Genomic DNA, 121,896 nt, shown 5'->3' on the forward strand with positions numbered 1-121,896 from the left:
AGGTTTAAAAATGACAGTTTACACATTGTTTTTGAGTGCTGTGTGTATCTTTATGCATGTCATTAACATTTTGAACTCTAATGCAATCAGCTGCATATCGGGTGCTTCATGTGAGAAGCACTACTTGTGCAGCATGTGGAGTTGTTTTCTGTAAAATAGTCAGTGACTTGTGTCGTTCAATTACTGTCAGGATGCTGATAGCAGAGCTATCTAACACTTCTTCAGTATCCTCAATATCTACAATCCATCATCTACAACCTACAGTTTACTAATACTGCTTTAGTTGTGCCAGATGTATTTTCGCAAAGAATGAAGATTAGATAGTGTTAGTGAAGATTGTTATTATAGTTAACTAAAACTACACTCTAAAAAATGCTGGGTTATTTTTTTGTTTAACCCAAATGCTGGCTAGCACTGCTGACTTGGCACACGTCTTCAGCGAAATAAAGGTTTGTATACATTTTATTTAATTTATTCAGTGTTTACTGTGCTGTAAATTATATTTATATTTATATTTATATTTATTTATGCAACGCTACATAAGGATGTTAAAATATGTTCTCTAATGTCAGTACTGTTTGTTTATGGGCAGGCTCACGTCAATCACGGCATCTTTCAGCTACGATCGAAATGCGAGGCCGAAATGCGAGCCCTTCACCGGCTCAGATTTTAGTGACATACCGGTGTGAGAATGAGCACTATTTCGGTAAAAGTGATTACAGAGAATGGTTGAATACACTAAAAATAAAATGCTACTTTTAAATGTTACATTTTTTTATTTCTAAAATGCTTGTTAAACGAGTTTAAATATATGTAATATGGTAAACTATGCTGTATATATATATATATATATAAAACATTTTAAACTTAAAATAAAACTTAAAAGAAATGTTAACTGAAATAAAATGGTATACTTTATGTACTAAAACTGAATAAAAAATCTAAAAAAGCAGCAACAAAATGAATAAAATGAAAATAGAAAATAAAAAAATAAAAGCTAATTTAAAATATTAATAAAAAAATATCTGAATGATACTAAACTAACACTGGTGAAAACAAGCATATGGTTTCCGTGCAGCTTTACAGAAAGTCATAATGTTTCAGTAAGTTTAAGGGCTGGATGATATGACAATTATATAAGTCATCCTCTAGATTTAGATCTAGCTTTATAGTATTTATAATATTGCTTAGCAGATAAAGCATTCAGGCTTTGCTTTGTGTGTACATATAAATATCAGGAAACCCTTTTTCTGGCCACATGTCAGTTTCCGTGGACCACTAGTTCTTTAGTAAGTTGAAAAGATCACTGTCTGGCCTGACTACCCCTTAACGTCTTACTTCCTCTGTTTTGTCATTCTTTCAGAGGGGAAATGACATCAATGCAAACCACCTATAACAAAAATACTTTACGTTTCAGTCCTCAAAAACCCCTCCTCACCACAGAAGGAACATTTGTTAAAAACAAATTGCCAAAATCACTTATTTGTACTTCCTTCACACATTATGACACTGGCTATTTACTGACTTAAAGTCTTAAAGGAGATGCAGAATGAGAACCTTAAGGAACATATCGAAATAACTTTGAAAATGATATGCAATGGCCTGTTTTACATTTTTCAGAAACCCATCAGGAATCATTGAACATTGTAGCTGTAATATAAGCAAAGATTTCTCAGGCTTATTCATAATAAGTTGTGATTAAAGCCTGTAAGGAATGTAGAAGCATGAATGCATGAGCTGAGTGTGAGATCTTGACCTCTTTCTGCATTAATTCAGACAGGAAGTGAGTAATGAAGGACATTCAGATCTTTAAGACATGTAGTGAATATCTGTACCCTAGCTACAAGAAATGAGAGTTCCTTCCGGAGAACAGCAGTGCATTTGATTAGTACCAGTAAGGGGAAAAACTGCAGTCAAAAAGTAAGGGACACAAGACCAGTGTACATAGTGCGTTACATTCGGTGTATTCTATACTAGAGACAGTCAGATAGCGTACTCTTGGAAAAATGCTGTCCAGTGCAATTACCAAAATGACCACCAAGTGGTTTTATCTATATTTACCAATGGGTAAAGGTTTCAGTAGTTAGCATAGTCCAGTCAGGCACTGATGGTGATGGTGTGCTGATTATATAACTACACCATTATCAGGGCAAAATGCATTGTTTCCCACTTTTTGCCATTCAAAAGTAGCTGTGTGTTCTGACAAAAAATAAATAAATATCACAGTCTACTAATACTCTAAGAGTTAGTTGACATGTAGTTGCAAATTAACACGAGTTAGTTGACATGTAAAGTTACTGATAGTCAGAAGAATATGTAAAGTGGACTATTGAAATAAAGTGCAAACTTGTATCATAGATGACTAGTCTGATGTTTTAGAGGTTCATAATAGCATGAAATAGTGAAAGGTGAAAGGTGTGCCTGTGCATGCTGAGACATCATTCATAGAATGGGAGCCAAGGTGTTTTACTAGGGTTATTTAGAGGTTTGTTTTAGTGTTTCCCGTAGCAGACACCTCACACCCTTGTCAGGGCAATAATTGCGAAAGCATTTGACAGGAGGAGCTCCAGATGTTCAGATGCTATCATATAATGGTCCACGGTGCCAAGAGGCTTCAGGCTCACAGGTGGCCTGGGTAACTATGCAGAGCGTTTATCATGAGATGTGTCTTTTCACGTCTGATCTCCAGGAAATGGATTTTACCCAGAATTGCTCCCACCCCCTCATGTCATTGGCTCTCAGATGGGGCGTGTGAGGAGGCTTTTCAACTAAACACTTAGACGGGTAGGAACTTGCAATGAAGCTCAACAGCGGATCCCTTTCTCCTTAACACTTTATTCTAGACTATATTAAGTTGTTTTACAGCTACTATTGCTCTCAGGGTTAGCGATCTAATCGAAACTCAAACACAAAGTATTAAAGTTTTTACAGCTGTTTGTGCTTCAGACATGAACAAGATAAAGTTTGAAGATCAACTTTAATACTGGCTTGACAAAGCTTTGTCTGAAAGTTTAAAATAAATTGTAAAAGGTTTAAGAATGTTTTAATCCTTTTCTTACACATTTTAAACATGTTTCTAGCATGTTTTAGCTCTTTCTAACATATTGCTAACATGTTTTACCACGCTGAATGTTTTATCACCTTGCTAACATGTTTCTAACATGTTTTAACACTTTGCTAACATCTTTTAACATCTTTTAGCACATTGTTAGCATGTTTCTAGCATGTTTTTACTTTTAACTAGCATGTTTTATCATACTGATAACATGTTTTGGCATGTTTTAGCTCTTTTCTAGCACATTTTAACATATTGCTAGCATGTTTTAGACACTTTGGATATTTTAGCACCTTGCTAACATGTTTTAGCATGTTTCTAGCATGTTTTCACTTCTTTTCTAGCATGTTTAATAGATAGACAGACAGAAAGACAGACAGACAGATAGATAGATAGATAGATTTTAATACTTAACATGTTTTAACATGGTTTTAGCACATTGTTAGCATGATTCTGGCATGTTTTAACTCTTTACTAGCACATTGTAGCATACTGCTAGCATGTTTAAGACACTGAATGTTTCAATACCTTGCTACCATGTTTTAGCACTTTTCTTGCATGTTTTGCATACTGCTAGCATGTTTCATCACATTAAATGTTTTATCACCTTGCTAACACATTTTAAACATGCTTTATCACTTTGCTAACACCTTTTAATGTGTTGTTAGCATGTTTTAACACATTGTTAACATATTTCTTGCATGATTTAACTTTTTAGCATACTGACAGCATGTTTTAGACACACTGAATGTTTTAGCACCCTGCTAACATGTTTTAGCAGTTTCCTTGCATGTTTTACCACATTTGTTGTTTTATCACCTTGCTAACACATTTCTAACATGTTTTTACATGTTTTTAACATGTTTAAACACATTTTTAGTATGTTTCTAGCATGTAGCTCTTTTATAGCACATTTTAACATTGCTAGTATGTTTTTGACACATTGAATGTTTTAGCACCTTGTTAACATGTTTTAGCATGTTCCTTGCATGTTTTACTACATTTATTGATTTTATCACCTTGCTACACATTTCTAACATGTTTAAACACGTTATTAGCCTGTATTTAACACATTGTTAGTACGTTTCTAGTGTGTTTTAACTTTTTCCCAACTTTTTAGCAAATTGATAGCATGTTTCTAGCATGTTTTAGCTCTATTATAACACATTTTAGCATATTGCTAGCGTGTTGTAGACCCATTGAATGTTTTAGCACCTTGCTAACGTTATAGCACTTTCCTTGGATATTTTACCACACTGATTGTTTTATCACCTTGCTAACGCATTTCTAGCATGCTTGAAATTTTTTCCAATATTTTAGCAAATTGATAGCATGTTGCTTAGATAGATAGATAGATAGATAGATAGATAGACAGACAGATAGATAGATAGATAGATAGATAGACAGACAGATAGATACATAGATGGATACATAGACAGACAAAGTTTGCTGACCATAGCATGAAAGCTTCAGTTATTGTTTTCAAATTTGAACTTAGAAGAATCAGAAGAATAGTATTAACCTTAAATAGTAGATGAGTATGTTGGTTTTGTCAATGATTGCTCAAATTGTGTGTGTTATTGAAGAAAAATGTTCTGGTGCTTTACTGAGTTATCAGATGTACCCGTTTTATCTCTTGAACACCAAACAGGAAAAAAACACCTAACCACCTCCCAGAATATCCTAGTTCTGGTGGTGACTTTTACATGAGCAAACACCACCTAATTTTTCTTTAGATTGTACAAATCTCTCTTGTGAGACTTCAACATTATGGAAGCCAACTGGCGGAAGATGAGGACAAACCAGTCTCAACCTGTTTCACAGTCTCACCCACGCTGTTATCTGTGTGTTTCTAGAGTGAACTGCCACCCAAGTCAATGAAGTCATCACACTGGCAACAAAAGAAGTAATTAACTACAAAATCTTCAATATAGCTTTCATTTTTCAGTTATGTTGTGTGCAAACACATCATCACACTAGGCTCAGACTGAGGAATACTGGTCCATAGAGGTGTGGAAAGGGAACACACACTGTACGTGGGTTTTTAAGCAGTTGCTCGGTCCGAACAGCCACCTTCTTATCAGAGGAAAAGTGGGTCAGCGGCTGTGACTGGGAGTGGTGCATGGATTGCTCAATAAAGCTTGGTTAAAAATACTATGCCTGTGTGTGTGTATGTGCGTGTGTGACAAAGAGCGTGAGTCATCAGCCGCACCTTACATAACTTAATTTCTCTACTGATTGTACTGACTGAATGTCTCCCATGGCCATGTCTGCCGCTTTTGTCTCTGAAGAAGCATTATAACAGTCAAGTGTCTCACGTTAAAGGGATTAAAGGCACTCTGCTCTCCACTTGTGTCACAATACAGCAACATCCCATATCATTTCTTACACAATCATAGAGTAGAATGCAATCAGTTGCTTAACTAGGTCACTCAGTGATGTGGATCTATATCCCATACAGCTGTTTCTTTTGGAGGATCCTGCTGGCGCTCATTCAAATCAACTGTCTTCATTCATTCTGCCTCTCATCCAATCACAGCGCATGCTCTCGTGAAAGCATCACTGCCACTTCCCCCTCCCTGATATTGTGCTGCATTGCAATTGGCCCGGCAGTGGAGCGTGAGCAGGCGGCCAAACAGAGACAGGCATGAGCTCGACACAAGCTGCTGGATTCAGAGCGTCAGGTCTATCAGCATGCAGAACGGCGTGCCATTGAACAGTCCTCTAACACTCACAGCCTGGCACACACAACGCGTCTGGCGTGCTACATGTGGGTTGGAGGAAGGAGAATGTCAAGGACTTGGGAGGGGACTAAACATGCAGCCAAGAGGCCCGAACAGCCCCGTTTGCCCCTGCTACATGCTGGATGCGTGTTTGTGGCAGAAATGCCCTCTGAGCCTGGCATGCATGCGGCCGCTGCAGGCGTGAGCTAAATTCAGGCGCACCGCTGAGGTGCTGCTTTAACGAGGCTTTCATTTCAGAAGAAAGAGGAAGCTGAAGGCACTGATTACAGAACAGGCCTGCGCTGTAATGACATCCAAATGTCCCCGTCTAACCGCTGCCTCTGCCACGGAGGGCTCGCTTTCCCAAGCCACGGCTCAAACCCCCTCTAGAGACGTTCTGTAACATGAGCCGACTCGCAATTTCGTCTCTATAACAGAAGCCAGATGTGTAGACAGAAACTTTAATGTTGTTGTGGATGTTTGCGTTTCTTCTCTCAACTTCATTATGCCACACCAGTAAACATAGATGACTGCATTCAGAGGCGTCATGCTCCTTCAGACAGAGAGACTTTTGAGCCTAATGGATTTTGAATGCAACTACCAAAAGACAACATGATTATTGCACATAAAAAATTAATAGCGTTTGGTAAATTTTACCGCTCATTTAGAGATTTGTGCAGAACTGAGAAGTTTTGTATGCTGGTGACTGGGGGAGTCCATTCAAAATACTACGAAATATTAATTAGTCAACACAATACAACCAAAGAGTTGTTGCATTTAATGAGATATGTTTTATATATCCCTTCAAATGTCAGATTTGTTGATGTGGCGCATTTTAGGACTACAGAGAACCAGAGAACAGACTACAATTTGTGGATAGATTAGGGGAGAGTGGGGTAAGATGAGCCATCTTTTACTTATGTGGCCCTCAAGATAAGTACAATAAAAGTTTATACAGTAATTTCAGGATGCTTACTATCATTTTAAATAGTCAGAATGCATCTACGACAAAAGGTTCTAAAATTATGGCTTCTTATAAAAAAGTGTTCCCGTGGCTCAATTTGCCCCAGGTTAGGGGCATCTTGGTGAAAACTGAACATCTGACTAAATCTGATTCAAACCCATGTGAAAACCCATGAGATAATTTACCTCTTTTAAAAACAAATCAAATTTCATTATCATATTGTCATATCTCTTTTCTTAAAGCTAACCTAAACAAAATAAAACCAATCAAATGAAGTTTAATTTTCACTCTTTAATTGCATTTCTGAAAAAATATGTTAAACACCAAAGTTTTAACCTTCCCAAAAACAGACTTAACAGAGATTTTGTTGAGTAAAATTAAATTAAAACTGGATGGAATTAAATTGAATTAAAATGAAGGAATAAATGTCACTGAAACTAATAAACATTTTAGTCAAAAGATTCTTGGCATGGTAGCTTTTCTGCAATGTCAAACAGACCATTAGGGACTACAGATGGTAAAATATATTTGTTTATAATGTGATGAAAAGCATCTGCTGGTTCTCAGAAAAGGATTTGGTGCACCATACACTGTCCATATCAAATAAACTACAAATAATATGTATATATATGATAAACTAAACCAGTTGCGTAATATCACATTAAAATACCAGTTCACACTTCAGAGATTTAACTTAACTTCAGTGGCTCATGGTGGGGTAAGTTCAAATGTTGGCTCAACTTACCCCACAGCATTTGGCTCACTAGCTGGGATTTTGGGAAAAAACTAGCTAGTTTACCAAATCAGGTTAATATTTAGCTTAGCATTATATGTTGCTAAAACACCTATATGCATCATAAATATTTTTAGAGCTATTTAAATTTGCTTTGATGTAACAGATCTGCATCTGTTATGCTAAAATTTTACTTTGACAAGCCAAAAACAGTTTTTAAACTAAATGGGTGCCTTCCACTCCCCCCATGTGTTTATCCTTTTCACAGTTTGGCAGAAATGATGTGTGATTCCAAAATACACGGTCACATGACAGTAAAAATGTACAGTTGCCAAGATACAGGGGGTGGGTCAACTTACCCACTGGCTCAATATACCCCACTCTCCCCTACCTACAAATACCCTACAAAAAATGTAGTTAGTAACGTAAACCATTACATTTTAGGTAATATAATCAGACTACTTTTTGATTACTTTTAGATTACTTTTGACCTAATTTATTACATTGATTTAAATAGGATAAACTTGTACCATATTGATATAAAAATACAAAGAGAAAGAAAATGTATTCTGTTTTTTTGTTATCAACAACATGAAGTTGGGTTTGTGAAGACAAACTTGGGTTTGTGAAGCAACTGAATGGGAAAAGCTAATAAATCATAAAAATGTAAAATTAAATAAATCAGTTTCAAATAACAGCAATAATAAAAAAAAAAAAAAACACTTACTTAAAAGATTTCTCAGCTTATCTGTGTCATGTGTCCATTAACCTACATCAGATAACTGTGAACATGCAAATGTGCTACTTAATTATTAACTTGTTACATAATGTGAATGTGTGTATTTTAATGTATTTGAAAGACAAGAGCCCTCCAAAGACTTCCAAGTACCTCATCTTTGTAATCATATTACATAATCCAGATTACATGTAATCAGTTACTACTGCCTATACATACTATAAATTTACACCAATAAAACATCATGACTCACAATCTTTGGGAATGCAATGTGACTGTGAAACTTAATAATGCTTAAAGTGAGGAGAAATACAATTTAATTACGCTTCTAACTTAATGTATAACATCTATATCAGCATCTAGTGTCTAGCAACCACCCAGAACACATCAACAAACTTTAAAGATGCATTCGCTTTACAGTGAACCGTATGTGATTTATTCTTTGAAGACGTAACCCCTCATATGACCTTTATATCGGATCGCTTTGAAATTCAGGCTTTCATTTATAGCCAAACCCAACAGTTCTGGGTTAATTCAGCAAAGTCACCACTCATGGCGGGGCAGATAAGTGAGAAATGATAATACTATTCCAGTGCAGAATCTGTTTTATGGATGGAGTGAAATCCAGAGGATTGTGGGCTGTTTGTGGCGTTGTATAGATGAAAGAGCAGCATGTGTGGTATGACTAAGGCTCTCTGGGATTTGGTATAGCCGTAGCATATATACATGTGACGCCGGGCATGTCTCTCAGCGGACCTGTTATGTAAAACAGAGAAGAGACAGAGATGCTGTAATAAGAATTCTGGAGATGTTTCTAGCTGTGCTGCTTCATATTCAGTCTGTTTTCTAAATGGATGTTTCAGATCTTATTTTAAACAATTCATCCATGCATGTTTCATTTTTAAAAATGTTCCGAGCTTGTGATGTTTTGTCGTAACTGGATCTTCCGATTCTTTTTAGGCCTACAGGACTGATGTGAAAGCACATTTGATCAGCTTGATCCTGTAAGAAAATCACAGCGTTTTTCAGAAAGAGGGGTTTAGTCGCTCTGCTGAGCAGGGTTGTTCGCTGCTCTAAATTTAGACCATTGAAGTCCCCGCATATCATTAGAAGGCAAGGCAAGCCAGGCCTGAGCTGGAGGAAGGCACTATTAATAGCAGTGAGTTTGATTGTTTCAGCTTCACTAGAGAATGGCTGAGCTTTGAGAGAGAGAAAGACAGAGAGAGATGCACAGGTACAGTCACATTTCTATAGAGCTCAAAATACTGAGTTGACACGACAGTCGCCCGAAAGCCTTTTGAAATTATCTCATTTAGTCACAGTCAGCTATGAGTGACCATTTAATTGAAGTTATATAGATACAAAACATGCAGATATATAAACATGTTTAAAAAGAACATTTTAGTGACGTTTCACTGGCTTTGTTGGCAGTGGCCTTCATCTCTGCTCTTTAAACATGCAACTCATATTGAATATAGTTAAATTGGTGTAACATTACATGAAGTCATTTCTGAATGGGAGCTCAAGGTTTAGCTGCTTCTCTCACCTCACGTGATCGCTGTTACATTAGAGGATATTACCTGTGTTTACACTGACATCTGCTGGACATGTATTGCACTCCATCATAAAGTTGATTTTTTATTCCTCTGCCAGCCTTTCATTAAATCAGACTTACCCTGGTAAATAGTTTTCTATAGTTTTCACGGTTATTATAAATAATGTTGCTTGTGTGAAATCATAATACATTAATATGAGATCTCTTCAAACAGTGCAAGAATCATTTAGTGTGTTTTCTGCAAATGTGGAAAAAAAATAAAGGGTCTCAATTAATTATGTGGAGTTTCACATGGTTAGTGCAAACTGTCACATGATCAGAGCAGTTTACTTCCTGTTTGCACCATGAGATGACTGCACCATAAAGTATGGTAACATAAAAACATAACAACGATTTTTGGTACACATTATGTTTAAGGTGTCTAGTATTAATATATGAGCAGCTCGCTGTCTGGTGCAGTCTTAACAACCTGGAGCTCAACACGCTCAAAACAGCGGAGATGATCATAGACTTCAGGAGAAACCCCCTGCACTCCCCCCTCTCAGCATCATGGACTGCACTGTGGCTGCAGTGGAGACATTCAGGTTCCTAGGGTCCATCATCTTCCGGGACCTGAAGTGGGACACACACATCGACTCCATTGCAAAAAAGGCCCAACAAAGGTTGTACTTCCTTCGACAGCTGAGGAAGTTCAACTTGCCGCAGGAGCTGCTGAAACAGTTCTACTCAGCCATCATCGAATCTGTTCTTTGCACATCAATAACTGTCTGGTTTGGCTCAGCTATAAAATCAGACATCAGAAGATTACAGAGAACGGTTCGGACCGCCGAGAGGATTATTGGTGCTCCCCTGCCCACCCTTCAAGAACTGTATACATCCAGAGTGAGGAAAAGGGCTCAGAAAATCACTCTGGATTCCTCACATCCATGTCATCCCCTTTTCAAACTTTTGCCATCTGGTCAGCGCTACAGAGCCACAAATACCAGGACAGCCAGACATAAAAAAGGTTTCTTCCCTCTGGCAATATACCTTATGAACATTTAAATGTTCCAGATTCACCCCCCCCCCCCCCCCCCCCCCCGACAGCCTGTGACACCAAAACAAATTCCTTGTATGTGTAAGCATACTTGGCAATAAAGCTGTTCTGATTCTGATTCTGAAAGCTGTTCTGAATTCACAATTTTTTTTAGTTTTGTTGAGTGTGGACATATAATGACTAAACATGTTGATGGCAACAATAGTGACCGGTGGGAAAATAGGGTAATAGTGGTGGAAAACGCTCACCTTAAGGAGTGTGTATTTTTTTATGTGAAACAAAAGTTAAATGTGTTTAGAAAAGTTAGCATTTCATGTTATTAGATTTTTAACAAAAATAAATTTGTATCAAAGGGGCACTTCAACCCACCTTTGGGGCAAAACGCCCTCATAGGTAAGGTAAAATACCAAAGTACAGGCAGTTTTAGCTTAAAATTACAAATAATATATAAATTACAAATGTTAGCTAATGCTAACTGGCTAGCTAACTACAGTAGCTACCTGATGCTTGAGGTAATATTTGAATATAAAATCCAAATATTTTTATTCAACCAACTAGTTAGAATTCATTTGATGGAAAAACAAAGGATTTAATGTTCAGAACAGAGTAACTACAGTAATTGCCCATTGCTTCCTAGGGGTGTTTTACTGACTATGTTTGAGAAAAAATTGTCATTCTGAAAATATAATTATATTTTTTAATAAATTAACAACCCCATGGGAGCATTTTCCCCCCACTCTACCCTAACTCTTTTTTTTTTTTTTTTTTTTTTTTTTTTTTTTTATCTTAGTATACTTATCCACTGTGTATAAGGGTTTTATGTACAATAAAACCATAGAATGTGATGAAACAGTTTAAAATGGGTTAATAGCTGGTATGAGATATATAAAAATTTTGATAATTTAACTACACTTTAACTACCAAGATAATTTTATTTCAGTATACACACTATCCCACGGGTCACAATTGTGACCAAACATAAAACAAACACCTTTTTAATTACTGATTATTTCAAGGGGTTAATAATGACACATCATTTTGATATTTTCATGTCTGCGAAAACTTTGGAATTAAATGGGTAAATAATGCTAACCGGTCCGGACTTTCTTAAAGGCTATATGTATTTAGAATGAATTAAAAGTTAAATAAAACTATATTTGTGTTTGTTTATATGTTGTGAATGTATCGCGTTTTGTTACACTTCACATCCGGAAAGGGGACTCTTATCTCCCACAATCCCTTGTTGTTTCTCTCTCTTCCGGTTGTCGTGCTCTTCGTGTGGCAGGTACTGAGTTTGTCTCCATGTTAATAAAATCTGAATTAATCCTCAGAAAATGAAGTGTGTTATTAAAACATCAGTTCGGTATTGTGTTTAGTGACTCTTAATACGTAGTGTATATGCAGTATTAAGGCCGAACGCGTGTTTATTGTGTAAAAATAGTTATAAAGGAGCGTCTGCTGTAGCTGTTAGCATGGCGCTCAAATGCTCTGCGTTCAGATGTTTAGCTTAGTTAGATTTTAGTTTCAGACGCACAGTAAACTGATGCAATGATCCGAAATAGATCCAACAACTGTGTGGACTCTGTGAATAAGTCTAAAAGAGGTCTGTTGTGTTTAGAAATCACAGATCTGTTCTTTAATATGTGCTAATGTTTCTCCTCTTCTTCTGTTCTTCTGATTGGTGCTGGTTTTGTGCCGTTAGCAGACAGTGATCAGAAATGGCAAAGTCAAAGAACCACACCACACACAACCAGTGTAAGTTTCTGCAACGTTTATTTTTTATTTGTTGTTGTTTGGTGTTTATTGATAGTGTGGATGCTTAACTGACAGTCTGTGTGTTTGTGCAGCTCGCAAGTGGCACAGAAACGGCATCAAGAAGCCGCGAACTAATCGCTATGAGTCCCTCAAAGGGGTAAGAGATGTCTTCATTCTTCAGTCATTTGCAGCTGTTTCTCTTCTGCATCTGAACATCTGTAATGCTGTCAAACACAAGCTGTTTTGGCCTTTGGCTGTGTGTTGAGTCTGTGCTCATGTGAGGCATTCATGTAGTTTTCTGCTAGAGATGTTGTTAGATCTTAATCAAAACGCTGTAGAAACGAATGGATCATCCTGTGAGGTTTAAAACCCTGTACATAGCACTTGATTTCTGATTAGACATTAATAGAACAATAATAGGCTATAAAATGATTGAGAATGAGCAGTGTGAAGAGTTGGCACATGTTAGTTATCATGCCTCACCAAATGGACACACATGCAGCATCCCAATTTACCTACTTCTATTACGTTTTAAAAGTATTTACACTCTTACTGAAGAGAGGTACATATTTTTAGTGTGCAGCAGAATAGTAGGCAAGCTTCAAGGACTACTGTGTCAAACTGCTGTTATAATTACGTCTTTAACAAACTGCTCTGAAGCTTAGTTATGTGCATTTCATCACCCTTTAAATTGCTGTCAGTCATCTTGTCACAATTAACATTCACTTTATTTAAAGTGCCCCTATTATGCCTTTTCAAATATGATCTTCCATGCAGTGTGTCATGTAGCTGTATGTGAAGCCGACAGTGCACGATAAATAAAGTTATTGTCTATCAAAAAAAAAAAGAGTCAGCTCACATTTGCCTGAAGGAGTCGTCAGGATTTCGAATCTTTTTCTGTTACTGCTACATGTCATGAAGTAACACATTTGCATAATGTCCACCCACGTTCAACTTGCCCGCCCATACATTTCCATGTGGTTTACGTCACATGGAAATTTACACGTACATTATACAGAACACGCTGTATCCTACGCTGTGAGTAAAATTGTTTTATATTCACTTCCAAAAGATGATGAATCTACAAAGATTGTATTTTCTAGAGATCGTTCAAAAAATAAGTAGTTGTGTATGTTATGTTGTGTAACAACCCTGCACATGTCATGCTAACCGGCTAAATCACGCTTCTGTAGTTCTGTTGTTCAGCTGTGGACCCACTGTAGTCTGACAATTTGTGATTGATGAAGCTTGACTGTCTGTCTCTCATTCGTTGGAGTAATGATAAAGGATGGCGCACGAAGCGGCTTTCACACCGAATGCGGAAAGCGCTGTGCTATGAAACCCATTCGTTTCAATTTCTTCCACCCTGCGAGGACGGCTTGTTTCGGCCTCGACCAAAGCGCACGCACCGCGGACAAAGTTCAAATGAGTTGTTCAAATGAACTTTTGCCGCTTTAGCGCTTTACGCGTTCGGTGTGAAAGCTGCCTTAATGCATTATACATTGTTGAAGTTTACAACATAGAGGTGTGCCCGGTTCGCTTACATAAGCAAATTGCGAGCACTTTCCATGGTAGACCGTGTTAACTTGTCGATCAGCCACTTCAGCCGTTTCATCATTAGACTCTGGCTCGATTTGGTATGGTAAAATCGATGCCATCTTTTCTATGTATTGACAAGTATCCAGGGCTGTCAGTGAGTTATGGCAAATTTCGTTTTCCGACACGCTGTACGCAGTAGACCAATCATAAGGGACTGCGCCATCTGACCAATCACAGCAGTGATGGCTCACGGAAAGGCGGGGTTTAGAGAGACTGATTCTTCGAACTGCTTCGCACGAGTCGTTTATGAATCATTTAGAAATGGGGTAAAATTAAATCTATTTTTAGAGAAAACTGAAGTGTTTTTTGACCTTGCATACATGTAAACCTGTTTTGGGAGTCTATTAAAACAATATTAGCAACCTTTAAAATGGCATAATAGGGGCACTTTAATTTCCTACCGTGTAGAACTGAAATGAAGAGGCATGTTGATCTGCCTGTCACGTGTCTTCCATGCAATCAAATCTCCTCTTGTGTATAATGATATTAATAACCAAACAGATTATCAAAGTTCACAAATATTTATCAGGGTAGATATTATCATTCACTCAAAACCCCTTCACCTAAACCTCTCAACTGAACTATCAGTCTTGTATTTGCCTTGTGTGTTTAATCACTTTTTATTTATGTTTGTAGTTCTATTTGGGTCCTTGTTTGTGGGTAATATTAGCTGTTACAGTGTGATGTGATGGAGCTGTGCTGGAATTAGTGAACTAATTGCGTCCAAACTGCGTTAATCTCAAACTAGTAATAATTTTGTACTTAGTCATTTAGAAGTGATATATAATTGCCCTTGAAGGCTAAACAAAGTGGAAAAACTCCTTGTGTGCGATTATTAAGGTTTTCTTTTGCAGATAAAATGAGCCAAAATATAGATTAATCTCAGACTGAAAAGTCAAAAATTATTAAATGCCCATAAGGAGGATGCAATACTAATCCAATACTAGAAATTGCAAAGTTAAGGGAGTTCACTTCTAGAGCAAAAATGTGCAGATAATGTACTCACCCCCTTGTCATCTAAGATGTTCATGTCTTTCTTTCTTCAGTCGTAAAGAAATTGTTTTTTGATAAACGGTTCAGTAATGTTTTCAATATAGTGGACTTCTATGGTGCCCGTGAGTTTAAACTTCCAAAATGCAGTTTAAATGCAACTTCAAAGGGCTCTAAACCATCCCATCTGAGGAAGAAGAGTCTTGTATATTTAAAAAAATATATATATATTTCTGTACCTTTTAACCGAAATTTCGTCTTGTCTAGCTCTGCGTGAATTCCGGTTTATGATAGTTAGGGTATGTCTCAAAATTCCACCTCATTTTCTCCTCCAATTTACAATTTTTTTTTTTTTTTTTTCTCCCCCCCCTGGAAGTGAACTTCTCCTTTAAGACATGACCATTGGACATGCTCACTAGGTCAGCAGAGTCAGGGAAAAAAAAACACAGGTGGAGAAGAAATGACCCATGTCAACTGCAAAAGAATCAAGAATTAAGGTGAAGAATTAGGGCTGAAACGATCAGGAAACCTTTAGTCTCCAATTCCACCATTTTCTGGAACTGCAACCGTCTCCAGAAGTATGAGGTGTCAGGTTCTCAGAGACTTGAAGTGTCGTAAAATACATTAAGAATGTTTTTTTTTTTTTGTTGTTGTTGTTGTTGTTGTAAAACTTTCAATTTCTTAAGTCTCTTAACTAATGAGACCTACAAGTTTCCTGTCATTTTATAAATTATAATAATTCTATATTATAACACTCAAATTCAAACTGTTGTATACAAACTATATTATATATAAGCTTTAATATATAATTAAATATAACTAATAATATTTGCTTTACTCACTTTATTATTGAATTACACATTTAGATTTTAATTTTGCAGTCAAATTGACAATTCGAAAGCTGAGATGGTTTCTTTTCAAAAGTAGCAAAGTACAGAGCTTATTGTGACTGTTGGTTTGCAGATGATGCATATAATATCTACTGACATTTTGTTGACATTAAAATGATAATCGGTTGTCAACCAGCTCTAAAAGCAATAGCAGTGCAGTTTTCAGAGTTTTAAAGAGAGTTTAGAGTTGGGGATGCCCAAACTCTGTCTTGGAGAGACAGTGTCCTGCAGAGTTTAGCTCCAACCCCAGTTAGACACACCTGAACCAGCTAAACAAGCTCTTAACAGCTCTTAAACTCTGCAGGACACCGGTCCTCCATGACTGAGATTGGTCACCCCTGGTTTAGATATTTGGGCTGGAGATCCAATGAATAAACAATACAACAATCATTCCTCTTACTTGCCATCGGTCAGTCAGCAGAGAGTCCCGCCCACATGTTGAGATGCTGTTGCTCCTGTGCACATCCTTCAGTGTTAATGCAAACTGCTGGTAGTTCTGCTGCTCAGTCTGTTTGTGCATGCAGCTTGGAAAACTTGCTGTAAAACGACTTCATCTTTTATGGCTTTGACTTTGATATAAAATAACTGAGAGCCACTCAAACATCATTTGATGTGTGATGTTCAGTGGAGGTCGATCATCATGCTATGGTTACATTGTAATGATTCTTATTTTGTGTTATGTAATTTCACAGTTTAATGCATGTGTTGTGTTTCAGGTGGACCCCAAGTTCCTGAGGAACATGCGCTTTGCCAAGAAACACAACAAGAAGGGGATGAAGACCATTGCAAGGAAACAGGCATCCAAATAGAGGAGGAAAGACTGCCAGATAGTCAACGGTGAACAGATGTTCTCGAGAAGGACTTTATACCATCCACAATAAAGCCATGCTTTGACAAAGTGTCTGTTGTCTCTTGATTCATTTGACTGTTGTGTTGCATATAAGCGCAATGCAGAGTCGAATGCAGAGCGTCTTTCTGGTGTTACTGGATGTTTTCTGTGATGATCTGATCTCATATGAGATGAGTTGGGAGATTGTAATGATAATCTACAGTGCCATTACTGGAAATGCCCTCTCAATCAACATGCACATTTTACGTGCAGAAATGTCAACTTACTCGCCCTCGTGTGGCTCCAGACCTGTTTGACTTGCTTTACAAAAAAGTTAAAGTAGGATGTACGTTGTTTCTAAAGATATTATATCATGAAAGTGGGGCACTTAAGTACCCACATGCAATGGTAATTTCTTCATCTAAAACTATTTTTTTTTTAAACAAAAGCTAACAACAGTGGTGGGTGTACCACAACAAAAAATGTCAATGTCTCAATAACTTATGCATCCTTGAGCATCAACTACAGGTTGACAATGACGTCTCATGCTGTTCACAAGTCGACTTATTGTCTGCTGAGGCGTGGTGTGTCTATAATCAATACAGAACTGCCCTACTCCATATAAATGGTACAGTGACAAGCCAGTACTACCTGAACAACAACATTAGTCCAGTTATTGTGCCTCTGCGTTAGCAACACAGGCCTGATTTCATCTTAATGCAAGACATTGCCCCAGGTCATTGATGTTGCATCATCAGGGAATGGCTGCTGGAGGTTGGGGTATCTCAAATGGAGTGGCTTGCACTTTCTCTAGACCTGAATCTCATAGAAGACTTATGGGATAAGCTGACTTGTCATGTACAGGGTCATATCCCTGCACCCCAGAACCTCAACAACCTGAGGGCAGCCCTTAAAAATGCCTCATGCCTTGCCTCAGCAGACAACAAGTTGACTTGTGAACAGCCATTGTGAGATGTCGTTGTCAAGCAGTAATTGATGCTCAAGAATGCACGACAAGTTGAGACATTGACTTTTTTGTTGTTGTTGTGGTATTCCCACCACTGTTGTTAGCTTTTGTTTCAATAAATTCTTTGAGATGAAGAAATTACCATTGCTTCTACTTGAATGCCCTACTTTCATGATATATCACTGTAGCATGCACTTTTTACATTTTGAATAAATTTCACCCAAAAGTCGAATATCCCAGTGAAGTGTATATACAGTAGTCAGCATTTGAATTGGATCAAAATCTTTCATTAAATTTGTCCTAAAACCAACAAGAATACCTGTTCTTGTCTTAGGTCAATTTTGATAAACTTTTTTTTGATCCACTTCAAATGTTGACTACTGTATACAGTGCACGGCGTAAATGAGTACACTCCCTCTGAATAAATATAAAACATTTTTTCTTAATGATCATTAATATAATTCATGGAAAGATGGCAAAATTGAAATATGTTAAAGAAGTCCACTTCTAGAACAACAATTTACAGATAATGTACTCAACCCCTTGTCATCCAAGATGTTTGTTTTTTTTTAATCGTAAAGAAATAGTTGTTTTGAGGAAAACATTTCAGCATTTTTCTCCATATAGTGGACTTCTATAGTGGCCTGAGTTTTAACTTCCAAAATGCAGTTTAAATGCGGCTTCAAATGATCCCAAATGTGGTTGTAAACGATCCCAGTCGAGGAAGAAGGGTCTTATCTAGCGAAACGATTTTCATAAAAATAATACAATTTAAATACTTTTTAATGTCAAACACTCATCCTGTCTTACTCTGACTAAACTCTTTTCTTTTTTTTCCGGTTTATTACAGTTAATGTCGAAAAACTTGTTAAGGAAGTTTGATCTTTGCATTTTCACTTTGCAAATACTGGGTTGGTACTTCTGCAGCAATGTAGGATGATTTTGAAATTATTTTTGAAGTTGATGGAGAAAATAAGTTTGGAATATTTCGACATACCCTAACTGTCTTGGACCAGAATACACAGAGTTCAGGCAGAGCAAGACAAGACGAGTGTTTGAGATTACAAAGTATTTAAATTGTATTTTTTTAAAATGAAAATAACCAATCGTTTCGCCAGATAAGACTCTCGGCTGAGATTGTTTACAACTGCATTTGGGATTGTTTGAAGCCGCATTTAAACTACATTTTAGAAGTTCAAACTCGGGGCACCATATTTAGTCCATTATATGGGAAAAAAAATCCTGAAATATTTTCCTCAAAAAACATCATTTCTTTGCGACTTAAGAAAGAAAGACACAAACATCTTGGATGACAAGGGGGTGAGTACATTATCTGTAAATTTTTGTTCTGGAAGTGAACTTCTCCTTTAAAAATATACTTAATAAAGTTATTAGTCAAGTTTGTTCAAATGAAGGAATGCAGAAATGAGTACCCAAAATTTAATTCAGCAAATGTATAATATTCTAGTACTTGGTCGCTGGTTTCACAGACAAGTCTTAAGCCTAGTTCCAGACTAAAATGTAAGTCTGAGCTGTTTCAATTGAAAGAAACTCACACTGACTGTTCTTAAAATAAATCAATGCCTTTGTCTTGCCTGAAGATGGACACCAGTAATGTTTTTTCTAAGACATATTTATAAAAATTACTTAAATGTCCTAACTGAACTATGGCCTTATCCTGGTTTAGTTTGAGCCCTGTCTGTAAAACTAGGCCAGTATGTTCTCCAGAACTTTACTGCTTTGACCCGTCTTGGCACTGAGCGTACAAGTTCATAACAAATTGTACAGAGTCCCCCACAGTATTAAGATTTTCACCTTGAGAGAATGAATATCTTCATTGTCATGCTGAAAAAATGGCCAAAAACACAGGAAATGAGGAGAGGGTAGCAGCTTCCGTTTCAAGTTTTTGTATTACATCACACATGGGTGTGTGAATTGATGACAGTGTTGATAAAGCACAACTCCCTCACAACTTCAGCACTCATAAATCCCTATATAAGAGCTCTACTACCACTGAACATCACTCTGGGAACCAGGCACTTCTCACTGTACTCCTCCTCTAGCAACACTATAACATTTTGGATCCGAAATTGTTGACTTGGTCTCTTGAGACCAGAGTATGTATTTCCCAAAAGTCAATATTTTGTAAATATGGGTCTTGGAAGAAGTTAAATTAGTTTATTGTGCTTTGGCTACAGTAGGTAGTTCTGGTGTGGATAAACAACCATGCATGTCACTTCTGTAGGCTGCATCTTACTCTGTGAGATAAACAGTCACACTTTTCATAGCTTTTGCTGTCTCCGAGACACTTGCATGGTATTTTTCCTGCCTGTTTTCTAGCAAATAATCCCTCATCACTAAATGAAAACTTAAAGTGAAGGCCTGATTATTTCAGGAGCTTTGTCACAAGCCAATGTTTTTGAATGTTGGTGTCACTTCTGCTATGTTTTCACATTTAACACAATGATTTGGCATTCCTCTTGTACCATTTTCCTGTTTCGTGCTACGAAATAAGTCACCTGGCAGTTCTCTCCCAAGTGGTTCCATTGTTTCCAGCATTAAGTCTGAGTATGATTCAGTAGGCTATAACACTTTTAATTGTCAGGAAATTACTTGTCTTTAAAGGTATTGGTTCATTATACATACCTGTTGATCAAAAATTGCCTTAAACCTACACTTTCTTTTTTTAGTTTTATTTAATAACTTTCAGGAGGGTGTACTTATTTTTGCAACACAACATTTTATCACTTTAAGAAGAAAATCTTATTTTCCTGAATAATTTTGACATTCGTCTTTGGTAAACTTGTTGGAACATTATATCTCTAAAGAACTCTAATATGTCTTCTAAGTAAAGAGTAATATAAAAAATGATATGAAGAGTTCATTTGCAAAAACAGATATCTCCATATTTTTTAACAATTTTCAAAAATCATGTTTTTATTGTGCATTCTAATTAATCTCAGTCAAACTGCAGTTGGGTTATACCAATCAGGCATAGCATTATGACCACTGACATTTGAAGTGTATAACAATGATTATCTCTTCACCACGGCACCTGGTAGTAGGTAGGATATATGGGCAAGCGAAAGGATTTGAGCGAGTTTGTGATGGTTAGACGACTGGGTCAGAGCATCTCCAAAACTGCAGCTCCTCCCACGTTCCACTGCTTTTATTTCCAGCGAATTTCTTATTATGTGTAAATATTTGTATTTATATATAATGATTCAGCACCTGAGACATAAACTGGATTCACCGGTTGCTTAAAGTACCAGAGAGTATCTGTGAGAGCAGGATTGTTTTTTTAGAGTCACTAAAAAGGTCTCTTTAGTGTTATACGTTATTGGAACTATAACATTAATAATTTTATTCCACCTGTAAACTGTGAGACTGTTCCTCAGGTGCAACAGTTGTTTATGGTCAATAAAGATCTGTAAAGCTTATATGGATTTCATGAAATGATTTTTATTTTATGATTATTTTAAGTGTGAATATAGTATCAAAAGGGAATCAAAAAGTTGTGAAAAGTTCCCTAAGTGATTTATATAAGAAAACAGCAGGGAATGCAATACAGTGAGATGTACCTGGCCTTACAGTGAAGTTCAGTGGTAATACAGATTATACAGATGGATGAACGAGTATCAACCATGGTTTTGTTATAGTAAAAGTGTACTGACCATGTTTTTTTTTTTTTTTGGCATGCTGATTACCATTTGTAAAACCACAGTTTTACTGCAAATACAATGGTTAAACTATCGTTAGAATACCAAAACCATGGTTAATTTGTAGTTACCATGGTTTAAGTATAAAAACCATTGCTTTTTGGTTTTGTTTGTAGTAAAACCGTGGTTAATTTTCATAAGGGTTAAGATGTGGAGAGTGTCAGGGTTACTGCTACTATGAGGAGCAAGGAACGAGAAGATGAAGGATACTCTCAAACAACAGTCTTTAACATCCAAGGGGTAACACAGGCAGGCAGGAGACACATGTAGCACATAAAGACATTCAAACTGACATTTAACACCGGACAGGAAACAAGGTGCAGACTACACATTAAATACTAAACTAAACGAGGTAATAGACGAGACACATCTGAATCAACAGAACACAATCAAACACGAGGGAGAAGGGACGGGAAGCTTTCACGGCGGTACCAGATCCGGGCAGCTCGGGGGGGCCGTGGTGTAGCAGTCAGCTCGGGGAGCCTTGGCGGAGCAGGCAGTCCAGGAAGCCATGGTGGAGCAGCCTCTGTGGCCTTGGCCTCTGCACTCGGCTCAGCCCCTACGACCCCCACAGAAAAAATGACTTGGGGGAAATTTCAGGTTCCCTGGCTGGAACATGCTCTGGGCTTGATTCAGCAGTCCACTTTGGGCTGCACTCTGGATGTGAGGCCCTCCTTGGGCCAGACGTGGGAACAGCAACCCTCCCTGAGCTTGACTTGGGATCTGTGGCCTTCCTGGGCCAGATATGGGAACAGCAGCCCTCTCTGGGCTTGATGTGGAAGCGGGAGCCCTCTCTGGGCTGGACATGAGAGCAGGAGCCCTCTCTGTGCTTGACGTGGAGATAAGCTGGCTAATACAGCCCCAATTACTAGCTCAAATGAGTTCATGTGTATTCCTCTTACCAGTTAAAATGTCTTTTTTTCTATTATTTATTGCTATTTTTAATTCAAGTGATTTTTAATTTAGTGTTTTTAAATTGTAATGTTTTAATGGCCTACTAATAACCGTAAAGGTACAGCTGTGATAAAACCATTGAGAAAGGCTGCAGTGGCTAAAAATTGCTGCTGAATCCGCAAGTAGCACCTATGTTAAAATATCTTCATATATCATAAAAAAAAGTCATACAATTTTGGGCACAATACATTAAATACATTCGGTTGAAGCCTATATTTTTATTTATTTGATTTACATAAGCTGCATTTTATATATACTTTTATTTTTGGACTGATGATAAAGTCGACTAATTGTATGTGAAAGAGTCATGGTCAGTGTTAGAACAACTCAGCTTAGCCTGAAAGTTAGCCTGCTCCGGACCAGGTTAGTTTCCCAGCATAAGTTGCCAGAGTGACTGAGCTTGAACTATGGTAAATTTGCTTTCTGAAACCAAATCAAGTGGCAATAAGTCAGACTAACCTAACTAAAATAAGCCTTGCTTATCTGGTAAACTTGTTTTGTGAAACAGCCCCTAGGTCACATGGAGCACATGGGCATGACAGAGAGACTTTATCAGTGGTGTCACGAATAGACTTGTAATACAAAAGTCTTGAAACAAGTTCAGCAACATTTCCTGTCAAACATCAGAAAAATAAAAAAGGTCAAGAGGTAAACAAGGTAGATGTTATGATTTGTCACAAACTTGCATACTCTATGTCAAGAAGGGTCAGAGCAGTTAAGGAAGACATACAAATTACACCTTTGTTGAATGTAATCAAGGATGTGCTCAGTTCTGCAACCTTTTATTTAAGCAAAATTGCCAGATATACTTATTTTACAGATAATGATTACTTCCTTTTCTGTTTCTATTAAATATATGTTCAAAAATTAGAATTTTGTTGTCCTGCCATGAATTGTAATAGTGATTATTAAAAAAAATATATATAATAGTAAAAAAAAAAAATATATATATATATATTTTATTATTATTATTTTTTTAATATATATATATATTATATATTTATTTCGATAATTGTAATGGTTGTCAAAGGGAGTTTTAAAACGTAAATTTTATACATACATACATATATTTAATTTAATGTTTTTTTTTAAATCTAAAATCTGACGAAATATTCACTAAAACTTAGCACGTCTATGAACATATGTGCTTTTTATTACGTCAGAGGACATGCGTTTGGGGCTTTTATTATGAAAAGGGACGCTCACTTTTGTCAGTCGTCGCTCAGGCTTTCGCTCAGTTGCATCATTTCCGCTGTCTCTGCTCACCGGTGAGGATCCGCATGTGAGTTCATTTGACACTGTATCTTCATTTAAAACTTATACGCACACTCACTACACACACATAAACTCACTGTTCTGTACTTATGGACACGTATATAGAGAAACACGATCAGAACCGGCGAACGTTGTGCGCACACGCGTGCGTTGGTGATGACAGATCATGTTCATGCTGTGATGAGCAGCTACTGTATTTACACTTAGCAATAACTTTATCACATGATCATGCAACTGATTTGTGTCCGTTAATATTTAACACATTCAGTTATTATAGAAAAAAGGAACGTGTTTGTTTGTCAGGGCTGTAGTATCAGACAGTTTTATTCCTCAGATGTTTTCATTTTTATGTTTATATTAAGTCTGTTCCTCAGCAGTGTTCATATAAGCAGTGATTTTACCACATTATGATGATGCATGTAAATCTTTCGTCCATTTACGTTTATTGTTGTGTAGATAATAATTAAGTAAAGTGAAACTGAAACTGAAAATCCAGTCAAATAAGTTATGTGATTTCTCTTATTGGATGCCAGTCTTATTTACTTTTTTATTTTTAATTATTATTTAATTGAAAACACTACCAACAAGTCCAAAAATAATTTTAAATTATGAGGAACATTTCTCTCATAATCATAATTCTGTTATTATCTTCTCAACCTATTGTTCCAAACTCGTCTGACTGGCTTTCTCTGGTTGATGAAATCTATAAATAATGCCTGAAGCTTTAAAGTTAAAAAAGCATGAAAATGTCATATGAAAGCATCATAACAATGGTCCATATGTGTTTTGCACTCTGTTCAATAATTCTTCTGAAGCCATATGATGGATTCTGTGAGGAATGGATTGAATTTGTAGTTGTTCTCTGTGAGTTAATAACTGCTGACACTGGCTCATATTTTCATGCTTAGTGTTTGAAATGTTTTGGTGTAAATAAGCAAGTTTAAGGTGAAGTTTTATGTGTTTGTATGTGTTGTGGTGTGGTGTGAAGTGATCAGAATGGTGGAAGCGGTGCCAGAATCCATCCAATTCCCCAAAGAGGAGGAGCGAATCCTGCAGTTCTGGCAGGAGAAGGATTGTTTCCAGGAGTGTCTGAAACAAAGCAAGAACCGGCCTAGGTAGAACCGCCATCTACTCAACATCACGCCAGTGTGATTTGACTGTTGTTTATACACAAGTATAATTTCTTTTAAAATTTTAAACAGGGGTGTGAAACGATTAATTGCGATTAAACGCATCTAAAATAAAAGTTTATGTTAATGTACTATATGTGTGTGTACTGTGTATATTTATTATTTATATAGAAATTCACACACGTACACGTGTGTATACATATATGTATATATATTTTAAAATGTTTATATGTGTATATATTTATACTTGTATATAATAATTTAGATTATATATATATGTATATCTCATATCAATCTAGCGTATTTTCCTAATATGTGTGTGTATTTACATGTACAAAATAAATATACACAGTACACATACATATATTATATAAACATAAACTTTTATTTTGGATGTGATTAATCATTTGACAGCCCTAATTTTGAACTTTTATTTCTTTTTTTTTTTTTCATTCATTCATGCATTTATTTATACACTTTTGTCTTTTTCTAAACAAAAGAACAAACAAACAAACAAACAAAAATATATATATGTATATTTATATATACTGTATATATATACTGGCAGCCCTGATATATATATATATATATATATATATATATATATATAGAAGTAAACCTGCACCCATGCATCCTGAGTGTGTATTTTGGGGAAAATGCTTTTAATGATTCATGATTGTGTGTTTATATGAGACCCTGGACCACAAAACCAGTCTTCTGTTGCACGGGAATATTTGTAGCAATAGCCAAAAATACATTGTATGGGTCAAGTTTATCGATTTTTCTTTTATGCCAAAAATCATTAGGATATTAAGTAAAAATCATGTTCCGTGAAGATATTTTGTAAATTTCCTACTGTAAATATATCTCAACTTAATTTTTGATTAGTAATATGCATTGCTATGAACTTCATTTGAACAATTTTAAAGGCGATCAGATTCCAGATTTTCAAATAGTTGTATTTCTGCCAAATATTGTCCTTTCCTAACAAACCATACATAAATGGAAAGCTTATTTATTCAGCTTTCAGATGATAAAGAAATTTATAAGATAAGAAATTTACATTTCTGACTGGTTTTGTGGTCCAGGGTCACATATATGATTTTATTAGTGGTGTCAAAATTAGCGTGTTAATATAAAAATATTAAAAACGCAATTAACAGAAGGGGGAGGGGGGGTTTGGCCATCCCACTCACAGCTGCATCAGACGGGAGACTGTTCTGACACGTGCTCCAACTTCACCTCAGCGCTACAACTTATGTAGTTTTAAGCTTTTAGAATTTAGTGTTTAATAACTTTATTAAATTAGGATATATTTTCTTTCTGAAGGCACAGGTAGCAATATGACATTTATTATAATGGGTTTATGTAAAGATTGTTTTAATGTCGCTTATAGTAGAATTTACTTTTAAATTCTGATAAATGTTAAATTGGTAGCACTCAATTATACAGTAATGTTGTATAATATTATTGGTTAAATATTATTACTGGTATCAGAGATACTTGCCTTCAGTCATGAAAATGGCATTAAACAAATATTAAAAATATACTTTCTTTATGTTGTTTCTACATTAATTTGAAGATTGAATGTGAAATGATTGCAGTGTAGAAGTATAATAGTGATTTTTACCACATTATGATGATGCATGTAAATCTTTAGGGACTCGTCCATTTACGTTTATCGTTGTGTAGATAATAAGTAAGTAAAGTGAAAGTGAAACTGAAAATCCAGTCAAACAAGTTTAGATATTTCTCTTACTGAATGCCAGTCTTATTTACTTTTTTATTTTTAATTATTATTTAATTGAAAACACTACCAACAAGTCCAAAAATGATTTTGAATTATGAGGAATATTTCTCTCATAATCATATTTTATTATCATATTATTTTCTCAACTTATTGTTCCAAACTCGTCTGACTGGCTTTCTCTGGTTGATGAAATCTATAAATAATGCCTGAAGCTTTAAAGTTAAAAAAGCATGAAAATGTCATATGAATGTGTTTTGCACTGTATTCAATAATTCTTCTGAATCTACCAGTGTAGAAGTATAATTAAAAGCTTTAATGTTAGGTGGGATTAATCCCGATTAATTTCAGAAAAAATGTGCAATTAATTAGTTCTTTTTTTTTTTTTTTGTTTTTAATTGATTGACAGCACTAGATTTTATACATTAGCAATTCTTCAATATACATTACCATTTGTTTGGGGTCGGTAAGATTTTTAAAAATGTTTTTTGTTGCATGCTAAGGCTGCATTTATTTGATCAAAAAATACAAAACAATTTGTAGTATTGTGAAATATTTTAAAATAGCTGTTTTCTGTGTGAATATATTATATATTATAACATGTAATGTGTTGCTGTGATCGAAGCTGAATTTTCAGCATCATTGCTCCAGTCTTCAGTGTAACATGATCCTTCAAAAATCATTCTTATAGATTTGCTGCTCGAAACATTTCTGATTATTATCAGTGTTGAAAACAGTTGTGGAAACCATGATACTTTTTGTTTAGAATTTTTTTATGAATATGAATTTTTAATGATTTTTTTTTTTTAACATAAAAATTGCTTCTCAGTGCACAGTGACGCACACATCAGCAGTTTTTATAGTATTCCCTTCTTCCAGATGTAATTCTGGCGTGTGTGTGTTGTATGTAGTATTCTGGCCGTCTACTGATGGATGAGTCACTGACGTGTGCCATGTGTTTGCGTTTCAGGTACACGTTCTATGATGGGCCGCCCTTTGCCACCGGCCTGCCTCACTATGGCCACATCCTGGCTGGAACCATTAAGGACATTGTGACGAGGTTTGCTCATCAGAATGGCTTTCATGTGGACAGGAGGTTCGGCTGGGACTGTCACGGTCTGCCTGTGGTAAGAATCACTAATATCCACTCTGCAGCATATGCAGACTGATGTTCTTGAAAAGCTTGAAACTAATATATTTTTCATATATTTTCATGAAGCCTTTGTGGTGCATTTTCCTGATTTCTGTCTGCGACTGTTGTTTTTCTTCAGGAATATGAGATTGATAAATCACTAGATATCAAAGGACCTGAGGATGTGGCTAAGATGGGCATAGCGGAATACAACAAGCAGTGCAGGAACATCGTCATGAGATATGCTAATGAGTGGGAGGTACGTGTGTATGTGTCAATTAATAGAATCTGTGTCACATTCACTTAGTACAGTTAAAAGAGTGTCAGGTTAAATACAAGTGAATCTAATAACAGAAAAACATGTTCTGTTATTTTAGCTCTTATGTAGTAGAAAACCCAAGTAAAATTTACATTATTTAAAAATCCACAGCGTTTTATACATATTTTGGACTATGGGAGGGCGCATTTGATTATGTCAAATGGCTGCACTTGGTGAGATACTGGCGCAACCTCTGCCATTTTTACCGCAACACAACTCGGAATACAAAACTCAAAAAATAAAATACTGATACGATGCCACCTTATGCAGCTTTTTGTTGCCATTTTCAGTTGAAGGGCGGCAAGAGAAGCAATGTAAGTGTTCACTGATTTCCGTGCAATACGAAGAGGAGAAAAAATGAACAAATAAAACTTCCTAAAGACTCACGTCTTTGTTCTCTCCACTTTAGCCCTGATGCCTTTGAGGCTTTTAGTAGACCACAACTACTGAAAGAGCTTACGGGTGGCAATGGTTATGAGCATAGACTTAAACCAAATGGCGTACCATTGTTTTCATTGTTTTTTTGTTTTTTCCTCACAATGAGTCTAAGCACTCCCGGATATTGTGTGAAATTTATGCTGGGAAACTCCTTTAGTGCCTGCGGCATCATGACAAGCGTCATGTTTCCATCCTGCCAGAATGGCATCTAGCATTTCTTGTCTCTGCCGTTTGTAAGCTCTTTCAGTATATGTGGTCTACTAATGTGGCATTGTATCAGTGTTTTATTTTCTGAGTTGTGTTATCATAGAAATAGCAAAAGGTAGTGCCAGTAGCTCACCAAGTGCGACCATTTGACGCCATTAGAATAATGGCGCCAATCACAGTTCTAAATATGTATAAAATAATGTGGATTTTTTAAATAACATAAACCTTTCATGGGTTTTCTACTACATATTTCAGTACGAGACATAATTTCACTTCCTATGGCAGTGAAAGTTTAACAGCAAGATTGACCCACATCATAGTAGCATTGTTGAGACTGTAATGAGACTCATTCAGAGAGCTCAGCTGTTACTTTACACCTGCACTGATGCAGCTTTTATACCAAAGACTATACAGTTTCATGCAAAAGTTTGGTAATTCCTTGCAGAATCTGTGAAAATGTGAATAATTTTAACAAAATAAGAGAGATCATACAGAATGCATGTTATTTTTTTATGTAGTACTGTCCTGAGAAAGATATTTTGCATAAAAGATGTTAACGTATAGCCCACCAGACAAAAATAGCTGAATTTATTAAAATAACCCCCTGCAAAAGTTTGGGAACTCTTGGTCCTTAATTCTGTATGTGGTATGATCTACGACTGTTTTTATTTTTTGTGATGGTTATTCATGAGTCCCTTGTTTGTTCTGAACAGTTAAACTGAGCACTGTTCTTCAGTTTAATTCTCCAGGGTCCTGCAGATTCTTCAGTTTTCCAGCATCTTTTGCATATTTGAACCCTTTCCAGCAGATTTTGAGATCCATGTTTTTACACTGAGGACAACTGAGGGACTCAAACACAACTATTAAAAAAGGTTCAAACATTCACTGATGCTCCAGAAGGAAACACAATGCATTAAGAGTCGGGGGTGAAAACTTTTTGAATTTGAAGATCAATGTAATTGTACTTTCTTTGTCCTCTGGGAAACATGCAAGTATCTTCTGTTGCTTCTGAAGGGCAGTACTAAATGGGGAAAAAAACAGATATATCAACAAATTAAGAACAATTTGGACATCTTAATGTATCATGTTTCCTTCTGGATCATCAGTGAATGTTCGGGTCCCTCAGTGTGAAAAGATGGATCTCAAAATCATACAGTCACTGCTGGAAAGGGTTCAAATATGCAAAAGATGCTGGAAAACTAAAGAATCTGCAGGACCTGGAGAATTTTTCTGAAGAACAGTGCTCAGTTTAGCTGTTCAGAACAAACAAGGGACTCATGAACAACCATCACAAAACAATCATAGATCATCCAGGTAACCACACAGTATTAAGAACCAAGGGTTCCCAAACTTTTGAAGGGGGTTATTATTATTATTTTTTTCTTGTGGACTATATTGTGGACTATATGTAAACATCTTTTTATGTAAATGTATCTTACTCAGGACAGTACTAAATACAAAATAACATGCATTTTGTATGATCTCTCTTATTTTATTAAAATTATTCACATTTTTGCAGATTCTAGTGTTCCCAAATTTTACCTATTTTTTCAAACATAGTCATCATCACCACCGTAGTTCCAATGATCTGTCACAAACCATTATTACTAAGGTTGCGAAGGGGTGAAAAACTTCTGGAAACTTTCTGAAAGTTCCTGGAAATTCCCAAAAGTTACCAACAAATCCTGGAAATTTGCCTTTTTGCAACCCTAGTTGCCTTTTTCCAACCCAAACATGGATCAGAAAATGGATAGAAATTGGCTAGGTAATTTCTCCAGATGTCAATAGTGCTTGAGTGTCTTTTAACCAGTTACCGAAATTTTAAACCTGCAACATATTTGATCTGAGAGCTGTGGTGGAGGTTATCAATCAATAACAACTTCAGTTTGTTTAAATGATCCTTCAAGAAACTCATGTGACAGGATTTTAATTTTTCTGATTCCTGATTATTATTATGACTGATTGTTATAATTGATTATTGCGACCCTGTGCACGCCAGACATCTGTGAGACGAATGGGCCGCTGGATTGACTTCAAAAACGACTATAAGACGCTGTACCCGTGGTTCATGGAGACCGTATGGTGAGATCTTTGGCTTTTCTTCTGGAAAAACACACGTGCATACAGCACTGTTCAGACACAAGTATTTTCTCACGTGGATGTAAGCTAATTTCATCATCTACAGGATGAGTCAATAATTTTGATGTGAATGTCAGTGTTTTTCTTCCATCTCCCATGTAAAAATGTCTGGCTGAATTTCCTGCTGTTTTTCCTGCTGTTTTTTTTGACAAACACCAAGGTCGTTTCATAATTCAATTACAGTCTGAATCCACATCTCTGTGTTTACAAAGGATCAATTCAAAAGTAATTTTGTAAATCTTTTTTGACCCCTACCAAGCACCATGATGCATTTTAAATATGGATACTTTCATTATCCTGAAAACCACAGATGTATACATAAATATTATGTACCAACTTACACAGTGTACTGTTTAGTTTATTACAGCAGTAGTTGAGAGAGATTTTTTTTTTCCTTGAGAAAAATTGACATACTGTATACATAAATACAAACAAATCGATATTGAATAAGGATCAAAATGGAATTAAATGACAAGCTTGTGAATTGAATCATGTAATCTGTCTCAGTAATAAAGTGAGTGTGAGGAATGATGAGTGTTGTGTCTGTGTTTCAGGTGGGTGTTTAAGCAGCTGTATGATACAGGTCTGGTCTACAGAGGGGTAAAAGTCATGCCGTTCTCCACCGCCTGCAACACGCCGCTGTCCAACTTCGAGGCCAATCAGAACTACAAGGTCCCAGATGATGCTTCTTTGCTCATGTTCACTGAGCTCAGACGTCTGCTGATCTTCAGCAGGTCTTAGAAAACCATCAGCTCATCACATGATCTTCTGTGCTCAACAGGATGTGCAGGATCCGTCTGTGATCGTGACCTTCCCTCTGCTGGAGGACGAGGCGGTGAGCTTTATCGCCTGGACCACCACTCCATGGACCCTGCCCAGCAACCTGGCCCTTTGCGTCAGCCCCGACTTCATCTACGTCAAGGTCAAAGGTGCGAGTTCACTACTGCTGCTAATAATGGCACAGGCTAGTTTAATTTGTCATTTATTTCAGTTTTTTGGCACATTACAGGGCTCTACGTTTAGTTTTCTTTTTAGGAGCACAGTCAAAAGATTCAGGAGCACTTTCTGATCAATAATCAAACATTCTAATCAAAAATTCTGATCAGAAATTAGCCTTCCCATTACAAGGTGATATTTGACTCCTTAAAGTGATTTACAGGGGTCTACTAATGTGCTCTAAATTTGCTCCTAAATTTGTTTTCATAGTTGCACGTAAATGGTCGCACTGTAGAGCCCTGCATTAATAATTTCATTAATAACTTTTAGGCAAGGCAAGTTTATTTATATAGCACATTTTATACACAATGGTAATTCAATGTGCTTTAGAAAAAATACAAATAAATATGCAAAAATACAGAGTGATTACTCATTCAGTAAATGCACAGCTGCAGTTTAGGCTATAAGAATAATTTTATTTATGTTTAAAAACTTTATCTACATCAGGAAAAATGGTACAGATTCACCAGTATTACTTTTTTTTTTTTTTTAGCTTTTTATATTAAGGAGCAATTCTCACTATTAAAGGAGAACTCCATTTCCAGATAAACAATTTACAAATGATGTACTCTCCCCCCTTTTCATCCAAGATGTTCATGTCTTTCTGTCTTCAGCCGTAAAGAAATTATGGTTTTTAAAGAAAGTATTTCAGGATTTTTCTCCATATAATGGACTTCATTGGTGTCCCGATTTTGAACTTTCAAAATGCAGTTTAAATGCATATTGGCTATTTATTAGTACTTATAAAGCACATATTAATGCCTTATTCTGCATGACCATATTTTAGATCCCTTAACGCTACCTCACATCTAAACTTAACAATTACCTTAATAACTATTAATACGCAGCAAATTAGGAGTTACTGAGGTATAGTTAACAGTTAGTTAATAGTGAGAATTGGACAGGTTGTTTTAAACTGTTATGTGGAGCCAAATTTGAATTTATTTATTTATGAAAACCTCGTCTACATCAAGGTCAAAGGTTCAGGTTGACTAGTGTGTGGAGCTAAATTTTTATTTATTTCTACTTGTAGACACATTAATAACAAGATAACCATTAGATTCCAAGAATAATTTAATTTGTTTATTTATTATAAAAATCGTAGATCCTGGAAAGGAGAACTGTTTAAAGGGATAGTTCACCCAAAAATGAAAATTCTGTCATTAATTCCTCACCCTTATGTTGTTCCAAACCTGTAAGACTTTCATTTATATTCAGAACACAAATTAAGATATTTTTGATGAAATCCGACAGCTTTCTGCCCCCGATAGACAGCAACACAACCACGTTTAAGGCCCAGAAAGGTAGTAAAGACATCGTTAAAATAGTCCATGTGAAATCAGTGGTTCAACCGAAATGTTATGAGAATACTTTTTGTGTGCAAAGAAAACAAAAATTATGGCTTTATTCAACAATCATTCTTTTCGGGTGTCATTCCCTGGCACCATTCATGACGCATGCGTGTGATCTTCCTGATACAGGAGATTTTCTGAAAAGGGTTTGGAACTACTTGTGGAAAATGGATGTAAATTATAATGGTACAATAGTAGAAAAAAATTGAGTTTGACCTTCTGAGGTTTACGTGTAAGGAAGCAAAGCATCTCATTTCACCAGCTCTTTGTTGGAAAAAGAAAGATGTTCATGTCTCAGACAGTGTTTTGTCTGTCTGTCTGTGGTAGTGTTAACATCCTGATGTTTGACTTCCTGTCATGCGTGGAACGCTATGCTAATGGGGTCATATTCAGGTGCGCATCATCCTCCTTCACCCTGATGCAGCGCTGCAGATATGGATTGACGAGAAACCTCAAATCAGGTCATTTAAAAAGAGCCCATTCTGTAAAAATAGCTCTTTGTGGTTTTTTTATATAAGGTGCGTTGCATTGGATCTCCTCTAAAGAACCTGAGTAAAAGCTTGACCCAGTTAGTGTGCCATCTGCGGCATCCTACAGCGGCTGACAGGGGGCGCTGTGAGCCTTCCACCAGCACTGCCGTCTGCTGCAGGGGAGAGACGTTCTGAATACCAATGACGCTCCACATCTCTGCCCAATCATTTCCCAGCCTGCCCTGGGGAAGTGCCATCTTTTATTGATGCTCTCGCGCTGTCTCACTCTCTGTATACATGTCATAATACTCAGAGCTGCTTAAATGCTCCTTTTTCAGGTGGTTTCGATGAAATGTGTTTTGTGTTTTGAGCTGCTGTTGCTGGAATGACTCAGGCCAATCTGAGCCTCAGTGTGACTGGCGTTCGTATCTCTCTGATATATCATCATCTGAATTACTGCTAGACCTCATGTTATCGATAGACAGGCAGATATAGATAGACACAGCTGGCACACTTTACCCCACAGTGATCAAACAATGCCAGTTCACCAACTTGAGTGAGATATTAACATTTGCTAGGGGTGTATCAATATATCATGTCACAGTTTATCAGCTTGCGCCAGTGCAAACCATCTTTTGGTGTTACAATAGTACTGTAAGGATTTACTAAAGATCTGTAGTGAAGAATTAGCTCTGAAAATGCATAGACATGGTTATTTTTGCACCTGACCTTATTGAATATGCCTTTGCAGGAGTTTGCCTTTCAGACGCAAAATTTATGGGAGGAGAGTATTAAAATGAATACTAGTGTTTGCGCTCGTCAAATTACTGGTATTTGCGCCATTATTTAACACCAAAAAAAGCATGTTGGTAGAGCACACACAGAATTTTCTGCACCCACATATATTGTTTGTAGTTTACCCAAAACAAAAGTTTAGGCAGATTTACTTTAGCATCAAATATGGTAAACTTGGAAGGTCACACATTTGAGCTTCCATGTTTAATAATTATTAAAATACATTTGTTAATAAAATGGAATAATTAAAACATTTTAAATGTACAGTGCACAGCATAAATGAGTACACCCCCTATAAAACTTAACAAATTGAGCAATTACTCTTTACTTGCAAGACATATTAGGGTTCTTTGGAGATATAATGTTCGAACAAGTCTGCTTGATTAATTACCAAAGAAGAATGTCAAAATTATTTAGCAAAATAAGTTTTTTTTTATCGAAGTGATAAAATGTTGTGTTGCAAAAATGAGTACACCCTCTTGAAAGTTACTCAATAAAACTAAAAAAAGAAAACGAAAGTGTAGGTTTAAGGCTATTTTTGATCAATCAGTAAGTATTTTGAACCAAAACTTTCCTGACCGGAATCATACACAGACTTAATGCTGTCAACAATGAAACCACTTGGGAGAGAACCGCCAGTTGACTTATTTCTTAGCATAAAAGAGGACAGTGGTACAAGAGGTATACCAAATTATTGTTTTAAGTGTGAAAATATAGCAGAAGTAACACTGACACTCAAAAACAATGGACTTGTGACAAGGCTCCTAAAATAATCAGGTCTTCACTTTCAAGTTTTTATTTAATGATGAGTGAATTTTTGCTACAAAAAGAGCCTGAGAAATATCATGCAAGTGTCTCAGAGCAGGCAAAAGCTATGAACAGAGTGACACTTCTATCTCACAAAGTATGACGCAGCCTGCAGAACTGACATGTATGGTTGTTGTCACCACTAGAATTACCTACTGTAGCCAAAGCACAATAAACTCATTTAACCTCTTCCAAAATATTGACTTCTGGGAATCCATACTCTGGTCTCAAGAGACCAAGTCAATCATTTCGGATCCAAAAGCATCCAAAATGTTCTGGTGTTGCTAGAGGAGGAGTACAGTGAGAAATGTCTGGTACCCACAGTGACGTACAGTAGTAGTAAAGCCCTTATACTGAGATGTATAAGTGCTGAAGGTGTGAGGAAGTTGTGCTTTATCAATGCTGTCATGAATTCACACACCACTGTGTGTTGTAGCCTAAACTGTGAAAATCCTTCAGTGGACATGTATTTCACTCAGTCTTAACGCTTTTGAGCAGCTGTTGAGGATTCTGTAGAAGCTAAGCAAAACTCCCGATTAAAGACCAGGGCATTTAAGAAGGCCGTCCTCCAGGAGTTAAACAGGACAGATGTGAAAATGTACACTCAGTGCCAAGAAGGGTCAGAGCAGTATACTTAAAGTTCTGGAGGACATCCTAAGTACTAGAATATTATACATTTGCTGAATTACATCTAGGGTGTACTCATTTCTGCAATCCTTTATTAAACAAAATTGGCTAATTTACTTATTGTAAAGAAAATATTGGCATATATTTTGTTTTTATTAAGTATATGTTAAATACATTTCAATTTTGTCGTCTTTCCCTGAATTATATTAGTGATCATTTAAGAAAATACATCTTTTATATGTATTCAGAGGGGTGTACTCATTTATGCTGTGCATTGTACGTAGTCAGGGGCAGAATTCAAGTATATGTGTTGAACGTAATTCTGTTGTTTTATTGTGGTTTCCACAAAAATATAAAGTGGCGAAAACATAATATTTCAACACTAATAATACTAAGAACTATTATTAATAACTGAGCACCAGTAATAACTGGCTATAGAGCAATAAATCAGCATATTAGAATGATTTCTCATCAGGATCATGTGACATTTAAGACTGGGGTAATGATGCTGAAAAATTCAGCTTTGATCACAGGAATAAATAACATTTTAACATATATTCACATGGAAAACTGCTATTTTAAATTCTAATAATTTCTCAGTTTTGCTGTATTTGTGAGCAAATAAATGCAGGCTTGGTGAGCAGAAGAGATTTTTTTTATTTATTTATTTTATTAAAGCTCCTGTGCATGTTTCACCACCAAACTAACTGACATGTATGTGTTGTAATTATTATGATGATGTGTCTTGTCTTTTATCTTGATTAAATCTTTCATGTGTTGATGAGAGTCTCTCCTCTGTGTCTCAGATAACAGCTCGCAGAAGGTTTACATTATGATGGAGGCCAGACTCGTCGCTCTCTTCAAATCTGACTCTGAATACACCATTCTGGACAAGTGAGTTTGCCGCTGTTGATTAGCATGTGATGACATCACATCCTCTGAGCCGCACACCCTCCTGTCTTTCTGTTGATACAAGGCTGCTCACAAATGGGCTGCTTAGAATGGACTTTTTTTTTAATGGTCATGAGTAATTATTCAAAAGCAGTACCTCCTAAGTCAAAGAGTGTGCGATTTCAGGCGCAGCCAAAGTCTTGCACAGGTACTAAGCTGTTGATGGATTCATGCTGCATGACAGTGGACTCCATGCACTGAGCTTCATGATGCACTTCCAATTTCAAATAGTACAACTCACTAGTTTCTGATTATGTATATTTTCAGTGTGCTGTAGCCACCTAGTGAAAAGGGATGCTTCAGCCAAAAATGAAAATTCTCATTAATTGCTTACCCTCATGACTTTCCAAACCGGTAAGTCTAGGGCTGGGAATTGTGCAAAAATTTTCAATACCTTGACTTCCATACAGATTCCTGAACAATACTTATTTGATACCAATTTTATGAAATCCATTTTGATTACATTTCACATTACCTCAAAAAACAATATTTTTCAGTTTGTTGAGGTTTTTACCAACTCAAAGACTCAGCCACTGCACAAAGGAACAAAAAAGCACAAAGGAACAAAATGTAACCAACACAATAAGTCAGTGCAAATAGTTTTAATAAGATTCAAATAGTTTTCAGTAGCTTCTTTAAAAAAAAAAAAAATATTGCTATTATTGTCAAAATAGCTGGCAACAAAAGTGAGTACACCCGAAGTGATAACAGCACTGTGTCATTTAACCATGCAAAGCCACATGTCCTATTCATCATGTTCATGTTTTTGTCTGCTTGACAGGATCATACAAAGTTGTGTATCTTGTATTAGAGCAGTTAAAATTTGGTGCTTTGAGTACAATTCTCTCATACTGACCACTGGATGTTCAACAAGGCACCTCATGGCAAAAAACTCCCTGAAGATTTGAGAATTAGAATTGTTGCTCTCCACAAAGATGGCCTAGGCTATAAGAGGTTTAGTAACAACCTGAAACTGAGTTACAGTACTGTGGCCAGGGTCATGCAGAGGTTTTAAAAGATGGGTTCCATTCGGAATATGCCTCGCAAGGGTTGATCAACGAAGTTGAGTGCTCGTTCTGTGCGTCAGGTGCAGAACCTGGCTTCAAAAAACAGATGCATGAGTGTTGCCAGCATTGCTTTAGAGGTTGCAGAGGTAGACGGTCAGCTTGTCAGTGCTCAGCCCTTACGCTGCACACTGCAACAAGTTGGTTTGCATTGCTGTCATCCGAGAAGGAAGCCTCTTTTAAAGCTGGCTTACAAGAAAGCCTGCAAACATTTTGCTGAAGACAACCTGTCCAAGAGCATGAATTACTGGAACCATGTCCTATGGTCTGATGAGACTAAGATAAACTTGTTTGGCTCAAATGGTGTCCAACATGTGTGGTGATGCCCTGGTGAGGAGTACCAAGAAAATTGTCTCTCTCCTACAGTCAAACATGGTGGTGGTATCATCATGGTCTGGGGCTGCATGAGTGCTGCTGGTACTGGGGAGCTGCGGTTCATTGAGGGAAACTTGGATTCCGTTATGTACTGTACATTTCTGAAGCAGAACATGATGCCTTCTCTTCAGAAACTGGGCCGAACGGCAGTTTTCCAACATGATAATGACCCCAAACACACCACCAAGATGACAATTGCCTTGCTGAGGAAGGTGCAGATGAAGGTGATCTGACATAAACCCTATTGAGCACCTATGGGGCATCCTCAAGCGGAAGGTGGAGAAGCACCATGTGTCTAACATCCAGCAGCTCCATTATAGAGGATATAAAGAGGATCCCAGCAACAACCTGTACAGCTCTGGTGAATTCCATGCGCAGAAGGATTAAGGCAGTGCTAGATAACAATGGTTTGACACAAAATGTTGACACTTTGGACACAGTTTTGACAAGTTCACTTAGGGTGTTCTTACTTTTGTTGCATTTCTGTTGCAGTTTCATTTCTGTAGTATTGTCCCTTGAGAAGATATACTAAAATGAGATATATTATTATATTATATATATATCTCATATATACATACATACATGCATACATACACGTATATACAGGGGTTGGACAGTGAAACTGAAACACCTGGGTTTAGACCACAATTAGTATGCCGTTTGGCCTCCTTTTGCAGCCAATACAGCATTATTTCATCTTGGGAATGACAAATACAAGTCCTGCACAGTAGCCAGAAGGATTTTGAGCCATTCCTTTCGCAGAACAGTGGCCAGGTCGCTATGTGATGTTGGTGTATGAAAACATTTCCTGACTCGCTCCTCCAAAACACCCCAAAGTGGCTCAATAATATTCAGATCTGGTGACTGTGCAGGCCATGGGAGATGTTTAACTTTACTTTCATGTTCATCAAATCACTCTTGTCACCAGTCTTGCTGTGTGTATTGGTGCATTATCATCCTAATACACGGCACCACCTTCAGGGTACAATGTTTGAGCTATTGGGTGCACAAATTCAACCTTCACACTCTGCTCTTATTGGTGGAATGTGCGATCAGTAAAGACTGGCCACCAGGCTGCATAAATATAGCCATGAAACCTCCAACACTATATTGGCCAGTGTTTCAGTTTCATTGTCCAACCCCTGTGTATATATATATATATATATATATATATATATATGTATGCATGTATGTATGTGTGTGTATATATATATATATATATATATATACGTGTATGTATGTATGTATGTATGTATGTATATAGGGATGCACTGAAATGAAAATTCTGGGCTGAAATCAAAAATTCTGGATGCACTTGGCTGAAAAACAAAACTGAAATTGCTTTTGTAATAATTATTTTATTGAATAATATAAAGTGATTTTGTAAAGATTATTTTAATAATCTTAATAATGTGAATGATACTAAATTTAAAAAACACAAGCCAATAAAATAACCACACTTTTACTGAAAATAACAATAAAATTAGACAGAAAATATAATAATAATAATAAATATCAATATATAATTTTTTTATTTAGTTCTATGCAACTGAATCAGATATAACTTTTTTTATATAACTACTGCAAACAGGAACAAGTATGCTACGTAGAAATTTCTTATCGGCACGTTATTTGAGCAGACTTTGCTTTTCCGGTGAGAAACTCACATTGATAGAGTGAGATATTGAGCAGTGTCACACCGCGCAGTGATGATGGCAAAAGGAGAGTGAAACCTGCTTGCTGAACACTGCTGGCCAATGCGGTGCGGCACACCAAATATAAGCCTATATATTATATATATATTTTCGGCTCATATTTTCGGTTGTTTTTCTCTTTTTCTCGAACATTTAAATGTTCTCATATATTGACTTGGAGGAACCTCATTCACTGCTCATATGTCACTCATATACACATTCATAATCCGCCCTAACTCTGACGATGAACGTATGTTACACTTCCCAAAAAAAATACAGTGTGTTTACATGAGAAATGCTTAAAAGGTGTAGCTTGATATTAAAGGCTACAACATTATATGACCAAAACCCTCATTAGGTCGCAATTAGAAGTTATTACAAACACTCTTTGGGGGTTTAAAGTGAGTTTTGAGTGTAAGCATAGTATAAATTTGAGTAATTGTCTTACGTAGCATGATGCTACAGTGTGCATGAATGAACGTAACATACGTTTCCCCTAGATTATCCTCTTGGGTAATTTACTCGACAATTTCTTCTCTTCCGTGTCAGTCTTCTCGAGAGCACCACAACACGTGTGTGCATTCCTCTGCTTGTAAACAAGTTGCTTCGCATCTGGGTTCTACGTCAGAACTCCTGCATCAGCAGCGTGCCTTGAGGTACTCTCGTGAACGTGCATCGAAGACTGACACGAAAGAGAATAAATTATTGAATAAAGTATTTTTCCCCCTTTGTGCACAAAAAGAATTCCTGTAACTTCATAACATTACGGTTGAATAACTGTTGACCGCTGCCCTTGTGTCTCGCATCTTTTGCAAGGTCTTGCACATGAGCACTGTGTTTTAAAGATGCTGTATCAAGTGAAAAGAATTTCATTATTTACACGCAGTGCCGCTCATCAATGTCAGTTCCAAAAGAGTGGACCAATCAGAAGACCCCGGAGGCGGGGCAGCTCTTTTTTTTTTTGATAGTTTTAAAAAAAAAAAAAGCTATTCTTGAACTGTCTTGTATTAAATGCAAAGGTGCATTCTATGTGAACAACCCCAAACTCTCTGTATGTGCTGAACACTGTTAAAAGCCTTAGCCGTATTACGTAGAACACGCAAGTACTTGTGGAAGTAGTCCATTGATTCGTTTGAGAGCACTTCCTCTCACAATGGTTAACGTGCAGGAAAGCACCTAAAATGCTGTTGTCTCTGCAGTTTTAACTAAAATGTAAAATAGTGCCATGAGTCCCCTACGTCCTAAACTTTCTCTTGGCCAGGCTGATACGTGAGTATGCGAGTGTGTTTGTGAAGGAGTATGTGTGTGTTTGTATGTGTGTGTCTAAGTGCGTGTATGTGTATTGAGCAGTGTGCGGTGTGCTGGGCTGATAACAGTAAGCTGAGGTATTGTGGGATTAGTCCTGAGCCGAACTGCTATTATCGATTAATATCTCTCTGCTTTTGATTAATGTTCTTCAGCAGGAGATGATGTGACTGGAATGACAAATATGAGTAGAGTTGATTTTTACTGCACTAAAAACAATTCATTCACTCACCCTCATGTTGTTACAAACCTGCATGACTTCCTTCCATCTGTGGAAGACAAAAGAAGACATTGTGAAGACTTTTCTATACAGTTCAGAATGAGAACTGAAGCTTTCAGCTTCAAAAATAAAGTCTTATTAAAGACTCATGAGCTATGTTACAGTCCTCCTGAAATCATATGATAGCTTTGTGTGAACATTTGAATTTTAATAGTTTATTTCAAGAACTAGATAAGTCTGCTTTTTTAGCAAATCATTTAGATTTGTGAACTGGATCAAGAGATCAACAATAGATCTAACTTGCCGATTTAGGACAAACTTTTAAAAAATAAAGAGCGTGTCAGTCCTATTGTTTGCTTTAAGAATATTTCACAAAGCATTTTAGCGCTAAACTCCTAAATATGTGAAAAGTTAGAGGTAGTCTAGAGAACTCCTAAGTCACTTAAGCTGGGGACACACTTAATTTTAAGACTGATCTGAACACACTTAATGACTGTTTCCATCGACTGGAACAGATTTTAGTTTTTGACAGTCGGAAAGGGGCACAAACCTAATGACTCACTCCACTACACAACAGACTTCACGACTGGCGAGTCACGACTGGACAATTTCTAAAGATTTATTTTTTGGAGTTTTTATGCCTTTATTTAGGTAGGACAGTATAGTTGGACAGGAAGCGAAGTGGGAGAGAGAGAAGGGGGTGGGATCGGGTCCACGAGCCAGGATTCAAACTCGGGATGCCCGCAGCGCAATGGCGCTACATGTCGACGCGCTAACCACGAGGCTATTGGCGCTGCCACGACTGGACAATTTCTGCTTAACCAAAAAAAAACAAAACAAATAACAACTCACAAAAACTGAAGCATCTACCCGCGCTCCGGCAGCCGCTCCCACCTCACCAAATACAACACTGCGGACAACACCGGTGCTTGTATTTGAAACCTGTTTTACCTATTGAAACATTAAGCTTTGATTAAGTTAATGTTAATGTTTTGATTAAGTCCGATGCTTCTCTTTATTTTTGGAATTATTAGACACATTTCATTATGTCTTTTCAAATGCCTAGGTCTGTGTTTAATTTCCTTAATTATAACATTTCTAGCTCTATTTTTAAACATTTATTCAATCAATAATATATATAAATTATCTCAGGTACGCTTATGTCTAAGCTTAGAGATTAAGAATGAATAAGAATAAGAACGAAAGGAACAAAATAAAACATGAATTAATAAATTCAAGGCACTACAATTTCCCTATTCATTTGATACAACTATTATAGCTATGTGATATATATATATATAATTTTATGTCATATTCATGGTTTATGAATTTATGAAAACTTCGTTTTGAAGTATAGCTCGTTATGCTTGTATATTCATTATGAAGAAAATTTGTTAACCTAGCCTAAAGTTGATTTAATATTCTTCATAACAAATTTTAAGAAGAAGTTAAGAAAAAAAAAATGAAATTAGCCTGTAGTCTATAGATAGGGCTGTAGGCTTTTTCTTAACTTTTATTAGACTACAGATCGAAATAAAATAATTTTTGATAATCTTTAAAATGAGAGAATCACTGATATAATTTAGGCTATACTTTCTTCAACTGCATGAAAACTGAACTATTTAAATCTGTAGTGTTAACTTATGAATTAAAAGACAAGAAATAAATCACAACAAAAACAGTCTGTATTTTTCTTGTAATCAAGATGTTTTTTTTTTGACAAAATTACAAAATGAATGCCGAATGATGTTTGACAGTAAGCGCATCTCCACTGCGTAGCCACATGTAATCGTTGGTGTCACTCGCAAATATTAAACATGTTTAAAGAAAATCGACTGGCAACGACTGGTTCTTGAGTTCTAAGATTATAATCTGTAGACACCACACATTATGAATATGGCAACATTTTTATTTGAATATGGCAATATGATACCTGGTTTTTCAATATTTTTATGATTAAATAACTTAATATACAAAATCATGATCCGCACTCACGTATTAAAGACTTCTCTTTTCGTTTATTTTTACACAAATCACCGATGGGACAAAGACACTAACGTTTTGGCTCACAGGCCTTCTTCAGTGTGCTAAACAATAGGAATCCTATACCCACTTTTTAAATCACCAATTTTGACGTCATCATTCATTCACCAATATTCATTCACTCAGGCTTACATATTCCGTTTCAGTTTGGACAATTCTGACAAAATCACACATTATCACATCTACCACAGTATTATTCAATATATCTCCTTCTCTCACATAAAAAATATATAGAACTTCGTTTTTACACTCTTATATAAACAGGCAGTTTATATAAATCATCAACAGTATTACTTTTAACAATGGAAAATTCAATGGTTAAAATCATCAGATATACGTCGTCATTAATAATCATTGATTTTCACACTTCATAGCAACGAGGTTAACACCGCCCTTTCTCTTTGCTTTAATTTCTCCCCGTTCCTTAGTAAAAGTTGCTCTCAGCAGCTTTGTGAATGGGTTTGAAGAAAAACTCTTACCTAAGAGATTTTACTGCTGTTGAGGAGAACTCTTAGTGGTAAGATAAAGTGATTTGTAAATACAACCCCTGGTGTGTGTTTCTCAAACAAATCGCCATATGTCTTCAGTAGAATGTAGTGCACATGTCATATGGTCTTTTTTAAAGCTTAAAGGCTTCCATCCCCTTCCGGTTTCATTATATGGATGTGTGAAGAATGTTCACGCTGCTCTTCATAAGTTCCCCTTTCTGTTCAGAAGAAGACAGAAGAAAGTCATGCGGGTATGGAATTGACTACAGTGTGAACTTGAACAGACAATAGTTCAGAAAAGGACATGCATTCTCTGGCTCACAAACTAACTGAGAATGGTCTGTTCATAACTTTAGGAAGAGTTTGAATTAAATTCCCACTTGTTTTTCTGTATTGATCAATCATAGAGCCTTGTAAGCATTCGTTCTCGAAAAGGTCAAGGAGAGTTTTGGCGCAATGCTGTTATGTTTCAACTCCTTCAGTAATTCTCTAACTGCTCTGTTGTTGTAGTTCAGTGTTGATAAAGTGTGTTTTTGTCTTTTATAGATTTCCTGGCAAAACCTTGAAGGGCAAAAAATACAAGCCTCTGTTTGAGTACTTCATCAAGGTAAACAGTGCTGCGTCACTGTGGATTGATTCACACTCACTGATCATTTCATATTCTTACTTTTCTTTAAGGAGAACATAGATTGAGAAACAATGAGACTTCTGTATCTGAAAAATAGTTTAGCATTATAATAAATGGATCTCTTGGCTCAGTTTTGTAGTTTTAATCCATGCACCTTGTGAGTGGGTAATGCTGCACCAAATCCACTTCTTCTAATGTTGTCATTAGTCAGGATGTTATGACAGTCACACAAGCCTTTCAAAGCACTTAATCTTGTGATGTCAGATGTGATCTTGATGAATGCTTGTTTTTCTTCTCAGTGTAAGGAGAGTGGTGCGTTCTCGGTGGTGGTGGATAACTATGTGCGTGATGATGACGGTACGGGAGTGGTCCATCAGGCCCCCTACTTTGGAGCTGTAAGTCACATCTACATTCTACTTTCACTAAATTGTGTTCTTCAGGGATTATGGGTAATACTGCTTTATAGAGCAGTGGTTTGAGCAGGGTTTATGATGGCCTTAAAAGACTTGATTCATCCTTCCACAAATTAAGGCCTTAAAAGGGTCTTAAATCAGAGCAGAAAGACTTAAATTCATGAAAAGTTCATGGCATCAAATACAATAAAATAAAACAAGACTTACAAAAAATCATATTAAACACACAAAGTCTTGTTTTCTAAGTCTACAAAAAGTGTATTTTTGCTTAAAGCAGGAAGAAATATCTGTAAATGGAGAATGAAACTTTTTTCCTTTTGAATTAAGTTGATTTTTCTGAGCCCAATGGCAGATATTTGTGGTTGTTTTAATCAAACTCTCACTTAATTTATCAATTCCTCATAAAACAAGATGTATTATCTTATATATCCTCATTTAAGAATCTTTAGACATTTGCATTGTAAAACAAGACTTGAAGAACATGGCTTTTCTTCAATGTGATCAAGAGGTTCAGTAAAATCCATTCAATATTTCCATTTTAGTGGTCTTAAAATGTTCTCAAATCAATTCACTCAATTCCTACATTTACATTCATAAAATCTGCAGAAGTCCTGTTTGAGAATAAAACAGAATGCTCTACAATGATTTTGGATTATTACAATTATCAGGAATAATAAGAATGGCTAGTAAATTACCTCAGGTTCTTCACATACATGTCTGGGTGCATTTTTAACAGAGCTGTGAAAAGGAAAAGCCATTTTTGTTTTATTTCATTTGTAAGAAAACACCAGGCATGAAGCCCAAAGAAACAGATCTAAGATGTCCTTGAACAGTCCCTGTCAGGACAATGACTGAAGAAAGTTTTAGGGTCAACAAATAAGCCTTGAAGCACAGTCGAAGTGGTTATTAAAAAGAGTGGCAGGAAGAAGATTTTGGTGAGAAACTCATCACTTTTCAGCTGAAATTTGCCTAAAGGCGTGTTAGCATCTCGACCGCCATTCCATCAGATGAGAGCAGAGTGAACTCTGATCCTCGTGTCTGAGCTGAATGTTTGATGCAGACCACCGTCACATCAGCATCACCTCAAGGTTCCTCTCTGTTCCCATGAAAGAGGAACTCATGGAAGGTAGAAGGACATACAGATGATTCTGAAAGATGAAAAATCCTGCATTTATCCACATGAGCTCCTGGAGTGACCGGACGTCACTGCACTAAAGCATTTGTGCTGTAGATCACTATTACTGTAGGTTAGTGACACAATCAAATCTCTGACAGTCAGTATTAAGGTTGAGGATGTGTGCCGTCCTGCAGTGTTTTTGCTCCCAACATAAATGATTCCTCAAATCATGTGCCTTGTTCAGGAGAGATGCAACTGCATAGCAGTTATCAAGCAGTCATTTTAAAAGCCATTTCAACTACTCAGAACATCCTAGCAACATAGAAGAACCTTGGTAACCACCTAAAACTGCTTAGAATGCCCTGACAACAGATTAGCAATGCCCTGGCAACCACGTAAAAGCAACAGAAACTGCATGCCAGTTCTTTGGCTACCCCCGGAACACCCTAACAACTGCATAGCTGTAGCCTAGCAGCCACACAGAAACTTCCTGAAACACCCAAGCAACAACATAGCAAACACTGGCAACCCTCAAAATCACCTTAGTAACTATGTAACAAGACCCTAACAACCACCCAGAACACCATAGCAATTACACCCAAGAACATCATCAACTGCATAGCAACCAGTGTTGGGGAAAGTTACTTTTAAAAGTAATACATTACAATATTGAGTTACTCCCTTAAAAAGTAACTAATTGTGTTACTTAGTTACTGTTTATGGAAAGTAATGCGTTACTTTACTTTTGTGTTACTTTTTAAATCTGGGCAGGGCTTGCTTGTTTGTTTTTAATATAAAAAGTTATATTTTTGGCAAATGTAAAAGCCTTTTCACACCAAAAGCCTCAGGCTTTGAGAAAAGTAAATTCACGTCTGTACAGTACACTGCAGAAGAAAAAAAATGACATCTCTTCAGCAATAAAAAAGGAAAACAAATGTTAGATTATCTTGAATAATTTTTGCTTAATTTTTGCTTATTTAATTATTGCAGGTTTGCGTCATATTCTGAGTTGAATTTCACTGTTTTTATTCATTTTAAGGGGAATACTGAATCTGTTTTTTGTGAGTGAGATGAATTAAAGCATGTTCACTTTTATTCTAGAACTAACATCTTACTCCCGATTTCTCTCAACATGGGGACAGGAGAGCTTTTAATCAATAAATGGGGGGGAAAGTAACTGGCATTACTTATTTGAAAAAAGTAACTCAGATATTTTCTTGCCAATTAAAAAGTAATGCGTTACTTTACTAGTTACTTGGAAAAAGTAATAATATTACGTAACTCACGTTACTTGTAATACGTTACCCCCAACACTGATAGCAACACTCTGACAACTCACAAAAACACTATCAGCTGTATAGCAACACCCTAATAACCCACAAGAGAATTCTCAGCTGCATAGCAACACTCTGACAACCCACAGGAACATCCTCAACTGCAGAGCAACACTCAGAAAACCCCCAGGAATGCCATCAACTGCATAGCAACACTCTGACAACCCACAAGAACACCACCAACTGCGCAGCAACACCCTGACAACCCACAAGAATACCATCAACTGCATAGCAACACCTTAAAACCACCCAAGAACACTCTCAGCTGCATAGCAAAACCCTGATAACCCACAAGGGAACCCTCAGCTGCATAGTAACACTCTGACAACCAACAAGAACATCCTCAACTGCACAGCAACACTGAAACAAGCCTCTACCAGCTGCACAGCAGTGGTGTAGTGAGTTGTTTTTGTGCAGTTGTTCATTGTGGATGGTTACACACAACTTCAGCATGTACTGTTCAGAGAACTTGCAGCAGGAAATGTCTTTGATGCACACTGCTCTCCTTCGGTTGTTTTGCGCTGTAGTTCCTAATGTCTCAGAGCAGGATGTTGTGCTGGGCTGATTCTCTTGTGTCTCATTGTGTAGAGTTTTGTTTCCCTGATGTTCTGTAATTTAGTCCCAGGAACACACTCATTGTGCCATGGCTGTGCTCTGGCATTCTCAGAATCACAGATCCCAGTGTGACGGATGTTGTGTTCTTCTGTCTGCAGGATGATTACCGCATCTGCATGGACTATAAAATCATCCAGAAAGACTCGGCTCCCATCTGCCCCGTGGACCCGTCTGGCGTCTTCACTGCAGAGGTCACTCACTTCGCTGGGCAGTACGTGAAGGTACGGATGGTGTTCAAATTGTTGAATAAAGTCATTATTTTTGTTTTCTTTGAGCACACAAAGTATTCTCATAGCTTCAGAGACTTGCAGTTGAACTACTGATGTCACATGGACTATATTATCAATGTCCTTACTACCTTGGTTCTTAAACGTGGTAGTTGCATTGGTGTCAATGCAGGGTCAGAAAGTTTTCGGATTTCATCAAAAATATTATTTGTGTTCCAAAGATGAACAAAGGGCTTATGGGTTTGGAACGACATGAGGGTGAGTAATTAATGACAGAATTTTCATTTTTGGGTGAACTATCCCTTTAATCTTGTGAGTTACATTTTAGACACAATATTGTGTTTTTGCTCTATTTTGCCAGCAAAAATAGTTCCAAACAAAGCCGTGACAAAACTGTTGTGCATCTCCAAGCAACACACAGTGTTGCTGAACGAATCAGCGTTTTTGAACAAGTTGGTTGGGTGAATAATTCAATGACTCATTCGTAAAAATAGTCGCTTGCTACTTTTCTGATTTTCTGCTTTCCTATTCAGCCTGTTGGGCCCAAGTTCACTTTTCCACACAATGCTTACTTTTTACAATCCTATCAATTGTTTGTTTTTTATTTCAATAGCTGTTTCACTCAGAAATATAATACAAAACCGTAAAAATGGTCGCAGCTTCAGCTGCTGTTGAAGTCGTCTCTCCTGGTGTACTGTTCAGCTGTGTGTGTGTGCGCCAGTCCAACACTCAGAAGAGCAGTTGAACTCCACACAAATGGAAATGTACTTTAAGGGAACTTCTTGTCTCCAGTGTGACATTCAGCTAGTGTGGAGGTATGATGGGTGACAGAGGGACTATGGGAGTGCTGATGTCAGCGCTTTAGCCCAGTGCCAGAGCACTGACAGAGAAACTCCGCTCTGTTTCCCGAGAACAACTTTCATCATAGTTCTGCTCTGTCATTGTGTATTTCAGCATTCATAGTCACTTTCTCTTTGCCTAACTGCTCATTAGCACTCTCACAGCGCTCACAGGGCCCACCTGTGTCTTTGAATTACAGCTGGTAGAGACGGGCTCCCTGACAGTTTGATACATTTACTTTGAAAATATTGAATCAGGGTGCAAATTACCAGTGGGTTTGCTAATTAAGACTTGAACCCCATCAATTTGGGGGTTTGAAAAACTATGTAGGCTCTGCAAAACAATAGTTCACCCAGAACTGACTAGGAATGTTCTGTCATCATTTACTCCCTCATGTCATCCCAAGTTAAGGTTGCCAACAGGGCCAACACAATAAACTATATTTATTTTGTTCACTTGCTTTAAAATTTTAAAGACATTATTTCAGTTGGAGGAAAAGATCAGTGAACAGCACAGCAGGGTGCAAAATAATAACATAAATATAAGCCAAACGACACTATTTGTTATATTGTTTATTCCAAAAAACAGCCTGGCTGGGTTTTGACACACATTTCACGATTTTATTTGATTTTCAGTCACAGGCTTGCAATTCGATTTAATTATGTTTGCTATCAATTAGTTTGAATTTATATCAGGTACAGTACTTGGCAAATTTTCTCAAGGGAAAAAAAAATATCTCAACTAATGCTGTAAAATATACATGAGTCAGCTGGTACTACATTACTATAACATTGAAAGTTAAATTAACTGATTTGTATACAAACTCTTAAATTACACTCAATGAAGTTTTTATAATAATAAAGTTTAAATCAGGGCTCTACAGTGCGACCATTTCAGTCACAGTTGTGACTGAAAACTACTGTGTGCGACTATGAAAAAATATTTAGGAGCACCAGTGCGACTGACTTGATTAGGATATTTGTGTTTGCGCTCAAGGGATTTCTTGAACACAATGTTAATAAAGCAATAAGCCCCAAGAAGCCATGGTTTACAGTGAATTTATAACAGGGGCATTGTTAGGCACGACGCAAAGCTGTTATAAATTCACTGTAAACCATGGCAAATGTGATACTGTGATACTGTGATACTGATTTAATACAACAGTTCATTAAACAAGAAGTTTATATTAAGTGACTTACATTGACTATAACACTATTATTTAATTTTGCTCTTATTTTATCAAATAGTTTCAAACAGTCACAGCTGAGCAGCTGCACATCTCTAAAAGCAAACACAGCAGTGTTTTGTTTATGAATAAACGTGGGTTTTTTAACAAATCCAGTGAGTCAGTGATTCATGATTAACCATTCATAAAGACAGTCACTTGCTTCATTCCTGAATGAATCAGCCTTTTGAACGAATCAACTGAATGAATGATTCAGTGATTAAAATCAAGTGACTTTGTGGGCAGCGTGCTGACATGCAGCGCCTTTGCGCTACGGGTGTCCCGTGTTCGAATCCCGACTGTAGGACCTTTCCCGATCCCACCCCCCTGTCTCCCACTCTGCTTCCTGTCATATCTGATCTATTCTATACAATAAAGGCAAAAAAAAAAAAAAAAATTCAAGTTACTTGCCACCACCTACTGGCAGTTTTAGTTTAATTTTTACAGTATAATTTCAGTTATTTAAATCACTTAATATTTCTGTATTCAAAAATATATGTAAAATATTCTTATGCCACCTTTGAGCTTTGTTAAAAATCTCAAAAATACACCTTCAAGCCATTTTTGTTTCCAATTTTGTTACCTCTGTAGTACAAATTAATCTTGCTAATACTGATTTCATATGATTGGTAACTCATTCTTCTTATTCTTCTTGTTATTATTCTAATTAGAAATTCTAAAAAGCTTATAAATATATATATTTTTTGAATTTGACAAAAGATGACATACTTTTAATAAAATTTAAAAAAATGGCATTACAAAGGTTAAAAAAAAAAGTCCCTGTAAATCACTTTAAGGAGTCAGATATCACCTCGTAATGGGAAGGCAAATTTTTTATCCAAATTTTTGATTATTAAACAGAAGGTGCTCATGAATCTTTTGAAAAGAAAAGTAAGCCTAGAGCCCATGTTAAATGGTAAAATAGAAATTTTTAAATGGTGGCTGTCATTAAAAAAAAAAAAAAAAAAACTTCACAGATTCATTTAAACAAATTAAATATTGAAGAACAGTAAAAAATTATAATGAATGTTATATGGTGCATATGTTTAGCAAAATTAACCTTAATTTTTCCTAGCTATCTAAAGAGTTTGTCACCAAATAGTTTTTTTTTTTTTCTGAGGTAATTGTGACATTACGTGATATTGTTTACGAACTGTTAAATTGACGTCTTTCTGAAAATGGGCTAGACCAGTCGATTTTTTTTTTTTTTTATTTTTTCTGGATTTAAGAATCAATATTGTTTCGTTTCATTGTGATGAAGTTGTTTGTTTAATGCTAGTATAGTTAGATAGTGTTTTTTTTTTTTTTTCATTTTAAGTTTTTATTTATTTATTTTTTGTGATAGGACAGTTGAAATATGACAGGAAGCAAGTGGGAGAGAGGGAGACAGATTCGGGAAAGGTACACAAGATGGGATTCGAACTCGGGACACCCAAAGCGCAACTGCGCCACATGTCGACGCCCTGTCCACGAGGCTATCGCCACCGACAGTTATTGGTTTTTCTAATGAATAAGTTTGGTAACAGGGTTGAATGGTTGAACCTGATGGATACAGCTTACATCAAAATTTGTATAAAGATACACAGACTTTTATAATTTGCAATAATTACGAATGCATAATGCAGACATTTGGTGCAAACAAAATGACCTACTTAAGTAGGTAGGTGCTTGTAATGCTTTTCAAAGGGACTTCAGCTTGAACTCTTCATGGAATGCGCTGATTTACTGATAGTTGGATGAAAAGCATTGCTGGTTGTTAGTCTTGTAAACACTGGTGTGGTTTAATGGAGGAGCTCACAAGTTAAAGCTTTCTCCAGGAGGAATATAGATACCCTTCATAAGGCCTCACAGGTTAAGAAAAGGTTCCTAAAATCGATTATGCATAAGACAGGAAGCCAATTCAGCCTGCTCTGCTACAAGGACACACTGGACACGTTTCCATTAAAGTGAATTAATATGACTTTTGTTGAAAGGCAGTCAATGGAAAGTGCAGCCAACTGTATGAGCATAGGGATGTGACCGGCCTCAAAGAGACCAGACGTTTCATACATTTCTATAACTCCAGAGCTGGCGTCTAGCCCTGCTGCAGATAAAGCCGTAAAAAAAGGCCTGTATCTGCAGCGGGGCTCGACGCCAGCTCTGCAGCCACAGAAATGCTTTATTCTTAAATAGTCTCACTTTATCTGCTTTTATTCACTGCACGCTCTGAGACTTTGTTCTGTCTGTCCTCAATGCTTTCAGGATGCAGACAAAAACATTATCAAATGGCTGAAGGAAAATGGGCGTCTGGTGAGCTCCAGCTCGTTCAAACACAGCTACCCTTTCTGCTGGAGGTGAGTGTAGTATGCTTTCATTTACTCTGCTATTTAACTCAATTTAATGTGCTGTCACATTTACCATTGTTCTGCAACTTTTTGCAGGTAAAATACAGTCGTGTTTGTAATCCAACAGAAAGCTAGTTGTTTTGAAAGTGACTTCTCTGTGCATTTTTTGTTAGTGGGTCTACTAGGGCTGGCTGATAAAAAGATAGTTATTCACCTCAATAAAATGAAAAAAAAAGTGTGATAGATATTCGCTATAACATTCATATGCCAAAAAGGGAACGTAACTGCGCTATTCATTTGAACTATGGCAAACGGATCGTTTATCTGCTCGGCTCAAAGACCAAACGGTAGCGCAGTGTGAACTTACTAGACCAGATGTGTTTACTTGAGTCGTGGTCATGCGACTACTAAATAGCACTGTGAGATCCAGTGTGAAGCACTTGAATTCAGTGAAGAACACAAATGACTATGATTTAAACTAGTTTAAAGTCAGATGAAACAGTGCTGACAAACATGAGAAACACTGTGCGCTATCATAGTCAGAATGCTTTTCAATCTACAAATCGGCATCATTTACAATGGATTTAGTGTAGTAACACTAACAGGTGTGGCATATCAAGATGCTGGTTAGACAGCATTATTATTGCACAGGTGTGAGTTAGGCTGGCCACAATAAAAGGCCACTCTAAAATGTGCAGTTTTACTGTATTGGGAGGGGTCCGGGGGGTTCGAAAACCAGTCAGTATCTGGTGTGACTACCATTTGTCTCACGCAGTGCAACACATCTCCTTCGCATAGAGTTGATCAGGTTGTTGATTGTGGCCTGTGGAATGTTGGACCACTCCTCTTCAATGGCTGTGCGAAGTTGCAGTCGTATACGCGATCCAGAGCATCCCAAACATGCTTAATGGTGACATGCCCGGTGAGTATGCTGGCCATGCAAGAACTGGGATGTTTTCAGCTTTCAGGAATTGTGTACAGATCCTTGCAACATGGGGCCGTGCATTATCATGCTGCAACATGAGGTGATGGTCGTGGATGAATGGCACAACAATGGGCCTCAGGATCTCGTCACGTATCTCTGTGCATTCAAAATGCCATCAATAAAATACACCTGTGTTCGTTGTCCATAACATACGCCTGCCCATACCATAACCCCACCACCACCATGGGCCACTCGATCCACAACGTTGACATCAGCAAACCGCTCACCCACGCAACGCCATACACGCTGTCTGCCATCTGCCCTGTACAGTGAAATCCGGGATTCATCCATGAAGAGAACACCTCTCCAAAGTACCAGACGCCATCGAATGTCAGCATTTGCCCACTCAAGTCGGTTACAACGACGAACTGCAGTCAAGTCGAGACCCTGATGAGGACGACAAGCATGCAGATGAGCTTCCCTGAGACGGTTTCTGACAGTTTGTGTAGAAATTCTCTGGTTATGCAAACCGATTGTTGCAGCAGCTGTCCGGGTGGCTGGTCTCAGACGATCTTGGAAGTGAAGATGCTGGATGTGGAGATCCTGGGCTGGTGTGGTTACACGTGGCCTGCAGTTGTGAGGCCAGTTGGATGTACTGCCAAATTCTCTGAAACGCATTTGGAGACGGCTTATGGTAGAGAAATGAACATTCAATTCACGAGCAACAGCTCTGGTGGACATTCCTGCAGTCAGCATGCCAATTGCACGCTCCCTCAAAACATGCGACATCTGCGGCATTGTGCTGTGTGCACATTTTAGAGTGGCCTTTTATTGTGGCCAGCCTAAAGCACACCTGTACAATAATCCTTCTGTCTAATCCGCATCTTGATATGCCACACCTGTGAGGTGGATGGATTATCTCGGCAAAGGAGAAGTGCTCACTAACACAGATTTAGACAGATTTGTGAACAATGTTTGAGAGAAATAGGCCTTTTGTGTACATAGAAAAAGTTTTAGATCTTTAAGTTCAGCTCATGAAAAATGGGGGCAAAAACAAAAGTGTTTGTTTATAATGTAATCCATACATCAATGGAAATCTTATTTACCAGCTTTCAGATAATCTCAATTTAAAAAAATTGACCCTTATGACTGATTTTGTGGTATAAGGTCAGGGCTAGTGACCAGACTGTGACCAAATTGTTGCGTTTTGCAACCATTTATTCTGCCGGTGCAACTAAATTTTGTTAGCGGTCGCACTGGTGCAACCACAGTGTTGTTTAACTCATAAGCACTGTCATTTCTGTTGCATATGAGAAATATCAAACGGCAATGAAACAAAAGTGTAACAAAAGCTGTTTTATCAACTCGGACCGCAACGCAAACAAACTTGTCTGAGCTCAGAACAGCTTTAATTGGGAACCAAAGTTGATTTCGCGAAACTGCACAGTGCTGCGAGATCTATTGAGAAACATTCAAATTCTGCCCAGAATCCTGTTATAAACAACACTGAAATACGTCAGGAAATGCTTAAAACTTAAAAAATACATCAAATCACTATTATAACCAGTAGAAGGCAGCAGAGGAGCACTTACTCTCTTGTTAGTCATTCATTTCTGCTTTTTGCTTTATATTTTTAAATTATAAAATCACTGTTATAAAAAATCAAATCATCAAGAAATCAGGTTTTGTCAGACGTGTGCACTTTTTTTTGTGTGTAAAGTAAGAAAAGTCACAAAATGCCTTAAAAAACAAACTTTTCTTTAATTTGCAACTAAATCTCACATAATCACTGAAGTTGTCGGCCTGATCCATATAATACTATAGAAGAATAATGGTGCAAGAGTAGAATACATTCGTTTTCTATACAAAAATCTGATTTTGCATGTTACTGTTGTTAGTAAAATTACATTTCGTATGCTTCGCAACTCAAGCTTAGTGCTTTACTGTTAAATCTGTGTAAACATGAAATATACAAGAAATAAACACGTAATATTATTAGTAACTACACTAATTAATGCAAACAATAGTAATTTTATGATTAAATTATGTATATTTTGAATACTCCCACACACCACTGCCCTCAGAAGATCAAGCTACTTCTGTCATCTCAACCTACTGTTACATGTGCATTTTTTACATGTGCGTTTTTTTTTTTTTTTTTTTTATTAATATTGCAACCTGCATCGCAAACTGCTGAAGATACACATCATCAAAGTCTGGAACTGAAATTTGAAACAATATCACTTACTAGACATGCAGAAACTAAGACATACATTTTATCTGTTTAGATATTTAATTTGTTAAGGAAAAACGACAAAAAAAAGTGTGAAGAATTTAAAAACGTGAAGTGTTTCTCATGTTCTGACCTTAAAGAGTAGTTTAAAACCACAATTAGTGGTCTGGTTTCTTCAACTTTCATTTAGGAGCAAAAAGCAAACATTAAACTTGAAAGAAATAAAGATTTGAGATGTATTGTGATAATTGATTGATTTTTTTCGCCCGGCCCTAGTGTCTACACTTTTACTCTGCTCACATCAGCTTAGACACAATATGAATAAATAAACTAAAAAAAGGTGTCGTTTGAACCTTCGATTATTTATAAAATCACACAAGGTTAGTTTAATGAGTTGGTGTGTTTCAGTATTATTGTTTAAAACATACCTCGATTACTTACCATATTTACTTGTCCACCATCAGCTGTTTGTTTCTGCTGGTTAAAAAACTAGTCTCCAAAAGCCTTTACAAAACAGTGGCACACACAACTCTGTGACCTCTGCTGGACGGGGCAGAGTTCAGTCGATATCGTGGCCTATTGAGAGGGGCGTCGCGGGGCAGGAACATTAGCATACGGAGCTCAATATCTGCCCTGCTGCTTCAGCATGAGAGTGAGTGTGCCGGCAGAGGTCACAGCGCACAACGCTGCTACACAGACCTCCAGCCTCATTAACCCTTCTGGCGAAGAGAAACTCATGTAACGCTTATCCCATCAATAAATCACTCTCCTATTGACTCGTATGAGCTCTGCCTGTCCCGGCACTGCTGGGGATGAACATTATGGATATTGAAGGGGATCGCCAGTGCAAACGCACAGCAGATACTGATGGTCGATCAGTAGAAATTCAGAATGCTAATGCAAGTTTTACAGAGGTCAGACATGATGCTCATCGGTAATCATAGACTGTAGTGTCTATATGCTACCAACAAACAACAACCGAGCATGATGGAGAAACCAGCAAAGAGGGCAGGACTGGTTCACTTTAAGTTATTGTTTAGCAAAAGGTCAACACCAACAAAAGATCTAGTTTTCATTGATTGTCTGGTTAGCATAATGTAACCTCAAACTCAAGGGAAAACCTAAATAGTCAGTTAAAAGCTGTTGATTGATCATTGCATTAATGGCCAGAATAGTCAAAAAAATCTTTGTATTTTCAAAATAATTTGGGATGCATAAATCTGATATCTCCATTTGGTGTTGTTGCTAATATTGAAGTATGTCAACCGATTAGCTTGCGGTCAGACATGACTGATCCAGTTCATTGTGTGCTAGTTTTGCTTATTACTGGAAAGCGCCCAACATATAAACAAATGCACTTTTAGTTAAGTGGAAGTCACAAGCAATTACTGTTTAAGAACAAACAAAGAGTTCACTTTTTGAGCTTCTGCCAATTTATCTCTCATTTATTTTCTTTGTAGGCACTTGTAATCAAATTACAAACTGCCATTAGTCACAAAAAAAGTATATGAAAATGGAAAGAAAAGATACTGAAAGACTACTGTAATATTGCAGGTGAAGTAATTAAATCAGCAATTTGCTTAGTCATTAATTATTACTGTGGAACACATGAAATAGTATTTATTTTGCGTTTTGGAAGCAATTTAAAAAGCACAAGCAATTTATCATATGACCATAATTATAATAAAGAATTTCCAAATTTTGTTGATATTATTACTGAAACAGTTTCTCTGTATATAAAAATGATTGATTTTTACTTCAAGAGCACTTTCCAGTCTTACCACCTTCCCATCTGCCATTGATTGGTAGTCCTGCCATATGAAGCTGGCATAGGAGACATTTTAACTTTATACAACTTCATCTTTAAATACTAAAATAAAATCTTTCATTCACAGGTCGGACACGCCGCTGATCTATAAAGCAGTGCCCAGCTGGTTTGTGAGGGTGGAACACATGGTGGAGAAACTATTGGACAACAACAGCAAATGCTACTGGTACAGTGAATCTGGCATCTCTTTACCTGTATGTGACCTGCATGCTGATCAGTCGCACATATTTACGGCTCTTGTATAATGCATGACTGGACAAGCTCTCTCATCAAAGTCTGGTTGGTGTTTTCTCATACATTTTAATAGGATCTTCAGTCTCTTGATGATGTGTGATATGGTGCTTTGTCAGAACTGCATAGTAAGAGCTTTGTTTCTCAGATGCAGTTTCAAAGTCATTTGAGTTCGTTTTGAGTGACTCGTTAAATTCCTTACGTGGGATCTGATTCGAGATATGTGCTGTGAAGGTGCGGAAAGCCTCATGTTTTTGTTCTGATTTTCTTATTTATGTTTTGAATATTGTTGTCTTTAGTTTCTCTGTAATTTTTCACCATTTTGCTTTTTTTTTTTTTTGAAAAAGTTACATTTACAAACTCATCCATTGATCTGAATTCCATTTTCTTTCCAGTTTTCATCTGTAGTTCATCCTGACAGAACCAGAAAGCTTTTCAAATAGTTCTGTCAGATTTTTTGCAGAAAGAAGCCACTGATTCTTGTTGACTAATTAGCCTGTATCGCATGAATGCAAAAGTTTAGTGTGCATGACAAGTGGGACACTTTAAACGGAGAATATTTTGAGTATACGCACCAAGTTTCATCCAGTCCCACCTATAGTGGTCACTATAACTGAAATAACGTTCATAACTCAGCAAGTGCATGTTGAAGGTAGCAGAAATTCACCACATGGACATGTATTTTAATTAAACTTATTTAACTATAATAATATAGCCTTGTATGCAAAATGATTTGCAGTTTAGACACAACCTAACCCTAACCTAATGGAGCCTTGCCAGACTAGAGAAACAACATTGATTTTGTTGTAAATTATATGCACTTGAATTCAGATTCATCAGACAAATGCAAAGCAAATTTAATCTACAGTCCATCCCGACAAAAAGCTTTTCAAAAAGTTTGTCTGTCAGATCTTTTGGCTGAAAGGATTCATGTTGACTAATTAGCCTGTATCTCCTGAATGCCAAGTTTCATAGTACACTTTCATAAGAGGATATTTGGAGGATGCACAACAAGTTTCATCCAATTCCTCCTATAATGAGCACCCGCTTTGGTGATGACGCATTCAAAGTAACACAAGTTATGTAATTAGATTACTTTCTTTTTTTTCTTTCAAGTAATTAGTAAAGTAACACAGTAAAGTAATGCAGAGATGTTGTGTGCGCTGTGTGGACATGATGATTACTGTAGCTCTAGACTAAATGTGAACATACTTGGCAGCAATCTCAGAATATAAAAGAAACCTAAATGTTAAAAAACACAAATATCCTTTGTGTTATAATCCCATTTTGTTAACCAGTGGCTTTGCTGATGTCCCTTAATGATCCAAATTAAAGGGGTTTAATTGAATTAGTGTGTAATGTTGCTGTTTGAGCATAAACAATATCTGCATAGTTACGACACTGAAAGTTCAATGCAAACGGAGATACTGCCTTTTTTTTAAATTATGGCAGTTTAATGCTTACAAATATGGCTGGTAGGGACTACAACAAGCTACTTCCTGGGTTGGTGACATCACAAACCCTGAAATTTACATAAACCCCACCCCAACACCCACCAACAACCAAACTATTTAATTTATTAATTTATTATTATTATTATTTTTATCTTTTTTTTTTTTCTGGTAAATAAATTCTGGTAATTTTTTTTCTTCTGATAAATATTCCTTAAAAAAATTATGTTTTTGATAATAATTTTATTACTAGTAGTGCTATCATTACTTTAGGTAATGTATTTCTGTCAGTTTCTTTAAAGGAGAAGTCCACTTCAGAACAACAATTCACAAATAATTTACTTACCCCCTTGTCATCCAAGATGTTCATGTCTTTCTGTTTTCAGTCGTAAAGAAATGATGGTTTTTGAGGAAAGCATTTCAGGATGTTTTCTTCATATATTGTACTTGATTGGTGCCCTGATTTTGAACTTCCAAAATGTAGTTTAAACGCAGCTTCCAAGGGTTCTGAACGATCCCAGCCGAGGAACAAGGGTCTTATCTAGCGAAATGATCTGTCAAACGATCGTTCACCTATTATTGAATCATGTTGAAAGGTCATGCCGAATGTAGGCAGAACTACAGACCCAGTGTTTACAAAGCGGACGCGCAAAGACTAAGAAAGTGCAAGTAAGTCAAACGCGGTTTACAAACAAAAAGGTACAACGATGTTGGACGATTTTGAAGTTGTAGGACAAAATAAGATGGAGTTTTCCGCCATTCTCTACCTTTTTGAGCCGGAGTACACAGACGATGAACTTAGACGTGATTCGTAGTAGTGATGGGAAGTTTGGATCATTTTACCGACTCAGACTTTGTGTCTGAAATGCAAAATTAACAAATCTCAGCAAAATAAACGAATCTCTTTTCGAGTCATTTTGTTCATTTCGTTCATTTTTATAGCAAAATATAATTAAAATGTTACGTGTTACTTCCCTAACACATTTACTGCTTACACAAAGTTGATTACACTACAAACAAGACAAAACTATAATGCTATAAGAAACAGAAAATATTAATTCATTGTTTTCCTGGGTCTTTAGTCTATGATTAGCTCACCTCACCTCTTATCTGACAAGTTTTCAGGTTTGAGTCGTTCGTTCATCACGTGACAGCCCCATAAGCTCAACCAATGCAGTGTGAGCCGTTAAAATTGCTTAGTTCATCTCTCGAGTCTTCGGGTTCGAGTCATTCGTTCATCATGTGACAACCCCATAAGATGAACGAACGACTTGAAAAACCTGAAGCCTCAAAACAGGTGAATTAATTCCAGTACAGACCCTAATCGGATGTTGCGCATGCGTGACTGAACGAATCACTCCCCGAGACGACTTGTTCTTCCCGAATCACATTAAAGATTCGTTCAAGAACGACCCATCACTAATTCGTAGCATTGTGAACGCGCATCCTAGAGCCTGTGCTACACGAGCTTTTGTGCTTAAAAAGTATACAAATTTTTATTTTTCTAAAAAAATGGCCGATCGTTTTGCTAGATAAGATCCTTCTTCCTCGGCTGGGATTGTTTAGAGCCCTTTGAAGCTGCATTTAAACTACATTTTGGAAGTTCAAAATCAGGGTACCAATCAGGCCCATTATATGAAGAAAAATCCTGAAATGTTTTCTCAAAAACCATAATTTCTTTACGACTGAAGACAGAAAGACATGAACATCTTGGATGACAAGGGGGTGAGTAAATTATCAATAAATTATCTGTAAATCGTTGTTCTGGAAGTAAAGTTCTCCTTTAAGTTCAACAGAACTTTTATTTCGACAGGTTCCTGTGAAGACTTTTTTGTTTCTGTTTGTATATATGATGCTATTTTTTGGCAAACAAAATGGTAAAATGCTCACGAAGTGACTCTCAGAGCAGTTCTAGAGATTATGTTTATATACTCATACAAGGCGTCAGAGGCTGAAAACACAGCAAGCATGACGCGTTTCAGTGGCTACGTTTACATGCAACCAAATAATCCATTTGCAATCGGATTGACCGCTCAATCGGACTGAAAAGCCTTCATTTAAACACCTTAATCAATCTGATTGAGCTCGATTGGAATGAAATTTTAATCGGATTGAAGGGGGTGGTTTATTCCTGTTATATTATGATTGAGAGTGCATGTAAACACTTGATCGGATTGAAAACCGAAACTGAAAGGACTGCACATGGCAGTGACGCAAAAATAGCATAATGATGCAGGACGCGCGGAACGAGTGCTTCTTCCTTTTGAATAAAGTGTTGTATAAATGCGTGTCCTGTTATTATAAAACTGTGAAGTGGAGCATGACAACCTCCCACCAGTTCTTGTTTCAGATTCTCATCCACAGACAACCCGTTTTAGGTGCAGGGAGGGGCATTTTACGGCGTGATATATATGAGAAGCACAACACAGCGGTTTATGTATATTTATTCAGAAATGAATAAATATTAATTCTGCTGTTAAAAGCAAATAAAGAAAAAGTGTGGGAGAGAAACTATATATTTGTGCAGTGTGCGCATGTGGAAAAAAAAAAAAAATCTATTCTGATTTGAAGCTTGTGACATAAACACGCACAACAACCCGATCGCTTTATGTAGCGTTCATGTAAACACTACATTCAGATTCATCAATCGGAATGAATTCAGTCCAGTTGAACCAAAAATTGTGCATGTGAACGTAGCCAGTATGTGTACAGTAAATGAAACCGCACGTCTACACCATTCATTCACACAGAGACACACAGAACATGCAGGATTCCTATATAAATAGCATTTTTGCAGCTTAATATTCAGACACTAGCCTTATTTTGATTGAAGTGAACTGACCTACTTTTGATTGATTGAAATTCCATGTTATACAGTAAATTCCATTTTTATATGACTGGATTCTGCAATTCCATCCATGTTTTCTGCATTGTGGAAATCATAGGGCCCTAAATCCAGAATGGCAGCATAGCTGAAAGGTTTGTTTTACTGTACAGACATGAATTTACATTTCCTTCAGCCTGAGGCTTATTCATAGAGCTGGCAGATTTTTTCCACCACGCTGGTAATGGACCAACTACCGTCGGTGGCACGGTATATTTTGAAACATAACAATCGTGCATGTCTATTTCATCCTACAAAACACTAAAGTAAATGTCAAAGAAATTATACAGTTAAATAAGAAAGTAGCCAAAATAACAACAGTAAATATTAAACAAACATTTGTTGCATAAATTCGTAACAACTTTGCCCAACCCTTGTCCGATTACCTGCCCGAGTCCGACTGGAACCCGAGTCTTTTCTCTCTCTTTCCCATTAGCCTACACTCTTGCATCACTGAAATAGCTCAGTTTTGTTTTTTAATAGGAACGTGATTATATTTCTTTTTGTTTCTTTATAAAGTTAATTTAGAAATATGTTTGGAACATTTTTGGGTTGTTAAATTAAGCGTTTTGCTTTTTAAAGTAATGACCAAGCGGCAAGAGGCAGGCAGTGAGTTGGTCACAGCCTGTGTTTGATCAGTTTGCCTTCTCAGATCATCACGACTTGCCTAAAATAAAATCTTCAAGCATATCACAATGTTATTTTAAAGGTTTAACTTGGATAAATGCACGCTATTATGCGCATACACTTGTTTGTTGGAGAGTGGAAGCTAAATGCGCTTTGCAAGACATGGAGGCACCAGCGCAATCTTGCAGAAAAATTTAAATACGCCGTAATCCTTGTTCATAAAGGTAAGCGTAATATATCATCCGGAACTGTAAAGGGTCTAATTTTATTTATGTGCACTCACAATATCAACAAAATGTTGTGCTTTTGTAAAAATAAAGAAAACAAACAAGATGTCTCTGTGTCGAACAGGAGCACGGCACAAAAATGAAACGAAACTCAGCGAATACTTGCCTTACAGTCCGGATAAATATATCTATAGAAAGCTTTAAATTTTAACTTCACTAGTTTAAAAAAGAAAAAAAAATTCAAATCGAAAACAAAACTCTTTCATTATAAAATGCATTTCACTCTAAAGGCGCATCCAGTGAGCAAATGGCGAGTCAGGATCGTCATCTTTGCGACACTGGCTCAGACAACAGTAGTTTATTAATAATTCATTTAAGTATGTGAAAGGGCTTTATATTTGCCTTAAATAGATTTTTTTATATTAAAAACAAACAAGGAAGTAACTAGTAAAGCAATTATTATTATTTTTTTTAACGTAACGTAATATTGTAATACTGTACATTACTTTTAAAGGGTCATGAAACTACTTTTTTTTCTGAGATTTTATCAGTGGTGTTTGTGTTGCACATCATAGATGAGAATGTTAGCATGCGTTCATTTTAACTGTTGGAGAAAATGGGTTAATTTTGAGCTTCTTTGCGCTATTTTCATCTTCCGGGTTTAAAATCTGCATTGTGCTGACGTCACAGTTTGTGATGTGGCAATGGACTATAGTACATTGATGACGCGTCGGTGTCTCATAATTATTCATGAGGCTGCGTGTTCTTATCCTATGGGAAGACGCTTCGCCTAATTATTCACAACAGCGTGTGTTGATTTGCTATGACAGACGATTCAAACTGTTAGATTGCTGTATATTAACTGAGAGAAACGTTGAAGGATGGAAGAGGAGTGTTTGTTTTTGTTTGCTTTGTAAGGGTTTGGCACAAACGCGATTCATTCATAAAATGAGTGTAATAGCAGTTTTTACAACTCCCAACGAAAGGATTATAAACGCGGCAAAATACGCCTTAAAAAGTTAATAGAGGTGCAACAGCGCATTCATATATATGTTTTCGATGTAGAGTGCAAATGGCTGTGCATTTATTTGTGTTGTTAATTCAATGGGAGCGAAATGAAACTGTCTGAACCGTCTGCACCTAACGTTGACTCTCTCGCCTCTTCCGCCTCCGCCTCGCCGCGCACCACGCCCACTTTTGCAGCATTTTTTCAAAACTGTGGTGAGAACTAGCCAGTGCTGAAACAGGGGGGTTTCATGAGCCTTTAAAAGCAACTTTCCCTAACACAGGTGGGTACTACAACTGAAATATATTCAGAACTCAGCAAGTGTTAGATTAAGATTCACCACATGCACATCCTGACAGTTGTGTTCTAATGTTGTCCATTTCGCTACTGTTCTTGAACCCTAAATTGCAACTTGCAATTTGAAAAAATAAAAAAAAATTGTAAAAGTGTAATTTTTGTTTTAATGTATCTGCATAATCTGCAGCCTCCTGCATGAAACAGTAAGTATCCGCTGGCAGCTGCTTAGCACTCTACAGAGACGTGTGCTGTAACTGATGTCTGTGGTCACCCAGCGCAGGTGTTTGGCAGCATATGTGTGCATCAGGGCCAATCTGCTGTAATATGACTGTCACTCTCAGATGAATCACCTGCAGGACACAGACACACTGTTCATGAGTCACTGAACTGGACAGCACATGAAATGCAGAACAGGCCATGTTTGTGTTCCAGATAATGGCTGACGAGTTCAGCAGGGTGCTTTGAGTTTATGCGGTGCAGTGCACATAAATGCCTTAATGAAATGACATAATTCTGTGTAATTTTAGCAGTGTGAAGATGGCTGTACTGTCCTGTGTCCAGATCTTATGGTTCAGGACAATTCAGTATGTCAGGGCAGGGCCTAAAACTAACTTTTTGCAACACCTGCCAATGGCTGGTGATGTGATAAAATTTACTGGCCAATTTTTTTTTTTTTTTACCAGCCATGAAACACTTTTTGCAAAAACAAGCAGTTATTACCAAAATATTCTCTAAACATTGAAATAGGGCTGCACGATTAATCGCACGATATTGTGAGGCGTGCTTAGTCAATGAAGCCGGTACTTTGATTAGTAGTAAAGCTCCATCACGTGCGTTCAGCTGGAGAGGCAATTAATACACAGAGCCGTAAATCACTGACAAGCTACACCAAATCGCGCTCAGCAAAATGAACAAATCTTTTTTCGAGTCATTTCGTTCGATTATGAGCGCGATTTGGCGTAGCTTGTCAGTGATTTACGGCTCTGTGTATTAATTGCCGCTCCAGCTGAACGCACGTGATGGAGCTTTACTACTAATCAAAGTACCGGCTTCATTGACTAAGTGCGCCTCACAATATTGTGCGATTAATCGTGCAGCCCTACATTGAAAACTAAACAATGTTTTCAATTTGTCCTGCTATTGGTGTCTCTATTAAATGCATTTTCGTTCAGTTTTACCTATTAATTATAGTCATTCAACTTTACAGTTTAATTGAAACCTATTATTTCTTATTTTTAGGCTTTTAGGATATATAACAACTTTTAATTTAAAGGAGAACTCCACTTCCAGAACAACAATTTACAAATAATTTACTCACCCCCTTGTCATCCAAGATGTTCATGTCTTTCTGTTTTCAGTCGTAAAGAAATTATGGTTTTTGAGGAAAGCATTTCAGGATTTTTCTTCATATAAAGAACTTGATTGGTGCCCCGATTTTGAACTTCCAAAATGCAGTTTAAATTCAGCTTCAAAGGGCTCTAAATGATCCCAGCCGAGGAAGAAGCGTCTTATCTAGCAAAACGATCAGTCATTTTTTTTCGAAAAATAAAAATTTGTATACTTTGAGCACAAAAGCTCATGTAGCACGTGTAGAATGTAGAATCTTTAATGTGACTCGGGAAGAACGAGTTGTCTCGCGGAGTGACTCGTTCAGTTGCTCGTGGAAATGGAATTAGTTCACCTGTTTTGAGTCTTCAGGTTTTTCGAGTCGTTCGTTCATCTTATGGGGCTGTCACGTGATGAACGAATGACTCAACCCCGAAGACTCGAGAGATGAACTAATCAATTATTTTTCCGGCTCACACTGCATTGGTTGAGCTTATGGGGCTGTCACGTGATGAACGAACAACTCAAACCCGAAATCTTGTCACATAAGAGGTGAGGTGAGCTAATCATAGACTAAAGACCCAGGTAAACAATGAATTAATCTTTTCTGTTTCTTTATAGGATTATAGTTTAGTCTTGTTTGTAGTGTAGTCAATGTTTGTGTAAGCAGTAGATGTTTTAGGAAAGTAACACGTAACATTTTAATTATATTTTGCTAACATGAACGAAATGACTTGAAAAAAGATTTGTTCATTTTGCTGAACAAGACTCAATGGTCCTAGTCGGTAAAATGAGCCGAACTTCCCATCACTACTACGAATCACGTCTGAGTTCATCGTCTGTGTACTCTGGGTAAAAAAAGGTAGAGTATGGTGAAAAACTCCATCTTATTTTCTCCTACAACTTCAGAATTGTCCGACATCGCTGTACCTTTTTGTTTGTAAACAGCGTTTGCCTTACTTGCACTTTCTTAGTCTTTGCGCATTCGCTTTGTAAACACTGTAGTTCCGCCTACATTCTGCGTGACCTTTCGACGTGATTCAATAATACGTAGCGTCGTGAACGCGCATCCCGGAGCCTGTGCTACACAAGCTTTTGTGCTTAAAGTATACAAATTTTTATTTTCTGAAAAAATGACAAAGATTGTTTTGCTAGATAAGACCCTACTTCCTTGGCTGGGATCGTTTAGAGTTTGAAGCTGCATTTAAACTACATTTTGTAAGTTCAAAATCGGGGCACCAATCAAGTTCATTATATGAAGAAAAATCCTGAAATGCTTTCCTCAAAAACCATAATTTCTTTATGACTGAAGACAGAAAGACATGAACATCTTGGATGACAAGGGGGTGAGCAAATTATTTGTGAATTGTTGTTCTGGAAGTGGACTTCTCCTTCAAGTGAATTTAAAACAATATTCACAGAAATTGTATATGCATAAACTATACAGATTAATATTTATTCAAGATACAAAAGTTACTCAGCGACTAGAGCAGACGAGTGATGATTTCTCTTTTTCTTTTGTTCTTTGATTTACCTCAATGACAGACTTCAGCAGCTTAGGTTTTACTTTAAAAGCAGCGCTGTCTCTTTAAAACCTGATGCACATGATGCGGATCTGGCACATATCTGATTTTCTCTTTACGGTCATTTAAAACTTTATAACTCCTTTAAGAATACGTTTACGAGATAACTCGCCAAAAACGCGCATTTTGACATAATTGTGTGTGTTTTCGTTCATTGAAGCGATACTGGTGCGGTTTCTGAAGCGGCTCAGTGTATGTGTACTGCCAAACGCGCAGCCTTTCAAACTATCGAACTATTCAAACTAAACTATGAACTAACTTCACTGCACCGTTTAGGCGGCGTAACCCCAGGTATGTGTCACCACATTCTCAGGTTGTGAAGAATAAAGAAGGGAAAAGTTATTCTTCTGAAATGAAGCAGCAATATCTTCTCAGGTAACGTAAAAGTTATTAGAACTGTATCTAGGGACAAGCTGGCCTTTGACCTTATCAGCCCGTTTCCATTGTTTGATTCTCTCTTGTTGCTTATGACAGAACAGCTAATCACAATGATCTTGTGTTTGGGATAGATTATTTTATTCTATTCACTTACATCAGAAACAGCGAATCTCTTTAAAAACTGGCTGTTGTTTTCCCTACATTGCATTGTTATATATCGCAAAAGTTTTACCCGACTGACACTGTTACATATACTCGCCAATGCCGCTTGGCAAGTGTTAATTTTAGGCCGTGTGTCAGGAACTCTTTCTTTAGAGGGTTTTCTGTGGTTTGTCATTGCACTATTCAGATTACTTTCTTAGATTTGTAGATGTTTCAGAATGTGTGAATTTGCACTTTTATATACTGCTGAAGCTGCTCAAAGCCAACTCATTATAAAGCCTTGACCTTATCATGAAAGCATCATAGCAGTCATTCATGGGACTTGTACTCTATGGTAGGATTATCTGTGAATAACAACTTAAATTGCTGTCCGTGAGCAATTGCATGAGCCTTTTATGGTAATTATGTCCTTTTTGAAGCTTGAAAGATTCAGTTTTCATTCATTGTAATTGCATTAAAAATGTCATTCATTGTAACTGGCACAGTTTTCAGAAGTCATACGAGTTTTACACAGCATCAAGATAACAAAAGAGTAAATGATGACACAATTATCATTTTTGGTGAACTATTTCTTCAGCCCATTATTTCACCAAAGATGGTTTTATCTTTTACATCAGTCCCAAGAAACCGTGCAGACTGAAGTTCGTTATCACACTTGCTCTGATTTGACCTCACAGTTGCGGCACATTGACAGTCTAATGCGCATTTCTTCTGTTGGCTTATTATAGAGCTGTGGATGATGTCCTGCGCATCCAGCCCATCACAGTACCCTTAAATTCTGCATTTAGTTCAGAGATGAGAGAGCATAAGAGAAGAGAAAAATCATTAAATTGATATATTGGGTGCCGAGATGGAACTTAAATAGAAATGCCTCTTCCCGATGAGAATTGATGAAGTCAGTGGTGTTCTGATGAAAGCTCACTGCAGATGCTGAGACTTTCTCTCTCGGCTGTGTCTAGAAGAGGGCAGCAGGACGACGCCCAGGAGGACATTTAACCTTCCTTTACTAAGGAATGGATTATTCTAAAGTTATTTTTTCTTCTTTTCAAAGAAGAAATAGGATAGCAGGAAAAAGAGACCAAAAACTGCCTGAGTAGCGTGAATAATGATCTGTAGTAATATTCTTAAGAGTTTTCAAGTAAGCCTTATCCTTGATGTACACAAATGTATTTTCATTTAACTTAAAGGGGGCATATCATGAAAGTCTGACTTTTTCCCGTGTTTAAATGCAATAATCGGGTCCCCGGTGCAACTACCAACCCAGAAAACGTGAAAAAATGAGCTTCTCAGATTTCGTTTTCCCCGTGATGTAGGAAGCGGATCTTATTACTACCACCCCTGAAAGGGGAAGTCCACTTCCAGAACAAAGATTTACAGATAATGTACTCACCTCCTTGTCGTCCAAGATGTTCATGTCTTTCTTTATTCAGTTGTAAAGAAATTATGTTTTTTGAGGAAAACATTTCAGCATTTTTCTCCAAATAATGGAGTGATATTGTGCCCCGAGTTTGAACTTCCAAAAAGCAGTTTAAAAAGGGTCTTATCTATTTTCATAAAAATAATACGATTTAAATACTTTTTAATCTCAAACGCTCATCTTGTCTTGCTCTGCCTGAACACTATGTATTCTGGCTCAAGGCAGTTAGGGTATGTCGAAAAACTCCAATCGTATTTTCTCCCTCGACTTCAAAAATGATTTCAAAATCATCCTACATCACTGCAGAAGTACCATCCCAGTCTTTGCAAAGTGAACATGCAAGGAAGATCAAACACCCTTAACAAAAAAGGTAGAACAGCGATATAGGACGATTTTGACATACCCTAACTGTTATGAACTGGAAAAAAACAGTCCAGGCAGAGTAAGACATTTTGTTTTCACAAGCGATAACTGTGTACCAGTTCTGAAGCCATGGCAAAAGTGCGAGCAAAGCATGTTAACGGTACTGTCTTTGGCTGCACAGATGAGCCTTAGAGGAGACAAGAGAGCCGTGGATTTATTGATTTATTTACTGTATATTACACTGCTGCCACACAGATCTAATATAAACATGCGGCTTCTTTCCCAGCTGTTTACCTTCACAGACGTAACTGGCTGTTTTTGTAACTTGTGTGTGTTTCTAACATAAACTTGTGTGTATTTGACTGTTTAAGCGGAATAAGACATGAAAGAGAACTTAGTTTAATGCTCACATGCCGTATGACAGCCGCTTTTGGTAGACATAAAAATCAAAACCAAACAGATTTTTTGTTTTGGTAGAGTATCTGAGGTGATGGGCAACTTGTATTAAAGCCATAACAAAAGTAAATAGAACACTGAACATGTCAGGCTGTAGTTTGCCTGAACTGTTAAACTGCCTTCTCCAAAAGATAACACCCCATCATTTACCAATTCAGCTAGATGGTCCTTTTTAAGCCAAGTCTTTATTTATTATTATTATTTTTTATATTAACTCAAAATAGAGAACTAGACAGCATGATTATGACAAAAACCTATTTTACAACTCTTAAAAAAATTTCTATGCTTACACTTTATTTTAAGGACCAATTCTCACTATTAAGTAGTTGCTCATTAGCATGCATATTTCTAGCAGTTTGGCTGTTTATTAGTACTTATAAAGCACATATTAATGCCTTATTCTGCATGACAACATTTTAGATCCCTTAATCCACCCCATACCTAAACTTAGCAACTACCTTGCTAACTATTAATATGCAGCAAATTAGGAGTTTAAGGGAAAACTCTTAGAAAAAAGGTGGTTCACTTCCAGAACAAAAATACAGATAATTTGCTCACCCCCTTGTCATCCAAGATGTTCATCTCTTTTTCTTTTTTTCTTTAATCGTAAAGAAATTGTTGTTTGAGGAAAACATTTTAGGATTTTTCTCCTTATAGTGGACTTCTAAGGTGCCCAGAGTTTGAACTTCCAAAATGTAGTTTCAGTGTGGCTTCAAACGATCCCAAATGTGGTTGTAAACGATCCCAGCTGAGGAAGTAGGGTCTTATCTAGCAAAATTGTTTTTTTTTTTTTTTTTTTTTTTTTTTTCAGAAAATAACCAATTTATATACTTTTTAACCTCAGATCATCTTTTCTAGCTCTGTGTGAACTGTGTATTCCGGTTCAATACAGTTAGGGTATGTTGAAAAACCCCCATCTCCTTTTCTCCTCAGAAGTACCGACCCAGTGTTTACAAAGTGAACGCGCAAGGAGGGTCAAACACCCTTTACAAAAAATGGCAAAACAGGGATGTAGGACGATTTTGAAGTTGGAGGAGAAAATGAGATGGGAGTTTTTCGACCTACCCTAATTGTCATGAATCGGAATGCACAGAGTACACACAGAGCTAGACAAGATGAGCATTTGAGGTTAAAAAAGTATATAAATTGTAATTTGTTTTTTTTTTAATAGAAAATAACCAATTGTTTCACTAGATAAGACCCTTCTTCCTTGGCTGGGATCATTTAGAGCTATTTGAAGCTGCATTTAAACTGCTTGTATGGTAAGAAATCCTGAAATGTTTTCCTCAAAAACATAATTCTTTATGACTGAAGAAATAAAGACATGAACAGTTAATTATCTGTAAATTTTTGTTCTGGAAGTGAACTACTTCTTTAATAGTGAATGTGTTAACCGTGTGGTTAACATGTGATGTGATATCATAATATGTGATAACCTATTCCAAATTGTTACCGTTTCTATTAATAGAACATTTATTAATTTTATTAATTTATTTTTTTAAAGTGCTGCAGCACTAAAAAAGTTTATCTTTTGCCAACATTTTTAAACCTTGCCAGTTTGAACATTTACACATTCAAGCTTAAGAAGTATAAAAGCTATATTAAGTTAAGAGTGGCATTTCTCTCTCTGTCTTTGTACCCAGGGTTCCGGAGTTTGTGAGGGAGAAGCGCTTTGGCAACTGGCTAAGGGACGCACGAGACTGGGCAATCTCTCGAAACCGCTACTGGGGGACGCCCATCCCACTGTGGGTCAGCGATGACTATGAAGAGGTCAGTTATGCATCCATCAGAATTTTTAAAGGCGTTTTTTTCAGTATTTCATATCATGTATTTTCTTGCTTACTGCTTAAAAGTAGGAACAATTTTTGCCAATGTACATTCAAAATATTTCATACAAAAAATAAATCACACTAAAAATCAAGATAAAAACATTCAAGGCATGTTTCACACTGTTTTTAAATGAACAGAATGAAGAATGGCTTATTATTTATTGATTGGTTTAAAAATACATGGTACTAAACAATAGTATTTACCTATATATATTTTAATAACATTTTGACATATTTTAATTGGTAAATAAAAAGCCAACTTTAAATAATCTTGATTTGTAAGTGTTGGACAATAAAAGCTAAACTGAATAAAAATCCTTTTTTTTTTTTTACTCACAACATTGCTTAATTTGATGTTTCCTCCCAGCACCAATTCCTTTTAGCTGTAGCTATTTTGAATCTTCTTAGAAGGATAACTGTGTTAAAAATTGATAATGGTCTTTAAGTGCTCTTATTAGCGGATTTTTCTTAAAAGCTCAACTTGTGGGAAGTCAGAATTAGGTTGTTGGTGTCTTTGCCTGCTGAAACGAGCTGTTCGAAAAGAAGGACAGCGACCTGCTTCCTGAAAATAGCATAATGAGTTGTTTCCAGGAGCGAGTCTCTGGAGTGTCACTGGTTCCCCGAGCGGAGCGGAGCAGGGCCAGAAAGCACACAGCTCTCTTGCTCTCTGCTGAGGCGGCCCTATCTGGGCCACATTACCTGAGACCAGCCGAAAATGGGGACAGCGGCCCAACCTCACCACTCACTTTTAGTAACACACTTTGTGGTAAACTTCACTGCCCACCTGGTGAAAATCAAGGTTGTCCTGCTTTTTGGCCAGTGTTAGGTTTGCGCGCAAATGTGCTAATGTGAAATATGCCTAAATACGTAACATTAGGCACGTTAGCTGAATGATAAAACAGTTTATGGTGGTTTTTACTTAGAGAAACATTACTCAGATTTTCTTCTGAATGTGTAAAATTCTCATTGGATTATGAAATATTTTCCCCAACAGTCTAATATTTCTTAAACAGTCCATATATCATGTGTTGTATTTTAGCTGTGGTGATTTCACCACCGTATCTGATAGCAGATGTTTTCCTGTTCTCCAGGGAGAGTGTCTCCTAAATGTTAAGGCAGATTAAGTTCAGTGTTTCTTCTTCATTGGTGTTTAGGTGGTGTGTGTGGGCTCCATGGCTGAGCTGGAGGAGCTGACTGGAGCTAAAGTTTCTGATCTTCACAGGGAGAGGTGAGACACAGATACCTCATTCTCTAACTTGACCCTCACAGGCCTCAGAACTGCAGAAACCTGACTCATTATGTCTTGATTTGTGTGTTTGTTTGGCAGCATTGATGGTCTGACCATCCCATCTCGCTGTGGGAAGGGGCAGCTTAAGAGGGTGTCTGAGGTCTTTGACTGCTGGTTCGAGAGTGGCAGCATGCCTTACGCTCAGGTGCACTACCCGTTTGAGAACAGGCGGGAGTTTGAGGACGCCTTCCCGGCTGATTTTATTGCTGAGGGAATCGACCAGACCAGAGGATGGTGAGAAACCCTTCTTGACTGTAGGACATATCCAGGTCATTTGACTCCAAAATAAAAAAAAGTAATGGTCAACACATGGGTGATTCTATAATTGGAGGTACATTTGGCAATTTAGAAAATTAAGAAAAAAAACTAGGGCTGGAAAATGATTAATCGCGATTAATCGCATAAAAAATAAAAGTTTAAGTTTGCCTAATATATGTGTGTGTACTGTGTGTACTGTGTGTAGTTATTGTGTGTATATATAAATACAAGCACATTCATGTATAAATTTAAGAACTATTTACAAGTGTATGTATTTATTATAAATTTTATAGAATTTATATTATATGTAAATAAAATATTTTGTACATAACATATTTCTCTTAAATATATACATTAATTTGTGTGTATTCATATATACATAATAATTACACACAGTACACACACATATATTCACACATAATTTTATTCTGTGTGCGATTAATTGCAAATTCACTAACATAATATTTTTCAGTATCGTATTGAAAACATTTAATTTTAATAATTCAGTGCTTGCCAAACACAAGTTACTTCCTTTTTTTACTTTTAATGAAAAAACAGATGTCTTTATGGTATTGTTTGTCAACTCTGTTATGGACAAATTAGGCAATGTGTAGAAATAAAAATAAATCATTACAGGAAAAATCCTTCTTGTTTCATTAGACAAACAGTCCTTACATTCCAACACTTGAAATTGAGTAATATTTCACCTATATATATACCTTAAAAATTAAATAAATACCTATGTCTTTACAAAACCGTCCACCTGGAGCAAATATTTAAAAAAAAAAAGTTTTTGAAATATTACAAGGGTGCAAAAATAAATCAGTAATGTTTATGAGATTTTAAACAACAATTTTATTGTTTTTTGTGAAAATAGTTCATAAACAGAGTTGACGTTTTAGGTAACAGAATTGTGAAGTAACAGAATTGACAGAATTGTCAATTCTGTTACCGCATTGTCAGCATTGTTACTCTACCTTGGTAACAGAGTTGACAATTTTATTAATTTTTTGCCAAAAACTCCACTTGCTAGCATAAATGCTAAGAGCACATGGCACTAATGATTAAAAGACCTTTAAATAACACAAAGTGTGATCAATGAAAAATTCTGTTTTCCTTTTGATGTTGTGGTTGTGTTTTGACACTTTATAAAAGAACTTTTTAGATAATTTAATATTTTCTCAGAGAGAGCACATAGACTTTTCAGTGCTTGAGATCTTATCAGTGAGGGCAAGTGACGTCATTTCTTGTATCTTGCATAGTTGTGAGTGATAATCCCACTAATTTAAAGGCAAAGTATGGTACGGTAACAGAGTTGACACAAGATTTACAGACATACATTTTTATAAGAAAAAATATATATTAAAAAAATAATGTTGTAGAATTAGGCAAATGACTCTTTAGGGTTTTTATAAATAAAATAAAATAAATTAAATATTACCAAAACAAAGGTGCAATAAAAAAAAAAAAAAAAAAAAAAAAAAAAAATTAATGACTTTGGACACCAAATGTATCTGCAATTATAGAATCACCCACATATTGATTGATGGCCAATACCAATGTCTTGGCAATGGCAGATAAAAAAGGATGTTACACTGTTTAATTGAATTTGAATTTGAATATGATGGACAAAAATACACCTGTAAAATAAACTTTTATAGCATTATATCTCTGACGTGATGTGTTCTTGCAGTAAATCCAGGATGTGTTTCATGTGTCGCTCTGCTGTAGGTTCTACACGTTACTCGTGCTCTCAACTGCTCTGTTTGGTAAACCGCCGTTCAAGAACGTGATCGTCAACGGCCTGGTTCTGGCAAGGTAACGCGCACACTCTGTCCGCTCATGATTCAGCGTGTCATTTGGCCTGTATAAGCTCTGTCCTCAGGCAGATATACAGCACATTGACCTGGAAACTCTGCCAATGTCTGTGTGCATGTGTGTTGTGTGTGCAGCGACGGACAGAAAATGAGCAAGCGTAAGAAGAATTACCCTGACCCCAGCCTGATTGTGCAGAACTATGGTGCCGACGCACTCCGGTGAGCAAACCACACTGATGCATCATATACAAGCATAAAACATAATCACACTTTCAGGATTTTCCTTCTTCACACTGTTTATGATTAGCAACCTATTAACTATTTGAAATCCCCCTGAAGCACAGTTGTGACCTGAGCATATGGGTAATGAATAAGAAAATATTTATGTCCATCCATATGTCCATCCAAACACTCTCATATATGATGGGACCATGCCTTTTACACCCCTTTATTTTTGCTTCTGTTTATTGTGTGTTAGGGATGGGTGATGTGTTGAATATTTACAATATATATTACGTTGTTTTGATGTTCATATATATTTTTTCTCAACATTGTCGATTTAATTTGGCCATTTGCCACCGGCAGCCATATCACCCTGTAGCCCAAGACGGGTCGCCCACTGAAGCTGAAGTACCTGGATGGGAGACCTCCAGGGAAAACTAGGTTGCTGCTGGAAGAGGTGTTAGTGAGGCCAGCAGGGGGTCCTAGCACCCCAGTATAGTGATGGGGACACTATACGGTCAACAAGCACCGACCTTCGGATGAGACGTTAAACCGAGGTCCTGACTCTCTGTGGTCATTAAAAAATCCCAGGATGTCTTTTGAATAGAGTAGAGGTGTGACCTCGGCATCCTGGCCAAGGTTTCAAATTCGGTAGACACATGAAACATGCCGATACGTACAAAAAAGTCCCTCTGTACGAAATCCAAAACCCAACAGGAAGTCTGTTATTTATAATTGTCTTGGCAAGTTTTGTGCTGTTTTTGCCATTTTCAGGCGTTTTATTTAAACGAGCACCTACTAAAGATTTAAACAGATAAACACCAAAATTTGGTCAGTGTAATCGAAAGCCCTTTGTGACGTTAAATTGCAAAGATCTTGAGTTTTCTTTGAGGGCGTATACCTGGCGGCCTGACAAACTTCGATGTTTCGCCATGAAAAAGAAAGTTGTTATAATTCAGACATAGAATGTCCGACCTGCCTCAAACTTCACATTTGATAAGAGTCCTGTCCTGAACACATGCCTGTGACCATATTCAGTTATAGCCATAGTGCCACCTGCTGGCAACAGGAAGTGGCATGTTATATGTTCTAATGAACTCCTTATAGAGATTAAATGACATCATTATTATATGTAATGCGATCTGGGAAAACCTGTTGGATGTTGCGCTGGGACGTTTTCAAGAAATTTGAAAAATAGGTTGAATGTCAGATTTTTTTTTTTTTGTTTTTTTTTTTTCAAGATCTTGAGTTTTCGCTAAAGGCTGTCTCTGTGGCGGCTTGACAAAGTTTGATGTTTCGCCATGGGAATAGAACGTGTTGTAGCTCAGCCATGCAATGTCTGATTGGCCCGTACACATTTAAAACCCAATATTCTGTTATAATCATAGCGCCACCTTCTGGCAACAGAAAATTACTTGTTTTACACTAACTTAAACTCTGTCCACTCTGCACCAAACTTCACGTTTGTTAAGAGTCCTGCCTTGATTAACTCTAAAGGCCAATATTCAGTTATAATCATAGCACCACCTGATGGCAACAGGATACGTCATGCTTTGCACGAACTCAAACATAACATGTTCAATTTGCACCAGACTTCATATAAAAGTGCTACATGCCAATATCCGGTTATAGTCATAGTGCCACCACCTGGTAGCAGGAAGTTTGCCACATATAAATAACTTTGACATATTCCTTCTATATTTACCACTTTAAATGCATATTACCCACCTTTCACTGTTTTCCTAAAGTCAGCGGGTGGTGGTGAGGCCAGGTGCGAAAGCCCTTTCGACGCTGCTTGCGGCTTTAAATTTTAAGTTTTAATAATAATTTTCAATTATTCAGTGTTTTGCTCACTATTCTGAAATGCTCAGCTGTCACCATGACAAATATGCAAATACTTGCTGAAAAAGAGTTTAGTTGACCAAACTTTTAAAAACACGTTTTAGACACAATATTTGGAATCAGACAGTGTCTAAAAGTGATCCTGTAGATCTGAAGCAGAATTCAAGTGTTATTGACCCACGTGTCTAATTACCCTGAAACATTTGAAATATTGTGCACCTAATGAGAATGTGAGCAGCACTTCAGTGTTTTGGAGCAAAAATAAAAACCAATCACAGATCCATTTGCATTGTGAACTTGCAAATGTTGCACAGATACAAATACATGTACAGTGTACTAACATGAAAGGAGAAGACCTTCAGACTCATCTCACATTAGTAAACAGTGTTTGCCCTGAACTGCTCTCAGTTCCGCACTCTGTGCTTTTCATGGCTCTTGACTGAAAAACAACCGTAAAAATTGATTATAAGTACAGATGGTAGTACCACAAGATACACAGAGTAAAAACAGAACTGACCCTTACATAAGAAGGCAGTATATGCATGAAGTATAACAGCGGTGGGCTGAGATTATTTTGAAAGTACTAAGTGAATAAATACATATACAGTTATTACATATTATGAGTGAATATAATACATGCAGTATTGTATGTAAGTGATGTAATACAAATAGAACGGCTCAACCATACGGAAAATCACATATTTCGTAAGCATTTCTAACATAGAAAAGTGATATAAGATATAAAATAATTAATTGTGTTATTACAAATTAAATAATTGTATTTTATTAGTCCAAACTTGTGAACAAACGTCGTGACCAATGAAATGCTTGAAGATTGACAGTTGAAGGACACTTCAAACTCATGTTGATCACAGTCTTTTATATCTATTATAATTAACCGAAGCACCAGTACTGTTGTCACACCTTCACACACATCAGTCAAAAGTTTTTGAACAGTAAGATTTTTAATGTCATCGGATGCAAAGTTCACTTTTTCATGTTGTTTGAACATTAATGTGTGTTGGCAGTGTATGTAAAAATCTACCCTATAATGATAAAAATCCATGCAGTGGTTTTTAATTAATCTGTAAAAATAATATCCCCTTTTTCAAATCGAGCCGTTCTCACACCGACAGAGGCCGCTCCCACGATAGTTGATTGACATGAGCTCTTACCTCAGATCAGCTGTAACAGTCGGACCTCCATTGTTTCAATGCTGGAGCAGGGATGTAAGTTAGACAAGAATATCTCAGACTGAGCGATTATGGTGTTGTGTTGCTGAATGTAATAATAAACATAGTGGTCGTCATTTACTCCCAACATCTGAGCCGCTGAAGATGCAGTGGATTAAGTTTGTTTGTGAAGGGAATGCGCCTCCCGATCTACATAAATGCGTCTATGTTCGCGCAAATCATCTGTGATCCAGCTTCACTTACAGCAGAAATGAGTATAAGGGTTTTTTATGAATCTTTGCGATCGCCTTTCCTAATAACATGATAGTTAGCAAGTTTAGCGGCTGAACACGGCTAAATGCGGCTAAAGTAAACAGGCTTGTCACTCCACAAAGAGAAGAGAGGGGCAGGGCGAGCAGAGCTCATTAACATTTAAAGCAACCTCGACCAGAACAGGATGATTTTTGCAGAGCTGATTTTGACAAGGTAAAAAAGGTGTTATTTACACTACCATTGAGAAATTTTAACCAAAGCATGTTATAGACTTTTCATTAAGACCATAAAGAATCGTATCAGCTTGTAGAAAATGGGCATCCGATGACCCCTTTAAGGAATTCTCTTCTGCTCACAAAGCCTGCATTTATTAGATCCAAAATGCAGCAAAATCAGTAAAATTGTGAAATATATTTGCTTAAAATAACTGCTTTCTGTTTGAATATTTTTAGAATGTAACTTATTGCTGTGATGAAAGCTAAATTTTTAGCGTCATTACTCTAGTCTTTAGTGTCACATGATCCTTAAGAAATCATTCTAATATACTGACTTGCTGTTCAAGAAACATTTAATATTATTATTATTATTATTATTATTATTATTATCAATATTTAAAACAGTTAAGTATTTTTTTTTAGGATTCTTTGATGAATAGAAAGATCCAAAGATCAGCATTTGTCTGAAATAAAAAGCTTTTGTAACATTATACACTATACCATTCAAAAGCTTGGAGTCAGTATACATTTATTTTATTTTTTTTTTTGGAAATAAATTATAGAAATGAATACTTTTATTAAGCAAGGATGCTTTAAATTGATTAAAAGTGATGATAAAGACATTTATAATGTTACAAAAGATGCTGTTCTTTTGAGCTTTCTATTTGTCAAAGAAGCCTGAAAAAATTCTGCTCAGCTGTTTTCAACACAACAACAACAACAACAACAACAACAACAACAACAATAATAATAATAATAATAATAATAATAAATCAGCAGCAATTAGAATATTAGAATGATTTCTGAAGAATCATGTGACTGGAGTAATGATGCTAAAAATTCAGCTTTGAAATCACAGGAATAAATTACATTTTAAAATGTTCAAATAGAAAACAGTTATTTTAAATAGTAACATTTTTCAAAATGTTTATGTTTTTGCTGTGTTTTAGATCACATGAATGCAGGCTTGGTGAACAGAAGAGACTTCTTTAAAAAAAAACATTAAAAATCTTACTGTCCAAAAACTTTTGACTGGTAGTGTACTAGGTTGATTGCAACAGGATGATAGTGTGATAGTGTTTTGGGGAATCGAATGGCATCATACACACTCATACACACATCTTCCTGGATGTCCCATCTGCATCTCCTCACAAAGACGTCTCCCTGTCACCCCCTGCAGCCTGTGTCTGCGCTAGGTGCTGCCCCAACATTTGTCCTTCCTCTTTATCCAGACCCAACAATCTTCTTCATGTTCTTTTAGTTCTGATTTCATTGTGTCTGTCCCTCCAGACTGTATCTGATCAACTCCCCCGTGGTTCGTGCTGAGAACCTGCGCTTCAAAGAAGAGGGGGTGCGAGATGTACTCAAAGACGTCTTCCTGCCCTGGTACAACGCCTATCGCTTCCTGGTGCAGAACGTCCAGAGACTGCAGAAGGTACGAGATCTGACCGGATCTCCTGTAACACCTCAGAGGCACTTTGATCCACTCCAAAACTTTGCTAAGTCAGCGGAACTCTTTAAGTTTAGCTTTTTTGTGGCTTCCACAGCAAAGAAACACATGAAATCTGACATTTACAATCCTGATCCAAACCACATCCATAAACAGTTTAACACAGCAAGTTTGGGGTCAGTAAGAATTTTTTATTTGTTTAATGAAATTAAGTCTTATTCAGCAAGAAATTGATCAAAAGTGACAGTAAGTACATTTATAATGTTACAAAAGATTGCTGTTTCAAATAAATCATGAAAGAATGCTGAAAAATAAATATGAAGCAGCACTTATAAAAAACAAAAATATGAAATGACACAGTTGTTTTCTACATTGATAATAATCAGAAATGTTTCTTGACTCAGAAGTCAGCATATTAGAATGATTTAAATTTAGCTTTAGCATCATGGACAAAAAAAAATATATATATATATATTTTAAAATATATTAAAAGAGGAAAGTAATTTTAAATTCATCAAATAAATGTAACCTAGGTAAGCATAAAAATATACATTCAAAGGCAGGTTTTTAAAACCTTTCAATTTTTTAGTATTACCTAACATAACAAAGTATAGAACTTGAAGTAAAGGCTGTCAAAAAGTTTAGGATACCTGTAGTTTGAGTGAATTGTCTTCCGATTGCATTCTCTCATGAAACTTGACTTCAGCAGCACAGAAGACAAGCAGAGGCAAAGTTTCTGGTTTTTCTGTCCTCTCTTTCTACATACTGACAGCAACTCTGACTTACTTTCTTTTGTGGAACAAAAAGGTGGATTTTTAGCGGAATGTCTTGAGTGCTGCTTTTAATAACATTTTCATAAAATTGATGTCATTATCAATGCCAGACATATTGCCGTGTGTTGACGTGTCATATTTGAAAAATGAGGTTTGACAACTAGAAATGAGAATATCTCCAGTGAGTAAGAACAAATAAATATTGTTCTGTCTTGAGTGAACTATTCATTTACCAGCTTACCATTTTAAACTGACCATGATCATTTTTCTTTTTATCAAATGTCCGCTTGAGAGTCAGTAGAGTGGATGTGTCATAGCAGTGTCCAATGCTTGACATCAGCTTGTCTTCCAGTATGCAGAGATGATGAAGCACACGCATATAGACTGTATGAGCTCACTCGTTCACATCTGTCTGCTCACTGCACTCATTAGGAAGAGGCCATCGAATTCCTGTACAACGAGAGGACAGCCAGCGTGAGCGACAACATCATGGATAAATGGATCCAGTCTTTCACTCAGTCACTCATTCAGTTCTTCAGAGATGAGATGGGAGGTGAGCGATCAGGGGTTGCTCTCACACCAATCAATGTGTAACTTTTACACTTGACAACAAGGACAGTCCGAAATAGATCTGTTTTCTCGTGCCTGTGTTTTCAGCCTACAGACTCTATACGGTGGTTCCCAAACTTGTCAAGTTTGTGGATATGCTCACCAACTGGTATGTGAGGACGAACCGCAGGCGACTGAAGGTAGGCAAGATATGAGTCATACACAGTCAAAAACATCAGGCCAATCTCACAAAACCTGTCAAAAACATTCTGGTCATGTTTCATACTAATCAAAAGAAAGAAAAAAGAAAATGTGTTTTGTTTGAGCCTCCACTTTTTCTAAGGAAACTGCTTCTGCTTGTGTAAATGTAAATCACCAGATGTTTTCACTACAGTTTGGATGGAGCCACTTTGCACATCCGCTATGACAAATCCATTTTTCCACAGTTATGTAAAACAGGTTTATGTAATACTACAGAAAATACTGTAGAAGATAATGTCCCATGAGCCCTCTTTAGCCCCATTGTACTCTCTTATAGAGAACAATACATGTGAGGCCTGGAACAAGCTGGTCGGAAAAAAGATGGATGAAATATGTGCAAGACACTAAATGTTAGAAAATATAACATTTGAATCAAAAACAACTAGGATTTGCGAGACATTTTGGGGTTGTGAGTTAAATCATTTCTGATCCATTTGTTTCACTCACTTGTTCTGACAAGGAATGCTTACTTAAATGTAGGTGTACCCCAGGGGTTTGTCATAAGCCTGTTTGCATTGTCTAATATTGAGGAAACTGCATCTGGGTTATTCCTGGTCAACTCAACCAGAGGTCCCAGGCTCACATTTTTGATTTTGCTAATATTTACTTTGAAGAAAGATAGACATGTATAGTTATGCAAGCAAAAATATCAAATGTCATTGATGGATATTTACTGAGTAATCCACTTTGTAGAGGGAGGTCAAAATAGCAATTTTCACCTTAGATTCAGAGTCAAGTTACAGGGGGGTAAAAATGACTAAAGAAAGATGGCAACATCATTATCTTATTGTTACTTTGAGATTGATAGTTCTATTAGTAAAATCTGTTGACTTTAGCATTCTAGGTGTGCCTTTTCCTGGTACAATCACTTGTGGCACTGTTCATAACTTCTTGTGTTTTATAACAACTAGTGTATTCTGCTTTGTTAATAAACAGTACACATTTTAGAGCTGTAATTTTGGTGCATTTCAAAAATAGAAATAACCATGTTTTCACCACGGTTTGGATTGACCCACTTTGCACCTCAGCCACAACAAATCCATCCTTCCACAGGAATGCAAAACGGTTTTATGCAGTAATACGGAAAATACTGTAGTGTTTTGTAGTGTTTTGGTAGAACATAATGTCCCATGGGCCCTCTTTAACTCCATTGTACTCTTTCATAGAGAACAATATGTGTGAGACCTGCAACTCTTCGTAGGACAAGCAGTTTGGAAAAAAGATAGATGAAATGTGTGTGAGGGACTAAGTCAAGGGTGCCCAAACCTGGTCCTGGAGGGCTGGTGTCCTGCAAAGTTTAGCTCCAACTTGCCTCAACTAGAAGGCAAGCCTGCAACCATTAGCCGAAAAAGCGCAGCGGTTAAAGCTAACGCTTCCGGTCTGGCAGTACGTGGGAAAGGAGACCAGAGGCTGTTTTCTTTGAATGGATGTCAATGGAAGAGAGGCATCACTACGCTAGTAAACAGCTTTTTAGAGGAAATGGCACAATGTACAGGGCACCAAAAGGCACCCTACAGTGATATTTACCCTTAAGTAAAATTTATCTCAACTGAGGCATTAATAAACCATCATAGAAATGTTTATTAATGAAAATGTAAAAGTTGAGTGTTTCATGAGGTTTTCTTAAATGTTCCAATACTACAATTTTACTAATTTGTACTCATTTTGTTAGATCTCATCATTTCTCATCCATTTGTTACTTGTTTGTCATTTACTTGTTCTTACAAGGAATGCTTGCTTAAAAAAATTAGGTGTTCCTCAGGGGTTTGTCATAAGCCCGTTTGCATTCTCTAATATTAAGGAAACTGCTCTCACTGATGAACTCTTTGCATTAAATCTGGATAATCACCATCAAATCTGGGCCTTATTTGTCTTTTCAGTTTATCCTGCTCAGCTTATGCATATTCAACTCTCACACCTATAGAGTGTCTTTGCACATGCTGTTAACACGACAGTAAACACAGAGCTGGACCTGCAGGCTCAAACATGATGTGGTGTTGTGACAGTGCGCTGTACAGGCAGCATGTTGCGTTATGTGCTTGCAGCTGTTAGCGTCTCTCTCTCTTTCTCTGTGTGTGTGTGTTTAGGGTGAGAGTGGTACTGAAGACTGCGTGCGTGCCCTGGAGACCCTCTTCAGCGTGCTCTTCTCCATGTGCAGACTGATGGTGAGTCACGCCAGCGCTCGCAGCTCCTGCGCGAGTTTGGAAATCAAGTGCTCAGAATGCACTTCAGATGTAGAGAAGAAAAGGAATGTGGTCATTCTCAGTGGATTGTGATGAAATGATAGAAGTGTAGCAATGCTGGAGGAGGATTTATGGTGCAGTATGATCACTTGGGTTGTACACTGGAAATACTTTTTGTGTAAAAAAAACAAAAACAGTAATTTGTTTTTCACTGAAAGTCATGTGGTGTCATAATTGCATGTTTTTAATGAAATATCTGCTTAATAGTTAATGTAATTATGGTAAATGAATCTTTTGTTTTAAGGATGGTTATTTTTAGAAAATGACAGAGTTGCAGATTAAGAAGATGATTTTGCACTGTAATAATGTCCTTTCGTAACTATAAAGGCGGGGCATCAGTAGAGCTCATTTACTGCAATAATTAATTACTGACCCAAAAGGTAATTGGCAAAATCATTTGATAGATAAGCAGGGTGTGAGACACTCAATGCCCCATTTTCCTCTTCAGTGGTTCTGAGTGTTTAATGTTTAAATTAATCTCCATAAAACCTCACAGTAGCCTCATTGTACGGTTACTGCTTAAGCAGATGATGACAGATGTTCAAGAGTGAGAGGTTTAAGATTGAAGGAAACCAAAAAAAGGCCCTGGACATGAGTATAACATCCGTTATTAACCTCAGCTTTGTGTCATGATGGTTACACGAGTAGAGTTGTACTTGTGGTTTATAGTGTGTTCGTGCACTAATGGAGTGTTTCTTGTGCTCAGGCTCCCTTTACGCCGTTCATAACGGAGCTGATGTACCAGAACCTGCGTCATCTAATCGACCCAGCATCAGTGGAGGAGAAGGACACAGAAAGTATCCACTACCTCATGCTGCCGCATGCCAGGTACACAGCATTACTATCACTACACATCATCTTCACCTCAATCAGTGTCACACATTTCATACAAACACATTGCTCTTTCCTATATTAATATGTATATACAACAGTATTTTAGATGTACTAGGGGTCTAACGGTACACGTATTCGTACCAGAAATTTTCGTTACGGGTCTTTCGGTTCGGTACGCGTGTGTACCTAAAAAGCACAGCATTTTTTTTCTCCCAGGAAATTCAAACAATAAATGCTGTTTTGACAGTCTTTGATGTAGCATGACAGATTGCCATATAAACGCCTCGGAGAGCCGCTTCCGGGTCACTTCAGAAGCATGCTGGTATAAACACAAGCATTGGCTACAGTGGATGCAATCAGCTCTGGTAGCCACGTCAGAGCCGTTAACGTGCTACAGACTTGTCCCATGTATCGGGTCCGTTCAAATGGCAGGGCGGAGTGTGAGGGAACGCGATCACTCCTTCCTCGGTGCTACTAGTTTTGAGGCAAAATAACATGAATGAACATCTCATGCAATCGCTCAATCAGTGTTTCAACCATGGAAAGACGTCAGCAAAACAGCGTGGAAATAAAACGTCACGTAGCATTTCATTTACCTCAGGCAAGTCATCACTGTCCATAGCTCGTTATTTCACTATAGAAATGAAGTCTAGAGAAGAGCATTTCGTGAAATATTACACTGAATTATATTGTACTTTATCTGTTAGTCTTAATTATTTAATGTATGTTAAAATTAATCTGTTATGAAACATGTTATGACAGCCACTGTGTAATTGAATATATTTTAAAGGGGTCATTGGATGCAAAGTTCACTTTTACATGTTGTTTGAACATTAATGTGTGTTGGCAGTGTATGTACACATCTACCCTATAATGATAAAAATCCATGCGGTGTGGCGTCACTGACAGAGGCCGCTCCCGCGACAGTTGATTGACATGAGCGTCTTACCTCAGACCCTCCCTAAATCAGCTGTAACAGTCCAACCTCCATTGTTTCGATGCCGGAGCAGGGATGTAAATTAGACAAGAATATCTCAGATTGAGCGATTGACGTGTTGTGTTGCTGAAAGTAATAATGAACATAGTGGTCGTCATTTACTCAAGACATCTGAGCCGCGGAAGATGCAGTGGATTACGTTTGTTTGTGAATCGAATGCGCCTCCCGATCTACATATATCCGTCTATGTTCGCGCAAATTATTCGTGATCCAGCTTCACTTACAGCAGAAGTGAGTACAAGGTTTTTGTATGAATCTTTGCGATCGCCTTTCCTAATAATGTGCTAGTTAGCAAGTTTAACGGCTAAATGCGGCTAAATTCGGCTGAAGTAAACAGGCTTGTCACTCCACAAAGAGAAGAGAGAGGCGGGGCGAGCAGAGCTCATTAACATTTAAAGCAACCTTGACCAGAACAGGATGATTTTGCAGAGCTGATTTTGACAAGGTAAAAAAGGTGTTATTTACACTACCGTTGAGAAATTTTAACCAAAGCAGGTTATAGACTTTTCATTAAGACCATAAAGAATCATATCAGCTTGTGGAAAATGGGCATCAGATGACCCCTTTAACAAATAGAAATTGTATAATTTATAAGTTAATTTAAAACCTGCATTATGTGCAATATTATTACATGTTTGCTACCATATATTTAAGTTAAGTGTTGATTATAATATATAATAATAGTAATAAAATTTAATTCTGGGTTAAGGTGTTAATTGTAACCTTATTATGTAAAAAGGCTCCTTTATTTAAAGCATTGCCTGAGGTAGATTTGTTTTTCACTAAGAAAATTTTAATTGTAACTGAATGTATATAAAAAAACCTGTTCAGTAAACCACTGTTTATTAAAAAAAAAAGTTAGTTTTTCCCCCCTGCTGTACCGAGGTATGTGCCGAACTGTCATATTTGTGTACCGTTACACCCCGAGTTGTACACTGTTATGTCTTGCCATTGTGTAATAGAAGAATTTTAAGAAATAACATTAAAAACCTAAATTAAATGCAGTTAGGAACGATAACCGGTTTGATGATAAATCATGATAAAATTCCCCACGGTTATTATTACCGTTTCATATTTTAATTATTAAAACCGTATTCGATTACCGCGATTTGAACGACACGCTGTAATAAATACTGTCCAGCATAAAGCAAAGTTTAAATAACAGTCTCATGTCCGCACAGCATGCAGAGTAGTTTGGTTTTGTGTGAAGGCTGGGAGGTTTTAAAAGGGTGCAGAGGTGAATATACCTCTGAATGTTCTGACTGGCATTCTGTTTTCATCTTTGCTTCGTTATACCTAATAAAGTCGTGTTCTTAATCGCAATGCTGCTTTGTTCCACAGAGGTTATGGGGAAACAGCTGTAACTTTGCTGTTTCACAAGCGCCGCCTAGTATTAGAGAGTGAATTTACAGAGACTTACTATTACATTCAGCCTGTGTGCTGTTTTTGTCTGGCTGAAACGGTCCCAATTTGAATGCCCTGCTGTAAATTTTGACCGGTTGATGAAAAACAAGCTTATGTGGATTCTGCACATTTAAACAAGGATAAGGTAGCTAGAATTGTTTATGGATCAGATAAAATAATCATTTATTAATTTTGACTTAACCCCCTTTAAAGGCTAAAATGTGAGGTTTACATTTTATGAAACCTTTTGTAAGCTTTATTTGGACATTTTGAAAATGTTATTAGATAAACTGTTGTCAATGTTGTCATTTAAACTCTGGACATCATTGGTAATGTTATTGTTTTAGTGTTAATGCAAACAGAAAGTCATTTTATTTGTTGTTTGTTCATTTTAAATATAAAATTTGGTGAAACGATTTTTGTGTCAGTACTTTTTGAACATTTCTAGCCCATTTTAACAATACCATGATAATACTGATAACCATGATAATTTTGGAGAGCGTGAACAGATTGATATGCTGGAGAAACTCTCCATCAGGTGACTGGTGTAGCAGATCAATCAGATGGTTCAATGGTAAAGCTCAGTTCATTCTACATAAAGATGCCCTCATTTACATTGACAGGCAAGAACTGAAGCCTTCAGAGACTGTTTGACAAAAGAAAATTGTGTTTTTCCTTATTTAATTCACAGCTTCTGCAAAGTTTCAGTCTGAAACCCAGAAAATCCTTGTAAAGACGAGCATTTGTGATTTTATTGCGTGTGCTCAGATGAAATCTGGAGGTTTTATGCCTCATACTCGGATGGGGCAGGACAGTCTTTACATGTCCTAGTGTGATATTGACATGATTTAGCATGTCCTTTAATGTATGCCTGTAAACACATTTCCCTGAGTACCTCAGATGAGCTGGACTCTGGTTTGAGTGCCGTCCAGCGCAGTTAAATGCTCTGAAGGTCCTTCATCCCTCAGTCTGTCTCTGTTGCTTTTATAAATTCACAAAATGTCCTGTGTTACTGTGAGTATTAATGTTTCTCACAGAGGTGACCTGCTGTCAAAGACATGGAGGCTGTCCAGAGGACGCACGCTTTATTATTTAATTGAGCGTCGTCTTCTACCTCCTCTTCAGTAGTTTGGACTTTCTTCCTTCTAACTAATAACTGCATTTGCTGGTGCACTGAACACTGTAGAAATAGCCCAGGATGAAGGTTGTAGCAGTGAACATGACGTGAAGTTCGTACTGTCCGCTCTTCTCCATTTGACCTGTGGGTGTGGACCTGGCCAGTTCCACATACTGTAGTGTATTACTGATTTCAGATTACATGATGAAAATTGTAGTTAGTAATGTAATCGATTAGATTACACCTTTTTGGCAATATAATCTGATTACTTTTGGATTACTTTTATATTGCTTGTAACAAATCACACTGATTCGAATAGGATTGTATTGTACCATACTGATATAAAAATACAAAGAGAAAGAAAACATGCAGTGCATTAAACATGACATTACATACAGGTTTGTGAAGGAAGTGCAAGTTTATAAAGTTAATGATAAAATCATAAAACATGAATAAAACTTTCAGAACAAATAAAAGCAGTAGGATTTAATAATAATAATAATAATAATAATAATAATAATAATAATAATAAAAAAAGACAGAAAAGATTAATTAGAGAAAATCTGTAAATTATGAACAATTTACTTCCGTTGTGTGTACAACATGTAATCATGAAAATCAGTGTAATAATCAGTGTAACTGATTTTGAGCATCTTAAAAACATAGTAAAATCTAATTTCAGCAACTTAATTTTTTGACTCTGATCATGTAATTTAGATTACATCTCTTATTACCCAACACTGAATGTGTAAAATATAGTTTGACATATTTAACACGAAGTCAGAAATGTCAAACCAAAACTGAGAAATCAGAAATATGTAAACAAACTATAAATGACCGTGGCATACAAAATATAAATAAATATTTAAAAAAATCAAATATATATACTTTCAGTAAATACCAAAATGACTAGAAAAAACATGAAACTGAACAATAAACATAAAATTGAAAAACATAAATACCAAAAAGACAAAAAAAAAAAAAAACATTAAATTCAACTCTAAATGAATAATTAAAAAAAAAACAGAATAAATAAACTATGAATAAGCAAAACTGAAAAACAGAATATGAAGTGAAATTAAATTCTCTTTTTAGTTTTGTTTAAAAAAAAAAAAAATAAATAAATATATGTGTGTGTGTGTGTGTGTGTGTGTATGTGTATATATCCTTGAACCAGACTGATTTTTAAGACTTAACATAGTGGCTCTTTATGCAACGAGGTCCATGAATTTGTCACTCCAACCCAAAGATGGTGTGAAACCAAACAAACAGACAAACAAGACGTGACAAACTGAAATATGAATGCTAAACTAAAGAGATGAAATGTGTGTGCATGCAGTGACAGACAGGAACTGTAGCAGAACATTCACTGTTTGAACTTCAGTGGCTTTTAACTCAAGCAAACATTTTATCAGAAACCAATGTACAAGGTACCATTCTGACTTTAGGGCCAAGCGTGAAGCGCCACTTATTATTAGTTGTTTGATTGGCCGTGGTTGTGTTGATGTGTCCCATCTCTTCATCTATGTTTGTTCGAGCTCTTCCACAGCCTGACATGAGTGTGTTTGTGTGTTTGGCAGGGAGTCTCTGATTGACAAGCGCATTGAGAGTGCCGTATCTCAGATGCAGTCGGTCATCGAGCTGGGCCGTGTGATCCGAGACAGAAAGACCCTGCCTGTCAAGGTAAGAGACCATCCTTATGATGTAGCAGTAAACTTAAACTTACATCAGCTGTACTGGTTGGTTTGGTGAAGTGCTGACAATGAGTGTGTTGGGATCCATTTCAGTATCCACTGAAGGAGGTGGTGGTGATCCATCAGGACCCAGAAGCTCTCAGAGATATCCAGTCCCTGCAGAAGTACATCCTGGAGGTAAGAGTTTCACGTGTGTCACGATCCACACATCACACGCGTCCTGTGATGTGTCATCATTTATTTACATGCTCTTTCTTGGGAAAATGCAATGAATGAGGACTGAAGATTTCAAGATTTGAAACATGGTACAGTGGTGCATTCTGCAGTTATATGTAACTGCCTGTATGTACAGTTGAGGTCAACAGTTTACATATACCTTCCAGAATCTGCAAAATGTTAGTTATTTTCCAAAAATAAGAGGGATCATACAAAATGCATGTTATTTTTTTATTTAGTGCTGACCTGAATAAAATATTTCACATAAAAGACATTTACATATAGTCCACAACAGAAAATAATGGTTGAATTTATAAAAATTACCCCATTCAAAAGATTACATACACTTGATGCTTAATACTGTGTTGTTACCTGAATAATACACAGCTGTATTTTTTGTTTAGTGATAGTTGTTCATGAGTCCCTTGTTTGTCCTGAGCACTGTTCTTCAGAAAAATCCTTCCGGTCCCAAGAATTCTTTGGTTTTCCAGCATTTTTGTGTATTTGAACCCTTTCCGTCAATGACTATTATTTTGGGATTCGTCTTAACTCTGAGGACAACTGAGAGACTCATATGCAACTATTACAGAGGGTTCAAACACTCACTGATGCTCAGAAGGAAAGACTACGCATTAAGAGCCGGGGTGTGAAAACTTTTTGAATTTGAAGATCAGGGTAAATTTAACTCATTTTGTCTTCTGGGAGACATGCAGTGCTAAATGAAATAAATATGATATTCAGGGAAAATAAGCAAATTGTCCTCATTTTCATTCTGTTCAAAAGTGTACACCCTGGCTCTTAATGCATTGTGTTCCCTTCTGGAGTAATCAGTGAGCATCTGAACCTTCTGCAGTAGTTGCATATGAGTCCCTTAGTTATCTTCAGTGTGAAAAGATGGATCTCAAAATCATACAGTCACTGCTGGAAAGGGTTCAAATATGCAAAAGATGCTGAAAAAGAAGAATTTGTGGGACCTGAAGGATTTTTCTGAAGAATAGCAGGCTGTTCAGGACAAACAAGGGACTCTTGAACAATTATCACTAAACAAAACAAAAAGTTGTGGATCATTCAGGTAACAACACAGTATTAAGAATCAAGTCTATGCATACTTTTGAACGGGGTCATTTTTATAAATTCAACTATTTTCTCTTGCGGACTATATGTGAATAGTCTTTTATTTGAAATATCTTAATAAATAAAAAATAACATGCATTTTGTATTATCCCTCTTATTTTGGTCAACTAATTAACATTTTGCAGATTCTGCTAGGTGTATGTAAACTTTTGACCTCAACTGTATATGATATCTAATGCCATGGAATTTGTTTTTTGTTAATTATTTGAATTATTAATTGTATGACATCATGATTATCATGATATATTAATCTCTCACATGATTATAAAGGGATAGTTCACCCAAAAATGAAAAATCTGCCATCAATTAGTCACCCTCATATCGTTCCAAACCCATAAGACCTTTGTTCATCTTCGCAACACAAATTAAGGTATGTTTGAATCAGAAAGCTCTTCGATTTCATCAAAAATATCTTCATTTGTGTTCTGAAGATGAACGAAGGTCTTACAGGTTTGAAACAACATGAGGGTGAGTAATTAATGACAGAATTGTCATTTTTGGGTGAACTAACATTTTAATTCTCTTAGTGTACCTAGTCCTAACTCAGTTTTGACTAATTAATACAATTTTAGATATCTGTATTGGAATTTGGAAATAATTCCTGTATAAGATATCTGTACACTTTCTCTAGTGACAAACATTCCCACATATCAGTTGCCAATTGTTTTGCCTTTCACTGGATTTTAATTTCAGATCTGTACAGTTGACTGTTCAAAGTAATGGATATTGTCCATCCGGCTGGTTGTTATTACAGAATAAACCCCGATAGGGTGATCAGGAGGACATGAAGGGGTTTTCAATCACCTTAAATGTGTTTTCACATGGTACTTGCTACATAAGTAAATAATTAGAAACGACATATTGATTTGAGTTTAAATGTTTATTAGCTTTTTAAACACACCACTTCTGCAGTGAAAAACAGTTCCTAACAAACAGCTTTGAGCGTTCAGATGATGCATATTTAAGGCATAATGTACAGTCGTATAACTAATTACCCAGCTTTTCACCACATTAAAAAAAAAAGATGAGGACATAAAATGTTATTTGAGAAGAAAGTGTTTTAAAATCTTACCTGTTTATTATTTTAAATCCATTACAGTGTGCAAAACAATTGTTCTTGCAACAAGATAAACACTTTATTGTGTTGCCACAGGTCTCCTTTTAACTCCGGTTTCAGTTTACAGTAAATACAGTCAAGAACGATCAAATGAAGTGAGTGAGAGCGCAGTGGTGTGATATGAGAGGTGTGAAAGAAGCACTGGCCTTAGTCGGCATTGTTAAAGACGATAGTTGTTACTGAGGAATAACATGCCTTGGGTCACAACTAACCAATCAGAATCGAGTATTCCAGGGAGCTGTGTAATAATTAAAAGTATCTACCGTTTGCATTCTACTAAGAAAAATTCCCATTCAGATTCATTCAGACTCATTCAGTTTAGTTTAATCCAGTTATAACTAATTCAGATTAGATTGTTCTAATTAGAATTATAATTCAGTTTTAAATAGTTATTTTGACTTGTCAAAGTAAAGTTACTGATATCTGTAATTACTTTTTAAATATGGATCTAAGTACTAAGAGTAAAATTGGATCTAGAAGTAAATTATTTACAGATACAATCTGATTTATTCACACTACTAGTCATAATAGCATTGCAGATATCATCAGATTAGTTTTTTACTTGTGAAAATGTAATTAAAGAGACGTGCAGTGGTTATTCTTACTAGTCAGCAGTGTCGGAGAGCTCTTTATTCAGAGGCAGCTCATTATGGTAATGTCACCTCATGCATATTTATCTAGGCTTTTCTAAAAAGGCAGGCAGGAGAGCGTGGCGGGTGAATTCAAAATGTATTCGGTGCGAGAGCAGAGCCAGCATTGTCTGCTTTCAATACAGTCTCCAGTGCAGTTCCAATAAAAGGGTTTCTTTATATTAATGCTTCCATTTTTCCCCCACATGCTGAGTTTGGGTTATATTTTCACCTGGCGTTGAGTGTGCAGCTCACGAGTGAGTAGAAAATACAAATCAAGCTCTGGAACATAAAAGTGCCAACTGTATTTGCTTTAAAAAAAATAAAATGGTAATAATCATGGAAATACTCAGCCACCCCGCAAATGGCTTTTATTTCGAAATTGCATTGCAAATTGCTTCTCGCATGTCTCTACGGCGTGATGCAGTGCAGCAAAACTAGATTGAAATGTTGAAATGTTGCACACTTTCCTATGATCATAATGGAGGTGATCTGCTGTTCACTTCCAATGCAGATCGAGTGTCAGACAGGTGCTATTTAGACAAATCATGTGTCAAAGTGTTTGTTGCTCTGTTATTAAAACGAAAATCTAGCCCTGTTTACGCAGCTCCACAGCACCCCTTGCTGGTGTGGAGGTCTGGGCAGATGTGTTGATCTAAGCAAAGAGGAGAAATGTCTACGTCACTGTGAACACAGGTCGTGCGGTGAGTGTGTGTGAGCGGACGCTCAACCTGTGTCCTTCATCTCCAGCCCCTGCCGCAATGATTTATGGGTGGGCTGGGCCTCTGAGCTAAAATTAGCCGCTCTGTCTCTGTGTCTGCCACGCTCGATTGTTAAACACCCCCGTGGAGAAAGCAATGGGCGGCACACGCCACACGCCTGCCATCGATCAGAGCTCTAGCTTCAGCGTTCAACCACGAATTGCTCGAATCATTCGGACTAGATGATGATACAGGATGTTTTTTCAGTTGCAGATATTTGAATGCATTCAAATCCATCAGAAACTGAGACGGTTTACTGATGTACTTCAGCGTGTAAGCTGACAAAGAGACTCCTGGGTTTTATTTCTGCATTATTTTTGTACAGAGGTTCTTGTAGCATAATTCTCTTAAGCTGATGAGTGTGTTGGTGAGATGGACAGAGCTGAAAGTGCTTCCTGTCAGGTGGAATAAAGCACGCTCTCGCTGTGCTTCATTAGATGCCATGTTTTATTCAGATGACTTTGACGCTTCTGTGACTCCTGTCCCAGATGAACATATGAGCGTCGCAGTGGAGGCACAAACTGAGCTTTTTTTATTCTGCTCTCACAATGTGAGAAACACAACAGACACTGCAGTCACCTGACTTAATGAACAGCCTCCCACTGTAATACACTGAACACAAACCCTAGCTCATGCCTCTTGCTTTAAATGACTAGTTCACACAGAAATAAAAAAGTGCTCACTCTTAGGCTATTCAAGACGTAAAGGAATTTCTTTCTTCATCAGATTTGGAGAAATTTAGCATTGCTTGCTGACCAGTGGATCCTCTGCAAGCAGTGCTGAGTAATAAATGATTACATGTAATCTGTCTTACGTAATCAGATTCCGAAAATGAACTAGTAATTAGATTATATTGCATTTTGAAATGCTTGTAATCAGGCTACATTTACTTTTTATTGATTGCATTATTACGTATTATTCACACAATAGCAATACATTGTAATTCATTGATGCTTCCTAATTCTTCTTGTTCATTAATAACAACGAATGGAATATATTTTTGTTTCTCTTTTTTTGAGCATGTTACTTTTAAAAAAAGTAATTAGTTATAGTTACTAGTTACTTCTCACAAATAGTAACTGCTTTAGTAACTAAATTACATCATTATAAAAGTAACTAATTACCAGGGAAAGTAACTATTGTGTTACTTTTTTAAAAATGTTTAAGTATGTCAAATAACTTGGATGCCCCCAATATTAAATATGTTAAATTAATAAAACGTTGTACACTAATCTACACTATTTTAATTTTGCTGTGGGACTAATATCACGTTATTGGGGTCACTTCAACCACAGACATTAAAAAACATCCCTCTGGGGCTGAAGAGTGCACCAGTGTGGTCTGTCTCGTTTTTTTCTTGAACTAAAAATACTCCTCATTTTTGATTGAACAGATAACAATAAGGTATCGTTTGAAAGTGCAAAGGGTCTACTTTTATTTGTGTATAGTCTTAATAACATCAAAACAATGTGCTTTTGTAAAATAAAGAAAATGGACAGGCTGTCTCGGTCTTCGTCAGTTCTCTTCACAGCAAATACATGCACAGACATGATAAATATATGTATTGAAAGCTTGAAATTTCTACTTTTAAATGAAGTAGGTCACGTCGAAAACAGATTTTCTCTGATAAAGTAATACCTGATAAAGTATGATACCAATGCGAGCTCCAGTTGTTCTTGTCTAAACTCATTATCTCTACAAGCTGCTCCGCTTTTCAAATGTTCAAATGTTTTAAACATCCACGTGAGACATCGCCTCCGTGAACATTCGTCAAGTTCATCTCGGCTACTTTTCGTTTATGGAAAAAGACTCGCTGAGCGGAATAAGCCAGAATTTACCTCAGAAAAACAACACGATGCGATGCACAGCTTTGCAGGTCCTATGGCTGAGAGGGAGGGATGAAAACCGCTCGGATGAAAAACGGTTTTCAGTGAGCTCAATTATAGTGACGGTGCATTTTATTTTCAGTAATGGTAACGCCGTTGTAACAGGGGAAACAGTAATTTGATTACTGGTTACTGACACCATTAGTAATGCAGTTTATTTATAACGCCATCACTGATTTTTATATTAGTATGGTAAATGATTGTCCTATTTAAATCAATGTGAGTAGTCTAATTATGTGTAATAGTCTAATTATGTTATCTAAATGTGTAATGTGTTACGTCACTAACTACAGTTTTTGTCATTTAATTTGTGATCAGTAATGGACTACAGCACTGTCTGCAGTGAATGGGTGCCATCAGAATTAGTTCACGCAGCTGATAAAAACATCACAAGAATCCACAAGTAATCCACACGACTCCAGTATATCAGCTGACATCTTGTGAAGCCAAAATCTGTGTATTTGTAAGAAACAAATCTATCATTAAGGCGTTTTTAACTTCAAAATGTTGCTTCTGGCTATCAGGAGTCAGGAGAGAAATATCCACAGATCAAGCTTCACTTATAAATCGGAAAACTGTCCGAAGGGAATTTTTTCACTGGAGGAAGCGTTATTATGGATTAAGCAACGGTTTGAAGTTAAAAGCGTCTTGATGGATTTGTTACTGGTGGCACCCATTCACTACAGAGGATCAGTTGGTGAGCAATTGATGTAATGCTACATTTCTCCAAATTTAAAGAAGAAACAAACTGAGGGTGAGGACGTTTTCAGCAATTACCCATTCCTTTAAAAATTTAGAAGTAACACTGCTCATGACTGTGAGTGTCCTGTACTGTGGGGATGAAGTGGCGTCAGAGTTCACTACACTGATTCAATGATGAAAGTTTGTTTTTCTAGGAGTAAAGTGATTTAAATCTTGTTTTGTCAGTCTTAAAGTGGGATGACTTTTTTTCATCAGGAGCTGAATGTTCGCCAGCTCACTCTGTCCACCGACAAGGACAAATACGGCATTCGTCTGAGAGCTGAACCTGATCACATGGTGTTGGGCAAGCGGCTGAAAGGGGCATTTAAATCTGTTACCGCATCCATCAAGGAGCTGAAGAGTGAAGAGCTAGAGAACTTCCAGAAGACAGGCATGTACCACATTCACACATGAATCACACAAAATCATCATTCTGTCATCATTTACTCCCTTCGTGTCGTTCCACATCTGCATGACTTTCATTCATCTGCCAGACACCAAAGGAGAATTATTGGAAACTGTGATGAAGGTAAATGGTGACTGGTGCTGTCAAGACTCAAAAAGGCCACAAATCCACCATAAATGAAGCACAGATGTTCATACTTCAGCTTGTCAAAGCTAATGTCCACATCTTCTCTTAAATAACATATTTGACAGAGTGATATAGCAGTTTACTTCAGTGTGCAGCATGTAAATATGGCAAAACAACAATTAATCATTGAGAATAATGAGAGTTACGAACAAGCTTGGAAGTGAGACATCTGAATGTGTTACGTAAAGCCCTACGATTTTTGCGATGTAGAAAATGTGAGCAGAATATTTTTAAGGAATATCACAATTTTTCTGCCACGTTTTAATTTTAACAGCAAAATTAAAAGAATTGTTCAATTTGTATGTGATTACATTACATGATTTGTATGAATTAGTTCGATTACCTTTTTTTTTTTTTTTTTTTTTTTTTTTTTTAATATGCAAGTATTAAATTATACATCCAGAAACAATTAAAACAAGACAATTAAAAAAAAAAAAATCATAAGGTCTTATTACTTAAAAAAGGATATATATCTATATCTATATCTATATATCTATATCTGTATATCTATCTATCTATCTATCTATCTATATATATATATATATATATACACACACACACACATACTGCTGCTCAAAAGTTTGGGATCAGTAGTAAGAATTTTAATGGTTTTTAAAGACGTTTCTTATTCTCATCAAGCATTTTGATTGAAGATACAGAAAAAAACAATTTAAAATAACTCTTTTCTATTTTCCCAGGATTCTTTAACAAATAAAAAGTTGAAAAGAACAGCGTTTATTTAAAATAGAAATATTTTGTAACAATATAAACTACCATCTAAAAGTTTGGGGTCAGTATATTTTTTAAGTTTCTTTAAAAAAAAAAAAAAAAAAAAAAAAAAACTTTATTTACCAAGTGTTAAACCAATAAAAAGTGATAACAAAGACGTATGTTGTTATAAAATATTTATATTTTGAATAAATGCTGTTCTTTTTAACCTTTTTTTTCATCAGGAATCCTGAAAAATGAATCGCAGGTTCCAAAAAAAAAAAAATATGAAGCATATGAACTGTTTCCAACATTGATAATAACAGTAATTAATCAGCATATTAGAATGATTTTTGAAGAATCATGTGACACTGAAAACTGAAGTAATGGCTTATTAAAAATTCAGCTTTGCTTCACAGAAGTAAATTATATTTTAAAATATATGAATATAGAAGACCATTATTTTAAACTGTAATAATATTTCACAATATTATTTTTTTTCTGTGTTTTTGATCAAGTAAATGCAGCCTTGATGAGCATAAATGAATTACAAGACGTATGATGTATCCTGCTAGAGCAGGAGGCTGTTTTTTTGGCTCTGAAGTGGGCAGTAGTTTTCCAGAGCGATTACCTGTGTGTGCGGGACGTTGGAGGGATGAGAAGAGCTAAACCAGCCGTGCAAATCTCAGATTAGAGTGCAGTGATCTGATAGTCATGTTCATCGCTCCCCTTTCTAAAGCATTTTCATGCCATTTATATGTAACACTGGCGCTGTAATGAGCAGAACGATGGATAAGACTGGGATATTGTGCTGAAATAGATGAGATCTGAATGAGCGCAGGCGGTGTGGGTTACTGTGACTGGAGTTGTCAGACTCAAAAAATCTCATTGGCTTATTACAATTAATGGCAAAATAATGTTTATAAGTCAAAACTTTTATTTCCTACAGACACGCTCCAGCAAAAGAGAGAAATAACTGGCTTAAAACTATTTTTTTGTTGGTGAAAATACTAATGGCTTAAGAGTTTTGCACAGTACTGTTTATTATATAAATAAAAAAGTTTAGATTGCTTTGTCGTTATGGCAGAAGTATCAGAAATATCTTGAGGGGTTTTCAGATATTATCTTTGTCAATATTTTTGGAGTCAGAAAGGTTGATTCCCACAGGCTGCTGTCCAATTTCGTCTGTGAGCCCATTTTAATGTCTGATATCTCCTCTGCAGGATCCATAGTTGTGGATGGTCATGAGCTGCATGAAGACGACCTGCGCCTGATGTACACCTTCGATCAGACCTCAGGAACCCCATCCCAGTATGAGGCACATTCAGACGCTCAGGTGCTCATTCTGCACTCACTCATGTCAAAATTCACACTGTCCCGTAGTGACATGATCAGAATGGATGTCCTTGTTTTCATAGGTGCTGGTTCTTCTTGACGTCACCCCAGATCAGTCCATGGTGGATGAAGGTGTGGCCCGTGAGGTCATCAACCGCATTCAGAAATTACGCAAGAAGGTAATGATCTGTTGAAGTATACTGATTTCATTTGAAAGAAGTCTCCTCTGCTCACTAGGGCTGTGTTTATTTGCTCAAAAATACTGTAAAATTGTGAAATATTATTGCAAACTAGATAAAGTTTGTCAAGGCTTTGAAAAGTTTTAAAAAGTTTTGTGTGTTTTGAAAAGTTTGATGGTTTTCAGTTTAAAGTAGTTTTAAAAGGTTAAAGTTTGAATGCAGTCTTTCAGATAGATAGATAGATAGATAATTAATTAACATGTTGTTAGTATGATTCTATCATTATTAGCAAGTTACTAGCATGTTGCTAGTCTGTTTCTAACGATTAGCATGCTACTAGCATGATTAACAAGTAGTCAGCATGTTTTTACCATAATTAGCAAGTTGTTACCATGTAGCTAGTCTGTTTCTAGCATGATTAACATATTGCTAGCATGTTTCTAGCTTGATTAGCAAGTTCTGAGTATGTTGCTAGCATGTTTCTAGCATGATTAGCAAATAGCTAGCATGTTTCTTGCATGATTAGCAAGTTGTTAACATGTTGCTACCATGTTTCTAACATGATTAGCAGGTCACTAACATGTTTCTAGCATGATTAGTAAGTTGTTAGCATGTTTCTAACATGATTAACAAATTGCTAGCATGTTTCTTGCATGATTAGCAAGTTGTTAGCATGTTTCTAGCATGATTAGCATGTTGCTAGCCTGTTTCTAGCACGATTAGCAGGTCACTAGCATGTTTCTAGCGTGATTAGCAAGTTGTTAGCATGTTTTTAACATGAATAGTACGTTGCTAGCAGTTTCTAGCATGTTTCTTGCATGATTAGCAAGTTGTTAACATGTTGCTACCATGTTTCTAACATGATTAGCAGGTCACTAACATGTTTCTAGCATGATTAGTAAGTTGTTAGCATGTTTCTAACTTGATTAACAAATTGCTAGCATGTTTCTTGCATGATTAGCAAACTGTTAGCATGTTGCTACCATGTTTCTAGCATGATTAGCAAGTTGTTAGCATGTTTCTAGCATGATTAGCATGTTGCTAGCCTGTTTCTAGCACGATTAGCAGGTCACTAGCATGTTTCTAGCGTGATTAGCAAGTTGTTAGCATGTTTTTAACATGAATAGTACGTTGCTAGCAGTTTCTAGCATGTTTAACAAGTTGCTAGCCTGTTTCTAGCATGATTACCAAGTTGTTAACATGTTGCTATCATATTTCTTGCATGATAAGCAAGTTGCTAGCATGTTTCTAGCATGATTAGCATTTGCTAGCATGTTTCTAGCTTGATTAGCAAGTTCCTAGTATGTTGTTAGCATGTTTCTAGCATGATTACGAAGTTGCTGGCATGTTTCTAACATGATTAGCAAGTTGCTAGCATGTTTCTTGCAACATTAGCAAGTAGTTAGCATGTCACTAACATGTTTCTAGCATGATTAACAAGTTGCTAGCATGTTTCTAGCATGATTAGCATGTTTCTAGCATGATTAGCAGGTTGCGAGCATGTTTCTAACATAATTAGCTAGTTGTTAGCATGTTTCTAGCATGATTAGCAATACCCTGCGATATAGTGATACCCTGCTTTTAAATACGATACAATTCTGCATTTTACTAGTACCTGCACTTTTTTAAGAATGCTAATAAGAGCTGTGTTAACACTGTTTATTTAGGACCCTATGATTAAAGCGAATCAGAAAACGCGGATGCAATCGCGGGATCCAGTCATGAAAACGGAATTTATTTAAATGTAACAGATTTTTCCTATTTAAAATATGAATCCTGCACGTTCTGCGCATCTGTATGAATGAATGACACAGACGCACAGTTTCATTCAGGATAATACAAACATATCCTGTTGGGGAGTAACTAGTTACATGTAACAGAATTACGTAATTTAATTACAAAATAAATGTAATTGTAATTAGTTACAGTTACTGAGAAAAATATGTAATTAAATTACAGTTACTTTTGAAAAATGCCAGTGATTACAAAGAGGATAACATATGAATTTTTTCACCCACCCACCCCCACTTACAGATTTAATTGACTTCTTTTAAATTGCATTGATTGCTCTAAAATGAGACACCAATGTTTCAGGAGTTTAGGACACAGAATAGGACACATGCTTATTCGATAACTGTTTTATTTCCTATTTGGGTTTATAAATAAACTTTATTTTTTAAGATTGTTTTTTCCAAGGCATTGTTAGATGCTAGTGTTTTCTGTCATAACTATGCAAACATTTGATTTCAAACCCAGTATCATAGCAGTTAAACTATTTCTTGTTATGATGTTATTTATGTTATGATCTTGTTATGACATATAGCGCAGCTGCGCTCATGGTGACCCGAGTTCGATTCCCATCTCGAGGTGCTTTGCCGATCCCGCTCCACTCTCCCAGCTCTTTCCTGTCATCTCTCTACTGTCCTATCACAATAAAAGGCATAAAAAGCCCAAAAATATAAGTTTAAAAAAAAAAAAAAAAGTCTGAATTTGTGGTGGCTGTGCTTTAAATTAAATGATTACACAGCTCAGACTCAGGAGTCAGTGCTATATGCTTGATAGTTTTTCTTGGTGGAAGCTTTGCGTTTGGTTAACTAATAAAATATTAAAGCTTAATTCAATATTATGTGTACAATTTCTTAATTCTGTCATCCTGGTATCGTGGACTTCCTCTGTTGTTTCATACAAACGCAGCTGCTGCCATTTTTTTTTTTTTTTTTTTGTACATTGTAATGGATTATAAGATAACTAACTAATTAGTACTACTACTTAATTATTTATGTGGTGAAATGTTGTGTAAGAAAAGTGGTATGACTGCACTGTATCCCTAAAATGTCTAGTTTGAACTTGCCATTTTGCTAGCAACTAATTTCTTCATGGAAGCTTTGTGTTCAAATATTTCAACTCAGATCAATGTTTCGTGTCTAATAATTTTGCCACAAAACATCTAAATAATCTATCGAGCAGCTGTGTAATAAGTGAGATAATGCACATTCAGCCAGTTGTTATCGCAAAATAAAGATGTATATTATCCCTTACTTATAATCTTAATTCAAGTGATGAAGTATTTTGAAAGTCTGACAGTAATCAGTGTTGAACACTACTGTAAGGTTAACTCTGCCTGGTTTAAATGTTTCAAAATGATTAACAGTTGAAAATATTAGAAAGTTAGAAAAGTAATCAAAAAGTAACTAAAAGTAATGTTACATTACTTTAATAAAGTAATTGAAAAGTTACACTACTTATTACATTTTAAATCAAGTAACTTGTAATCTGTAACCTATTACATTTCCAAAGTAACCTTCCCAACACTGTCTACCACCTTATTATATGTACATGAAAACACAAACATAATCTCATGGATACAGTTCATGAATATTTTACCGTTACTTTTGAGAAAAGCCATTGTCATATCATATACAAATAGAAACATAAAGGCAGCAACCTGTCAAAATAAAAGTACGGTTTAACTTGACAGAAATATTACTTTATGTAATGATAGTACTACTATAACTACTAATAAAAAAATTAAAACAATATTTAAGTAATATTTACCAGAAAAATTATTTACCAGAATTTATTTACAAGAACATTGTAAATACAAAAGACTGTATTTCTGAAAAAAAAAAAGAAATAAATAATATCATAAATTAATTATTTATAAAATAATTTAGATATGCTTTTGATTATTAAAATTTAATGAAACTATTCAAATGGAATCCAGAAAATGAATGGAAAACAGATTCACAGAATTTGATCAAAATAAAACTGAATTTGAGAAAAATAATAAAATGTATTTCATAGGGCCTAAGAAACTGCTGTTAAATTGTGTTTTAAATTGAGTTTCATGATTTCAGTTAATTAGACATGCTTTTTCATTAATATTTTTATTAATGTAACCATTAAAATAGGGTCTACAAAAATTTTTAATGGGAAAAACAGAATCTTAAACAAAACAAAAAAAGATTTCATATGGCCCTATTTATTTCATTTGTGTCTTTGTTTTATTGTATTTGTCCTTTAGTTTGTTACTTCCATCTATGTTCTTATTATTAATAACATAGGTAAAATAACAAAAATGACTATCATGATATAAATTGTTATTGTGAAATAAAATTACTATATCATGAAATAAGTCAAGTCAAGAATCGGCTAAAAACACAGATCTTTATTTGACCCTCTAGCTTTAGAACTCTCTATTCTAATTCTATTCTTTTTTTTTCTTTTTTTTTTTTTTTTTTTTTTTTTTTTTTTAAATGAATACTCTTTACTTACTGCTTGTTTTCTTTAAAATAAAAAAAAAAATAACACTTGTTTTCCTTTTTGTTTATTATAGAATTAACAAAAAGCAAAAAAAAGAAGGCCTCTAACACTAGCTTGTTTTTTTTGTGTTTATTCTGTCTGTTTTCTTTTTATTTATTATATAATTAAAATTTTTTTTTAAAAAACCTTGTTCACCACGGTCCAGTGTCACTAGAATGTGATTTTTATTATTTTTATTTTTTTTTAAAGGGGGATAAAATGTTTTTTTTTAATAGAAAAATTACTATAACCTCGATTTAAATCATCTATTATTCAGTTACTTTACCTGTTATTCTATGTTTTGTCATAGTATCGCTTCAGTAGTAGTATCGAGACATTTTAGTCAGGTATCGCATCAAAGTCAAAATTTTGGTATCGTGACAACGCTAGTCTTCAGTGCCACATGATCCTTCAGAAATCATTCTAATATGCTGATTTGCTGCTCAAGAAACATTTCTGATGATTATCAATGTTGAAAACAGTTATTTTTTAGGATTCTTTGATGAATAGAAAGTTCAAAAGAACAGCATTCATTTGAAAGAATGTCTCTGTAAGGAACTGTGATTTTTGAAGGATCATGTGACCCTGAAGACTGGAGTAATGATGCTAAAAATTCAGCTTTGATCACTGGAATCAATTACATTTCAGAACATATTCACAAAGGAAAGGGAAGGTAATGAAAGTTCACAATAATATTGTTTTTGCTGTACTTTTTTTAATAAATAAATGCAGCCTTGGTGAGCAGAAGCACATTGACCAGTAGTGTAAATCGTGTGATTTGCAGTCTGTTTGTTTGAGCAGGGCTGGATATTTATCACCGTCAGCTCAAGCAGTGGTTTGTGATTGGGTGGGACTTAACGGCTGACCTTATCTGAATCTTATTTAAAGCAGTGTTCATCTGTGCCATTCTGCCCCAGTGCTGCAGTGCTGGCTGCTTTCCTCCAGAGAACCTTTCAGTCAGTCCTGAAGCTGTTGTGGTTTATTGGGTGAAGGTTGAAATCTTTTTTTTTTTTTTTTCGCTGTTTGTTTTGTGAATTAAAGCAGCTGCTGTCTGCTTCCACACCTCTGATGTCTCCTCCTATCGTGTCTTTGTCTTCGCTCTCTCTCGGGTCTGGCTCACTTGTTTTTCCCAGGCTCATGAGAGATGCTAGTTGGACGATCTTTCCACCCCAGAGTTCTGCATGCACTGAACAACTGAGCGCTGCCTTAATAAAGCTTAATTACCCAGAGTGCACTTGAAGACAAACAGCACTTTGAAGTTGTGTGTAAATCAGTAAAGTAAGACGGATTTCCTTCCCTCGCCCCCCTCGCCTTTTTCGTCCCTCTTTTTTCTTAATAAACAAACGTTTTTTTCCACTGGGCTCTATATGTGAGGGGGAAGGGCACGTGGACGCCTGCCAGGCCCGAATTCCTCTCTTATTGAAAGTCTGAAAAAATCTGAGGGAATTTTCCATGGGAGGGAATTAATTTTTCAGCGTTTGCTGAGATGAGAGGTGGTAACCAGGGGGCAGGAGTGTGAGCAAGGCTCATGGAAAAGCAGAAGCCATTGTGGGTTTTTTTTTCTTCGTAGTTCAAAGGTACCGAATGCCCAGCCCGTATTTTCCACAACAAACCCGTTTGTTTTGTCATAGCGTCTGCTTTGGGAAAATAATTAGCACTGCCATTTCCCAGTGCACGTCTGTTTTTTTACTCTGGAAATTGAAGGCAGATTAAATGAGCTTCACCACCAGCATAATAAATGATCAGTCAAAGGAGGTGCTGATCTTTCAGAAAATCAGTCAAGCTTTCAAGCCAAATAGTAGTTGAGCTAGTGTTAATTTTGTCAGTCATTTTTTTTTTAAATGGTCTTTTTTTATTCTTAGTCTTAGTCCTGTTTCAAATGTACTTTACATTTATTATCATATTTAGTCAACCTTGTCCTGAAGTCAAGTTTTAGTTGACTAGATGTCTGAGCTTTTTAAGTCTAGTTTCAGTAAATGAAAAGTTAGTCACTTAGTAATGAAGAGCGAGCATGTGCGCATGGTTGCCAGATTTCAAAAATTAAGCACAACACGGAGCAGAAAATGTATCCTTTTAACAGAGAAGCTCTGATCGGGGGGAATTGAAGTATTGATATCTGACAATCTTTAAAAGGAAATTGTGGTTTAGTGTTTATTTTTTAAAATACATTTTAGTCTTGTCTTTTATCATCAATGATATAGCATGTTGATATAGTCTTAGTTGTCCTTTATTGACCTTATTGTCTTCTCGTTTTAGTCATGGGAAAAGCTTGACAATGAACATTTTTTGTGTCTTTTAAATTACTCTTAGTCTTAGTCCTGTATCAAATGTACTTTATAGTTATTGTCATATTTAGTCAACCTTGTCCTGTTTTTGTTTAGTCAAGTTTTAGTTGACTAAATGTCTGAGCATTTTAGTCTAGTTTTAGTCAATGAAAACTTTTCAACTTAGTAAGGGAGAGCGAGCATGTGCGCATGGTTGCCAGATTGGAAAAATTAAACACAACACAGAGCAAAAAATGTATCCTTTTAACAGAGAAGCTCTGATTGGGGGATTTAAAGTATTGATATCTGGCAACTGCACATATTTTTTTAAATAAAATGTAGTCTTGTCTTTTATCGTCAACGATATAGCATGTTAACGTAGTTTTAGTTATCCTTTATTGACCTTATTGTCGTCTCATCATCGTCTTGAAAAAAGCTTGTTAATGAACGTTTTTCATCATAGTTTTCGTTAACAAAATTAACACTAAGTTGAGCACTTATTTTTTTTCATATTCTGTTACCATAAATTTCTAGCAACATTAAATCATTAATTAAAATCAGAAAAATTTGGGTAAAAAGTTTTTATTTTATTTTATTTTATTTTTCAAATAAATGAACACTTTTGTTCATCAAAGCCACATTAAATTGAACAAAAGTGCCAGTAAAGACATTTATAGTGTTACAAAAGATTTCTATTTGAAATAAATTATATTCACATAGAAATCAGCTATTTTAAATTGCAATCATATTTCACAATATTACTATTTTTTAAATAAAATAATATGGTAAAGGGGGTTAAATAATGCAAATTACCTGCATATTATAGTATATTATTTGTATATCATCTGTATGTATCTTATAGTTCTCACATTCGAAAATGTAAAATTCATGTAAAGTGTGTGGTTTTTAGGTTGAGTTACTGTATTCCTGCATATGTGTCTTTAACATGTCAAACATGTTGTCTCAGGGTCATTTGGTCCCGTCGGATGAGATCACCGTGTATTACAGCAGTCAGCCGGCAGGGGAATACCTGGATAAAGTCATCCAAGCACACACTGACTTCATCTTCGCCACGACTAAAGCTCCTCTCAAGCCCTATCCAGTGGCCAAGAATGCCAGTGTGATTGTCCAGGAGAAAACACAGGTGACATACTGATGTTTATGTAGAGATGCACAGATACTCATTCACAGAACTAAAACACGTATAACACAGGGTTTTACGCAGAACTATAGATCAAACATGATCAATACACATGAAATCTGTCATGTGCAGGAAGATAAGAGCTGATGAACTGTTAATGGTGTATAAACTTAAATTATCATCACAGGTCAATGCACATATTTTCTAATTGCATTTCTAGATTCATTCTTCAAATATTCCACAATCACATGTGGAAGCGTGATTGTGATAAGTAAGTAATAAATAACTCAAATCAACACATGAGAATTTACAGGTGCATCTCAATAAATTAGTATGTTGTGGACAAGTTCATTTACTTCAGTAATTCAACTCAAATTGTGAAACTTGTGTATTAAATAAATTCAGTGCACACAGACTGAAGTAGTTTAAGTCTTTGGTTCTTTTAATTGTGATGTTTTTGGCTCACATTTAACAAAAACCCACCAATTCACTATCTCAACAAATGAGAATACTTCATAAGACCAATAAAAAACATTTTTAGTCAATTGTTGGCCTTCCGGAAAGTATGTTCATTTACTGTATATCTACTCAGTACTTGGTAGGGCCTCTTTTTGCTTTAAGGGCCTCTTTTTTGCTTTTTGAGGTGGTATGGAAGCCCAGGTTTCTTTGACAGCGGCCTTCAGGCTCATCTGCATTTTTTGGTCTCTTGTTTCACATTTTCCTCTTGACAATACCCCATAGATTCTTTATAGGGTTCAGGTCTGGTGAGTTTGCTGGCCAGTCAAGCACACCAATACCATGGTCATTTAACCAACTTTTGGTGCTTTTGGCAGTGTGGGCAGGTGCCAAATTCTGCTGGAAAATGAAATCAGCATCTTTAAAAAGCTGGTCAGCAGAAGGAAGCATTAAGTGCTCTAAATTTCTTGGTAAACGGGTACAGTGACTTTCGTTTTCAAAAAGCACAGTGGACCAACACCAGCAGATGACATTGCACCCCAAATCATCACAGACTGTGGAAACTTAATACTGGACTTCAAGCAACTTGGGCTATTAGCTTCTCCACCCTTCCTCCAGACTCTAGGACCTTGGTTTCCAAATGAAATACAAAACTTGCTTTCATCTGAAAAGAGGACTTTTGGACCACTGGGCAGCAGTCCATTTCTTCTTCTCCTTAGCCCAAGTAAGACGCCTCTGACGTTGTCTGTGGTTCAGGAGTGGCTTAGCAAGAGGAATATGACGACTAGCCAAATTCCTTGACATGTCTGTGTGTGGTGGCTCTTGATGCCTTGACCCCAGCCTCAGTCCATTCCTTGTGAAGTTCACCCAAATTCTTGAATTGATTTTGCTTGACAAGCCTCTCAAGGCTGCCGTTCTCTCGGTTGGTTGTGCATCTTTTTCTTCCACACTTTTTCCTTCCACTCAACTTTCTGTTAACATGCTTGGATACAGCACTCTGTGAACAGCCAGCTTTTTTGGCAATGAATGTTTGTGGCTTACCCTCCTGTCATTGATTGTCTTCTGGACAACTGTCAGATCAGCAGTCTTCCCCATGATTGTGTAGCCTAGTGAACCAAACTGAGAGACAATTTTGAAGGCTCAAGAAATTAGATTAGCTGATTGGCATGTCACCATATTCTAATTTGTTGAGATAGTGAATTGGTGGGTTTTTGTTAAATCTAAGCCAAAATCATCACAATTAAAAGAACCAAAGACTTAAACTACTTCAGTCTGTGTGCACTGAATTTAATACAGGAGTTTCACAATTTGAATTTGAGATGCACCTGTAAATGTGACCCTGCACCACAAAACCAGTCATAAGAGTCTTTTTTTTTTTTTTTATTTATTGAGATTTACATATCACTGAAAGCGGAATAAATAAGCTTTCCATAGATGTATGTATTTTTGTTTTCTTTTTATATTATAAACCCTACACCCTAAAACAAATCAGATGTATTTTTAAATCAAGATGTGTTAAAGGGATAAATTGCTGTTAATCTACTCATCCTCAGGCCATCTAAGATGAGGTGACTTTTTTTTTTCTTTCTAATTTTTAGCTGAAATTGTGGTCCTTGGTGATTCATATAATGCAAGTCAGTGGCTCAAAAAAGCATATCGACGAACACAAAATGAATACCCATGGCTTCTGATAATATACTGAGGTCTATAACAACATTATACCTGAACATTATTTATAACATTATTACCTGTAATCCAGAACCTCAGGCAAACACTCTGGAGTGGTGTCTGGTTCACAAACAAATCATTTGTTTCAACTGGTTCTTTTAAGTGAACTAAATGAATCAGTTCACCAGATCGGACTGAGGCGTCTGAAATGATTAGTAGCTTGAGAAGCGCAATCATAATTCGCTTTCGGACACCTGACAGTCACTTAGACTCAAAATTAGCCAAAATAGCACTTAAAGTTTCTTATTGTTTTACGTATTGGTTTATTTTCCCACTTGCCTGTGGCTGTGGATTACAAGTAATAATGTTATAAATTATGTTCAGTTTCTTCATCAGACCTTAGTATATCGTCAGGAGCCACAGGTATTGATTTTATGTTCCTTGAGCTTGACTCTTAAAGGGCACCTATTATGCCCCTTTTTGCAAGATGTAATATTAAAGGAGAAGTCCACTTCCAGAACAAAAGTTTACAGATAATGTACTCATCCCTTGTCATTCAAGATGTTCATGTCTTTTTTTTTCTTCGGTCGTAAAGAAATTATGTTATTTGAGGAAAACATTTCAGGATTTTTTTTCTCCATATAATGGACTGGTATGGTGCCCCGATTTTGAGCTTCGAAAAAGCAGTTTAAATGCGGCTTCAAACGATCCCAAATGCGGTTGTAAACGATCCCAGCCAAGGAAGAAGGGTCTTATCTAGTGAAACTATCAGTTATTTTTATTTTAAAAAAAAAAATACAATTTAAATACTTTTTAATCTCAAACACTCGTCTTGTCTTGCTCTGCTTGAACTCTGTGTATTCTGGCTCAAGACAGTTAGGGTATGTCGAGAAACTCCAATCGTATTTTCTCCCTCAACTTCAAAAATAATTTCAAATCATCCTACATTGCTGCAGAGGTACCTACCCAGTCTTTATAAAGTGAACATGCAAAGAAGATCAAACACCCTCAACAAAAAAGGTAAAACAGCGATACAGGACAATTTTGAAGTTGAGGGAGAACATGAGATGGGAATTTTTCGATATACTCTAACTGTCATGAACCAAAAGAAAACTGTTCAGGCAAAGTGAGACAAGACGACGGTTTGACATTAAAAAGTATATAAATTGTATTATTTTTATGAAAATAACCAATCGTTTCGCTAGATAAGACCATTCTTCCTCGGCTGGGATCGTTTACAACCGCATTTGGGATCGTTTGAAGCCACATTTAAACTGCTGAAATGTTTACCTCAAAAAACAATTTCTTTACGGTTGAAGAAAGAAAGACATGAACATCTTGGATGACAAGGGGTAAGTACATTATCTGTCAATTTGTGTTCTGGAAGTGGACTTCTCCTTTAATCTTATGGCTCTCCTGAATGTGCCTGTTAAGTTTCAGATCCAAATACAATACAGATTGTTCATTGTAACATGTTAAAAGTAAAAACGTGTTAAAATGTGAAAAGTGTCATTTTTGGGGCAGGTCTAAAAAAAGCTGTTTCAGGGGTGTGTTCCCTTACATGAAAATGAGCTGCAACTTCCCGCCAAACTCCAGAAGAGAGCAGAACCTAGACATCCCTGATTTGTATATGGCAATAAACAGAGAGGAGAAGCAATATGAGCGAGCGTGAGAGGGCCGGTATTTTTACTGTACTTAAATGGAACAAATACACGTTTTCTTACCAAGAGTTGCTAAACAATGAATCAAAGCGTGCAATCTGTGATCGCATGCAGTTGCTGACGACCGTGAAAGCGTGCAGTCGTTTTCTTATGCGCGCTGTTTTACTGGTTTTACTTTCGCTTTCGAAATCTATCACGTTTAGCAAGGAGGGAAGAGGATGAATACCCCCCCACCTTGGCGCAACCCCTATCCTGCTTGACGTAGACTCAAAGTAATCTGTTTAATGCGTTTACATGGCAGAATTTGAATTTTGTTAAGTTTATAGAAAGGTTTATCCCACCCCTCTTAAACCAATTACAATTTCATTTGGTTTGAGCATTTTTATTCAGCTTGAGGTGTTTATATGGAGCATTTTCATTCGGATTGGACTTTTAAACAGACTACATTGCTCCATGTAAATGCACCTGAGTGCTAATGAATAGAATACATCTCCAGCAGTATGTTAGATGATCTTACATAACTTTTAACTACTTTTAGCTTTATGTTTTCTTAGTTAAATTTAATAAATGAATAAATAGTCACGAATAAGATAAACTCTGTACCTTACTGTTTTTGTTATATTCGTCAAGTAATCCATGAAAACTTGCATAATGTAATTACTTTCCATTATTTACAGGTATAGAAAAATATCAGTGAACTTTACAAAAATATATATAAATAAACTTACAAATATTTGTAAAACAAAATCGCAGTTGTGCATAGACTTATAAAAAATTTAGTAAAACTCCTAAAAAGCCTAAGTTGACATTTACAGCAGAAACACTAACAGCCGATCGCACACAGATAAAATGGCTGAGGATATGGTAATATGTGCCTGTCTGTCAATGGCGTTGGGTGGGGCTACCGAAATGTGACGTCATTTTGCGGACAGGCTCCAAAGTGCTTGTTTTGATTTGTTTTGAAGTGGTTTATTTTGATCAAGATTTAAAATTAAGAAGAAAAAAAAAAAAAAAAGATTCGATGCATTTTTATCATTCTAAGATGGCTGTGTGTACACAGTTCCAACACACATTTCTGTCCAAACACCTTCTAAAAGTGGATTTTCATAATAGATGCCCTTTAAATTGTCAGTAGTTGTTGAGTTGTATGTAATGAATCACCAAGCACCAGAGTTTTAGCTAAAAATCTATCTCTTTAAGTAAAGAGCACTAACTGTTTTAGAAGCATTTGTTAGAAAGATATTTTGTGGACTCTATCATGGTTGTAATAGTTTCTGTTGTGTAATAGCTGAAAGGCTCGGATCTGGATTTAACTATCGTGCGAGGGGCCGCCGTCTCCAGAACCCCTCTGACCACCGCAGCCTGCGCTTACGTCAACCTCAGAGTCATGCTCAAGGACAAACAGCAAGGTACATCACCCGCTTTAGTTAAGATACAATTACAAGTGACCTTTTGTGAGCGAATGCTTTTGTAAGCATTGACGTACCTTTGTTTCCAGTGAATTGATGAGAAGGAAACATGTAATGGAATGTGTTTCTGCTCCGCTGTCTGTGCTGTAAACACATGTTATTGTTCTCATTCAGAGCCATGTTTACTTATCTCCATTCATGTGTCTCTCAGAGGGTGTGGTTCTGCTGGAGAATCCAAAGGGTGATAACATACTGGACGTGGAGCGGCTCAAGACTGTTTGCTGTAGTGTGTTTGGACTCAACGGTGCACCTGTGACCATATTCAATGGGAAGACAGGTGAGATCTGGCTCCAGCTCCAGACTCTGGACCAAAACTACCAGAATGATTCACTGGTTATGCTATTGGTACTGATATATTGGGTATTAAATAGCAGTATACCAATATAACACTGTGGTAAAATCACTGTCGTTCATGGCAAGTCATGTCGTACTGTTGTTGTTGCATCAGTTATGAATAGCAGGAGTTTTGACTTGTAATGTATGTACAGATCCACAGGTGTGGTAGCCATGTTTTTTTTTTTTTTTTTTTTTTTTTTTTTCTAAATGAATGCACTCACATTCAGCTTATGAATTGTGTTATTTAATTAGGAATAACGGCATGGTTTCAGTTAGGTCAGCTGAACCCTTGTGTGCCAGGGTTTATTTGTTTGGCCATCCATTTTTGTTTAGTGAAGCAGTTGAGTGTGTTTTCAATCAGGTCATTGATTCATAAACTGGTCAGTGTTTAGTCGTGTATGTGTGTTTTTATATTTAGTGTGTGTTCTCTTGATCTGAATTTTCCAACACTAGTACAAAGTGTTGTCATTTACAGTGCTCTTCAGATTTAACATATGTAGGCTGGTTTGAATGCAGCTGAACTGAGTTGGTACTCTGGTATTATAAGACTGAATGACTGTTACTTTTTATTAACTGAATAGTGAAGTGCTGGTCATTTTGACTTCCGTGTTAGTAGGTATTCCTGTTTGAAGGGACATCCTAAAACACATCTTTTAAAGGTGCTAGAAACACTCTTTCAGTCATACATGTGTTTGTGTGTTTCAGCGCTGAATGCCCAGACTGACCTAATGGCCCTGAGTGGGAAAACGTTGACGGTGACCTCGGGTTCGAGTCCTGCGGATGTGAGCAGCTCGGATTCTCTACTGTGTCCGTATGTCAATCTGCAGCTCGTGAACGCCAGTCCAGCAGGTGAGTTTCACTCTTCAGCCATGTCATTTATTCTTGTTCCAATGATTGAGGAGTATTACACATACACACACAAACACACACACACACATCTGGTTTGCTATTCTTGTGGGAACTCTTCATAGACATAATGGTTTTTATATTGTCCACACTGTATTTTCTATCCCCTTACCCTAAACCTTCTATTCTAAGAGAAAGCGTTTGATCAGAGCAGGTGGAATGATTTGAAAAGTGTTTGAGACACATTATAAACCTGACTGAATATTAATGAGATGACATAACATTAGCCCAGCAGTCATAACTGATTTGCTGATAAGTGAGTGCTAGTCATATTAGCATGACATGTTACAGATTGGGCCTGTGTTCATTTTAAACTGACATTCGGCCTTAAAGCCGAAAAGTTTTAAAGTTTTAAAACTACTTTAATTTGAGCATGTTTCTGTTGTTGTTGCAATGGGGACAGTAGTGTGTGTTGTTCAGGCATGTGTGTGTTTGTCCTGTAGAGTGTCAGACTGGAGACGTGGCCACACTGCTCTTAATGAACCCAGAGGGGAAAAACGCCTTACAGTTCCCTGATCTGCTGCATGAAACGGCTAAAGTCTTCGGCCTGAGAGGAAGGAAACTGATGCTCTTCATGAATGAAGAGCTTACAGAAGGTGAGGAACACACCACAATGTGTGCTTCACTCAGGGCAGTAGATTCACTTACTTTCTCTTATTTTAATGTGTCCTTGTTACAGTGTAATTACACAATAATTACTGAGTAATGTTAATCAGCTGTGTGTACCTATAGCGTTAGAGTTTGTTCAACACTCGCCTTTATTTAAAGGGATAGTTCACCCAAAAATTAAAATTCTGTCATTAATTACTCACCCTTATGTCGTTCCAAACCTGTAAGACCTTTGTTCATGTTTAAAACACAAAGATATTTTTGATGAAATCTGAGAGCTTTCTGACCCTCAGTAGACAGCAGCGCAACTGACACGTTCAAGGCCCAGAAATGTAGTAAAGACATTGATAAAATGGTCTATGTGACATCAGTGGTTGAACCGTAATTTTACGAAGCTACGAGAATGCTTTCTGTGTGCCGAGTAAACAAAAATTAATGACTTTATTCAACAATCTTTTCTCTTCTGTGTCAGGCTTTGACATGAGTTCACAAGAGTACCACAACACATGCGCGTGCATTCCTCTGCTTGCAAACAAGGCACAGTGCATTCGGGTCCTACATCAGAATGCCAGCTCCTGTGTCACCTACACCACCACACACAAGTGAAGAAATTGCGAATAAAGTCGTTTATTTTTGTTTCATAAAATTAAGGTTGAACCACTGATGTCACATGGATGTCACTATTTTTAACAATGTCCTTACTACCTTTCTGGGCCTTGAACGAATCAGTTGCGTTGCCATCTATGCAGAGTCAAAAAGCGCTCGGATTTCATCAAAAACAGCTTAATGTCTTCATTTGTGTTCCAAAGATGAACTAAGGTGTTATGGGTTTGGAACGACATAAGGGTGAGTAATGACAGAATTTTCATTTTTGGGAACTATCCCTTTAAGAAGTGAGTAAAACGTACCATACGTGAGATATTTTTGAGTGAAATGAGACTGGAGGAAAAAAAATTCTAGAGCAGTTTGATTTCATCGGTCAGGAATTGTTAGATGGCCTAAAGTGTCTGAAAATGAAGACTGACTGGCCTGAAAGGAAAGTTGTTTTTAAGCCTCAAGTAAACAGTTAGTATTGCAGAACAAATATATGAAAGATACACGATACACAAACAGTGTATCTGACAGCAGCATCCATCATTTAAGCAAACATTCAGATAGTACAAGACAAAAATCTTCACATATACAATAAACCACACACCAATATTTCAGAACTTTATTTATTTATTTATTTATTTTGTTATTTATTCCTCATTTTCCCTAAATCCTTTCATCAAATTATTCAAATATCAGAGGCTTTCATTGGTCATTACCAGTGATGGGAATAACAATGTTATAAATAAACTGCGTTACTAACAGCGTTATTTTTTTCAGTAACGAGTAACTAATTACTGTGTCCTGTTACCACGCCGTTACTGTTACTGACAATAAAATGCGGCGTTACTGTAATTTATTATAGTATTATTATAATTGTATTTTTCAGTTCATCTGAATGGATGCGAAGCGTACCTGTATTTGACGAAGTGTACACTCTAGTGTGAAGGCACACGACTAGCCGTCGCTTTGTCTCACACACACACGTAAAGAAAGATACAGAGCGAGAGAGTCTTATATACCATGCAGAATTGATGCGCTACATGTAAACGATATACTTTGTTGTATTTTCCTGTCAAAATAACGGAGTTCCTTTGGAATTTTTTAGCTTTTAAAAACTGCTGTTTCTCCGGTAGTAGGTGGAACTAATGCGCAAACGGTGATGATCTCATTGGCTGGCGCTCACCTGTTTTGATTTCAGCAAATCAGTTCAAGTGAACGCAGACAACGTGATTAATATTCATTAATATTAATAACGCAGCTCATTAATCCACTTTATATTGTTATTAGTAGTAGAATTTGTAGTAGTTTTGTATTATCAGTAATATTTTTAGTTTTTTCCCTTTTTTATAGAAACACTAAATGACAAACAATCTCTTAGGCGCCACCAGTCCTAGGTTCAGTCAACATGACAAATATGCATTTATACATTACTAAAGTTGTAATTACTAAAGTTTAATGCTAAATTATCAAAAATTTTCTAGCCAATGCCAATTCAGTTGCCATGGTGTCCGGTTGATAATATTTATAATAATTTATTAAATTTGATAGGTGTCTCTCACATTGTCCCATAGCAACATGTGATTTGTAGATTAGTGTACAATGTTTTATAATTATAATAATAATTTATTCTGTGTAATGTCCATTTAATTTATTTAACATTTGTAATATTGGGGACATCCAAGTTATTTGACATATTTGAACATTTTTTTTTAAAAAGGTAACACAATAGTTACTTTCCCTGGTAATTAGTTACTTATATATATATATATATATATATATATATATATATTTATATTTAGCAATATTTGGTGAAAATTACTTCATAATTACAGTAATTAAATATTTAAAATTTCTGTGAATTTCATTCCATTGTAATTGTACTTCTCAGCATTCTAATCTAAATTCAGTTCTTCGTCTGGTTTGCTCCTTGAGTTCATATTGAGTTCTGAACAGTGCAGTGGTATGTGCATGCGTGTGTGTTCAGGGTTGATTTAGTGACATTTAGTCGCATTTTCTACAGGAGGACACCTTCACTCCTGATTTCCAGACTTTGAGCATCACTTCAGCAATAAATAATCCCTAACCAATTCCCCACTGTAATGTGCTTCCCTTCAGATTAGGCTTGAGCAGGGCAGATGAGCTCAGACCTCACGCTCAACTGCTTCAACCTTCATATTTTCAGCACTGATCCTAAAAATTCTGCGTAACAATATAGAAGTCAAGTTGTAGGACGTTTCTGTACCACCACACAGAGTTGAGAAGATACTCGTGCTTAAAGTCGTCAATATTTCACACAGTCATATCATTAAAGGAGAACTCCACTTCCAGAACAACAATTCACAAATAGTTTACTCACTGCCTTGTCATCCAAGATGTTCATGTCTTTCTGTCTTGAAAATGAATGAATCGTTCAAGAACGACCCATCACTAATCCATAGCATCGTGAACGCACATCCCAAAATCTGTGCCACACAAGCTTTTGTGCTTAAAAAGTATACAAATTTTTATTTTTCGAAAAAATCGACAGATGGTTTCACTAGATAAGACCCTTCTTCCTCATCTGGGATCATTTAGAACCCTTTGAAGCTGCATTTAAACTACATTTTGGAAGTTCAAAATCGGGGCACCAATGAAGTCCATTATATGGAGAAAAATCCTGAAATGCTTTCCTCAAAAGCCATAATTTCTTTACTACTGAAGACAGAAAGACATGAACATCTCGGTTGACAAGGGGGTGAGTAAATTATTTGTAAATTGTTGTTTTAAAAGTGGAAGGAGTTTCTCCTTCAATGGAAACGCAGCACCAGTGTGAACTTGCTCTTCATATTCTTCCACAGCACATCAGTGTTCCTCTAAAACATCTGGAAATGAAAGACATTGTCCATTTTTCCTCATTTCGTTTATCATCTTGGAGCCAGAACCCTTTTTGTCGTCAAACATCAGACTCGTGCTGTTTGTTTGAAGCCCAACAGATCAGGAAAGAGTTTGTTTGTTTGTTGGTGTCTTAAAGAAAGTGGGTCAAATCCCTGAGGCCTCTTCTGTTCTGCTGTCAGACGTACAGAGGAAGATGGCCGTCATGCTCTCAGAGATGGTACATATCCTTCTAGCGTTTCATTCAGAGCAGTTTCATGCCTAACCTGCACTGAGAACATCTGGTGTACTTTCTGTTTGTCTGATATGAAGGCTGGTAGACAGAAATGGTGTTCTCACATGCACACACTGACGGAGGAACATGAGGCATATCTAGAAACCAGAAGATCATAGAGACCATATCAGACTGAAGGAAAACACCTACTGTAGAAACCAGTCTCCACAATGTGCAGACTAACATACAGTAGCTCACATTAACTTTAGAAGTCACAAATCCAGTGTGTGATTTTTGTCTTAAAAATGATTGATCAGTAGTAATGTTGAGTTTTTGGTTGTTTAATTGACTCTTGTTGTGTTTCAGAGCTGGAGGCGTTGTCTCTGCAGACTCTGAATACAAAGACCCTCTATGTGAAGGTTCTTCCTACAACAGCAGAAGCCTAACCAGATCAACCCTGTGACTTGTATGGATCCCCAGCAGCAGCTCTTCCTCCTCATGTCTATTTGTAATAATGGGTTTGGTAACAGTTAGATAACTCAGATCTCGCCATATTTGTTGAATGAATCATTAAATGAGAGTAAGTGAAGATTCAGACACCTGTACTGTAACTGGAGCTGTATTCTATGAACGTGGGATTTCTGTGAAAGCTCTGAATAAACCTTGAGATGCAAATAAAAAAAATTTGAATTATTCGTTTATCATTATCTTCAGAATGACACTGTAATAACAGGTGCAATTACTTATTAGTCAACCCCCCTGACCTGTACGAGATTTTGCTGCAAAGAACAAAATTTTGTGAAAACAATTCAACAAAGGCATCAGTATACTATTGGAGAAAGTTTGTTAATACACATTTGAGTAATTCTAAAAACTTGTTGATGAATGATAAAAAAATTGGCTCTAAACATTCATGTTAAAAATTATTCAACCCCAAAAGTAAAATCTGGTTCTTTAAAATGTTTTCCACTTACAGTAGAACAACCCCCTAAACAGGACTGGCCCACCTCCATGTTTGACCATGGAGATGGTGTTCTTCTGCTTATAAGCATTGCCTTTTTTGCACCAGACATACCGCTGATCCATGGGTCCAAAAAGTTCCAGTTTGGTCACATCACTCCATAAATCATTCTTCCAGAACTCCACAGGTCTATCCAAATGATTGTTAGCATGTTCAAGTAGCCTTTTTGTTCTTCTTGGTCAAGAGTGGTATTTGGCAAGATGCCTCAACATGAAGGTCATACGTGTTCTTCCTGTATGCTACATTGAAATGTTTTTCCTTCTTCCGTCGGGTCATCTTGCATGTCTTCCGCTGTACATTGCAGGTTTTTCTCAGTTCCTCTGATCAAACATTTTATGATGTTGTGCTTTTTTTGTTCAACACCCTCAGAGATTTTTCTGGTACAACACACTTTAAAACAAGGAATAAGGCTGCCAGCTGTGTCTCTAGGAACATTTAATGTCTTGGAAATCTTCTATAGCCTTAGACTTTCTAATGAAACTATTTCTTCTCTATAGCTTTTGTGAGAGCTCTTTTGGCTTTATCATATTTGCTACTTAACTTCAGCACATGCATGGGCTAAATGTATGTATGTGTAACAGCCCAAGCTAATTCTGTTATTTTAATAGTTTCTAAAGGCTAAATTGTGTTTTAAGACAATTTTGACTTAAAACAGCAATGTTGACTAGGGGTTGAATAATTATGACATAGCTGTGTTATTAAAAAATTCTATAACTCAAAATATTATATGTTGACATGACTACTTTAAATATGCCAGTAAACTGTTGTAGATGCAATTTTTATAAAGTCCTTAATCTTCAGAAAAGCTTGTATTTGTAAAGTACTGCAGTCTCTGGGGGTTGAATAATTTTGACTGCAAATGTATGTATCCCTACAGTGTGTTTTCTTACACTGAGAACAGAGACTATAGAAATGTTTCTTAATAGAATGCTTTCATAATCATAATCAATAGTAGATCTCACCCTCATAATTTACTTAGTGTTCTACCAAACCCCTTAGACTTCCATTCATCTTCAAATTACAAATGAAGATAATTTTACTAAAACTAGTTTAACCAACTAGCAGTTATAGGGGTTGTCCGTTTTTTTCCGATTCAAATGAGAAAGTTTTGACCAGTTTTGAAGAAAAATAAAATAAAATAGGTGACTAGCTTTTTAAGACTAGTCTAAGCAATTTATGCAACTAGCCCTTAATAAGATAAACTACAAAACAATACAGAGTATCTCTGAAAACTCTGAAAACAATGAACAAAACTAAGAGCATAGATGATACGTCCAACAAAGAAAACATTACAGCTTAATGTAACATGGGAAATAAACAAGAATCACACACCATGGAATCAAACAAGGAACTAATCAAAGAAACTTCAAAGACTGTAAGAATGAGAACAAGTAACAGGAAACTAAACCAAAGCCTTAACATGAAACTACAAAATATGTGAAATATCTCTTTAAGGTGTGGTCAAATTTATCATTTCTCTGTGAAGTTGTGTGTGAAACCCTTTCATCCAGTCATTTTAACTGGCGTGCAAAATGTTAATAGTGACGAAGTTGGCTTCAAGTTCAAGTTGAGTGAACTTTGAGAGACAAATTTGCAATGGCAAACACTAGATCCATAAAAATGGTTGTTCTAAAAGCAGTTATTTAGGATTGGGTTGTTTGCTAGCTGACAGAACAGCTTTGGATGTTTATTTCATCATCATCATTCCTGTATCATTCGTCATGTTTTGTCACATCCAGCCAGCTTTGTTTCGACTGCAAAAATTATCTAGAAACTGTAAATGGGGTGAGGGGATTGTGAGTTGAGTTTGGCTGTTGTTTTGTCACCAAACTCTGAAATAAAACAAATAGAAGTATGGGGATGATGTAGGATGATTTAGCTTTGTATTGATTCCAACTCTTCACACTGAGTGTCTTAAAACTGCAGCGCTCATGACGTGAAATGCTGAAAAACATTGAAATGTCTGAAGATGTCAGTCAGTTTGAGCACAGTTGTTCAGCTTTTCACCTGTGACGCATCTGGAGCTGCTGCTGAGTGACGCCATATTTCAGCAATCTTGTTGATTCACCCAACTAAAACATGCAACAAACCCTTGGATTCTCTGTGGAAACAGCGTCGGTCCTGTCATCACCCCTGTCTGTTAGTTGAGCGGGCTCATCTCTGAATCACAGTGACTTGGTCTTTTGCTGCCACTGTGGCTGAGTGAATATTAAACAAACCTTCACCATCTGTCTGCTCACCACTCGCTCTCTCTGAAGTCACTGGAGGAGCACAGAGCGGCCAGTCCGCCATCTGCTACACACTCGCTCTGCTCAGCCATCACTAATAATTAAACTATTGAGAGACTCCCGCATGGACCCAAATCTGCCACTGTAATGACACTCCTCAGCCTTTATTTGCAGTGCCTCTCTGATCTGGCTCTTGAACATCTTCAAGTGTCCTCTAAAACCTTTGCTTTCAGTTGTGTTTACAGAGACGGACTTACTATGGAAGTCTGTACACTGTAAAAAATAAAAAACACAATTTGTTGAGTGAGCTTAAAATAATTTGTTACCCTGCTGCCTTAAAATTTTAAGTTCAGTCAACTAAAATAAGTTTATTCAACTTAAAATGTTAAGTTGTACTAAGTAGCATCTTAGATATTTGTGTTTG

At 36.6% G+C, this 121,896-nt stretch overlaps 2 protein-coding genes across 4 annotated transcripts; both read left to right on the forward strand.

Moving 5' to 3' along the window:
• Positions 1 to 12,009: 12,009 nt before the first annotated feature.
• On the forward strand, positions 12,010 to 16,935 carry rpl29 (ribosomal protein L29). Of its 2 annotated transcripts, none has more exons than XM_051122571.1 (4): positions 12,010 to 12,087; positions 12,508 to 12,557; positions 12,650 to 12,714; positions 16,753 to 16,935. In XM_051122571.1, exons 2-4 carry the CDS (start codon positions 12,521 to 12,523, stop codon positions 16,843 to 16,845), a joined length of 195 nt encoding a protein of 64 aa, XP_050978528.1. In that variant the 5' UTR covers positions 12,010 to 12,087; positions 12,508 to 12,520; the 3' UTR covers positions 16,846 to 16,935. The 2 variants fall into 2 exon arrangements, with proteins under 2 accessions (XP_050978528.1, XP_050978527.1); XM_051122570.1 differs by having other exon boundaries at positions 12,012 to 12,087; positions 12,505 to 12,557.
• Positions 16,936 to 23,726: 6,791 nt separating this feature from the next.
• Positions 23,727 to 118,902, forward strand: iars1 (isoleucyl-tRNA synthetase 1). 2 transcript variants are annotated; one of them, XM_051122568.1, is made up of 34 exons: positions 23,727 to 23,787; positions 24,769 to 24,895; positions 27,628 to 27,784; positions 27,929 to 28,048; positions 30,753 to 30,835; positions 31,447 to 31,564; positions 31,674 to 31,821; positions 36,746 to 36,833; positions 44,626 to 44,686; positions 45,007 to 45,102; positions 48,285 to 48,407; positions 52,720 to 52,811; positions 57,856 to 57,954; positions 71,840 to 71,966; positions 73,180 to 73,253; positions 73,353 to 73,547; positions 75,303 to 75,389; positions 75,524 to 75,607; positions 80,403 to 80,547; positions 81,768 to 81,888; positions 81,993 to 82,084; positions 84,233 to 84,310; positions 85,095 to 85,216; positions 90,321 to 90,423; positions 90,528 to 90,611; positions 97,135 to 97,309; positions 99,442 to 99,554; positions 99,637 to 99,732; positions 107,266 to 107,442; positions 112,513 to 112,633; positions 112,845 to 112,970; positions 113,735 to 113,878; positions 114,379 to 114,531; positions 118,590 to 118,902. In XM_051122568.1, the coding sequence occupies exons 2-34, from the start codon at positions 24,777 to 24,779 to the stop codon at positions 118,667 to 118,669; spliced, it is 3,801 nt and encodes a 1,266-aa protein (XP_050978525.1). In that variant the 5' UTR covers positions 23,727 to 23,787; positions 24,769 to 24,776; the 3' UTR covers positions 118,670 to 118,902. The 2 variants fall into 2 exon arrangements, with proteins under 2 accessions (XP_050978525.1, XP_050978526.1); XM_051122569.1 differs by having other exon boundaries at positions 23,754 to 23,773.
• The last annotated feature ends 2,994 nt before the right edge of the window (positions 118,903 to 121,896 follow it).

Source organism: Labeo rohita, chromosome 11 (genome assembly GCF_022985175.1).
Source record: "Labeo rohita strain BAU-BD-2019 chromosome 11, IGBB_LRoh.1.0, whole genome shotgun sequence".
In the NCBI taxonomy this organism is placed as follows: domain Eukaryota; kingdom Metazoa; phylum Chordata; class Actinopteri; order Cypriniformes; family Cyprinidae; genus Labeo; species Labeo rohita.

Bases quoted from the DNA above. Each gene is read 5' to 3' on its own strand.
- iars1 (XM_051122568.1), top strand. From the start codon at position 24,777: ATGGTGGAAGCGGTGCCAGAATCCATCCAATTCCCCAAAGAGGAGGAG. The intron at 75,608-80,402 runs GTGAGCAAACCA...CTGTCCCTCCAG, and splicing joins TATGGTGCCGACGCACTCCG to ACTGTATCTGATCAACTCCC. The intron at 81,889-81,992 runs GTGAGCGATCAG...CTGTGTTTTCAG, and splicing joins CTTCAGAGATGAGATGGGAG to CCTACAGACTCTATACGGTG.
- rpl29 (XM_051122571.1), top strand. From the start codon at position 12,521: ATGGCAAAGTCAAAGAACCACACCACACACAACCAGT. The intron at 12,558-12,649 runs GTAAGTTTCTGC...GTGTTTGTGCAG, and splicing joins CCACACCACACACAACCAGT to CTCGCAAGTGGCACAGAAAC. The intron at 12,715-16,752 runs GTAAGAGATGTC...GTTGTGTTTCAG, and splicing joins GCTATGAGTCCCTCAAAGGG to GTGGACCCCAAGTTCCTGAG.